This window comes from Scyliorhinus torazame, chromosome 12 (genome assembly GCF_047496885.1).
Source record: "Scyliorhinus torazame isolate Kashiwa2021f chromosome 12, sScyTor2.1, whole genome shotgun sequence".
In the NCBI taxonomy this organism is placed as follows: Eukaryota; Metazoa; Chordata; class Chondrichthyes; order Carcharhiniformes; family Scyliorhinidae; genus Scyliorhinus; species Scyliorhinus torazame.
This window is the reverse complement of record NC_092718.1, coordinates 168,522,769-168,640,917: the sequence shown is the minus strand read 5'-3', so window position 1 is coordinate 168,640,917 and position 118,149 is coordinate 168,522,769. Positions and strand designations below refer to the sequence as shown.

Genomic DNA, 118,149 nt, shown 5'->3' with positions numbered 1-118,149 from the left:
CAAAGCCCCCATTTGCAGTTGGTAGTTTACAGGAGGGATTGGGAGATGGAGGATCAGCCTGAGTGGCTGGATGTTTGTTGCCCAGGTCTGTGTGGCAGGGTCCGCAGCATTTCCATGGAGCTCGGAGGCAAGAGAGCAGCCACATGTGGACGGTGAAGACTGCCAGCTGCTGTGCCGATTGTGGGCACTGCCAGCTGCTGTGTGGACGGTGGGCACTGCCAGCTGCGGTGTGGACGGTGGGCATTGCCAGCTGCTGTGTGGACAGTGGGCACTGCCAGCTGCTGTGTTCTTGGTTGGCACTGCCAGCTGCTGTGTGGACAGTGAACCCTACCAGCTGCTGTGTGGACAGTGAACCCTGCCAGCTGCTGTGTGGACGGTGGGCACTGCCAGTTGTGTGGGCGGTGGGCATTGCTAGCTGCTATGTGGAAAGTGGGCACTGCCAGCTGCTGTGTGGATGGTTGGCACTGCCAGCTACTGTGAGGATGGTGGACACTGCTAGTTGCTATGTGGATGGTGGGCACTGCTCGCTGCTGTGTGGACGAAGGGCACTGCTAGCTGCTGTGTGGACAGTGGGCACTGCCAGCTGCTGTGTGGACGGTGGGCACTGCAGGCTGCTGTGTGGACGGTGAACCCTGCCAGCTGCTGTGTGGACAGTGAACCCTGCCAGCTGCTGTGTGGACAGTGGGCACTGCCAGCTGCTATGTGGACGGTGAACCCTGCCAGCTGCTGTGTGGACAGTGAACCCTGCCAGCTGCTGTGTGGACGGTGAACCCTACCGGCTGCTGTGTGGACAGTGAACCCTGCCAGCTGCTGTGTGGACGGTGAACCCTACCGGCTGCTGTGTGGACGGTGGGCACTGCTGGCTGCAGTGTGGACAGTGAACCCTGCCAGCTGCTGTGGACAGTGGGCACTGCCAGCTGCTGTGGACAGTGAGCACTGCCGGCTGCTGTGTGGACAGTGGGCACTGCCGGCTGCTGTGTGGACAGTGGGCACTGCCGGCTGCTGTGTGGACAGTGGGCACTGCCGGCTGCAGTGTGGACAGTGAACCCTGCCAGCTGCTGTGTGGACAGTGAACCCTGCCGGCTGCTGTGTGGACAGTGGGCACTGCCGGCTGCTGTGTGGACAGTGAACCCTGCCAGCTGCTGTGTGGACAGTGAACCCTGCCAGCTGCTGTGTGGACAGTGAACCCTGCCAGCTGCTGTGTGGACAGTGAACCCTGCCAACTGCTGTGTGGACAGTGGGCACTGCCGGCTGCTGTGTGGACAGTGAACCCTGCCAGCTGCTGTGTGGACGGTGGGCACTGCTGGCTGCAGTGTGGACAGTGAACCCTGCCAGCTGCTGTGTAGACAGTGAACCCTGCCAGCTGCTGTGTGGACAGTGGGCACTGCCGGCTGCTGTGTGGACAGTGGGCACTGCCGGCTGCTGTGTGGACAGTGGGCACTGCCGGCTGCTGTGTGGACAGTGGGCACTGCCGGCTGCAGTGTGGACAGTGAACCCTGCCAGCTGCTGTGTGGAAAGTGGGCACTGCCAGCTGCTGTGTGGACAGTGGGCACTGCCGGCTGCTGTGTGGACAGTGGGCACTGCCGGCTGCTCTGTGGACGGTGAACCCTGCCAGCTGCTGTGTGGACAGTGGGCACTGTGGCTGCTGGGTGGACGATGAACCCTGCCAGCTGCTGTGTGGACGGTGAACCCTGCCAGCTGCTGTGTGGACGGTGAACCCTGCCAGCTGCTGTGTGGACGGTGAACCCTGCCAGCTGCTGTGTGGACAGTGGGCACTGCCAGCTGCTGTGTGGACAGTGGGCACTGCCAGCTGCTGTGTGGACGGTGGGCACTGCTGGCTGCTGTGTGGACAGTGAACCCTGCCAGCTGCTGTGTGGACGGTTAACCCTTCCAGCTGCTGTGTGGACAGTGGGCACTGCCAGCTGCTGTGTGAACGGTGGGCACTGCCAGGTGCTGTGTGGACGGTGGGCACTGCCGGCTGCTGTGTGGACGGTGGGCACTGCCAGCTGCTGTGTGGACGGTGAACCCTGCCGGCTGCGGTGTGGACAGTGGGCACTGCCGGCTGCTGTGTGGACGGTGGGCACTGCCGGCTGCTGTGTGGACGGTGGGCACTGCCGGCTGCTGTGTGGACGGTGGGCACTGCCGGCTGCTGTGTGGACGGTGGGCACTGCCGGCTGCTGTGTGGACGGTGGGCACTGCCGGCTGCTGTGTGGACGGTGGGCACTGCCGGCTGCTGTGTGGACGGTGGGCACTGCCGGCTGCTGTGTGGACGGTGGGCACTGCCGGCTGCTGTGTGGACGGTGGGCACTGCCGGCTGCTGTGTGGACGGTGGGCACTGCCGGCTGCTGTGTGGACGGTGGGCACTGCCGGCTGCTGTGTGGACGGTGGGCACTGCCGGCTGCTGTGTGGACGGTGGGCACTGCCGGCTGCTGTGTGGACGGTGGGCACTGCCGGCTGCTGTGTGGACGGTGGGCACTGCCGGCTGCTGTGTGGACGGTGGGCACTGCCGGCTGCTGTGTGGACGGTGGGCACTGCCGGCTGCTGTGTGGACGGTGGGCACTGCCGGCTGCTGTGTGGACGGTGGGCACTGCCGGCTGCTGTGTGGAAAGTGGGCACTGCCGGCTGCTGTGTGGACGGTGGGCACTGCCGGCTGCTGTGTGGACGGTGGGCACTGCCGGCTGCTGTGTGGACGGTGGGCACTGCCGGCTGCTGTGTGGACGGTGGGCACTGCCGGCTGCTGTGTGGACGGTGGGCACTGCCGGCTGCTGTGTGGACGGTGGGCACTGCCGGCTGCTGTGTGGACATTCCCTCCTCCCGGGCTGAGAGAGAGAGACTGCTCACAGCGTCAGGCGCTGCAGGCCCCGTCGCCAAGGGAACGGCGGCCCCGCCCGGCCCCCGGTAACCGGGGAAATGGCGGAGTGCAGCAGCAGGAGGGTGGAAACGATTTACCGAACGCGGGACCCCGTGAAAAACCTCCGCATCCGGTAACAGAGATTGTTGCGGGCGGGGGGATGGGAGGGGGATCAATGCTGGATGGGGGAGGGGAGGGGAGGGGAGGGGGATCGATGGAAGGTCGAGGGGGAGGAATAGGATCGATGGACGGTGGGGGGGGAGTGGGATCAATGCAGGGTCGGGGTGAGGGGGAGTGGGATCAATGCAGGGTCGGGGGGGAGGGGATCAATGCAGGGCCAGGGTGGGGGGAATGGGATCAGTGCAGGGTCGGGGGGGATGGGGAGTGGGGTCAATGCAGGGTTGGGGTGGGGGGAGTGGGATCAATGCAGGGTTGGGGTGGGGGGAATGGGATCAGTGCAGGGTCGGGGGGGGGGAGGTGGGATCCATGCAGGGTCGGGGGGGGGGAGTTGGATCAATGCAGGGTTGGTTTAGCACACTGGGCTAAATCGCTGGCTTTGAAAGCAGACCAAGGCAGGCCAGCAGCACAGTTCGATTCCCGTACCAGCCTCCCCGAACAGGCACCTGAATGTGGCGACTAGGGGCTTTTCACAGTAACTTCATTGAAGCCTACTTGTGACAATAAGCGATTTTCATTTCATTTTTCATCAATGCAGGGTCAGTGGGAGTGGGATCAATGCAGGGTTGGGGTGGGGGGGAATGGGATCAATGCAGGGTCGGGGGGGAGTGGGATCCATGCAGGGTTGGGGTGGGGGGAATGGGGTCAATGCAGGGTCGGGGGGGAGTGGGATCAATGCAGGGTTGGGGTGGGGGGAATGGGATCAGTGCAGGGTCGGGGTGGGGGGAGTGGGATCAATGCAGGGTCTGGGGGGGGGAGTGGGATCAATGCAGGGTCGGGGGGGAGTGGGATCAATGCAGGGTTGGGATCAATGCAGTCTCGGGGGGGGGGAGTGGGATCAATGCAGGGTCGGGGGGGAGTGGGATCAATGCAGGGTCGGGGGGGAGTGGGATCAATGCAGGGTCGGGGGGGAGTGGGGTCAATGCAGGATTGGGGTGGGGGGGAGTGGGAACAATGCAGGGTCGGGGGGGAGGGGATCAATGCACGGTTGGGGTGGGGGGAATGGGATCAATGTAGGGTCGGGGTGGGGGGAGTGGGATCAATGCAGGGTCGTGGGGGAGTGGGATCAATGCAGGGTCGGGGGGAGTGGGATCAATGCAGGGTCGGGGGGGAGTTGGATCAATGCAGGGTCGGGGGGGAGTGGGATCAATGCAGGGTCGGGGGGGAATGTGGTCAATGCAGGGTTGGAGTGGGGGGGAATGGGATCAATGCAGGGTCGGGGGGAGGGGATCAATGCAGGGTCGGGGGGGAGGGGATCAATGCAGGTTTGGGATGGGGGGAATGGGATCAATGCAGGGTCGGGGGGGGAGTGGAATCAATGCAGGGTCGGGGGGGAGTGGGATCAATGCAGGGTCGGGGGGAGTGGGATCAATGCAGGGTCGGGGGGAGTGGGATCAATGCAGGGTCGGGGTGGGGGGAGTGGGATCAATGCAGGGTCGGGAGGGAGTGGGATCAATGCAGGGTCCGGGGGGGGAGTGGGGTCAATGCAGGGTTGGGGTGGGGGGGAGTGGGATCAATGCAGGGCCGGGGGGGGAGTGGGATCAATGCAGGGTCGTGGGGGAGTGGGATCAATGCAGGGTCGGGGGGAGGGGATCAAAGCAGAGTTTGGGTGGGGGGAATGGGATCAATGCAGGGTCGGGGGGGAGTGGGATCCATGCAGGGTCGGGGGGGAGTGGGATCAATGCAGGGTTGGTTTAGCACACTGGGCTAAATCGCTGGCTTTGAAAGCAGACCAAGGCAGGCCAGCAGCCCGGTTCAATTCCCATACCAGACTTCCTGAACAGGTGCCTGAATGTGGCGACTAGGGGCTTTTCACAGTAACTTCATTGAAGCCTACTTGTGACAATAAGCGATTTTCATTTCATTTTTCATCAATGCAGGGTCAGTGGGAGTGGGATCAATGCAGGGTTGTGGTGGGGGGAATGGGATCAATGCAGGGTTGTGGTGGGGGGAATGGGAGCAATGCAGGGTCGGGGGGGAGTGGGATCCATGCAGGGTTGGGGTGGGGGTAATGGGATCAATGCACGGTCGGGGGGGAGTGGGATCAATGCAGGGTTGGGGTGGGGGGAATGGGATCAATGCAGGGTCGGGGGGGGGGACTGGGATCAATGCAGGGTTGGGGTGGGGGGAATGGGATCAATGCAGGATTGGGGGGGGAGTGGGATCAATGCAGGGTCTGGGGGAGTAGGATCAATGCAGGGTCGGGGGGGAGTGGGATCAATGCAGGGTCGGGGGGGAGTGGGATCAATGCAGGGTTGGGGTGGGGGGAATGGGATCAATGCAGGGTCTGGGGAGGGAGTGGGATCATTGCAGGGTCGGGGGGGGGTGTGGGATCAATGCAGGGTCGGCGGGGAGTGAGATCAATGCAGGGTCGGGGGAGTGGGATCAATGCAGTGTCGGGGTGGGGGGGAAGTGGGATCAATGCAAGGTCGGGAGGGAGGGGATCAATGCAGAGTTTGGGTGGGGGGAATGGGATCAATGCAGGGTGGGGGAGGGGGAGTGGGATCCATGCAGGGTTGGGGGGGAGTGGGATCAATGCAGGGTTGGTTTAGCATAGTGGGCTAAATCGCAGGCTTTGAAAGCAGACCAAGGCAGGCCAGCAGCACGGTTCGATTCCCGTACCAGTCTTCCCGAACAGGTGCCTGAATGTGGTGACTAGGGGCTTTTCACAGTAACTTCATTGAAGCCTACTTGTGACAAGCGATTTTCATTTCATTTTTCATCAATGCAGGGTCAGTGGGAGTGGGATCAATGCAGGGTTGGGGTGGGGGGAATGGGAGCAATGCAGGGTCGGGGGGGGAGTGGGATCCATGCAGGGTTGGGATGGGGGGAATGGGATCCATGCAGGGTTGGGGTGGGGGGAATGGGATCAACGCAGGGTCGGGGGGGAGTGGGATCAATGCAGGGTTGGGGTGGGGGGAATGGGATCAATGCAGGGTCGGGGGGGGAGTGGGATCAATGTAGTGTTGGGGTGGGGGGAATGGGATCAATGCAGGGTCGGGGGAAGTGGGATCAATGCAGGATCGGGGGGGAGTGGGATCAATGCAGGGTCTGGGGGAGAAGGATCAATGAAGGGTCGGGGGGAGTGGGATCAATGCAGGGTCGGGGGGGAGTGGGATCAATGCAGGGTCGGGGGGTAGTGGGATTAATGTATGGTCTGGGGGAGAATGGGATCAATGCAGGGTCGGGGGGGGAAGTGGGATTAATGCAGGGTCAGTGGGAGTGGGAGCAATGCAGGGTCGGGGGGGGGGAGTGGGATTAATGCAGGGTCAGTGGGATTGGGAGCAATGCAGGGTTGGGGGGGGGGGGGAGTGGGGTCAATGCAGGGTTGGGGTGGGGAGGAGTGGGATCAATGCAGGGTCGGGGGGGAGTGGGATCAATGCAGGGTCGGGGGGGAGTGGGATCAATGCAGGGTCGGGGGGAGTGGGATCAATGCAGGGTCGGGGGGAGTGGGATCAATGCAGGGTCGGGGTGGGGGGAGTGGGATCAATGCAGGGTCGGGAGGGAGTGGGATCAATGCAGGGTCCGGGGGGGGAGTGGGGTCAATGCAGGGTTGGGGTGGGGGGGAGTGGGATCAATGCAGGGCCGGGGGGGGAGTGGGATCAATGCAGGGTCGTGGGGGAGTGGGATCAATGCAGGGTCGGGGGGAGGGGATCAAAGCAGAGTTTGGGTGGGGGGAATGGGATCAATGCAGGGTCGGGGGGGAGTGGGATCCATGCAGGGTCGGGGGGGAGTGGGATCAATGCAGGGTTGGTTTAGCACACTGGGCTAAATCGCTGGCTTTGAAAGCAGACCAAGGCAGGCCAGCAGCCCGGTTCAATTCCCATACCAGACTTCCTGAACAGGTGCCTGAATGTGGCGACTAGGGGCTTTTCACAGTAACTTCATTGAAGCCTACTTGTGACAATAAGCGATTTTCATTTCATTTTTCATCAATGCAGGGTCAGTGGGAGTGGGATCAATGCAGGGTTGTGGTGGGGGGAATGGGATCAATGCAGGGTTGTGGTGGGGGGAATGGGAGCAATGCAGGGTCGGGGGGGAGTGGGATCCATGCAGGGTTGGGGTGGGGGTAATGGGATCAATGCACGGTCGGGGGGGAGTGGGATCAATGCAGGGTTGGGGTGGGGGGAATGGGATCAATGCAGGGTCGGGGGGGGGGACTGGGATCAATGCAGGGTTGGGGTGGGGGGAATGGGATCAATGCAGGATTGGGGGGGGAGTGGGATCAATGCAGGGTCTGGGGGAGTAGGATCAATGCAGGGTCGGGGGGGAGTGGGATCAATGCAGGGTCGGGGGGGAGTGGGATCAATGCAGGGTTGGGGTGGGGGGAATGGGATCAATGCAGGGTCTGGGGAGGGAGTGGGATCATTGCAGGGTCGGGGGGGGGGTGTGGGATCAATGCAGGGTCGGCGGGGAGTGAGATCAATGCAGGGTCGGGGGAGTGGGATCAATGCAGTGTCGGGGTGGGGGGGAAGTGGGATCAATGCAAGGTCGGGAGGGAGGGGATCAATGCAGAGTTTGGGTGGGGGGAATGGGATCAATGCAGGGTGGGGGAGGGGGAGTGGGATCCATGCAGGGTTGGGGGGGAGTGGGATCAATGCAGGGTTGGTTTAGCATAGTGGGCTAAATCGCAGGCTTTGAAAGCAGACCAAGGCAGGCCAGCAGCACGGTTCGATTCCCGTACCAGTCTTCCCGAACAGGTGCCTGAATGTGGTGACTAGGGGCTTTTCACAGTAACTTCATTGAAGCCTACTTGTGACAAGCGATTTTCATTTCATTTTTCATCAATGCAGGGTCAGTGGGAGTGGGATCAATGCAGGGTTGGGGTGGGGGGAATGGGAGCAATGCAGGGTCGGGGGGGGAGTGGGATCCATGCAGGGTTGGGATGGGGGGAATGGGATCCATGCAGGGTTGGGGTGGGGGGAATGGGATCAACGCAGGGTCGGGGGGGAGTGGGATCAATGCAGGGTTGGGGTGGGGGGAATGGGATCAATGCAGGGTCGGGGGGGGAGTGGGATCAATGTAGTGTTGGGGTGGGGGGAATGGGATCAATGCAGGGTCGGGGGAAGTGGGATCAATGCAGGATCGGGGGGGAGTGGGATCAATGCAGGGTCTGGGGGAGAAGGATCAATGAAGGGTCGGGGGGAGTGGGATCAATGCAGGGTCGGGGGGGAGTGGGATCAATGCAGGGTCGGGGGGTAGTGGGATTAATGTATGGTCTGGGGGAGAATGGGATCAATGCAGGGTCGGGGGGGGGAAGTGGGATTAATGCAGGGTCAGTGGGAGTGGGAGCAATGCAGGGTCGGGGGGGGGGAGTGGGATTAATGCAGGGTCAGTGGGATTGGGAGCAATGCAGGGTTGGGGGGGGGGGGGGAGTGGGGTCAATGCAGGGTTGGGGTGGGGAGGAGTGGGATCAATGCAGGGTCGGGGGGGAGTGGGATCAATGCAGGGTCGGGGGGGAGTGGGATCAATGCAGGGTCGGGGGGGGAGTGGGATTAATGCAGGGTCAGTGGGAGTGGGATCAATGCAGGGTCGGGGGGGGAGTGGGATCAATGCAGGGTTGTGGTGGGGGGAATGGGATCAATGCAGGGTTGTGGTGGGGGGAATGGGAGCAATGCAGGGTCGGGGGGGAGTGGGATCCATGCAGGGTTGGGGTGGGGGTAATGGGATCAATGCACGGTCGGGGGGGAGTGGGATCAATGCAGGGTTGGGGTGGGGGGAATGGGATCAATGCAGGGTCGGGGGGGGACTGGGATCAATGCAGGGTTGGGGTGGGGGGAATGAGATCAATGCAGGGTCGGGGGGAGTGGGATCAATGCAGGATCGGGGGGGGAGTGGGATCAATGCAGGGTCTGGGGGAGTAGGATCAATGCAGGGTCGGGGGAGTGGGATCAATGCAGGGTTGGGGTGGGGGGAATGGGATCAATGCAGGGTCTGGGGAGGGAGTGGGATCATTGCAGGGTCGGGGGGGGGGGTGGGATCAATGCAGGGTCGGCGGGGAGTGAGATCAATGCAGGGTCGGGGGGAGTGGGATCAATGCAGGGTCGGGGTGGGGGGGGAGTGGGATCAATGCAGGGTCGGGAGGGAGGGGATCAATGCAGAGTTTGGGTGGGGGGAATGGGATCAATGCAGGGTGGGGGAGGGGGAGTGGGATCCATGCAGAGTTGGGGGGGAGTGGGATCAATGCAGGGTTGGTTTAGCATACTGGGCTAAATCGCTGGCTTTGAAAGCAGACCAAGGCAGGCCAGCAGCACAGTTCGATTCCCGTACCAGCCTTCCCGAACAGGTGCCTGAATGTGTCGACTAGGGGCTTTTCACAGTAACTTCATTGAAGCCTACTTGTGACAATAAGCGATTTTCATTTCATTTTTCATCAATGCAGGGTCAGTGGGAGTGGGATCAATGCAGGGTTGGGGTGGGGGGAATGGGAGCAATGCAGGGTCGGGGGGGGGAGTGGAATCCATGCAGGGTTGGGGTGGGGGGAGTAGGATCAATGCAGGGTCGGGGGGGAGTGGGATAAATGCAGGGTCGGGGGGGAGTCGGATTAATGTATGGTCTGGGGGGAATGGGGTCAATGCAGGGTCGGGGGGGGGAGTGGGATTAATGCAGGGTCAGTGGGAGTGGGAGCAATGCAGGGTTGGGGCGGGGGGGGAGTGGGATTAATGCAGGGTCAGTGGGAGTGGGAGCAATGCAGAGTTGGGGGGAGTGGAATCAATGCAGGGTCAGGGGGGGAGTGGGATCAATGCAGGGTCAGGGGGGATGGGATCAATGTAATGTCGGGGGGAAATGGGATTAATGTAGGGTTTTGTGGGGAATGAGATCAATGCAGGGTCGGGGGGGAGTGGGATCAATGCAGGGTCGGGGGGGGAGTGGGATCAATGCAGGGTCGGGGGGGAGTGGGAACAATGCAGGGTCGGGGGGGTGTGGGATCAATGCAGGGTCGGGGTGGGAGGGAGTGGGATCAATGCAGGGTCGGGGGGGAGGGGATCAATGCAGGGTTGGGGTGGGGGGAATGGGATCAATGCAGGGTCGGGGGGGGAGTGGGATCCATGCAGGGTCGGTGGGGGGGGGGGAGTGGGATCAATGCAGGGTTGGTTTAGCACACTGGGCTAAATCGCTGGCTTTGAAAGCAGACCAAGGCAGGCCAGCAGCACAGTTCGATTCCCGTACCAGCCTTCCCAAACAGGTGCCTGAATGTGTCGACTAGGGGCTTTTCACAGTAACTTCATTGAAGCCTACTTGTGACAATAAGCGATTTTCATTTCATTTTTCATCAATGCAGGGTCAGTGGGAGTGGGATCAATGCAGGGTTGGGGTGGGGGGGAATGGGAGCAATGCAGGGTCGGGGGGCAGTGGGATCCATGCAGGGTTGGGGTGGGGGGAGTAGGATCAATGCAGGGTCGGGGGGGAGTGGGATCAATGCAGGGTCGGGGGGGACTGGGATTAATGTATGGTCTGGGGGGGAATGGGGTCAATGCAGGGTCGGGGGGGGAGTGGGATTAATGCAGGGTCAGTGGGAGTGGGAGCAATGCAGGGTTGGGGGGGGGGGAGTGGGATCAATGCAGGGTCGGGGGGGGGGAGTGGGATTAATGCAGGGTCAGTGGGAGTGGGAGCAATTCAGAGTTGGGGGGGGAGTGGAATCAATGCAGGGTCGGGGGGGAGTGGGATCAATGCAGGGTCGGGGGGGAGTGGGATCAATGCAGGGTCGGGGGGGACTGGGATTAATGTATGGTCTGGGGGGAATGGGGTCAATGCAGGGTCGGGGGGGGGAGTGGGATTAATGCAGGGTCAGTGGGAGTGGGAGCAATGCAGAGTTGGGGGGGGGAGTGGAATCAATGCAGGGTCGGGGGGGGAGTGGGATCAATGCAGGGTCAGGGGGGATGGGATCAATGTAGGGTCGGGGGGAAATGGGATCAATGTAGGGTTTTGTGGGGAATGGGATCAATGCAGGGTCGGGGGGAATGAGATCAATGCAGGGTCGGGGGGGAGTGGGATCAATGCAGTGTCAGGGGGGATGGGATCAATGTAGGGTCGGGGGGGAAATGGGATCAATGTAGGGTTTTGTGGGGAATGGGATCAATGCAGGGTCGGGGGGAATGAGATCAATGCAGGGTTGGGGGGGAGATGGGATCAATGCAGGGTCGCGGGTGAAATGGGATCAATGTAGGGTCTTGGAGGGGGAGTGGGATCAATGTAGGGTCGGGGGGGAGTGGGATCAATGTAGGGTCGGGGGGGAGTGGGATCAATGCAGGGGAGGGGGGGGGAGTGGGATTAATGCAGGGTCAGTGGGAGTGGGAGCAATGCAGAGTTGGGGGGGGGAGTGGAATCAATGCAGGGTCGGGGGGGGAGTGGGATCAATGCAGGGTCAGGGGGGATGGGATCAATGTAGGGTCGGGGGGAAATGGGATCAATGTAGGGTTTTGTGGGGAATGGGATCAATGCAGGGTCGGGGGGAATGAGATCAATGCAGGGTCGGGGGGGGAGTGGGATCAATGCAGTGTCAGGGGGGATGGGATCAATGTAGGGTCGGGGGGGAAATGGGATCAATGTAGGGTTTTGTGGGGAATGGGATCAATGCAGGGTCGGGGGGAATGAGATCAATGCAGGGTTGGGGGGGAAATGGGATCAATGCAGGGTCGCGGGTGAAATGGGATCAATGTAGGGTCTTGGAGGGGGAGTGGGATCAATGTAGGGTCAGGGGGGAGTGGGATCAATGTAGGGTCGGGGGGGAGTGGGATCAATGTAGGGTCGGGGGGGAGTGGGATCAATGCAGGGGAGGGGGAGGGGGATCAATGCAGGGTCGGGGGAGGGGGAATCAATGCAGGGTCGGGGGGAGTGGGATCAATGCAGGGTCGGGGGGGGAGTGGGATCAATGCAGGGTCGGGGGATAGGATGTGTAGGGTCGGGGGGAGGGGGATCAATGCATTGTCTGGGGGAGTGGGATCAATGCAGGGTCAAGGGGAGTGGGATCAATGCAGGGTCGGGGGTAGTGGGATCAATGCAGGGTCGGGGGGTGGAGGCGGACCGACGCAGGGTCGGGGAGAGGGGAGTGGGATCGATGCAGGGTCGGGGGGAGTGGGATCAATGCAGGGTCGGGGGGTATTGGGATCAATGCAGGGTCGGGGGTGGAGGAGGACCGATGCAGGGTCGGGGGAGGGGGGGGGAGTGGGATCGATGCAGGGTCGGGGGGAGTGGGATCAATGCCGGGTTTGGGGGGGGGGAAGTGGGATCAATGCAGGGTCTGGGGGGGGTAGTGGGATCAATGCAGGGTCCGGGTTTGAGTGGGATCTATGCAGGGTCGGGGGGAGGGAGTGGGATCAATGCCGGGTCCGGGGGGGGGGGAGGGGGGGAGTGGGATCAATGCAGGGTCTGGGTTGCGAGTGGGATCGATGCAGGGTCGGGGGGAGTGGGATCTATGCAGGGTTGGGGGGGGGAGTGGGATCTATGCAGGGTCAGGGGGGTGTGGGATCAATGCAAGGTCAGGTGGGGAGTGGGATTAATGCAGGTTCTGGGGGGTGGGACTGGGATTGATGTGGGCTCTGGTGTGGGGCTGTTAAATCTGTGCAGGGTCTGGAGAACCTGTCTGTAATTATGGCAGGACAGGCGGAGATCTGCGGTTAATGCAGAATCTGGGGGTGTGGTGGGAGTGTGCTTACTGTGCGGTAGCCCATTTCTCTGCAACACTTTATGGAAGGAAGAGCATAACCTAAAAAAATATTTTGTCACATATAATAATAATTTTTATTTTGCCATGTAGGCTTACATTAACACTGTAATGAAGTTACTGTGAAAAGTCCCTAGTCGCCACATTCCGGCACCTGTTTGGGTACGCAGGGAGATTTCAGAATGTCCAATTCACCTAACCACGTCTTTCGAGACTTGTGGGAGGAAACCAGAGTACCCGGAGGAAACCCAATAAGACATGGGGAGAACATGCAGACTCCGCACAGACAGTGACCCAAGCCGGGAATCGAACCTGGGACCCTGGTGCTGTGAAGCAACAGTGCTAACCACTGTGGTACCGTGCCGCCCAGAAATTATTAGCAGAGAATGGTTAATGCAAGTACTCAGATTCAGGAGAAATTAACATTTTAGAGATACTGGGAAGACCAGCAAATGTCACTGTTTCTTTGAAGGAATAGCTGCCCAGGCTTTTCAATTGATTAAGCAATTATTGGGGTACTGAGATGAAAGGTTGCTTTCCCAAAGGGCTGTCTTCCCTGAAGCTATCCTGTGAAATCTTATTTATTTCCTGAAGTTGTCTCTTGATATTTTAAAGGCATTTGTTTATTCCAAAGTCACTCTTTCTAGCCTCCAAGCAGGTTTAGCACTATTGATGTGTTTAATGAATTAGAGTAATTTAAATCCAGGGTTGAATCAAGAAAGAAATTGAGTGCGTTTATTTTTTTAAGGGTATCGCTTCAGCGGGTAACGCCGACGGCACTCTTCACTCAACATATTCTGCAACCAGCACTTCAACAAGGCCAGGACCTCATTGAAATGACTACATTTGACATCCCAGCTTCAGGGGAAATGACCAGTAAGCTCCACATTTATATCACATGCATTAATTTTGCGGTGCTTGCTATTTGATGTATAAGTTTTGTTTCAAAGTGTGTTTAACGTGAATTGCTCAAATATAAGCAACTGTAAATAACACAATGCATAAATCTGTCTGTACACAAATTGACCCAACCACTGTTTCAACCTCAACTGGAGTATTATGTCCCGTTCTGGGTGCCACATTTTAGGAAAGATTTGAAAGCATTAGAGAGAGTGCTGAACGATTCATAAGAGTGGTTCTAGTGATGAGAATCTTGGTTGGATTGGAGAAGTTTGGACCGTTTTCCTTGGAGAAGAGAAGATTGAGAGAAGGTTCGATAGAGGTGTTCAAAACCATGAGGAGTTTGAACTGAGTAGATCGGGAAATCCTCTTCCCACTGGTGGAAGAATTGAGAATCGGCACAGATTTAAGGTACAAGCCAAAAGAAGCAATGGAGATCAGAGGAGAAAGTTTTTCATGCAGAGAGTGGCTAAGATCTGTGCTGCACTGTCTGAGAGTGTGGTGGAGACAGGTTCAATTGAGGCATTCGAGAGGGAATTGGATTATGATTAACGGGCAGCACGGTAGCATTGTGGATAGCACAATTGCTTCACAGCTCCAGGGTCCCAGGTTCGATTCCGGCTTGGGTCACTGTCTGTGCGGAGTCTGCACATCCTCCCCGTGTGTGCGTGGGTTTCCTCCGGGTGCTCCGGTTTCCTCCCACAGTCCAAAGATGTGCAGGTTAGGTGGATTGGCCATGATAAATTGCCCTTAGTGTCCAAAATTGCCCTTAGTTTTGGGTGGGGTTACTGGGTTATGGGGATAGGGTGGAGGTGTTGACCTTGGGTAGGGTGCTCTTTCCAAGAGCCGGTGCAGACTCGATGGGCCGAATGGCCTCCTTCTGCACTGTAAATTCTATGATGATCTGAAAAGGACAAATATACAGGATTATGGGAAGAAGGGCACAAGGTGCATTGCTCGTTCAGAGAGCTGCCTCTAGTTATAATGTTAACTATATGAGGGGCTGAATGATTCCCTCAAGTGCTGTAACAATTCTGTGTTTTGCTGCACAGCATTTCAGAGAAGGATTTTGTCCCATCAGTAAGGGTCGTGATTTTTCAGGATTTCTACATTTTTCAGGATTTCTGTATTTCACTTCCTTATTGTATGTCTGACCAGTCTCCAGACTGGGGTGTCCATTGATCAGCTCTGCTTTGCAGTTGGGGTGTACATTGATCAGCTCTGCTTTGTAGTTGGGTGCTGGGTGGTGCATGCAAACCTTCTCTTTCTCTGAGGTTAAGTACCTTGGCACCTCCTGATAAAGTTGGTGATGCACCAAAAAATGACTGCCATACTGTACTTGGTTTACTGTACTGTACTACGTGATACAACTAAAAAAGGTCATTCCAAGTTATATTGGAAATAGTGAAAAATGCTTCCAAGCCATTATAACTAGATTCAGGATAACTCGGGTAGGAAGAGAAAGACGTCAGCTGTCTATTAACCTTTGAGGTACATGTATGCAGATGCCTCCTGAGGGCGGCACAGTGGTTAGCACTGCTGCTTCACTGCCTGGGACCAGGGTTCCATTCCAGCCTTGGGTCACTGTATGGAGTTTGTATGCTCTCTCCGTGTCTGTATGGGTTTCTTCCAGGTGCTCCGGTTTCCTTCCACAATCCAAAACTGTGCAGGTTAGGTGGATTGGCCATGCTAAATTACTCCGTAGTGTCCAAAAGGTCAGGTGGTGTTACTGGGTTATGGGGATAGGGTAAGGACGTGGGCCTAGGTAGGGTACTCTTTCAAAGGGTCAGTGCAGACTTGATGGGCCAAATGGCCTCCTTCTGCACTGTGATTTTATGACAGGACTGAGCTCAGCTGTGACAACGTTACAGTCAAAAAGCCTCTATCCAAGTCTCTACATGAAGGCGACCAGTTTCAGGAGGATCTGAAACCTATACTCCATGCAGACAGCACAATTCATGGTTGTATTGTTAAGAAGACAAATATAGTTTTAAGGATTTATACTTAATAATCATTATTATCACAAGTAGGCTTACATTAACAATACAATGAAGTTACTGTGAAAAGCCCCTAGTTGCCACATTCCGGCGCCTGTTCGGGTACACAGAGGAGAATTCAGAATGTCCAAGTCTTTCGGGACTTGTGGGAGGAAACCGGAGCACCCGGAGGAAACCCGCGCAGACACAGGGAGAACGTGCAGACTCCACGCAGACAGTGACCCAAGCCGGGAATTGAACCTGGGACCCTGGAGCTGTGAAGCAACAGTGCTACCTACTATGCTACCGTGCTGCCCACTGTATCTGCACTGGTAAACATTAGAAATAAGTATTGTTCGAAGTCTGTTTAATGTTTCTGTGCCTCGAAGGATTAAACCTTAGATTCAGGCTGGGCAAAGGTGTCTGTATGTGTAGGGGTTGTTTTTCCAACTGTGTTCCTATTGTGGTTAGAGGGGGCTACGGTGCGAAGAGTAAATTAATCCGCCAACAGAGGTATTCGATGTTGCTTAGCAACTGGGACCTTGTAAGGTAGAGAAGCTTTTAAGTTATAGTTTTAGCTTAATTTGTGGACAGTTGGAGACAGGACACTGGAGAGTGAACATCATTCAACTTTGTCAAGAGAAGCTGAACAGGACAGGGGAGTTGCAAAGATGCAGGCTTCCTAAAGAACAAGATACAATCCAGATAACCAGGGAATTGGGACCAAAAATTTCTCAGACACTTCAGAAGAATTCAGGGAAGAGCAAAAGAGTTCTAAGTAAAAAACAGACTTCAGAGGTAGATCAAATGTTTGATGCTGTTTTTTTATAAATTTAGAGTGCCCAATTATTTTTTTCCAATTAAGGGGCAATTTAGCATGGCCAATCCACCTAACCTGCACATCGTTGGGTTGTGGGTGTGCAAACTCCACTCAGACAGTGACTCAGGGCTGGGTTCGAACCAGGGTCCTCAGCGCCGTAGGCAGCTGTGCTAACCACTGCACCACCATGCCGCCCCCGATGCCGATGTAATGCATTCTGGGAGTTGAGTTAAAGCAATAGTTAAAGCTTGTACAGCCTTCATGACGGTAGCACGTCATGAGAGCAGCACGGTAGCACAAGTGGATAGGACTGTGGCTTCACAGCGCCAGGGTCCCAGGTTTGATTCCCCGCTGGGTCACTGTCTGTGCGGGGTCTGCACGTTTTCCCCGTGTCTGCGTGGGTTTCCTCCGGATGCTCCAGTTTCCTCCCACAGTCCAAAGACGTTCAGGTTAGGTGGATTGGCCATGGTAAATTGCCCTTAGTGACCAAAAAGGTAAGGAGTTATTGGGTTACAGGGATAGGGTGGAAGTGAGGGCTTAAGTGGGTCGGTGCAGACTTGATGGGCCGAATGGCCTCCTTCTGCACTGTGTTTTCTATGTTCTATGACAAGGAAATCCTAAAAGGGGTTGGTATAAAATCCTGGACTGGGTTTGCTGTTAAAAGTGGGTTGGAAGCTTTGTTTAAAAGTGTCATTTGGAAAAACTGTTCTGGATTTCAGAATGCAATTCGCTAAGGGAAAGCAAACTTTTTTTTTTTTTAAATGTATATTTATTAAAGTTTTTTTAACGCAATTTTTCTCCCTTACAAACAATAAACCCCCCCCCCCGCCCCGTAACAAAAAAAAACGAGAAATCGCACAGAGCAAGATATATACATGGCAAAATGATATATTTACACAGCTTTGTATACTGGCCCTCACCCGTTCGTGCCAGTATCCCCAACCCTTCATGTTATCTCTTGCTCATCCACCCTCCCAGGCAGTCCCCCCTCTTCCCCCCCCCCCCCTCCCAGGACGTCCCCGTTTCCCCCAAGGTTACTGCTGCTGCTGCTGACCGACCTTCCTCTAACGCTCCGCGAGATAGTCTAGGAACGGTTGCCACCGCCTGTAATACCCCTGCGCAGACCCTCTCAAGGCGAACTTAATCCTCTCCAACTTTATGAACCCAGCCATATCATTTATCCAGGCCTCCAGGCTGGGGGGCTTCGCCTCCTTCCACATTAGCAAGATCCTTCGCCGGGCTACTAGGGACGCAAAGGCCAGAATGCCGGCCTCTTTCGCCTCCTGCACTCCCGGTTCGTCCACTACTCCAAATATTGCTAGCCCCCGCTTGGCTTGACCCGGACTTTCATCACCTGAGATATTGCTCCCGCCACTCCTCTCCAGAACCCCTCCAGTGCCGGGCATAACCAAAACATATGGACATGGTTCGCCGGGCTCCCTGAGCACCTTCCACATCTGTCCTCTACCCCAAAGAACCTACTCAACCTCGCCCCCGTCAAGTGCGCTCTATGGACCACCTTAATTTGTATCAGGCTGAGCCTGGCACACGAGGAGGAGGAATTAACCCTACCTAGGGCATCAGCCCACAGACATTCCTCGATCTCCTCCCCCAGCTCCTCCTCCCATTTACCCTTCAACTCTTCTACCAGCGCTTCCCCCTCTTCTTTCAACTCCTGGTGTATTTCCGACACCTTGCCCTCCCCGACCCATACACCCGAGATCACCCTATCTTGAACTTCTTGTGCTGGGAGCAACGGGAATTCCCTCACCTGTCACCTCACAAAAGCCCTCACCTGCATATATCTAAAGGCATTTCCCGGGGGTAACTCAAACTTCTCCTCCAGTGCCCCTAGGCTCGCAAACATCCCGTCGATGAACAGGTCCCCCATTCTTCCAAACCCCGCCCGATGCCAGCTCTGGAACCCCCCGTCCATCTTCCCCGGGACAAACCGGTGGTTACCCCTGATCAGGGACCACACCGATGCTCCCATTGCACCCCGTGCCGTCTCCACTGGCCCCAGATCCTTAGCGTTGCGGCCACCACCGAGCTCGTGGTATACTTTGTCGGCGAGAGCGGCAGCGGTGCCATCACCAATGCCCCCAGGCTCGTTCCTTTACAGGACGCCATCGCCATCCTCTTCCATGCCGCCCCCTCGCCCTCCATAACCCACTTGCGGATCATCGCCACATTTGCTGCCCAGTAGTAGCTCCCCAGGTTTGGCAGCGCCAACCCTCCTCGGTCCCTACTGCGTTCCAGGAATTCTCTCCTTACTCTCGGGGTCTTATTCGCCCACACAAACCCCATAATACTCCTGCCTACTCTCTTAAAAAAGGCCTTAGTGATCACGATGGGAAGGCACTGAAACACAAACAGAAACCTCGGAAGGACCACCATTTTGACCGACTGCACTCTACCCGCCAGCGAGAGCGGTAACATGTCCCATCTTTTGAAATCCTCCTCCATTTGCTCCACCAACCTCGTCAGATTCAGTTTATGTAGGGTCCCCCAACTCCTGGCTATCTGGATCCCCAGATACCGAAAGCTCCCCTCCGCCCTCCTCAGCGGTAGATCCCCTATCCCTCTTTCTTGGTCCCCCGCCTGTAATACAAAGAGCTCACTCTTCCCTACATTGAGCTTATAGCCCGAAAACTCCCCTAACTCCCTTAGAGTCTGCATGACCTCCACCATCCCCTCAATTGGATTCGCCACGTACAGCAACAGGTCATCCGCATATTGCGACACCCGATGCTCTTCTCCCCCTCGGACCACCCCCTTCCATTTATTAGACACCCTCAATGACATGGCCAATGCTTCGATCGCCAATGCGAACAACAGGGGGGACAGGGGGCACCCCTGCCTCGTCCCTCGGTACAGTCGAAAGTACTCTGACCTCCGCCGGTTCGTCACTACACTTGCCATCGTGGCTCTGTAAAGGAGCTTAACCCAATTGATAAACCCTACCCCGAACCCAAACCTGCGCAGCACCTCCCAGAGGTACTCCCACTCTACTCGGTCAAAGGCCTTCTCCGCGTCCATTGCTGCCACTATCTCCGCCTCTCCCTCCTCCGATGGCATCATTATCACGTTTAAGAGCCGCCGCACATTGGTGTTTAGTTGCCTGCCCTTTACAAATCCCGTCTGGTCCTCGTGGATTACCCCCGGGACACAGTCCTCGATCCGCGTGGCCAGCACTTTTGCCAGGAACTTTGCATCCACATTGAGGAGCGAGATCGGCCTCTACGATCCACATTGCAGTGGGTCCTTGTCCTGCTTTAGGATCAAAGAAATTGTCGCTTCCGACATTGTCGGGGGCAGGGTCCCCTCCTCTCTTGCCTCATTAAAGGTCCTCACCAGTAGCGGGGCCAACAGGTCTGCGTACTTCCTGTCGAACTCCACCGGGAATCCGTCCGGTCCCGGGGCCTTCCCCGCCTCTTTCCAGTCCTTGATTTGGAGCGGTCTAGTGCTAGAAATGAGTCCCACTGCATGCAAACCCTATCCCAATCAAACAAGGGCCGAAATTGAGAGGAGATGTAAACTCCACACAACCTTACAAGTACTTCTCCTTGCAGTGTGATCAACTCCATGACTGCATCTCCCTATCTAATACAGCGTCTACACCATATGTCTGGCATATTCCTCACTCTACCATTACCAATCCTGGACAAATGGATCAAATCTGGTTCAATAAAGAGTGTAAAACAGCTTGTCAGTACAACAGCAGGTGTACCAGAAAACATAGCGGCAAACTGGTAAAGCTACAGCACAAAACTATTTGCATGCCATTGACAGCTAAGCAATCCCACAACCAGTGCATCAGATAAAGTTTGCAGCCCTGTCACGTCCAATTGTGAATGGTGAGACAATTAAGTTATTGAAGGAGAAGGAAGCTCCAACACTCTCATTGATGATGGCAGAGCCCAGCATGAGTGCAAAAAGACAAGGCTGAAGTATTTGCAACTGTATTTAGCCAGATAAACCAAATGGATAATCTGACTCAGCCTCCTCCTGTGTACTCCACCAGCATAAAAGGTAGTCTTTAGCCAATTTGATTCACTCGCATGATGTGAAGAAATGGCTAAACACTTTGGACAGAGAAAATGCTATGGGCCCTGACAACATCACAGCTGTAGTGCTGAAGATTAGCTGTGTCTCTTGCCAAGCTATTCCAGAACATCTGCATACAGGCATCTTCAAGTGGATTGAAAATGGAAATTCACACAGGTATGCCCTGTTCATAAAAGTAAGGACAAATCACGTCCAGGCAAGTATATTGCCCCATCAGTCTACTTTCAATCGACAACAAAATGAAGTAAGGGTTTATTGTCACTGGTGGAAGGAAGGTGGGAGGAGGGAAACAGAGTAAATATTTATCCTTGCAGGGAACTATTTGAGTGGGATGTGGGAAAAGGGAAATTGACAGAGGGATCTAGACAAGTTAAGTGAGTGGACAGGTGGAATTTTATGTAGGAAAATGGGAAGTTAAGCACTTTGGTCAGAAGAATAAAGGAGCTGAATATTCTTGAAAGGGAGAAAGACTACAGAAAGCTGCAACACCAAGGGATTTAAGGATCTTTGTGCATAAATCACAAAAAGATAGCATCCAAGTTCAGCAGGTTTAGGGAAGCCAAGGGAACGTTGGCCTTTATTTCAAAAGGAATGGAGTATAAAAATAGGGAAGTCTTGCTAAAACAATTCAAGGCACTAGTTAGACCACACCTGGAACACTGTGAACAGTTTTGGTCCCCTTATCTGATAAAAGATACAGTGGTATCGGAGGCAGTCCAGAGAAGGTTCACCTATGTTGTATCCCAGGCATGGAGGGATTTTCTTATGAGGAGACGTTGAACAGGTTGGGCCTGTACTCATTGGAGTTTAGTAGAATGAGAGGTGGCCTTGTTGAGACATATAGTTCTCAGGGGGCTTGACAGGGTAGATGCTGAGAGGTTGTTTTCCCTTGTGGGAGAATTTAGGACCAGAAGGCATAATCTCAGAGTGAGGGGTTGCCTATTTAAGAAAGATGAGGAGAATTTTCTTCTCTCAGAGGAGAGTGAATCTGTGGAATTCTTTACCGTAGAGTATATGGAAGATGGGTCATTGAATATGTTGATGGCTGAGATAGACAGATTTTTAATCAGTAAGAAAATCAAGGGTTATGCGGCTACGGCAAGAATGTGCAGTTGAGAATGGGCCGTGGGAAAGGCAGCATCGGCAGGGCTTTGTGTCTGAGGGCTTTGTTGTTGGAGCCTTTACCATTTTCGCCGGCCAGGTACTCCGCGAGCCCAGTGATGGTGTCAGCCCTAAGGGTGGGGGGCAGGGAGGCAGCATTTGAGGCTGGGGGGTGCCTCGGTATGGGCGCCAATCTGTAAGAACCACAGGTTTACGCCACCGGGGCTGGATGCAATATTTAGGGGATGGCAGCAGGCAGGGATTGTGTGCTTTGGCGACTTGTTTATAAGGGGCAAATTTGCGAGGTGGAAGGACTGCAGGAAGTGTATGAGTTGCTCAGGGGGAATGACTTTAGGTACCTGCAGGTTCGGGACTTTGTAAGGAGTAGGTACCTGCAGGTTCGGGACTTTGTAAGGAGGGAGGTGCCGTCCTTTCCTGGGCTTTCGCCCCTGGGGTTGCAGGACAAGGTGCTGTGGAAGGACGAAATAGGGGAGGGGAAGTTATCGGATATCTAATAATCCCATAAGGAGTTGAATGAGTAGGAGGGAGCCCTGGTGGGGGATATTAAGCGGAAGTGGGAGGAGGATTTGGGAGGGGAGGTGGGGGCCGAGACGTGGGCAGGGGCCTTGCGGAACATGAACGCATCCTCGTCATGTGCGAGGTTAAGCCTCATCCTGTTTAAAGTGGTGCATAGGTCTCATATGACGGTAGCGAGGATTAGTAGGTTCTTTGTTGGGGTAGAGGATAAATGTGGGCGGTGGCCCGTGAATCACGTCACATGTTTTGGGCATGTCCGAGACTGAGAGGGGTCTAGCAGGGGTTCTCAGACATGATGTCCAAAGTGCTGGATGTGGAGGTGGTTCCGAGTCCAGATGTGGCGCTGTTTGGGGTGTCGGAAGACCCGGGAGTCCAAGGGGTGAGAGAGGCGTCGGGGGGGGGGGGGCAGATTAGGTGTAGTATTTCATTGAGCTGCTCTGTTCTTCTGATTTATTTTGTGTATGTATGTGAAAATGCCTTGAACAAAATATTTTCTTAAAAAGAAAGGAATGTGAAGTTGAGGATCATATCAGATCAGTCATGATATCATTAAATGGCAGAGCAGACTTGATGGGCCAAATTGCCTACTTCTGCTCCTACTTCTTCTGCTTCTGATCGTCTGGAAAGTATTATGTGCAACGTCTGTCACATTAGTGTTAAAATAATGTAAATCTTTAGATTTTAAATTATCAGGGTGATATTTGTGTTCCATGTTAATGTGTTGATCAGTTTGAATGATGGAGACAATATAGCTCACATAAGGATGTAGGAGCAAGAAATGACCATCAGGCTCTACAAGCAGTCTCTTTAATCACATTCCCATTTGCAATCTCTGATCCCACCACAATTCAAACACACTGGCTCAATTGCTCCTTGAATTCTTTATTAACTTCTCTTTGCAGAACGGTATTTTCCCATTCTGCTCTTGCCTCCTGGAGTATTACCCCAGTCTATTCCTAATGTCACTCCAATATTCAAAAAGGGAGGTAGAGAGAAAACAGGCAATTATAGATCATTAAGCCTAACATCGGTAGTGGGGAGAATTCTTGAATCCATTATCAAGGACTTTACAGCGGAACATTTAGAAAGCAGTGGCAAGATCAGTCAGAGTCAGCATGGATTTATGAAGGGGAAACCATGCTTGACAAATCTGTTGGAATTCTTTGAAGATGTAACCAGTATAGTTGACAAGGGGGAGCCAGTCGATGTGCTATATTTCAGAAGGCGTTTTACAAAGTCCCGCATAAGAGATTATTGTGCAAGATTAAACGCATGGAATTGGGGGAAGTGTATTGAGGTGGTTAGAAAACTGGTTGGCAGAGAGAAAACATAGAGTAGGGATTAATGGGTCCTTTTCAAATTGGCAGGCAGTAATTAGTGGGGTGCCACGGGGATCGGTGCTGGGACCCCAGCTATTCACAATATATATCAATGATTTGGATGAGGGAACAAAATATAACATCACAAAGTTTGCAGATGATACCAAGTTGAGAGGGAGGGTGAACTGTGACGAGGATGCAGAGATCCTACAGCATGATCTGGACAGGTTGGGCGAGTGGGCAAATCAATGGCAAATGCAGCATAATTTGGATAAGTGTGAGGTTATTCACTTTGGAAGCAAAAACAGGACGGCAGATTACTACCTGAACCATAAGACCATAAGACACAGGAGCGGAAGTAAGGCCATTCGGCCCATCGAGTCCACTCCACCATTCAATCATGGCTGATTTCAACTCCATTTACCCGCTCTCTCTCCATAGCCCTTAATTCCTCGAGAAATCAAGAATTTATCAACTTCTGTCTTAAAGACACTCAACGTCCCGGCCTCCACTGCCCTCTGTGGCAATGAATTCCACAGACCCACCACTCTCTGGCTGAAGAAATTTCTCCTCATCTCTGTTCTAAAGTGACTCCCTTTTATTCTAAGGCTGTGCCCCCGGGTCCTAGTCTCCCCTGCTAATGGAAACAACTTCCCTACATCCACCCTATCTAAGCCATTCATTATCTTGTAAGTTTCTATTAGATCTCCCCTCAACCTCCTAAACTCCAATGAATATAACCCCAGGATCCTCAGACGTTCATCGTATGTTAGGCCTACCATTCCTGGGATCATCCGTGTGAATCTCCGCTGGACCCGCTCCAGTGCCAGTATGTCCTTCCTGAGGTGTGGGGCCCAAAATTGCTCACAGTATTCTAAATGGGGCCTAACTAATGCTTTATAAAGCTTCAGAAGTACATCCCTGCTTTTATATTCCAAGCCTCTTGAGATGAATGAACGGTTGTAAATTGGGAGAGGTGAGTGTGCAGCGGGACCTGGGTGTCCTTGTGCACCAGTCGCTGAAGGTAAGCATCCAGGCGCAGCAGGCTAATGGTATATTGGCCTTCATTGCGAGAGGTTTTGAGTACAGAAGCAGGGATGTGTTATTGCAATTATACAGGGCCTTGGTGAGGCCACACCTAGAATATTGTGTGCAGTTTTGGTCTCCTTTTCTGAGGAAGGATGTTCTTGCTCTCGAGGGAGTGCAGCGAAGGTTTACCAGACTGATTCCAGGGATGGCGGGACTATCATATGAGGAGAGATTGACTATGTTAGGATTGTTCTCGCTGGAGTTCAGAAGAATGAGGGGGATCTCATAGTGACCTATAAAATTCTAACAGGATTAGACAGGGTAAATGCAGGGAAGGTGTTCCCGATGGTGGGTGTATCCAGAACCAGGGGTCACGGTCTGAGGAATCAGGGTAAACCATTTCGGACAGAGATGAGGAGATATTTCTTCATCCGAAGAGTGGTGAGCCTGAAATTCATTACCGCAGGAAGTAGTTGATGCTGAAACATTGATATATACAAGAGGCGGTTAGATATAGCATTTGGAGCGAGTGGGATCAAAGTTATGGGGAGAAAGCAGGATTAGGCTATTGAGTTGGATGATCAGCCATGATCATGATAAATGGCGGAGCAGGCTCGAAGGGCCATAAGGCCTCCTCCTGCTCCTATCTTCTATGTATCAGTGCTATAGCCTTTTTGCATTTATCAATGTCTCTGAAGTACTTTGGCATGCCCTTTGAATGTGAAAGATGCTGTATTAATGCAAGTCTTTCTCAGTGTTTCCTTTGTGGTGGTGTTCCTATCATTCACGCTGAAATATTATTTCATTTTATCCTGACCTGTGCGGATGCATTTCATCATTTTCTCCTTGACCATGGTGAGGTTTTCCATATTTCTTCATATCTGTGCTGAGTTAATTTCCCATTGTTTCCTTATCTATACTCAGGTACTCCCTTACTCTCTCCCTAACTGTACTAAAATGTTTCCTAATTTCCTCTTCACCTTGTGAGACTGCAGAAGTATTTGTAATTTATTCCCTTAAATCTTTCAGGTAGTTATCGGACGCACGACCAAGAGGAGGTTGTATTGGGTTGGCAGGAGAAATTATTCAGCCAGGTAACTATCTGTCATTCTGCAGTAATGCCAGAATTTTGAAGCATGTCTATTAAGGAGGAGGGATATTCTTTGAGGGAGTAAATGCAAAATACTTCACTTTACATCCTGGCTGTACAATTTATTTATACGCCTATAGAAGATTTATGGAAGAATGGTGATTGGAAAAGAATATGATAGAATTTCTTCTTTTATTCTAGTTCGAAATTGACCTGTTCAAGAATCAACAATCCTGCCAGAGTCCGCTCGACTTTCAATACCACAACGAGATTCTGTCTCTGCAGGAAACCGAAGAGAGGAAGAACTTCAGAATCTTCACCTATACCGACTTTGATCGATACACCAGCATGAAAGAGGTACTCAAGCCCGATGATCCCTTTTTTATATTAAAAACAATGCAACAAAACAGTGATCAAATTGACTAAAATCAATTAAAGCAGGCAAATGGTCTTTCAGTGACTTGAAGCTTTGTACTTCAGAAGCCTCATGAGGCCAGATAATATTGTGCTTACAGTACTGATCATTAACATCTGATAGTGTCCATTCTTCACTATTGTATATTGATAAAAAGAGTTTATAGGGTTTGAGGAAGGCTGAAGCAGAAGTACGAGCTAAAATCCTATTTGTGATCTGGCGTGCTATCCTATTGTTTAACTGAAGTATAAAGGCTGTGCTCCCAGAGGAGTGGGAGGCATCTACAGAATAAACAAAAAGTTCCATTGTGGTTGGCCAATTTACTGGTAGTTAATGGTCTTTGAGTTATGGCGAGTCGTATAACAAGGGCAGCAAGATAGAGCTTTAAATTGAATGGTAGTGGGAGAAATCACATGGTAAATTAAAGGGAAATGACAAGTCAATAGAGCAAAGCAGCAGTAAAGGTAAAAATAATCAGAGTGTGTCAGGAAGGTACAGAGCATACAAATTTAAGAGTGCACCAGCAGATAAAGCCAGAGTTTGCAAAAATGTTAAAAAGTCAAAACTTAAGGCTCTGTATCTGAATGCACATAACATTTGTGTCAAACCGGATGAATTGTCAAGCACAAATAGAAATAAACATGTATGACCTGATAAACATTACAGAGACGTGATTGCAAGGTGACCAATATTGGGACCTGAATATCTAAGGGTGTTTGACATTTCTATTGGATAGAAAGCTAAGAAAGCGTGATAGGTTTCCTACTCAACATGAGTGGAGATGTCTCTAAAAAATACTATCAAATACTCACCATAATATTTTTAAAGTTCTGGAAAGGTTTTGAAATTCCTTTCATTGTTAATTTTTTAATTACGGAAAATTTGTGACTAACTGTTGAACAGGACCATGCAGCAGGCCCCTAGCTGATATAAGACCGCAGCCAACTTTGCAAGAGTAAAATAAATGCAACTTCTATTGCAGTCAGTTGCAGAAATATTTCAGTATTTATTCAGTTCATTCCAATTCTTTCGAATTGTCATTAAATTGGAATCTAGTTGTAATACAGAAGTTTCCACATAAAATGTAGCCAAGGTTAGTCTGATAGTTGCTTATCACTCCAACATCAATATTATTAATTTCCAGCAACTGGGTTAGATTCCTACTTATGCCGATTAATCATCCTTTCTTTATGATCCGTAACAATTCCTGCAGTTCCACTTTCAGCTGCTGTCAGGGTCAGGGGCAACACTTTGCTGAACACGACTATGCTGTGTTATCATAATAGATTCAGAGGAGCTGTGCCAGCCTCTCATCCACCTTGGTCCTCACCACCCGAGGGGTCTATGAACATGTTGCAGTTGCATTGAGGACAACCCAGGCATAGGTTGTGCGAGCTGGCACATGAACCACTTTGTAGCAGATTGAGAAACTTTGGACTTCTGGTAGGACTTTGAGACAAGAAGCACCGAATCCTTAGTGTTTGCACTGAGCTGCTTTCCTGCAGCTGCACTCTCCCATTCTAAATAAGGGCACAAAGGGCTTTGCTGGGAGTCGGTGATAAAAGATGGTTCTGGACAGAGAATCCTTTCTTTGGTGGACCCCTCTGGGGCTTCTATATCATTTTTATAATTTGGAGACTAGAATTGCTCTCAGTGCTCCAACCGTGGTTTGCTTTTCAATTCTGTCAATGTAGAAATTATCCCCAGTGCTTGGTTTACATTTTTATGGCCTTATAAAACTCTGTTGTCATGCTTATTGATATGTGTATCTGTAACATCCAGATTCTGTTCCTTTTTCCTATTTAGAAAGGGAAAGAGAGGCTTGATAGCTAAAAATATGTCCACCCAGTAGCATCCCCTATCTCTCTAACCCCAAACTACCCTGAGGCCCTCAAGTACGTGAGATCCATTCCCAAATTCGAAGAGAGTAATGTGGACTCATTTTTGCTGCTTTTGATTAAATACCAGGACAGTTAAAATGGCTGTTAGAGATCTGGAGATTTTCAATTCAAGGGCACTTGTCAGGGAGAGCCCAAGAGATCTACCCCATGCTGCCTCATGATGTGTCCATGAAATATGAGCAAACTAAGGCTGCCATCTTAAGTGCCTACGAGTTAGTCCCAAAGGTATATCGTTAACAATTCTGGAATGCTCGCAAGAAACCCACCCAGACCCACATCGAGTTCGAACGGCTGGAGCCAATGAGGCATTCAACCAATGGGTGAAATTCCTGTGAATCCCAGGCAACTGTGAGGGGTATTGCTGGATTAGTTCAAAAATTGCTCACCCTTCAACCCGAGGAGCAGTGAATCTTTGAAGCTAGGGAAGCAGCAGATAGCAGTGATTTCACCCATAGACATGAAAACCCGGGAAATCCCATTGGGAAGATAAGCAGGGAGACCTAGATAGGAATGCCCAACCCACCCAGTAAAGAAAGCACCAAGAAGGATATAAGAAGCCCTTCCTGCAGCCGGAAAGGAGTGTCCCCAAGACCGGTGTGTTCCCATTGCAATACAATAGGGCACTCCAGACCTGAGTGCTGGAGATTGCGAAGGAAGCCTGTTGGTATTATAGGGCTCCATATGGGCAGAGCATGGGAAATCTCTTCTGACAGAAACTTATCCCTTGAAGGGCATGGATCTGTGTGTCTGAACCGGAAAATCCCCCGAGAGCTTCCAGAGTTTTGTCATTTCAGGAACAGTGTCCCTCTACCCATCCCAAAATGTGAGGCAAGTCCGTTGTACTGCGTCCAGGACACTCTGGGACATTCAATCCTGAATGTTGGAGGGAAACTTAAATCTACCCACACCACCAACTGCTCCCTGAAGGCAATGGGAGGAGGATCTGTGCTTGCACCCCTCCATAAGGTCCACCTTGTTTCTGTAAATATCGAGTCAAAATAATATTTTGGAAATCCAGTGATACTAATATATATAGCATAAATAAATTCTTCCAAAATTTGTGACATTTTGATGTCATTACCAGTAAGTTTATCTTGTGCATCCCTCAGTGGCCTTACTTCTATCTTGATTGTTCTAATTTGTTATGTATCTGCAGGATATTACTTTTTAATATTCCCTATTATTTTAATTTTTCAGCTTTTTAACCTTCCGGATGGTTTTTTTTCGACATTTTTCTTATTTCATTTTGTCACCCTCTGCTTTGTTGTCTATGTACTGATAATATGCCCTTTTCTGTGGTTTAAATTTTGCTTTTATTTCTACATTCATGGTGTATAATTACTGGCTCGTTTATTTGTGCTTTTTAGTGGGCTATATTTATAGTGGAATGCATATTGATCGCTTTTTAAAATGTTTCCCTCCACTGCTGTTCTATTTCTTTGTCAGCAATTTTTTCTGTTTATCTGTCTTAGCTCTATTTTACCCGCTTTAAATCATTTTGTTTTTCTGATTTATCATTTTCGTCTTTGTCTTATCTGCTCAATTTTGATTAGAACACAATAAGGTATAAGGTAGCTTAGGTGTTTCCTTATATTTCAATTATCTCTTCCTGTTATTTCTCTTTATTGGATCAAGCACAGCATCCCTCTTGTCGGGTATTTTACTGGGTCGGAGAAGAGTTCTGACACATTGTTAAAAACTCCTTTATCTGTCCCCCTTTCGCTGTCTCCTCTTCCCAGTTTTGAGTGTAGATGGAATTCTGCATGATTATTAATATGCCCTTTATTCATTTCTTTTGTCCACCACTTTCCTTTAATCTACCTCCGGCTCGAGGGGTTGAATACCCTACCCCTGCTCCTATTTCTTGGGCTGGATTCTCCACCCCGCCGAGCCACATTTCTGTTTCACCCCACCAGCGGGATGCTCCGTTACGCCAGCTAGTCAATGGGGTTTCCCATTGTGGGGCAGCCCCACACTGTCGGGAAACCCCCGGGCTGCTGGCAAAATGAAGCATCCCGCCGGCGAAGAATCCAGCCCCTTATGTTTCCTGCTATTAGGTTGCCTATAATGCTCTCCTTTTAACATCCTTGGTCTCTTCTTAATTTTGTATTTCTAACGTTCTGTTAATTATGTTCCCATTATGTTATCTCATTCGTCTATCCAATTAGCGAGCCCTCTCAACTTCTTACTTCCCTAGCTTTTCTAATTATGTTATAATTTGCGATATTTAGTTGCTAGTTCTGTTCTTCATGTAGCCATTTTTGTGATTCCTAATGCACCTTGTTACAAATCATTGCCTCCAGTTGGCCCATTTTATTTTGGACTCTACATCGATATACTGGCAGTTTAACTAATCTGTAGTTCCTTTAACTTTTGTTTTAACAGTTCTTTGATGCTTCTTAATTGTGTTTGTTCTGGGACCATTTATTTCACCCTTGTTTCTGATCTATATCTGACCATTACTCTCATCTCCTATTTCTTCTGTCATTCGACTTGTGTTTTCAACAGATCCCTCCTCTCTTTCCCTCCCACCCCACAAGTTTCCTAATGATGGAAAGGTCCGCTTTAAAAAATATGACAAAGTTGACACTAAAAATCCAGCTCGATTGGTTAATTTAGGTCTTTTGTTTGGAAAGATGATACAACATTCTGATTTTAATATACAGGAAGATAAGCACATTGCTTCATCTCTTTGTGCATAGAGAAGATGGGTTACTGTTTTTTTTCATTTTTTTCAATTTCCTTATCCAGGTGTCTATTTTTGATGCGTGAGCCTACAACGTGTGGGCTATTTATCAAGGGCCATAATAGAACAGAGAACATAGAAAAATACAGCACAGAACAGGCCCTTCGGCCCACGATGTTGTGCCGAACCTTTGTCCTAGATTAATCATAGATTATCATAGAATTTACAGTGCAGAAGGAGGCCGGCCCATCGAGTCTGCACCAGCTCTTGGAAAGAGCACCCTACCCAAGGTCAACACCTCCACCCTATCCCCACAACCCAGCAATCCCACCCAACACTAAGGGCAATTTTGGACACTAAGGGCAATTTATCACGGCCAATCCACCTAACCTGCACATCTTTGGACTGTGGGAGGAAACCGGAGCACCCGGAGGAAACCCACGCACACACGGGGAGGATGTGCAGACTCCGCTCAGACAGTGACCCAAGCCGGAATCAAACCTGGGACCCTGGAGCTGTGAAGCAATTGTGCTATCCACAATGCTACTGAGCTGCTGTTAAGAACAAATTAATCTACACTATAGCATTCTACCGTAATCCATGTACCTATCCAATAGCTGCTTGAAGGTCCCTAATGTTTCCGACTCAACTACTTCCACAGGCAGTGCATTCCATGCCCCCATTACTCTCTGGGTAAAGAACCTACCTCTGACATCCCCCCTATATCTTCCACATTTCACCTTAAATTTATGTCCCCTTGTAATGGTTTGTTCCACCCGGGTAAAAAGTCTCTGACTGTCTACTCTATCTATTCCCCTGATCATCTTATAAACCTCTATCAAGTTGCCCCTCATCCTTCTCCGTTCTAATGAGAAAAGGCCTAGCACCCTCAACCTTTCCTCGTAAGACCTACTCTCCATTCCAGGCAACATCCTGGTAAATCTCCTTTGCACCTTTTCCAAAGCTTCCACACCCCTCCTAAAATAAGGCGACCAGAACTGTACACAGTACTCCAAATGTGGCCTTACCAAAGTTTTGTACAGCTGCATCATCACCTCACTGCTCTTAAATTCAATCCCTCTGTTAATGAACGCTAGCACACCATAGGCCTTCTTCACAGCTCTATCCACTTGAGTGGCAACTTTCAAAGATGTATGAACATAGACCCCAAGATCTCTCTGCTTCTCCACATTGCCAAGAACTCTACCGTTAACCCTGTATTCCGCATTCATATTTGTCCTTCCAAAATGGACAACCTCACACTTTTCAGGGTTAAACTCCATCTGCCACTTCTCAGCCCAGCTCTGCATCCTTTCTATGTCTCTTTGCAGCCGACAACAGCCCTCCTCACTATCCACAACTCCACCAATCCTCGTATCGTCTGCAAATTTACTGACCCACCCTTCAACTCCCTCATCCAAGTCATTAATGAAAATCACAAACAGAAGAGGACCCAGAACTGATCCCTGCAGTATGCCACTGGTAACTGGGCTCCAGGCTGAATATTTGCCATCCACCACCACTCTCTGACTTCTATCGTTTGTTATCCAACTGGCCAAATTTCTCACTATCCCATGCCTCCTTACTTTCTTATCAACCTTATCAAATGCCTTACTAAAATCCATGTACACTACATCCACTGCTTTACCTTCATCCACATGCTTGGTCACCTCAAAGAATTCAATAAGACTTGTAAGGCAAGACCTACCCCTCACAAATCCGTGCTGAGTATCCCTAATCAAGCAGTGTCTTTCCAGATGCTCAGAAATCCTATCCTTCAGTACCCTTTCCATTACTTTGCCTACCACCGAAGTAAGACTAACTGGCCTGTAATTCCCAGGGTTATCCCTAGTCCCTTTTTTAAACAGGGGCATGACATTCGCCACTCTCCAATCCCCTGGTACCACCCCTGTTGACAGTGAGGACGAAAAGATCATTGCCAACGTCTCTGCAATTTCATCTCTTGCTTCCCATAGAATCCTTGGATATATCCCGTCAGGCCCGGGCGACTTGTCTATCCTCAAGTTTTTCAAAATGCCCAACACATCTTCCTTCTTAACAAATATTTCCTCGAGCTTACCAGTCTGTTTCACACTGTCCTCTCCAACAATATGGCCCCTCTCATTTGTAAATACAGAAGAAAAGTACTCGTTCAAGACCTCTCCTATCTCTTCAGACTCAATACACAATCTCCCGCTACTGTCCTTGATCGGACCTACCCTCGCTCTAGTCATTCTCATATTTCTCACATATGTGTAAAAGGCCTTGGGGGTTTCCTTGATCCTACCCACCAAAGATTGTTCATGCCTTCTCTTAGCTCTCCTAATCCCTTTCTTCAGTTCCCTCTTGGCTATCTTGTATCCCTCCAGCGACCTGTCTGAACCTTGTTTCCTCAGCCTTACATAAGTCTCCTTCTTCCTCTTAACAAGACATTCAACCTCTCTTGTCAACCATGGTTCCCTCACTCGACCATCTCTTCCCTGCCTGACAGGGACATACATATCAAGGACACGTAGTACCTGTTCCTTGAACAAGTTCCACATTTCACTTGTGTCCTTCCCTGACAGCCTATGTTCCCAACTTATGCACTTCAATTCTTGTCTGACAACATCATATTTACCCTTCCCCCAATTGTAAACCTTGCCCTGTTGCACGCACCTAACCCTCTCCATCACGCAAGTGAAAGTCACAGAATTGTGGTCACTATCTCCAAAATGCTCCCCCACTAACAAATCTATCACTTGCCCTGGTTCATTACCAAGTACCAAATCCAATATGGCCTCCCCTCTGGTCGGACAATCTACATACTGTGTTAGAAAAGCTTCCTGGACACACTGCACAAACACCACCCCATCCAAACTATTTGTTCTAAAGAGTTTCCACTCAATGTTTGGGAAGTTGAAGTCACCCATGACTACTATCCTGTGACTTCTGCACCTTTCCAAAATCTGTTTCCCAATCTGTTCCTCCACATCTCTGCTACTATTGGGGGGCCTATAGAAAACTCCTAACAAGGTGACTGCTCCTTTCCTATTTCTGACTTCAACCCATACTACCTCAGTCTGCAGATACTCCTCGAACTGCCTTTCTGCAGCTGTTATACTATCTCTAATTAACAATGCCCCCCCCCCTCACCTCTTTTACCACCCTCCCTAATCTTATTGAAACATCTATAACCAGGGACCTCCAACAACCATTTCTGCCCCTCTTCTATCCAAGTTTCCGTGATGGCCACCACATCGTAGTTCCAAGTACCGATCCATGCCTTAGGTTCACCCACCTTATTCCTGATGCTTCTTGCGTTGAAGTATACACACTTCAACCCATCTCCGTGCCTGCAAGTACTCTCCTTTGTCAGTGTTCCCTTCCCCACTGCCTCACTACACATTTTGGCGTCCTGAATATCGGCTGCCTTAGTTGCTGGACTACAAATCCGGTTCCCATTCCACTGCCAAATTAGTTTAAACCCTCCCGAAGAGTACTAGAAAACCTCCCTCCCAGGATATTGGTGCCCCTCTGGTTCAGATGCAACCCATCCTGCTTGTACAGGTCCCACCTTCCCCAGAATGCGCTCCAATTATCCAAATACCTGATGCCCTCCCTCCTACACCATTCCTGCAGCCACGTGTTCAACTGCACTCTCTCCCTATTCCTAGCCTCGCTATCACGTGGCACCGGCAACAAACCAGAGATGACTACTCTGTCTGACCTGGCTTTTAACTTCCAACCTAACTCCCTAAACTCGTTTATTACCTCCACACCCTTTTTCCTACCTACATCGTTGGTACCAATGTGCACCACGACTTCTGGCTGCTCCCCCTGCCCCTTTAGGATCCTGAAGACACAATCCGAGACATCCCTGGCCCTGGCACCCGGGAGGCAACATACCTTCCGGGAGTCTCGCTCGTGACCACAGAATCTCCTATCTATTCCCCTAACCATTGAATCTCCTACTACTATTGCTTTTCTATTCTCCCCCTTCCCTTCTGAGCCCCAGAGCCAGACTCTGTCAGAGACCTGGCCGCTAGGGCCTTCACCCGGTAGGTCATCCCTCCCAACAGCATCCAAAAGGGTATACTTATTTTGAAGGGGAACGGCCATGAGGGATCCCTGCACTGTCTGCCTGGTTGTTTTCTTTCCCCTGACTGTAACCCAGCTACTCTTGTCCTGTACCTTGGGTGTGGTTACCTCCCTGTAACTCCTCTCTATCACCCCCTCTGCCTCCCGGATGATCCGAAGTTCATCCAGCTCCAGCTCCAGTTCCCTAACACGGTCTCGGAGGAGCTGGTGTTGGGTGCACCTCCCGCAGGTATAGTCAGCGGGGACACCGGTTGTATCCCTCACCACCCACATCCTACAGGAGGAGCATGCAACTGGCCTAGCCTCCATCCCCTCTTACCTTACAGAATAAACTGCCCTGTGGACCAACTGGACCTCCGCCCTCCGACTCTGCTCCCAGTCAGCTGCACTCTCTGTAAACCCCTGGCTCCCTTCTCGCTCTTTGCGGAAATGTAGGAAACGAAATGAAAGGAGCACCTTACTCCCTCCTCACCTAACTCACTCAGTCACCAAACTCTCACTATTGCACTCAAATGCACCAAATTCAGCACTCCCTCAGTCACCAAACTCTCACTATAGCACTCAAATGCACCAAATTCAGCACTCCCTCAGTCACCAAACTCTCACTATAGCACTCAAATGCACCAAATTCAGCACTCCCTCAGTCACCAAACTCTCACTATAGCACTCAAATGCACCAAATTCAGCACTCCCTCAGTCACCAAACTCTCACTATAGCACTCAAATGCACCAAATTCAGCACTCAGTGCAAAGAAAGTCTGCACTGTAGCGGATCACTTTTATACTGTGAATCTAGCCTCTGAAAACTGGCCTAATCCAATTAATTAATTAACAAGCTCCAGCTGCAAGTACCTACAAGTAGAACGTCTGTTTAAAGCTGATTGAAAATTCACCTTCTTCTAAACCAAACAGCAACTTTTAAGTTAATTAACTAAATAAAAGAAAGGCTAGACTTTAGATAAAAATGAACCCTAATACTCCCTCAGTCACCAAACTCTCACTATAGCACTCAAATGCAGCACTCAGTGCAAACAAAGTCTGCACTGTAGGGGATCACTTCTATACTGTGGATCTAGCCTCTGAAAACTGGCCTAATCCAATTAACTAATTGACAAGCTCCAGCTGCAAGTACCTACAAGTAGAACCTTTGTTTAAAGCTGATTGAAAATTCGCCTTCTTCTAAACCAAACAGCAACTTTTAAGTTAATTAACTAAATAAAAGAAAGACTAGACTTTCGATAAAAATGAACCCTTATACTCCCTCAGTCGCCAAACTCTCACTATAGCACTCAAATGCACCAAATTCAGCACTCAGTGCAAATAGTCACAATCAATAATTTTCTAGCCCAACATTCATGCTCACCTTCCAGCAGGAGATACTAGCTGATTTTTCTCTAGCCCTCCCACCTAATTCCAGGGCACTTGAGGTAACTGGCCAAAATCAGCTACTCCGGGAAAGATTGTGAATCAAATCTAGGATCGAGAAGACTGGAATGTTAAATGAATTCCCAATTGCTATACAATTAAGCCCTGAGTATGTAACTTGTTGCCTTCCAAAGTTACTATTGAATCTACTTCCATCAACCTTTCAGTCCTGGAGCAAGAAGTTTCTTGACCCAGAGAGATTGGTATGGGCCTTTCTCGCAATCTCCCCGCACCAAGGACAGTGAAGCTGGTGATCCATTAAAGGCTTCTCTGAATGATAGTGTGATACCCGCTACAGGGGCGTGTGATTGCCGAACCATTGGAGCTGTGTCGGTTGTTGGTAGCCAACAAACTTCCTTTTTTCCAGTACTCTCAGACTATGACCACATCGACAAAAGAGGATCGATCGTACCTGACAGAAAGGATGTCACACATTCGGTGCAGGAGGCAGGAGCGCAGAATTACGTAAGGGATAGCTGTGGTGGGGAGGTGGCAAGTATACATTTGATAAATCGGTGGAAATATGTTGAGTTTTTTGTTATAAACAAAGATACGATTTAAATATCTCTTAAAAATATGGAGCAGCCTGTGCCAGCTCTGTATACTGTTCAGCATTTTGTTTAAATTGTTTTGAATTTTTATTCAGGTCTTTATGTTGGTGCTGGGAGTGGAGTAGTTTCCAATTATGAGCATCCTGTGCTTGATCCTGAGGACACCTCTTACCAAGCTATAACAATGACCCCCAGTAACTTCAAACTAGGAAAATATTTCTTGCTGCACTATTGCTTCCATCTATTTTCGTGACAACTAATCTGTTTTGATTTTTCCGATCTCTTTCTCTTGTCTCTTGCTTGTTGTATGGTTGCTGGGTGTCCTCGCCCAAGTGGATACCCTTAATGTATAAGTTTACATGTAGAGCATTGGCAGGCTATTTAACTGTGGGCGATTTTACAACTGAGCCTGTGTAGATCACCTGCAGATGATGAACGAAGGTTGTGGAATAGAAGCTCATTGAAGTGGACAACATCAGTAGAGGTTTGAAGAAATAAGATGTAAAAAGGATTGGTCTATCAAAAAAGGATGGAATCCATGCACCTCTTCTTCCTTGCATCTGTATTGGGGGAAAATATGATCATTCTTATTTTGCTTCCATTAATTACTTTAGTGGCGCACCAAGGGTTGTAGAGGAATTGGATATTTTTTCAACTCAGCTAGTAATTAGATTAACTTGATTCCACTTTAATTCAACTGCGTGAATTCTGTCCCTTTGAATGAATTTCCTGTACCCCATTCCCTGTATTTTTTGGAGAATTCAATGTTTATTGTAATATAGGATGAATGCTGGGGAGCACAAATTTTAACCCGATGTCCAAATTTCTGTGTTTACCCCAGGTTAATTCAGAATAAAGCTCCCTAATGCAGAAGCGGAAAAGTAACCTCGATTGCATGAGGTTTTTTTTCCATTTCCATTGGCTTCTCTGGGAAGAAGCAGGCTGAATCTCAAATCATCTGGGCCAAATTTAAGGCTTCTTCTATTTGCAAAGAAAAAGAGCAGATCTTTTTCTGCGTACTTAGCAAGGGCGGGGATGTTGGTGCTGGAGTTAAGTCCCCCTGAGCCAACTTAAAGCATTGAAAGTTAAATGCAGACAAAGCTCCTTTACTGTGTCCAATCAATGCACCTCAGTCGTGAACAAAGATGATCACCCCTATGACACCAGTGTGATATTACTTGTCCATAGTCTCTTGGGTGAATTGCAAATCAGTGGCAGTGCGATACTATAAACCCATGACCACTAAGAATAAAAATGAAAGGGCCCAAACCAATTTTCTACTTTACTCCAATACCCAGAAGGGTGTTGAGACCTAAAACCCCTCTTTTAAAGCCAATTCCAGAGGAGAAAAGCCAGAACCAAACTCATTCCCTCAATCTGCTGTCTGGGTGGGACTCAAATCCAGAAATGCCAGTAGTGGTCTGATTGGTGCTATCCAAATTCCCAAACCAAAATGTTATTTTGTTTCTGTCCACTGGTCTATAAGCTCAGAGTTTCATTATCTTGGGAGTGAGGGTGGAGGAACAAGTAACTGCCCGATTTCTTGGCTGCAGGCAACGTGTTGGCAAAATAACCAGCAAATGATAGGGTGGGGTAATGAGGGGATAAATAGGATATAAAGTCAGACTTCCTTATAATAATAATAATCTTTAGTCCCAAGTAGACTTACATTAACACTGCAGTGAAGTTACTGTGAAAATCCCCTAGTCGCCACATTCCAGCACCTGTTCGGATACACTGAGGGAGAATTCAGAATGTCCAAATTACCTACTAGCAAGTCTTTCAGGACTTTTAAAAAATAAATTTAGAGTACTCAATTCATTTTTTCCAATTAAGGGGCAATTTAGCAAAGCCAATCCACCTACCTCGCACATCTTTGAGTTGTGGGGGCGAAACCCACACAAACACGGGAGAATGTGCAAACTTCACACGGACAGTGACCCAGAGCCAGGATCGAACTTGGGCTCTCGGTGCCGTGAGGCAGAAGTGCTAACCACTGCGCCACCTTGCTGCCCCTGTCTTTCGGGACTTATGGGAGGAAACCGGAGCACCCGGAGGAAACCCACGCAGACATGGGGAGAATGTGCAGACTCAAGCCAGGAATTGAACCTGGGACCCTGGCGATGTGAAGCCATAGTGCTAACCACTGTGCCACCGTGCTGCCCATATCATGGGGCACCAACATCCTTTAGGATATTATCCTAAATGTGATCTAATCCTCACCTAATGCCCTGACATTTCCAGGGGGAATCACTGGTGGGGAAGGTTGACTGACCCTTCACTTTCATCAAAAGGTGACAGTTCTGAACCATATTGTAACCCCTCCTGCTGAGATCAGATTACTTAATGTAAAACAGAATATGAACTTGGGGTGAACTGGTTGGTGTGGGAACCAAACTGTAATATTTATTTTGTATCCTTCCATTGGCATTTAGGGAAGGGAAGATTCCACATTCGCGGATCATTACCTGGGCGCCAAATGAGGAGTTTGTGAGGAACAATCACGTTGTGAACAATCCCATGCAAACTATGTACATTATGGGAGATCTTGGGCCCTACGGAAAGTAGGTTTTCCAACGCTGAATGAAAGCTATTCCAGACTGATGTGTGTGAGATTGGCTGCTGTTTTAATGGTTAATTCTGTGCTGTGTGTTCAGGCTGGGGAAGCGTGAGGACGAGTACGTACTGTGCACAATTAAAGTGGACAGCAATGGAGTTCTCTCCATAAAACCAGACTTCAGTGGCTCCAAATCAGCTTACAGGCAAGTACTGTATCCTGACACCTCTGTGTGTTTTGGCACCAGTCTGTGTTTCTCACTATTTGTATTAATAATAATAATAATAATAATAATATTTATTGTCACAAGTAGGCTTACATTAACACTGCAATGAAGTTTCTGTGAAAAGCCCCTCGTCGCCACATTCCAGTGCCTGTTCGAATACACAGACGGAGAATTCAGAATGTCTAAATTACCGAACAGCACGCCTTTCGGGACTTGTGGGAGGAAACCGGAGTTACCGGTGGAAACCCACACAGACACGGGGAGAACGACATTAGGCCACTGATGGCCCTCCTGTATCTATGGCACTCAAGATGAGGTCCCGATTCCCGCAACCCTCTCGTCCTGATGGGTCTGGTCCAGGTCAAAATTTATTTAGTCCGATGCCCTGGCATAGAATGCATCCGTGATCTCACAGAGGCATTTGTGGACGGATGACTGTGAGATGCCACACAGGTCACTCATTGAGCCTTGGGACGATCCCGTGGCATAGATGTTGACAGTTGCCATCACCACCATGGCCACGGAGTGGGTGCCCTCCTCTTCCACGTGGCGCCAGGTTAGCTAGCATGTTGCACAGGTGCTGCACTGTCTCCCTGTTGAGATGGAGTCTCCTGCGGCACATGTTGTTCGACAGCACCATGAAGACATCCAGGTCCTGTATACTCTCGGTCTCCTCCTTCGCCTGCGAGAGCCCTGGTCGGTTGATTAAATTGCCCCTTAATTGGAAAGATTTTCAAAAAAGAAAGCAATCAACTTATGGATAAAAACATTTATGCCTCTGCATTAGAGTTTGAGACATTTTGAAGCCATCTTAATGTTGAATTTCCTGTGCATGAATTCTCAGACCAGGCCACCCCCGATTCCCTCATCATAAATAATTTTTCTGCATCTATCCTATTGCAATTCTATAACATCCTTTAGATCATTCCTCAGTCTTCTAAACTCAAGGGACTATAAGCCAAGTTTCTGGAACCCTTTGACATAATCTAACTCTGGTATATTCTGGTAAATCTCTGCTGAACCCCTTCCAAAGCTAGTATCTCCATTCTTTGGTGCCCAGAACTGAACATGCGAATGAGTTCAGACTCTGGTGCTGTACAGCTGAAGCATCGCTTCTTCACTGTTGTTTTCCAGCCTCCCAAGATAAAAGCTAATATTCCATTAGCTTTTTTGTTGTATATCGCTCTTTGTACTTGTTTACTGGATTTCAGTGAACTGTTTACATGGACACCTAAATCTCTAATCCTTTACAGCTTTCAGTCTCTAACCCTTAAGAAAACAGCTCTATTTGCCTTTGTCAGAACCAAAGTGAATGGATTTAAATCTGAACTTAAAACTAAACATTGGAAATAGACAGGTCATTCAGCATCTAACAGAGGCAGTTTACCTTTGGGTAGGGACAGTTCATCAGTGAATCTGAGGAAGCTACGAACCCAAGACTGACTCGGAAGGGACGGCAGGATAGATGGAGGTGAAGAGTCTAGATATGAATTACTTTTGCAAGTATCTGAAATGTTTCAATAACAGCTTTGAAAAATTGGAATGGGGTTAAAGTACTTTTGTAAGGGCCACGAAGAATCCAGCATGAGTTTTAAGGATACAAAGTAATAACATTTATTTACTATAACATATATACATAACAGTAGCAGTAACTTCCCTTGCTACATACTCCTTCCTGCTGGTTCCTGAACTGGCCAGCTTTATTCATACTAGGAGTTTTCTAGTGGTTTCTCCGCCCCCCTCATTGGGGAAGCTCATACTCCCACAGGATTGTGGGATAGTCATTAGTCCCCAGCCAATCGTCAGTAGGCAGGTTATAACAAGTACTATATTCTGTGCAAGGATGAATTAATTCACCTGCTCCCCTTCTGCTTTAGAGCCACATCTGACTATCCCTCTGGCTCTCTAGTGCTTTTGCCTGCATATTATACTCTGTGTGATGCAGTGCACAACTCTTTCTATTGTAGTAAAATTAATTGCTCGGGTCTTCAACAAAATAAAGCACTGGCTGCAATTACAGTTATATAGTGCCTTGTAAAGCAGAAAGCTCCCATGATACTTTTAATGGATAGGGAATGAGGAATTAAAATAGAATACAGAAATAGATATAGTGCCAGGTATTTCACAGTTTTAGCCCTTTATAACAAGGGTATCTTACCTGTGGCCCTGAGCTTCATTAATCCAGCTCTTGAAGTCTAGGACACTCAGTTGTATTTGGCTCTTTCACTTTTCTGGGTTTACCCTGTTCTTCTCGCTCCTTGGGACATTTGCCTTACTGTTGGATAGATCCTGAAATAGCCCGCCATGAACTGTTGATATCAACAATGTGAGATACATGCAATGGAAACAGAGCTCTAAACTATATGCATGTGGACATTTATGCTATTAAACCATCCTGTGCTATCTACATTTTGTCCCAGCTATGGCTCCTATGCCCTTGCTTCTCAGTCAGTACTGGGGAATAACAGTCTCTGACATCCCAATGCAATACGCTGCATTTCAAAGATGCCGCCTTTTGATGAGACATTAAACTGAGGTCCCGACTTCCCCCTCAGGTGTACATAAATGATTCCCTGACAGTATTTCGAAGAAGAAAAGGGGAGTTATCCAGGTGCCCTGATCAATGTTTATGTGTCAATCAATATCACAATACACAGTATCTACTCGTCATCACGTTGCTATTTGTGGGAATTTGCTGCATGCAAGTTGATTTCTGCATTTCCATACATTGTCAATGACTACACATTTAACCAAAAACTTAATTGGGAGTAAAACATGTGGTTGTGAAAGATGCTATATAAATGTAAGCCTTCAGGTTTTTTCCCTTTAAAGGAGGCCTAACCACTGTATTTCTTTTTTTATAAATAAATTTATTGAATTTCCTAAAACAAACAACCATATATTCAACAAACGAACAACCAAGAAATATAAATACAGAGTCAAAAAGTTATATATACATCTTTCCTTATAATTGTAACAAACAAATTAACCCCACGATAAACTAACCCCCCCACCCAAAAACAGTTGACGGCGTCTGGGTCTTTAAAAAATGAGCTAAATGGTTTCTACCTCTGGTAGAATCTCCCCACTGAAAGTCTGATGTACTTAATTTTCTTCAAGTGTAGAAATAACATCAAATCGCCCAACCAGGCGGATGCACTAGGCGGTGTGGGCGACCTCCAGCTAAGCAGCATTCGCCTCCTGGCCTCTAAATAGGCAAAAGTGAGAACATCCACCCCTAACCCAGAATGAAATGTCGGTGAGTCTGAGACCCCAACTGGTGGTTACTAATGGACTTGGTTCTAGGGCTACCTGTAGAATCTTCGATATTGTATTAAAAAGGGAAACCCAGTAGCTAGCAAGTTTGGGATAAGACCAAAACGTGTGAGTGTGGTTAGCTGCCGCAAGCAAGCAACAGTCACACTTGTCTTTCACATCCTGGAAAAACCCACTCATCCTTGCCTTGTTCCAATGTGTTCTGTGCAAGACCTTAAACCAAATCAAACTAAGTCAGGAGGAGGATGAAGTGGAGGGCCTCCCTCCAATTCTCATCAGTAAGCACAGGACCCAGTCCTTCCTCACATCTTTCCCCCATTTCCTCCAATAGGATCCGATGAAATGATAAGGCCATACAAGTCTGACATAGATCCCCCGTCCGGTTGCGTCAAGGACAAGACCCTCCCAGCAAGGTATCAGGGGCTTTGCCAAATTGCAGCCATCCAATGCACTTCGATATTTCTCCTGGGCATAAGAGGGAATCTAATTCCTGTCTCCTGCCTCCTTGATGGTCAGGATATGTAGACCATCTAGAAAACTCATCATACCTGATGTGTTTGGAGGAGACTCTGACTCACATAGTTCATGGTAATACGAACTTAAAGCCGCATTAACCTGGAGAAGAGCAGAAACAAGATTACCCTCCTTGTTCCAAATCATAGGGATCTATCGAGAGACGGATTGCCGCTTGAGTTGATGAGCCAGAAGGCGAACAGCCTTCTCACTATGTTCGTAGAAGATGCTCCTAGAATGCTGTAACTGACACACAGCCTTACCAGTAGATATCAGTTCAAATTAGAGCTATAATTTTTTTCCTGTGCATCAGTAGCTCCGGCGTTGGGGCTAAGTGAATATTGGTGGTCCACTTCCAAAATGGAATTCGCAAGCCTCTGTCTCTCCAATCTCCATTTTCATGGCGGGAGGCTTATATGAGAGCTCCTCCCTTATGATGACCTTTAGGGCCTCCCATAGTGTCAAAGGAGAGATTGACCCCGACTTGTTGAGCTTAATAAAGTCTGCTATGGCAGCAGAAAAACGGTCACAGAATTTGTCATCAACGTGGTGTCTAGTCTCCAAGGTGGGGGCTGGGAAAGGCCAAAGTCCAAGTGTAAATCAACAAAATGAGGGGCATGATCTGAGATGACGATCGTCAAATATTTAGCTGCCACCACTGAAGGGAGAAGAACCTTATCGACAATTAAAAAAAGTCGATTTGGGAATAAGCACAGTGGACATGGGAAAAAAATGAACTTTTCTTATTGTATGGATGCAGAAAACACCATGAATGTACCCCACCCATCTGTTCTGCAAATGAGGACAGTGCCCTGGCCATCCCAGATGGGTCAGAAATGTTGGTATGATCCAATCGCGATTTGGGATCTCGATGTCAGATATGAAAAACGATCCAATTTAGGGTCCAAGACACATTTCCGGTCGCCTCCAAGAATCACCGGGTGTGAATCCTGGTCAGGGAGGGCGTCCACCGGCGCGTTTGTAATGCCTTTCAAAGTGGCATGTTTTTCTAATTCCATCGCCACTATGTGGTCAGCAGGGGAGAAGGAGAGCCCACCCCCACCATCTTGCTTTGTACCGATCCCTGCGACGCCCGGGAGTCCGATTACAGACCAAATCTTTCTTTTCTCCCTTTTTGTCATTGTTACAAGAAATGCGTCTTCCTTTGCAGAGTTGCTAAGTTTTGAAGTTGTTTCTGTCCATTGTGCTTTAAAAAAGGTATGTTTACGGAGAACCTCCATGTGCGCACTACCCCCCTACATGGTCACCGGATGTCTAACCACTGCATTTCTGATTCATTCTTTAATCTTTCTTATTCCGATACTTATTGTCCAGCTGTGCATAGCCATCATTTTTATTACTGAAGTCGTAAGATTTTTGTCAGATTTTCTCCTCAACCTCCAGTCCAGAACTGGATCAGCATGTTTATCTGATAGGCTTGTGTCAGAATTTCCTTTTGAAACCTTAATTTCCTATTTGTGACATTCTCTATTTTTGGGCAATAGGATTGAGACTGAAGGAGAGAAGAAGGAGCTGTGGCTGTACACAATTAATGATGTATCCATCACAGTCCAGAAGGAAGATCAGGATAGGGAGAAAAATCTCTTCAAAGACGTAAGAAAATGTTGCTTTTCTTAGAGATTTGATGCTGATTTTCGGATATCGAACATCCACCGGGGTCATGTGTAGCTATCGGATTCAAGTTCTGGGGAGAGTTGAAACTTCTCCCTCGCCGCACAAAGGTTTAAAATGTGCTGGGGCAGCAGCAAGAAAACATTGCTACACACTCCTCTTTTCTTTGAATGTGCCATGGCACGATGGGATGGGGCATGATACCGTGACGATGAGGCGTGTTACCCTGGTGATGGAGCATGATACTATGACATGGCCATCCTTGTGTACTTTACATGAGTGACCCTCCTACTTTGAGCCGAAGCAACAAATATCTGTAACTGCTCCACAGTGATTGACCAAACCCAGTAGCGCCCAGGAGAGGAACACCAGGATGCAACCTTTTGTACCGAAGGACTGTCAATGTGTTGCACCAGCTAACTCTGCGCATACCAGGATTAAACCTGGGACCTTGTTGCTTTGTGCTGTGTGAGATGGAGGAAGTCATGAACAACGTTGACCTACTTGTTCGATTAGACTTGAAAAAAACACCAAGAAAGCATTTGACATTGGGCCGGACAATATGGACAACAATAGCTAATATTCCTGCAGCTTGGATCAACCCACGATCCAGATAGTTGAATTATAGAATGCATTTTCACAGTAACTTCATTGCAGTGTTAATGTAAGCCTACTTGTGGCAATAAAGAACCAACACCTCATCACTGACCCAACAGCAGAAGTCCCTGGATTCGACTTCTCTTGAAGAGAGTGGACAGCACTCATCCAAATCAGCACAGGGTACGGACGACATGACCATCTGCCCCATAAATTAAAGATGAGAGGCGATACGAACTGATCATGGAACACATCACATTAACCTTCCCACTAAGATCTGTTGCAACAGGCACCTCCTTTCTCCAATTTGCACCTCAGAAGGCCATCAAATGGACAACCAAATTAGATATCTCGTATAAGGTTCACCCAAAGAACAGTCACCACACAGTGTGTTAGATTAATGTCGGTGTTACAGTAGCAGGTTCACAATGGGTTTAACTAATACATGTACAAAATGGACAGAAAGTCACAATAATTATTATTATTGTCACAAGTAGGCTTACATTAACACTGCAATGAAGTTACTGTGAAAATCTCCTAGTTGCCACATTCCGGCACCTGTTCGGGTACACAGAGGAATTCTTGGACAGTGAAGAAAAAAACAAGTATTAATCTATTCGGCTGCTGTGTAATGTGTGCTCGGGAGGAGATGCTGTGTATTCTACTCCTGTGTGGTGACCCCAAGCCAACAATGTTTTATTTTTGAACCTGCAGACTCCTCACAGGAGCAGAATAAATAGCACCACCTCGTGCCTTCCCTCATTTGCAGTGACTATTCAATAATCTCACTCTACAATGGTTGCCTCAGTTCCTATTGATTCCTTTCACCTTGACAAGTCATTCTGTTTCTGTCACTTCCAACAAATCACTTTGTATTTTTCTACAAGTTCAGACCTAACCTCTCACCTCTATGATAAAAGCAAATGCTGCAGATGCTGGAAACCTGAGCTAAAAACAGAAAATGCTGGCTAAACTCAGCAGATCTGGTAGAATCTGTGAAAAGAGAAACCGAATTAATGGGCACGATTCTCCCCAAAATTTGTGGCAGGTTTTTCAGCGAGTTCCCCACCGCTATCCAATGACACTTAGTCAATTTTTTGAGCCCGGGTGAGTTTCTCACCCGTTTAATTTTTTTTAGCACTGAGGAGCTGAACTCAGAAATCGGGCCGCCATTTTGAAAGGGTGCCCCGATCTCTAGGTGAGCTTATGGGCCCCCCACACCGCCCACCTCTGGGCACTGTCACCTCCCACACATATGGACACTACTTCACACACCCTAAGTGAGGAAATCCCGCTATGGGGTCCCCCCTCTTCAGGCCCCCCCCCAAGCCCCCTTCAGCACCCCTTCCTTTCCAGGACCCCCACCTGGAGCCCCCCAAACTTCCTGGAGGCCCCTACTTACCTGCCCTGCACTCCCCCATCCTTCAAACCATCCCCCACCCCAACCCTCATTTCATGAACATGCCCCCCTCGTCCCCTGACCCATGCAGTGCCACCCTGGCACTCGGGCACCCTTGCACTGCCACCCTGGCACCCAGGCAGTGCTCCTGCCAGCTTGCAGTGTTTTCTGAGCACCTTGGCAGTGTCAGCGTGACAGTGCCAAGGTGCCAGCTGCGCAATACCAAGGTGCCCATGTTCCAGAGGGAGGGCCAGGGAGCCCCTGCACTCACCCTGACAACCCAGGGGTCTCCAATTCCCCAGGAGACCATCCCAGCCCACCCCCGGTGTAATTCTTCTCGGTGGACGTTTGTGTGGACCAGCACTGATCGGCTCCCGGCAGCAGCCTCCCTGGGGAGGCTGGAGAATTGACGGAGGCCGGTGGATCCCAGGCAGGTAGGTCTAAGTAGGCCTACTTCCGCGAGTATCATTTGGCCCTGCCCATTTTGGGCGGAGTTCCGATTCCGATGTCTCGCAGGACTTCGGTGAAATCCACGAGGCGCAAAGGCTGTCAGGAGGTCTGCTGGAGGCCTTTTCCGAGGTTCTCCGGCCATGTTGGGCTCTCACTTGAGCGCAATGCGGCAAGAGAATCATGCCCAATGTTTCAAGTCCGTATGACTCTTCAAAATGCTGTCAGATGGACTAAGTTTTTCCAGAATTTTCTGCTTTTGTTTCTCTCATTCCTGTGCATATTATTGACCTCATTCTTTTTTTTAATTTAAAGTACCCAATTCATTTTTTTTCCAATTAAGTTGCAATTTAGCCCGGCCAATCCACCTACCCTGAACACCTTTGGGTTGTGGGGGTGAGACCCACGCAGACACGGGGAGAATGTGCAAACTCCACACGGGACAGTGAACCGGGGCCAGGATTGAACCCGGGTTATCAGCGCTGTGAGGCAGCAGTGCTAACCACTGCACCACCGTGCCGCCCATTTTTTGACCTCATTCTTGCCATGGTTTCCAAAGGAGCACTTACACTTTTTCTAATGTTACTTCTGTGAGGTTTTTGCTTTTGGGCCCTGTCAAACTACTGCTCTGTATGAAGTCCAAGTTCTTGAAAACTTTACATATCAAGGGAGGATATCACACTCCTAAATAGATCAGGAAAAATGCCTAACTTGCTCTCCTACTTTCTGCTGCATCCTTCCTACCCCTCTCTATGTTTGATTTTATTTTGTTTGCTGTTCCTCTGAACTTTCCCTGGTATTTTGTTTCTCCAAACAGGTCAGTTTGTGCAGTTGTCATCTTCCCTGAAAATTTGAAACCAAGAATCAGTTAAGAGTGCCCTCCAACTCATTCAATCAAGGCCTGAGTATTTCTTACTTGCTTCATCCTCTCTCCCATCTGTAATCTTTAAAACACAGCTGAGCACCATCCAGTCTACCCCTGTCCATCTACCCGTTTTCTCTTTCCACCTTAGTGATGTCTGACAAGTTTTTTTTTTTTTTTTTATATTTTATTGAAAATTTTTTGGTCAACCATCACAGTACATTGTGTATCCTTTACACAATAATATAACAGTATAAATAACAATGACCTGTTTTATAAACAAAGAATAAATAATATTTAACAAAAACTAAAACTAAATGGCAACTGCCTTGTTTCAGATAAACACTCTCCAAAAATATGATTTAACAGTCCAATATACAATTATTTATAGCAACGACCTATACATATTATACATATATATTAACAACCCTGAGAGTCCTTCTGGTTCCCCCCCCCCCCCCCCCCCCCCCCCCGCCCCGGGCTGCTGCTGCTACCTTCTTCTTTTCCATTCCCTCTATCTTTCTGTAAGGTATTCGACGAACGGTTGCCACCGCCTGGTGAACCCTTGAGCCGATCCCCTTAGGACGAACTTAATCCGTTCCAGCTTTATGAACCCTGCCATGTCATTTATCCAGGTCTCCACCCCCGGGGGCTTGGCTTCCTTCCACATCAACAGTATCCTGCGCCGGGCTACTAGGGACGCAAAGGCCAAAACATCGGCCTCTCTCGCCTCCTGTACTCCCGGCTCTTGTGCAACCCCAAATATAGCCAACCCCCAGCTTGGTTCGACCTGGACCCCCACTACTTTCGAAAGCACCTTTGTCACCCCCATCCAGAACCCCTGTAGTGCCGGACATGACCAGAACATGTGGGTGTGATTCGCTGGGCTTCTCGAGCATCTCGCACACCTATCCTCTACCCCCAAAAATTTACTGAGCCGTGCTCCAGTCATATGCGCCCTGTGTAACACCTTAAATTGAATCAGGCTTAGCCTGGCACACGAGGACGATGAGTTTACCCTACTTAGGGCATCCGCCCACAGCCCCTCCTCAATCTCCTCCCCCAGCTCTTCTTCCCATTTTCCTTTCAGCTCATCTACCATAATCTCCCCCTCGTCCCTCATTTCCCTATATATATCTGACACCTTACCGTCCCCCACCCATGTCTTTGAGATCACTCTGTCCTGCACCTCATGCGTCGGGAGCTGCGGGAATTCCCTCACCTGTTGCCTCGCAAAAGCCCTCAGTTGCACATACCGGGATGCATTCCCTTGGGGCAACCCATATTTCTCGGTCAGCGCTCCCAGACTTGCGAACTTCCCATCCACAAACAGATCTTTCAGTTGCGTTACTCCTGCTCTTTGCCATATTCAAAATCCCCCTTCCATTCTCCCCGGGGCAAACCTATGGTTATTTCTTATCGGGTACCCCACCAAGGCTCCCGTCTTTCCCCTATGCCGTCTCCACTGTCCCCAAATTTTCAAAGTCGCCACCACCACCGGGCTTGTGGTGTATTTCTTCGGTGAGAACGGCAATGGGGCCGTCACCATAGCTTGTAGGCTAGTCCCCCTGCAGGACGCCCTCTCCAATCTCTTCCATGCCGCTCCCTCCTCTTCTCCCATCCACTTACTCACCATTGAGATATTGGCGGCCCAGTAGTACTCACTTAGGCTCGGTAGTGCCAGCCCCCCCTATCCCTACTACGCTGTAAGAATCCCTTCCTCACTCTCGGGGTCTTCCCGGCCCACACAAAACTCATGATACTCTTTTCGATCCTTTTGAAAAAAGCCTTCGTGATCACCACCGGGAGGCACTGAAACACAAAGAGGAATCTCGGGAGGACTACCATTTTAACCGCCTGCACCCTCCCTGCCAGTGACAGGGATACTATGTCCCATCTCTTGAAGTCCTCCTCCATTTGTTCCACCAATCGCGTTAAATTTAACCTATGCAATGAACCCCAATTCTTGGCTATCTGGATCCCCAAGTAACGAAAGTTCCTTGTTACCTTCCTCAGCGGAAAGTCCTCTATTTCTCTGCTCTGCTCCCCTGGATGCACCACAAACAACTCACTTTTCCCCATGTTCAGTTTATATCCTGAGAATTCTCTAAACTCCCGAAGTGTCCGCATTATCTCTGGCATCCCCTCCGCCGGGTCCGCTACATATAACAACAAATCATCCGCATGTAGAGATACCCGGTGTTCTTCTCCTCCTCTAAGTACTCCCCTCCACTTCTTGGAACCCCTCAATGCTATTGCCAGGGGCTCAATCGCCAGTGCAAACAATAATGGGGACAGAGGGCATCCCTGCCTTGTCCCTCTATGGAGCCGAAAGTATGCCGATCCCCGTCCATTCGTGACCACACTCGCCACTGGGGCCCTATACAGCTGCACCCATCCAACATACTCATCTCCAAAACCAAATCTCCTCAACACCTCCCACAAATAATCCCACTCCACTCTATCAAATGCTTTCTCGGCATCCATCGCCACCACTATCTCCGCTTCCCCCTCTGGTGGGGGCATCATCATTACCCCTAGCAGCCTCCGTATATTCGTATTCAGCTGTCTCCCCTTCACAAACCCAGTTTGGTCCTCATGGACCACCCTCGGGACACAATCCTCTATCCTCATTGCCATTACCTTAGCCAGAATCTTAGCGTCTACATTTAGGAGGGAAATAGGTCTATAGGACCCGCATTGCAGCGGGTCCTTTTCCTTCTTTAGGAGAAGCGATATCGTTGCCTCTGACATAGTCGGGGGCAGCTGTCCCCTTTCCTTTGCCTCGTCAATAGCGGGGCGAGCAAGTCCACATATTTCCTGTAAAATTCAACTGGGAATCCATCCGGTCCCGGAGCCTTCCCCGCCTGCATGCTCCTAATTCCTTTCACTACTTCCTCTATTTCAATCTGTGCTCCCAGTCCCACCCTTTCCTGCTCCTTCTCCTCCACCCTGGGAAATTCCAGCCGGTCCAGAAAGCCCATCATTCTCTCCCTCCCATCCGGGGGTTGAGCTTCGTATAATTTTTTATAAAATGCCTTGAACACTCCATTCACTCTCTCCGCTCCCCGCTTCATCTCTCCTTCCTCATCCCTCACTCCCCCTATTTCCCTCGCTGCTCCCCTTTTCCTCAATTGATGGGCCAGCAACCTGCTCGCCTTCTCCCCATATTCGTACTGTTCACCCTGTGCCTTCCTCCACTGTGCCTCTGCAGTACCCGTTGTCAGCAAGTTAAATTCTACGTGTAGCCTTTGCCTTTCCCTGTACAGTCCCTCCTCCGGTGCCTCCGCATATTGCCTGTCCACCCTCAGAAGTTCTTGCAGCAACCGCTCCCGTTCCCTACTCTCCTGCTTTCCTTTATGTGCCCTTATTGATATCAGCTCCCCGCTAACCACTGCCTTCAGCGCCTCCCAGACCACTCCCACCTGGACCTCCCCATTATCATTGAGTTCCAAGTACTTTTCAATGCACCCCCTCACCCTTAGACACACCCCCTCATCTGCCATTAGCCCCATGTCCATTCTCCAGGGTGGACGCCCTTCTGTTTCCTCCCCTATCTCCAAGTCCACCCAATGTGGAGCGTGATCCGAAATGGCTATAGCCGTATACTCCGTTCCCCTCACCTTCGGGATCAACGCCCTTCCCAAAACAAAAAAGTCTATTCGCGAATAGACTTTGTGGACATAGGAGAAAAACGAAAACTCCTTACTCCTAGGTCTGCTAAATCTCCACGGGTCTACTCCTCCCATCTGCTCCATAAAATCTTTAAGCACCTTGGCTGCTGCCGGCCTCCTTCCAGTCCTGGACCTCGACCTGTCCAGCCCTGGTTCCAACACCGTATTGAAATCTCCCCCCATTACCAACTTTCCCACCTCTAGGTCCGGGATGCATCCTAGCATACGCCTCATAAAATTGGCATCATCCCAGTTCGGGGCATATACGTTTACCAAAACCACCATCTCCCCCTGTAGTTTGCCACTCACCATCACGTATCTGCCCCCGCTATCCGCCACTATAGTCTTTGCCTCAAACCTTACCCGCTTCTCCACTAATATAGCCACCCCCCTGTTTTTTGCATCTAGCCCCGAATGGAACACCTGCCCCACCCAACCTTTGCGTAGTCTCACCTGGTCTATCAGTTTCAAGTGCGTTTCGTGTAACATAACCACGTCTGCCTTAAGTTTCTTAAGGCGTGCGAGTACCCGTGCCCTCTTTATCGGCCCGTTCAGCCCTCTCACATTCCACGTGATCAGCCGGGTTGGGGGGCTTTTTACCTTGTCGATTAGCCATCCCCTTTTTCCAGCTCCTCACCCGGTTCCCACGCAGCTGTGTCCCCCCCAGGCGGTGCCCCCCCGCCCATCCCACCCCATGCCAGCTCCACCCTCTCCCCAGCAGCAGCAGCCCAATAATTCCCCCCTCCCACCACCCCCCCCCCCCCCGCTAGATCCCCCACTAATGTAGTTACACCCCCCATGTTGCTCCCAGAAGTCAGCAAACTCTGGCCGACCTCGGCTTCCCCCCGTGACCTCGGCTCGCACCGTGCGACGCTCCCTCCTTCCTGCTTCCCTATTCCCGCTATGATTATCATAGCGCGGGAACCGAGCCCGCGCTTCCCCCTTGGCCCCGCCCCCAATGGCCAACGCCCCATCTCCTCCACCTCCTTTCCTCCCCCCACCACTTCCTGTGGAAGAAAGAAAAGTTACCACATCGCAGGATTAATAACATAAAACTCCTCTTTCCCCCCTTTTTACCCCCCTCTTCGCCCCCCATACTCGCCCCACCACCTTGTTTCAAACGTTCTTTTTTTTTAAATAACCCGCTCATTCCAATTTTTCTTCCACGATAAAAGTCCACGCCTCATCCGCCGTCTCCAAGTCGTGGTGCCTCCCTTGATATGTGACCCACAGTCTTGCCGGTTGCAGCATTCCGAATTTTATCTTCTTTTTGTGAAGCACCGCCTTGGCCCGATTAAAGCTCGCTCTCCTTCTCGCCACCTCCGCACTCCAGTCTTGGTATACGCGGATCACCGCGTTCTCCCACTTACTGCTCCGGGTTTTCTTTGCCCATCTAAGGACCATCTCTCTATCCTTAAAATGGAGGAATCTCACCACTATAGCTCTAGGAATTTCTCCTGCTCTCGGTCTTCACGCCATCACTCGGTATGCTCCCTCCACCTTCAGCGGACCCGCCGGGGCCTCCGCTCCCATTAACGAGTGCAGCATCGTGCTCACATATGCCCCGACGTCCGCTCCCTCCGCACCTTCAGGAAGACCAAGAATCCTTAGGTTGTTCCTCCTTGCGTTGTTCTCCAGCGCCTCCAGCCTTTCCACACATCGTTTATGGTGTGCCTCATGCATCTCCGTCTTCACCACCAGGCCCTGTATGTCGTCCTCATTCTCGGCAGCCTTTGCCTTCAAGACCCGAAGCTCCCGCTCCTGGGTCTTTTGCTCCTCCTTTAGCCCTTCGATCGCCTGTAATATCGGGGCCAACAGCTCCTTCTTCATTTCCTTTTTGAGTTCTTCCACGCAGCGTTTCAAAAACTCGTGTTGTTCAGGGCCCCATATTAAACTGCCACCTTCCGACGCCATCTTGGTTTTTGCTTGCCTTCCTTGCCGCTGCTCTAAAGGATCCACCGCAATCCGGCCACCTTCCTCTCCTTTTTCCATCCGTATCCAGGGGGGATTCCCTTCTGGTTCACCGCACAGTACTTTTAGCCGTTAAAATTGCCGTTGGGGCTCTTATTAAGAGCCCAAAAGTCCGTTCCACCGGGAGCTGCCGAAACGTGCGACTCAGCTGGTCATCGCCGCACCCGGAAGACGTCTGACAAGTATTTTTACCCTCCACCATATTTCCCAGTGACAAATAATTGCTCCATCCCTCGCCAGTCTACAATAAATAGAAGGAGCTTGACTGAGTGTAAGGATTTGTTTAATATACACAATACGAATTGCCATTATGATGATCAAGCAATAGAAAGTATGTAGACTTGCATTGGTAACTGTGTCCAAACTATATTGCTTTTTATTCAATTTTAAGTAAAATCTGGTAATTCAGTTCTTGCCCTTTTTGCTAACAGCTGTATAACAGGCACAAGGAGTACCTTAACACTCTGGTTGGAGAAGAATTTGAAATTGTAAGTACATTTTTTCCTTCCAGCCTTTTCTGTCAAGGAGCAACAATTGTATATATATTTTAATAGAAACTGAACTAGCCATATAAATACTGTAGCTACGAGAGCAGGTGAGGGGCTCGGAATCCTGGGACGAGTAACTCACCACCTGATTCCCCAAGCCTGTCCACAATCTACAAGGAATAAGTCAGGAGTGTGATGGAATGCGCCTCACTTGCCTGGATGAGTGCAGCTCCAACAACACTCAAAAAGCTGACACCATTCAGGACCCCACTTGATTGACCACCCTATTCACTCCCTCAACCACCACGCACAATGGCAGCAGTGTGTACCATCTACAAGATGCACTGCAGGAATTCACCAAGGCTTCCCTCGACAACACCTTCCAACCCCATAACCGCTACCATCTAGCAGGACAAGAGCAGCAGACACATGGAAACACCACCCCCTTGAGGTTTCCCTCCAAGCAGCTCACCATCCTGACTTGGTAATATTTCGATGTTCCTTCACTGTCGCTGGGTCAAAATCCCGGAGCTCCTTCTGACAGCATTATGGGTATACCTACATTACATGGACTGTAGAGATTCATGAAGGCAGCTCACCACCACAATCTGAAGGGCAATTACGGTTGGGCAATAAATGCTGGACTAGCCAGAGGCACCCACATCCCATAAATTAATTTTTTTTAAATGATGTGTTGACTGCAAGCATCCTTTGAAAATTGGTGTGTGCCAGCTACCTAGTGAGGACAGGTCTGCAGCATAAAATTACATATGGTTTGACCAGAATTGACAGCACACTGACCATTAGACTTAGAACAGTGTGTGTCATTTTTTGAAGTCACTGTTCAGGCATGTTGTTTGTGCGGACTAGAATTCTCACTTTTTGCTATCAAATTTGCTTCACTGCTGCTGACTCCAGCAGATGATACCACTGCTCTTTTAAGTTACTTTACCAGTAGTTCAGTCGTAGTTAGAAACAAGAGTAAGCCATTTAGCTTGTTCTAGCATTCAGTGGGATCGTGGCTGATCTGTGACCTAATTCCATATACTTGCGTCTGCCCCAAATTCCAAATTATCTTAAATTTTTAAAAATCTATCAATCCCAGTTTTAAAATTGATAGTTGATCCAGCATCATTTGTTGTTTGCAGAAGAGAGTTCAAAACTTCTACCATCCTTTTGTGTGAAAATGTTTCTTAAGAAGGATCTAGCTCTAATTGATTTGTTATCCCTTGCAGGCTTTTTTTTATACTGCCTTTTTTATAGCCCTTGCTGTTTTATTACACTTTGTATATTTCCCAGGATCAATGCTCATTTTTGCATCTGGATGCTTTTTTTGTTCTGTTACATTTCTTGCTGCCCCTGGCTGTCTCTTTTGCCTCTTAGATGTATAATCTGGTTCTGCAAGACTGGTCCGGCATCACATTAACACATTGGGCCATAACTTGCTCAGAGTGGCAGTCCGTGTCAGATTGTCACTCCATACCCACTACCTGCGCTAAATTTCTTCAGTGTCTGTCTTAGCTGACCTCCTTGATTCAGGCAGTGCAGCAGGGCCCCGACTTCAGTGCTGAAGTCTGAAAGAGTTGAAGTGAAAGAGGACATGTCTTTACGACACTAGCTGCCATAAAGCGGGTAAGTTTAAAGATCCGATTGAAAACAGCAGGACATCGAGGGGAGTGGGAAATTGGATGTGGGGGTCGGGGAGGCAGGGTTGGTGTGGAACTCTGTGTGGTGGGGGTTTGGTGGTGAGGAGTTCTGTGGAAGTGAGGGGAAGGATGCATAGTTGGGTGGGGGACGGTCCCCATTGGGTGGGGAATGTGGGGGGGGAGTCCGTGCTGGGTATTTATAATAGTTACGCTGAAGGTGTAAGTGGTTTATTTATTCTAACTTTTTCAGAGTAACTGTTAGGAGATCACTGGCAAAACTATTCGGCCTCAGCGATTTAAACCACTTTGTCTGATGGTTCCAGCACCATCTTTGTGATTTCTGCTGGCAGCATCGACACCTGGCACCATCTCGGTGGTTACGGAATTCTGGAGCTTCTAGAGGCAGCTAGCTCAGCAGTTGTAACAGTAACAGCTTTCACACATTCATTGCTGAACAGGACGGCATGGTGGCACAGTGGTTAGCACTGCTGTCTCACAATGCCAGAGACCCTGGTTAGATTCTTGCCTAGTTTGCATGTTCTCCCCCTATTTGTGCGGTTTTCCTCCCACTGTCCAAAGATGTGCAGGTTAGGTGGATTGGCCATGATCAGGTTATGGGAATAGAGCCTGATTTCAGAGCGTTGGTGCAGAATCAGTGGGCTGAATGACCTCCTTCTGCATAAGAAAATAGAATGAAAGAAGAGAACTTGAAATGGAGGCCAGTTAAAATGGTTGAGTCACCATGGCAGTTATGAAGCTCCGAGACGTGAAGCTGAGAAAACAGGGAGTTAAGAACTATAAATAATGTGCTACAAACCCTGGGCGAGATTCTCCGACCCCCCGCCGGGTCGGAGAATCGCCGGGGGCTGGCGTGAATCCCGCCCCCGCCGGTTGCTGAATTCTCCGGCACCGGATATTCGGCGGGGGCGGGAATCGCGCCGCGCCGGTTGGCGGGCTTTCCCGCGCGATTCTCCGGCCCGGATGGGCCGAAGTCCCGCTGCTAAAATGCCTGTCCTGCCGGCGTAGATTAAACCACCTACCTTACCGGCGGGACAAGGCGGCGCGGGCGGACTCCGGGGTCCTGGGGGGGGGGGGGGGGGGGCGATCTGGCCCCGGGGGGTGCCCCCACGGTGGCCTGGCCCGCGATCGGGGCCCACCGATCCGCGGGCGGGCCTGTGCCGTGGGGGCACTCTTTTCCTTCCGCCTTCGCCACGGTCTCCACCATGGCGGAGGCGGAAGAGACTCCCTCCACTGCGCATGCGTGGGAATGCCGTCAGCGGCCGCTAACGCTCCCGCGCATGCGCCGCCCGGAGATGTCATTTCCGCGCCAGCTGGCGGGGCACCAAAGTCCTTTTCCGCCAGCTGGCGGGGCGGAAATTCGTCCGGCGCGGGTCTAGCCCCTTAAGGTTGGGGCTCGGCCCCCAAAGATGTTGAGCATTCCGCACCTTTGGGGCGGCGCGATGCCCGACTGATTTGTGCCGTTTTGGGCGCCAGTCGGCGGACATCGTGCCGATACCGCAGAATTTCGCCCCCTGTATCAATGAGAGACTCATTAACTGGCTGAGGCTCTCTCTCTTGCAAGTGTTTGAAATAAATTCAGGGGCTCTTCTGGACAGTTGCCACGTAAACCCTTACCTGGGAACTTCGGAGAGGGATTTTCCAGCCCATCTTTGGGCACTCTCCAAATCCAAAGCAGAGCCAGGAAGTTACAGGCCTTTTAATGTTTCAAAGTTTTTTTTAATAAATGTTTTTTATTGGGTTTTTGAACAAAGTATATTTACCATTATGTACACAGGATAAGAAACATATATATATATATATATACGCACATATATAGAAAAGAAGGGCACACCCAAACATACCAAAGAGAAGAAAATAGTAAATAGTTTAAAAAAATTAAAAAGTACAATAAAAAAAAAATAGGATAACTGGTAGGGTATTGTGCACCAGCTCAACAGCAGCAACTCTGTACAACTGGCAAAATTATTTACAACACATAAGTAATGTTTCAAAGTTAAGCACTAACCTGTCATGACAATCCCACATTCCCTGCTTTGTCCCATTGCTAAAAACGGCTGGATATTCAGAAAACTCATGAAGCAAGAGATTTCAACTTGATAAAAAGAAAAATGGATTTTAAGTATATTTTTCTAACTAATGCTTCCCCTCCCCACCATTTCCGACCTTGAAACGCCTGCTGGCGCAGAGCTCCCCAAAGACCAACATCTTTTCAGTGCCTTGCAGAATCCCATCCTCTTCATTGCTTGTAAGCCAGTCTATTGTGGATTGTATGACAGCTGAGCCTTTGCCCATTCCTATTTTTATCCAGCAATCCTACCCACATGTTTTCTAGCAGATATCGCGAGATGGCAACTAGGACTGAGAACAATGGTCTCCCTCGGGTGAGGCTGACTGCAGCACCTGCCCCCAGTTGAGATCAACTAACTCAGCACAGAGACTGTGGCATGGGTTCTTTTAAGTCACGGTAGCACAGTGGTTAGCACCGTTGCTTCACAGCGCCAGGGCCCCAGGCTTGATTTCCCGGCTTGGGTCACTGTCTGTGCGGAGTCTGCAAGTTCTCCTCGTGTCTGCATGGGTTTCCACCGGGTGTTCCGGTTTCCTCCCACAAGTTCCGGAAGACATGCTGTTAGGTAATTTGGACATTCTGAATTCTCCCTCTGTGTACCCGAACAGGTGCCGGAATGTGGCGACGAGGGGCTTTTCACAGCAACTTCTTTGCAGTGTTAATGTAAGCCTACTTGTGACAATAAAGATTATTTTAAAAGTCTGCATCGGTCAGTCCCACATCGCAATTACCCATTGAATCATCAAGGAGGACTGCATAGCCGTTTCATGATAATTGAATCAGACTACAATCTTCAGTACTGAATCAATCAAAATGAAAACTTTTCTCCCATAAACAGACAAATGGAGACTACTTGGTACCCCTTGACACTTGTCGCTCTGTACTTCATTTTAAGTCCAAACTTAGGGCAGCATGAAAATTGAAAATCGCTTATTGTCACAAGTAGGCTTCAAATGAAGTTACTGTGAAAAGCCCCTAGTCGCCACATTCCGGCGCCTATTCGGGGAGGCTGTTACGGGAATTGAACCGTGCTGCTGGCCTGCCTTGGTCTGCTTTCAAAGCCAGCAATTTAACCCTGTGCTAAACAGCCCCCAGTGGTTAGCATTGCTGCCTCACAGCGCCGAGGTCCCAGATTCGATCCTGGCTCTGGGTCACTGTCCGTGTGGAGTTTGCACATTCTCCCTGTGTTTGCGTGGGTTTCGCCCCCACAACCCAAAGATGCGGTAGCATTGTGGATAGCACAATTGCTTCACAGCTCCAGGGTCCTAGGTTCGATTCCGGCTTGGGTCACTGTCTGTGCGGGGTCTGCACATCCTCCCCGTGTGTGCGTGGGTTTCCTCCGGGTGCTCCAGTTTCCTCCCACAGTCCAATGATGTGCAGGTTAGGTGGATTGGCCATGATAAATTGCCCTTAGTGTGCAAAATTGCCCTTAGTGTTGGGTGGAGGTGTTGACCTTGGGTGGGGTGCTCTTTCCAAGAGCCGGTGCAGACTCAATGGGCCGAATGGCCTCCTTCTGCACTGTAAATTCTATGATAATTTATGATGTGCAGGGTAGGTGGATTGGCCACGCTAATTGCCCCTTAATTGGAAAAAATGAATTGGCTACACTAAATTTATAAAAACAAAATAAAATAAAAGAATTAAGTCCAAACTTGCTGTGTGCCACTTAGATTTGTACATGGAGCCTTGAAAACTTGATGGAGTTTATTGCTCCATTTAGCATAAAGGAATGGGAGCATATTGGTAATGTTACTAGATTAGTAATCCAGCAGCCTGGACTAATGCTTTCGGAACATGAGTTCAAATCCCAACAGGGCAGCTGGAGGGGAATTGCATTCAATTAGTTAGTAAATCTGGAATTTAAAAATTACCAGATTGTTTTCAGAACCTTTCTGGTAATAAGGGTCTGGTTGGGGGGAGTGAAAGGCAGAGCTTGTTGCTTTGGATATTGATGCTAATATAAAACTTGGAATGGCCCCATTGTGATCGCAGCACAAAACAGCAGAATACATTCATCTGCACGGCCTCTTGCACTAGATATGGATCTTTTCACCTACCCCCATAATCTTTTATGTTGAATTGATTGGAAGTAACATTCTGATTTAAATCTTGTGCTGGCGATGGAGGAATTTGAGCAGTTATCTCTGGTGACACCTAGTGGTGGGTGTGATTTCACATGCAGAGTCCCTTACCCCAAGGAGATTCCACTCCTGTGGTCTCCAGGAGAGAGCTGAGGCTGGACATTTCTCTCTGATACCAAGATCCTGCCAGTGGATGCAGCCCACAGCCTGGATTCTGTGTTGTTGATGGAAACTCGAGTGGGGGACGCTTCCTCTGCTCACCTAAGTGGATGACACAGAACATTCTTGCTAAATTAGAAGAGAGTCCTATCTTGGTGAGGAATGCAAAAAAATTTTGTGAAAAAGGAAGTGGAGGAGAATATCGAAACTCTAATTGTGCATCAGTTGTGGAACACAATTTGAAGCATGTTTTCCCTCTCTTGAAGTTGTATGTTGTCCTTTTAAATTTGTCGTTACCACACACAGTTAGCTGAGCGTGAAAAATCTTTGCTATTGCTGCTCTTCCTAAGAATAATAGTAGGCCATTCAGCCTGTTAGGCTTCCTCAGCATTTATTAGACCTTAGCTGATCTGTTTTGTAACTATGGCCTACTGTTATTCTTGGTCGACTTACCCTTTGATGCTTTTAGCTAACAAAAATGTATTTCTCTGTTTTGAAAGCTGCAAATCTCCCAGCATCTACTGCCTTTTAGGGAGTCAGTTCCAGGTTTCTCCCTCTTGTGAGGAAGAGCGTTTTCTGATTTCACTCCTGAATGCCGTATGCTCTAATTTTAAGAATATGTCCTCGATTTCCCCTTCAGAGAGAAACATTGTCTACTTTTATCAAATACTTTTCACATTTTAAACACCTGATCCAGATCATTCCTCAATGTTCTACAGTCTAGAGTCAGCAGTGGTGACTTCTCGTGCCTTTGTCTCCTCCTCCACTCCAGTGATGAAATATCTATACTTGTTTATCACATTCTCTTCTTCAGTTGTGTTGTGGTAGGCAACCAGGAGATTACAGCCACAGATTAACATCCTAATGCACCACCGAGTACCAACTTGGAGCACGGCAGTTTTTCAATACATTGCATGTTTTTTTTTCTGTTAGTCACATTGGCAACTGTTTAAAAATTATAAAAGATGGTTGGTGTGTGCAATGGATATATTTGTGTCATGATTGACTTCAGTTTTTAAATGCATTCCATCCTTATTTTTGCAGCCTCCTCTCGGTGCTCTTAAGCTGTTTGTGAATGGTGAAATTGGTAAGTTTATTATGATACGCCTATTTATAGCCTGTATGTGCTCATTAGCAGAATACCTTCAGCCCCATAAGGAACACTGAGCATTGGTGACACCATATAAATACACCACCTGGTGCCAGTCCTCAGCTCTGCGAATCAGCAAGTTCTTGGGCTGACCCACAGTACGTGAACATATGAAAAATAATGGACAGGAGCGAATCAGTCGGCCCATCAAACCTGCCCTACACAGCCATATTGCCGTGAACATCACGATTGACAAACCTGCCAGCAGCCATATAATCAAACCTAGGAGAACCAAATTTGAAAGGTTCCTCTCTGAATCCCGGATGTAATCACTACAAGTTTCATTTAACTCATTGGTCACTATCTCGACCAATTATTTCTTCTTCCCTTTATATTCTGTGATGTCCACTCTGACCAGGACCTGGTCTCTTTGCATGTGAGTGAATCTGTGCTCACCTGTGAGCAGCAACTCATTCCATAGGTCAGCTGTCCTTGGGGGTGGGGGGGAAGGAAAAAGCTCTGGTCCTCAAAACTTTTTCTACACTTTCACATTTTATACATAAAATAAACCAACCCCAAAGAAACGAAGGTCAAATTGTGTCTGCAATTCCTTTCTACTAGCAAAACGTTCCAGAGTGCGATCTTCCGCATACTTTCCATGCACTTCCAAAATTTTGAATACCAGCTGCTGCTGCTTCTCTCTTGCCTCCCTAGCCACCTGTGCCTTAAATGAGATGATCTTGCCCCTTACCACCGCGTTCAACGCCTCCCAGACCACCGATGGTGAGACCTCCCCATTTTTATTGAATCCACATAATCATCAATCACCTTTGCCACCCTCACATTAAAAACTCAGATCCGCGAGCAGCCCCACATCCAACCTCCACTCCAGCCTCTGTGCAGGCCCCTTCTCCAAGACCACATCCACCAAGATCCACCAAGTGCGGAGCATGACCTGAAATAACAATCGGCAAGTATTCCACCTTCCTCACCCCCGACAACAATGACCTCCCCATAATAAAGAAATCAATCCTCGAATATACGTTATATACCGGCAAGTAAAAGGAATTCTCTGCCCCGGATGCAAGAACCACCAGGGATCCGTTCCTCCCATCTCCTTCATAAATGCTGAAGGGTCAGTGAGCGCGGTTTAGATCGATCCATCTCCAGATACAACACGGTAGCATAGTGGTTAGCACAATTGCTTCACAGCGCCAGGGTCCCAAGTTCGATTCCCAGCTTGGGTCACTGTCTGTGCGGAGTCTGCACGTTCTCCCCGTGTGTGCGTGGGTTTCCTCCGGGTGCTCCGGTTTCCTCCCACAGTCCAAAGATGTGCAGGTTAGGTGGATTGGCCAAGCTAAATGGCCCTTAGTGCCCAAAATTGCCCTTAGTGCTGGATGGGGTTACTGGGTTATGGGGTTAGGGTGGAGGTGTGGACTTGGGTTGGGTGCTCTTTCCAAGAGCCGGTGCAGACTCGATGGGCCGAATGGCCTCCTTCTGCACTGTAAATTCTATGATTCTAACATGATGTTTAAATCCACCCCCTAAAATTAACTGATGCGTGTCTAAGCTAGGCTCGGAATGGCCGCCAGCATCCTCTTCATAAACACAACATCGTCCCAATTGGGAGCGTACACGCTAACCAACACCACCAACCTCCCCTCCAAAACATCCATTACAAAAACATATCTACCTCCTTGAACTGCCACTCTATCTGAAACCTAACCCACAAGTACCGCTACCCATCCCCCAGTCCTGCTATCAAAGCCCGAGTGAAACACCTGACTCATCCAACCCTTCCGAAGCCGGACCCTGGTCCTTCACCCTCAGATGGGTCTCCTGCAGCACCACCACATTGGTTAGCACTGTTGCTTCACAGCGTTGATGACCCGGCTTGGGTCACTGTCTGTGCGGAGTCTGCACGTTCTCCCCGTGTCTGCATAAATTTCCTCCGGGTGCTCTGGTTTCCTCCTACAGGTTTGAAGGATGTGCTTGATAGGTGAATTGGACATTCTGAATTCTCCCTCAGTGTACCCGAACAATGGCACCTAGGAGATTTTCACAGTAACTTCATTGCAGCCTACTTGTGACAATAATAAAGATTATTATTATAAAAGACTCTTACTCTTGCCCGCTTCACTGGTCGACCCAGCCCCCAACGTTCCACGTAACCATTGGGACTGGGAGTCTCTCATCCCCCCTCCCCCTCCCTTCCTTCAGTCATGACAGCCCCATGGGGCATACCTGCCCCCCCCCCATGAATGATACCAAGCCCTAGTCATAGTCAAACCCCCCCCCCCCCCCCCCTGCCATTCCAAAAGCCACTTCCTCTCGAAACCCCTCCATTCACGCCTCCTAGGCCATTCGAAACCTATCCATACAGGCTCCCCCAACCTAGCCAATTTAAATTTGCTAGTGAGGTGGACCCCAACAGAGCATCCTCCTCCCACATACCTATCACCAAGACCAACAAAGAAACCATCCACCCACCCCCACACCCAGCCCTCCTAAACAACCAAACATGCTAAACACCAAACCAAGGGGAAAAGCTCCCGACCCATTATCCTACCGTCCTCACCATCCTCTCCCAACCACAACAAAATAAATCAAAGTCCAAACTCAGTTCACCTCAGTCTTTCAGCCCTCACGAATACCTCCGCCTCCTCCGCTGTCTCAAATAAATGATCCTTGGTGTTATATGTAACTCTCAGCTTTGCTAGGTACCACCCCTAACCCCATTTCACTCTTGTACAGCGTTGCCTTCGCCCTACTAAAGTCAGCCCATCTTGCCAGCTCCTGGTATACATGAATACCACTGCCTTCCCACCTCGCCTCCAGATTCTGCTTGGCCCATCGCAAGACCCTGTCTTTCATCTGATAGCTGGGAAAACAGACTATCACAGCTTCAGGTGGATCATTCGCCTTTGGCTTCGGACGGAGTGACCCATGATCCCTATCCAATCCAAAGAGGGAGGAGTTCTCCTCCTCCCCCAAGAACTTGGCGAACATCCCTGAAAAGTACTCCGCCGGCTTCCGGCCCTCAAGCCCCTCAGGCAGTCCCGATATCAAGATTCTACCGTTGTGACGGTCCTCCACTTTGGCTCTCAGCCCTTTATTACTCTTTTCCACCTTCCGCAGCTCCTCTCCCATCAAGAAGAACTGGCTGCTGTTCCTTGATAATGCCTCCTGACTTCCGGGTGTGGCTATGCAGAGCTAGGTCGCATATTCGGCAGCTCCCGCTTGGAACGGACTTTTGGGCTCTTTTACAGGGCCCCCACGGCATTTGTTTGACATTTCCCGGTCTGGGAAGAAGGCTGCAGCATTCCCCTGACAGTGTCCCCCAGGAGTGTTATGTCTTTTGGCTACCAGACCCGGCAGAAACAGTGAAAGATTTGGCTTGAGCTGCAGCAGTAGACGAGGGCCTCTTCCAGCATGAGGCGGGGGAAGGGCAAGCTTAAAGCTGCAATCTGGCTTTACTCTATCAAAGGTGAATTCTAGCAGCAGAGGGAACAACTGTGAAAAGATCTACCAAGGCCATTGAAGAAGCAGGGACAAGGCTTCTGGTGGCGGCCATGGAGGAGTAGGTCGCGCATTCGGCAGCTCCCGTCTGGAGCCGACTCTCAGACCTTTTTCAGGAGTTTCCATAGACTTTTTGGGGCAGACTGGTGAAGCAAACACTGCCAACTTCTATGAAACGGACCAGAAGTGTAACGGCCAAAGGAGCGGCACTGGAGCAACGGGAGAAGCGAGGGAAAGAAAACAAAATGGCGGCGGCCAGGGACAAAGGGGGTTCATCAAGCGCTGCTTCGAGGAGCAGCGCGAGGAGATGCGCAAAGAGATGTTGGTGCCTATGCTTTCGGCAATTGAAGGACTCGGGATCACGCAGAAGGCCCACGAAGCTAAGATCCAGGAGGTACAGAAAAGAGTCTGTCAGAACGAGGACGAGCTCGTGGGCCTGGCCGTGAGAGTGGAGCAGAACGAGGCGCTACACAAGAGGTGGGCGGGAAGACTCGAAGACCTGGAGAACAGGTCGAGGAGAAACAATCTGCGAATCCTGGGTCTCCCTGAGGGAGTGGAGGGGGCTGATGCCGGGGCATACGCGAGCACGATGCTCGAGGCAATGATGGGCACGAAGGCCCCTTCGAGGCCGCTGGAGTTGGACGGGGCACATCGGGTGCTGGCGAGGAGGCCCCGGGCAAATGAGCCGGCAAGGGCGATGGTGGTGAGGTTCCACCGGTTCACGGACAGAGAGTGGGTCCTGAGATGGGCCAAGAAGGAGCGGAGCAGTAAGTGGGACAATGCAGAGATCCGAATATACCCGGACTGGAGCACGGAGGTTGCAAAGCGGAGAGCGGGTTTCAACCGGGCCAAAGCGGCGTTGTACTGGAAAGAAGTGAAATTCGGAATGCTGCAGCCAGCACGACTGTGGGTCACATACAAGGGCCAACACTATTACTTCGAAACACCTGAAGAGGCGTGGTCCTTTGTACAAGCCGAAAAGTTGGACTCTAACTGAGGGTTTGTGAGGGTGGGGGGGATGTTTTGGGGTTTGATGTGTGATGGTTGTTGTATATAGGGGGTCAATCACGCGCAGGAAATGTTACATGGGCTGGGGGAGAGAGACAAGGCCGCGACAGGAGCTGCGCCAGAGGGGGCGGAGCGGGCTTTGGAAAGCGCGGGGTTTTTTCTCACGTGCGGGAAGAAAGGCGGGAAGGGGAACGAAGGGATGCATATGGATTGGGAGACTCCCACGCGGGAAGGTCAATGGGACGGCGGGGAAAGCCGGGGTCAGCAGGCGTCAGCTGACTTACGGGAGTGACATGGAGGGAGCAAAAAAGCTAGACGGGGGTCTAGCGGGGGGGAGGGGAGGGGTGGAAGGGGGGGGAAAAGGGTTGCTGCTGCACTGGCCGAAAGGGAATGGGACACAGAAGAGGTGGTCGGGACGGGGTTCCCCCCTCTGGGGGACTGGAGGGTAAGGGAGGCGTGGACACGGGACTGGCCCAGAAAAGGAGATGGCATTCCGGACCTGGAGATAGGAGGCCTGATAATGGGAGGGGACTTCAGTACAGTGTTGGATCCAGCACTGGACCGCTCCAAATCAAGGACTGGAAAGAGGCCGGCGGCAGCCAAGGTACTTAGGGGGTTTATGGATCAGATGGGGGGAGTGGACCCATGGCGGTTTGCAAGGCCGCAGGCCAGGGAATTTTCTTTCTTCTCCCATGTACACAAAGCCTACTCCCGGATAGATTTCTTTGTTCTGGGTAGGGCGCTCATCCCGACAGTGGAGGGGACGGAGTATTCGGCCATAGCCGTTTCGGACCATGCCCCGCACTGGATGGAACTGGAGCTGGGAGAGGAGAGGGACCAACGCCCGTTGTGGCGGCTGGATGTGGGACTGCTGGCGGACGAGGTGGTGTGTGGGAAGGTGAGGGGGTGTATCGAAAGGTACTTGGAGGCCAACGACAACGGGGAGGTGGGGGTGGTATGGGAGGCGTTGAAGGCGGCGATCAGGGGAGAGCTAATTTCCATTAGGGCTCATAGGGAGAAGACAGAGGGTATGGAAAGGGAGAGGTTAGTGGGGGAGATTTTGAGAGTGGACAGGAGATACGCAGAGGCCCCGGAGGAAAGATTACTTGGGGAAAGACGACGGCTCCAGACGGAGTTTGACCTGTTGACCACAGGGAAGGCGGAGGCACAGTGGAGGAAAGCGCAGGGGGCGACCTACGAGTATGGGGAAAAGGCTAGTCGGATGCTGGCACACCAGCTCCGTAAGAGGATGGCAGCGAGGGAAATAGGGGGAGTCAAAGATGGAAGGGGAGCCACGGTTCGGAGTGCAACGAAAATAAACAAGGTATTCCAGGCCTTTTATGAAGAGCTGTACAGATCCCAGCCCCCAGCGGGGGAAGAGGGGATGAGACGATTCCTAGATCAGCTGAGATTCCCGAGGGTGGAGGAGCAAGAGGTGGCTGGTTTGGGGGCACCAATTGGGTTGGGGGAGCTGAGCAAGGGTTTGGGGAGCATGCAGGCGGGGAAGGCCCCGGGACCGGACGGATTCCCGGTGGAGTTCGACAGGAAGTACGCAGACCTGTTGGCCCCGCTACTGGTGAGGACCTTTAATGAGGCAAGAGAGGAGGGGACCCTGCCCCCGACAATGTCGGAAGCGACAATTTCTTTGATCCTAAAGCGGGACAAGGACCCACTGCAATGTGGATCGTACAGGCCGATCTCGCTCCTCAATGTGGATGCAAAGTTGCTGGCAAACGTGCTGGCCACGAGGATCGAGGACTGTGTCCCGGGGGTAATCCACGAGGACCAGACGGGATTTGTAAAGGGCAGGCAACTAAACACCAATGTGCGGCGGCTCTTAAACGTGATAATGATGCCATCGGAGGAGGGAGAGGCTGAGATAGTGGCAGCTATGGACGCGGAGAAGGCCTTTGACCGAGTAGAGTGGGAGTACCTCTGGGAGGTGCTGCGTAGGTTTGGGTTCGGGGTAGGGTTTATTAATTGGGTTAAGCTCCTTTACAGAGCCCCGATGGCGAGTGTAGTGACGAACCGGCGGAGGTCGGAGTACTTTCGACTGTACAGAGGGACGAGGCAGGGGTGCCCCCTGTCCCCCCTGTTGTTCGCATTGGCGATCGAACCATTGGCCATGTCATTGAGGGAGTCTAATAAATGGAGGGGGTGGTCCGAGGGGGAGAAGAGCACCGGGTGTCGCTATATGCGGATGACCTGGTGCTGTCCGTGGCGGATCCAATGGAGGGGATGGTGGAGGTCATGCAGACTCTAAGGGAGTTTGGGGAGTTTTCGGGCTATAAGCTCAATGTAGGGAAGAGTGAGCTCTTTGTATTACAGGCGGGGGACCAAGAAAGAGGGATAGGGGACCTACCGCTGAGGAGGGCGGAGGGGAGCTTTTGGTATCTGGGGATCCAGATAGCCAGGAGTTGGGGGACCCTACATAAACTGAATCTGACGAGGTTGGTGGAGCAAATGGAGGAGGATTTCAAAAGATGGGACATGTTACCACTCTCGCTGGCGGGTAGAGTGCAGTCGGTCAAAATGGTGGTCCTTCCGAGGTTTCTGTTTGTGTTTCAGTGCCGTCCCATCGTGATCACGAAGGCCTTTTTTAAGAGAGTAGGCAGGAGTATTATGGGGTTTGTGTGGGCGAATAAGACCCCGAGAGTAAGGAGAGGGTTCCTGGAACGCAGTAGGGACCGAGGAGGGTTGGCGCTGCCAAACCTGGGGAGCTACTACTGTGCAGCAAATGTGGCGATGATCCGCAAGTGGGTTATGGAGGGAGAGGGGGTGGCATGGAAGAGGATGGAGATGGCGTCCTGTAAAGGAACGAGCCTGGGGGCGTTGGTGACGGCACCGCTGCCGCTCTCGCCGACAAAGTACACCACGAGTCCGGTGGTGGCGGCAACGCTAAGGATCTGGGGCCAGTGGAGACGGCACCGGGGTGCAATGGGAGCATCGGTGTGGTCCCCGATCAAGGGTAACCACTGGTTTGCCCCGGGGAAAATGGACGGGGGTTTCCAGAGCTGGCATCGGGCGGGGATTGGAAGAATGGGGGACCTGTTCATCGACGGGACGTTTGCGAGCTACCCCCGGGAAATGCCTTTAGATATATGCAGGTGAGGGCTTTTGTGAGGCGACAGGTGAGGGAATTCCCGTTGCTCCCGGCACAAGAAGTTCAAGATAGGGTGATCTCGGGTGTATGGGTCGGGGAGGGCAAGGTGTCGGAAATACACCAGGAGTTGAAAGAAGAGGGGGAAGCGCTGGTAGAAGAGTTGAAGGGTAAATGGGAGGAGGAGCTGGGGGAGGAGATTGAGGAGGGACTATGGGCTGATGCCCTAGGGAGGGTTAATTCCTCCTCCTCGTGTGCCAGGCTCAGCCTGATACAATTTAAGGTGGTCCACAGAGCGCACTTGACGGGGGCGAGGTTAAGTAGGTTCTTTGGGGTAGAGGACAGATGTGGAAGGTGCTCAGGGAGCCCGGCGAACCATGTCCATATGTTTTGGTCATGCCCGGCACTGGAGGGGTTCTGGAGAGGAGTGGCGAGAGCAATATCTCAGGTGGTGAAAGTCCGGGTCAAGCCAAGCAGGGGGCTAGCAATATTTGGAGTAGTGGACGAACCGGGAGTGCAGGAGGCGAAAGAGGCCGGAATTCTGGCCTTTGCGTCCCTTGTAGCCTGGCGAAGGATCTTGCTAATGTGGAAGGAGGCGAAGCCCCCCAGCCTGGAGGCCTGGACAAATGATATGGCTGGGTTCATAAAGTTGGAGAGGATTTAGTTTGCCTTGAGAGGGTCTGCGCAGGGGTTCTACAGGCGGTGGCAACCGTTCCTCGACTATCTCGCGGAGCGTTAGAGGAAGGTCGGTCAGCAGCAGCAGCAACCTTGGGGGTGGGGGGGGTGGAGGGACGTCCTGGGAGGTGGGGGGTAGTGGGGGGGGGGGGGGGGGAGGGGGGACTGCCTGGGAGGGTGGATGAGCAAGAGATAACATGAAGGGTTGGGGAAACTGGCACGTACGGGTGAGGGCCAGTGTACAAAGCTGTGTAAATATATCATTTTGCCATGTATATATCTAGCTCTGCACGATTTCTCGTTTTTTTTTGTTACGGGGGGGGGGGGTTATTGTTTGTAAGGGAGAAAAATTGTGTTAAAAAACTTAAATAAATATATATTTTAAAAAAAAAGATAATGCCTCCTCCACCCCCTTCAACACCTCGCCAAGCTCCCACACCGTCTCCGACGTCTTTCCAAGAGCCTCCTTTACCAGAGCCAGCATATCCTCCACCAGCTCTTTGAGCGTTCCCAAAATCTCCTTCCCATGGCTTTCAAAATGCGTGGCAAACTGCCGTTCAAACTCCACCGCCGTCACCTCAGGTAGCGTGTCCACCATAATGGGATCAGATCCACCCAGCGAGCTTGCTCCCACCATCTTTCCTCCCACAGAACTCCATCCCGAACTCAGACCTGCAGGCGGACTAGCGCTCATTCCTCTTTGTGCCGTAATCTTTCATTGGGATTTTGACACTCTCCAATTCCCACAACTTTACTGAAGACAGGTCATCTAATAGTTCGACCCAAAACTGGGTGAAAAGGGGGTGAAAAGGGCCAAAAAAGGAGATCTCTAGTGGGAGCCACCCAACGTGCAACCTCCACCTACACATCACCACCGGAAGTCTTGGATACTGTATTCTAGCAAAAGAGTTATATAAGGACGGTATATACTGTATTGTATTTACGCTGAATCACCCTAACAATGCAACCTAATACTCCTTTGCTTTGGGTATACTTTTATGGTACAGATCATGAACCTTGAGGAAATTATGTACAATTATATCAAGATCTCTTTGTATTCTCAACAGACTTTAGTTCTTTACCCTGTAGGTATAAATATATTTTGTGCTTGTCCTGTCAACCTGCATAACGCTACATTTATTTAACGTAAATGCCATTTGGCAAGTAGGGTTCAGTTCTCTATTACTTCCAGATTCAATTCGAGCAGTTTATTTCCATCTACAGTCCTCATTCTGCCTCAGCATCTACATCCTGGTTACGACTGGGGCATTAGTAAGAACACCACAAAACATTATTGTGTCTGGCAATGGAGGAGCAAAGCCAGCCAGGATTCATGCTCCTGATCAATAATACCAGGGTGGGTATGTATTCAAATTGTGGTGGCCACCTGCTAAATAGGCTGGAAAATTCATTGAGCCCATGTATAAAATAAAGGCACTTGCACTGGCACAGTAAAATGGAGTACTTTGGGTTGTTACTCAGAGCTTAGGGGGCTGCACATGGTTCTTCGAGTGTGCAACAGGCCTAGTTAAAATACTTTTTTATATAAGATTGACAAAAATGGGCCATCACTGCAGCTTGTAAATTCCTTGAGAATGAGAGCAGGATAACTCTCCCTCTGAGAAGCCCTGACCATTACTGTCCAGATATGCTGAAGGACTCATTGGTATCATTCTTGCTGTCCCTAAGGGTTTAGCATAGTGTCCAACAGCATGTTGCCACAACCAGTTCATAAATTGTGGTTCATTAAGGAATGAAAGACCAAAATCTATATCTTTATTTTATTCGGTAGGAATGTCATTAGATTTATGAAGGTACTCATCCAATATATCCACGTTTTTGATGTATTAGTCGATTCCTGATTATAAACAGTTTAGGCAGACTACAATTCCTCCCCAAAGGGAAGGAGAGAGAATTACAAACCAGGGGCGAAATTCTCCTACCCGCCCCGCCACATTTCTGCCCCGACCGGCCGGCGGGAGTCTCCGTAACACCGGCCGGTCAATGGGGTTTCCCATTGTGGGGCAGCCCCACGCCGTCGGGAAACCCCCGGGTGCCGGCAAAACGGAGATTCCCGCCAGCGGAGAATGACGCCCCAGGTCTTTACAGCCCACCCTCTTATATGGTCCCTATTACAAGACATAACTTTGCTGGTTTAACTTAGTTGGCTGGGCGACTGATTTGTGATGCAGAGTGAGGCTAATATGGAAACATAAAGAATAGACGCAGGAGGAGACCTTTGGCCCTTTGAGCCTGCTCCGCCATTCATTATGATCATGGCTGATCATCAAACTCAATAGTCTATATCCCACTTTCTCCCCAAATCCTTTGATCCCCTTCGCCCTCAGCAGTGCTATATCTAACTGCTTCTTGAAAACGTCCAATGTTTTGGCCTCAACTACTTTCTGTGGTAATAAATTCCACAGGCTCACCACTCTCTGGGTGAAGAAATTTCTCCTCATCTCTGTTCTAAATGGTCTACCCCATATCTTCAGACTGGGGTTCTGGACACACCCACCATTGGGAACATCCTTCCTGCATCTATCCTATCCAGTCCTGTTAGAATTTTATAGGTTTCTGAGATTCCCCCCTCATTCTTCTGAACTCCAACGAATACAATCCTAACCAATTAAATCTCTCCTCATACGACAGTCCCGCCATCCCAGGAATCCGTCTGGTAAACCATGAGGGGGGATCTTATAGAAACATATAAGATTATGAAGGGAATAGATAGGATAAATGCGGGCAGGTTGTTTCCACTGGCGGGTGAAAGCAGAACTAGGGGGCATAGCCTCAAAATAAGGGGAAGTAGATTTAGGACTGAGTTTAGGAGGAACTTCTTCACCCAAAGGGTTGTGAATCTATGGAATTCCTTGCCCAGTGAAGCAATAGAGGCTCCTTCATTAAATGTTTTTAAGATAAAGATAGATAGTTTTTTGAAGAATAAAGGGATTAAGGGTTATGGTGTTCGGGCCGGAAAGTGGAGCCGAGTCCACAAAAGATCAGCCATGATCTTATTGAATGGTGGAGCAGGCTCGAGGGGCCAGATGGCCTACTCCTGCTCCTAGTTCTTATGTTATTCCCCTCTCCATTCAGATAATTGTCTGCGTTCTCGTTTTTGCTACCAAAGTGGATAACCTCGCATTTATCCAAATTATACTGCATCTGCCATTCATTTGCCTACTCGCTCAACTTGTCCAAATTACACTGAAGGATCTCTGCATCCTCCTCACAGCTCACCCTCCCACCCAACTTGGTGTCATCTGCAAATTTGGAGATACTTCATTTTGTTCCCTTATCTAAATCATTAATATATATATTGTGAATAGCTGGGGACATAGCACTGATCCCTGCGATACCCCTCTAGCCACTGCCTGCCAATTTGAAAAAGACCCATTAATTCCTACTGTTTACTTCCTGTCTGCCAATCAGTTTTCTATCCATCTCAATGCACTACCCCTAATCCCATGCGCTTCAGTTTTACACGCTAATCTCTTATGCGGGACTTTGTCAAAAAAAAGCCTTCTGAAAGTTCAAATATACCACATCCACTGGCTGCCACATCTACTAGTTACATCCTTTAAGAATTCCAGTAGATTTGTCAAGCATGATTTCCCCTTTATAAATCTATTCTGCCTCTGCCCTATTTTCTAAGTGCTCAGCTATAAAATCTTTAATAATGTAACCTGCAATAGTGCGTGTTCAATTCCCATGCCGACTGAGGTTTTCCATGGTCTTCTCAATCATGCCCCTTGACTGGGGTATGGTGATCCTCAGGTTAAATCACCACGTGTCAGCTCTCCCCCTCAAAGGAGAAAGCAGCTTGTGGTCATCTGGGACTATGGTGACTCTGCATATCTTACAAAAGAAAAGTTCTTAAAGATCTACAAACTTTCTAACTACTAAACAACTGGTCCGTCTGCATCACCACCATGCAATAAATGCAGGTTCAATGTTTTTTTAAAGGGATTTAGGGATTTTCATTAGCTTTGGATCCAGGTGAGAATGGTGAAAAGTCTGGCTGCGGCCTTGGGGACTGGAGATTAGGCAGTCAAAAATGACAGAGGGAGAGCCTTGTTTGTGGACGTCCAGAACCAAGTGATAACTAACTCATTTATTAAGGGCTTTGCCTTGTATGTAACCCATTTACTAAGGACTTTGTTGTGTGTGTGATAAATCTGGGTATGCTCCATGAAGGAAATGGATGGTTTCTAGAGATTGTCCTTCATGTTGATGTTGCTGAATTTAATTTTGATCTTTCAGTGTCAGCTGAGGGTTACGAATATGACAATCTGTATGTACAATTCTTCCTTGAACTCCCAGACAGTAAGTATGCTACCATTTATTAAAGTGTTCGTGTGTACACGTGATAGTATGTGTAGCTTTAACATCTGCTCTCTTCCATGTACATCTCACAGTCTCTCGATGGTTGTGATTTCTACATTTCCCTTACTACCTTGCTCTCTATTGGGACAATTGTTGATACTTCTCAGCATCACAAGTGAAGGGAAATGCCTACTGGATATTGCTGCCCTGCAGGCCTATCTCCATGAGTAAAGAAAGATTTCTACTGGCTATCACTGTCTTGCTAGTCTGGCAGCATTAGTGAAGGATGCTTTGTACAGGCTTTCTCCTCCCCTGCTTGGACCAGTATCAAGGGTAGTGGAGCAGTTCAGATACAGGCAATCTCACTGCTGCTTAATCAGCTTCTTAAATTCCTGAATTTAAAACTCTTGATTTTCCCAAAGAAATAAAGCTTGCCATTCATAACTTTTCCTCGTGACTTGCATTTCTGACATCTTGAATTATAGTTTAGTAGTACAGAACTTGAATCCGGCTGATAAACTTTGAATTATTCTTGCAACAATTTTAGTCTGTTTTACAGAATCTGTTTTTGTCAAAGCTTTATCTTGATTTATTTCAGTCTGATATATCGCATGGTCTGTTTATATTGGCAAAACGTCTGGGGCATTTCTCACAGTATATTTGAAGAAGCACTTTGTTTGATAAGGACAGAAGCATTCAGAAGATCAATTCAATGTGATTTTGCCATTGAGGTGGGGTTGTTGTGTAGACTGACCTGTCCCTTTAAGATTGTGAAGTCTGATTGGTGTAAATAAGCACATCCTAAAAAAAGAAAATAATTTGCTTGCATTTCTATCAATTCAGTTAATCTCAAAGTGCCTCACAGCCAATGAAGTATTTTTCAATATTTCTGACATACGACCAAGTGCCTTGTAAGATGTACCACTGGTATCCACCATTACTCTGTGGGCGGCATGGTAGCACAGTGGTTAGCACTATTGCTTCACAGCTCCAGGGTCCCTGATTCGATTCCCGGCTTGGGTCACTATCTCTGCGGACTCTGTATGTTCTCCCCATGTCTGTGTGGGTTTCCTCCGCATGCTCCGGTTTCCTCCCACGGTCCAAACATGTGCAGGTTAGGTGGATTGGCCATGCTAAATTGCCCTTAGTGTCCAAATAAAGTTGGGTGGGGTTACTGGGCTATGGGGATAGGGTGGAGGTGGGCTTAAGTGGGGCGTTCTTTCCGAGGTTGGTGCAGACTCGAATGGCACGGCAGGTTCATAATGTGGCCAAACAGGTTGACTATCAGCCTGTAAATCCCACCAGTACGGTAAGAGGAGAGTTTGTTGGTCAGCTGTACTGCAGAAAGTAATGGCAAACCACTGCAGTTCTTTGCTAAACATAATCAATGGAAGTCAATGGTCGCCAATGCCCTCTTTGGGCACGGTACTTGGAGGAGGAGAAAACGGCAATTGGCACAGCCAATTTATGCACAGGAAACTTCCACCAATAGCAATGAAAATAATGACAAACAATCTAATTTTGGTGATGCTGGATGAAGGATAAATATTGGCCAGTACACCAGGAGTGCTCCACATCTCCTCTTTGAATAGTGCACCACAGATCTGGGTTTCAATTTAACATGTCAGCTGAAAATTGGTATCTGCAAAAGTAAAGTACTGCTCCAAACTATCAAGTTTAATTATGTGCTAAAGTCCAGGGGTGGGACTTGAACCCATTACTTCCTTACTGCGTGCTGTGACCAAGCCAAGGATGATCCTGTAGTTTAGAAGTTGGTTGTTATGGAGGGTCTGAGATTATCAATTACGTGTAAATATCTGGCATCCCTCCAAGATCAGAACATATCAACCGGAAATTACTTTTTTTAGCGGGTCATTTCTGTGTACTATGTAGTTGGAATGCTATAATATACCTAATCTTACACATCTCTATTAAGATAATGGGAGACAAGTATAAGTATTAATGAGACCGGTTAAATGTGGTTTTGGCAGTGTGGAAGAACATAGGGGCAGTCAAGGATTGTGGTGTGGAAGTATTGAGAGGAAAGGTATCTGGGAATATTGTGAGGAAGAATCTGAAAGCAGTGTAAGCCGTCATCATATTCTTGAACTTTCTTTCATGTTTTTATAGGACTGATACCCTAACTCTGGGAAGCTTATTTTAGTTATTGAAAGCTTTTAGTGTAATTAGACTGTAAAGCTTGTACTTCCTCCTATACTTCCTCATATTCCAAGGCATCTTTCGGCCTTCTGTAAACTTGAGGTCATCTAAAACACTGTTGCACATGTCCTAGCCTGCACCAGGTTCCAGTCACCCATCATACCTATGACCTACATTGGCTCCAGGTCAAGCAACACCTGCATTTTAAAATTCTCTCACTTCTTTTCAAATCCCTACAAGGCCTTTAACCTCCAGCCCCATAACCCCCTGAGATATTTGCACTCCCCTGATTCCAGTCCCTTGAGCGTCACCAATTTTAATTATTCCATTACAGATGACGACACCTCCAGCCAACTATGCACTAGGTTCTGGAATTCCCTCCCTCAATCTCTCCATCTTCCTTAAATGCTTCTTAAAGCCTACATTGATCAAATTTTTGGCCACCTTCCCCTGTAACTTACTTTTAAAAAAATAATCGCTTATTGTCACAAGTAGGCTTCAATGAAGTTACTGTGAAAAGCCCCGAGTCGCCACATTCCAGCGCCTGTTCTTGGAGGCCAGTACGGGAATTGAACCCATGCTGCTGGCATTGTTCTGCATTACAAACCAGCTGTTTAGCCCACTGTGACAATAAAAGTTTGTTTGATAAGAGTCCTGTGAAATTACTTGTGATGTTTTGTTACATGACAGGCACGATATAAATGCAAGTTCATGTTGTTTCTCACAAATGTGTGTTAGTTATTTAAAGCATAATTACATAAAGTAATATATTATGTGCAACTATAGATATTTAAGTGATTTCAATATAGTTTATGCAATGTAGTGTGCAACCATACAGTTTTAAGAACAATCTGGAATATCAGAAAATGTTGAAATAGTGAGTGGGAAAGCCTTACTTGAGCAGAGTCTTTATATTATTATTTGCTTCCTTCCTTTTGTGATTGCAGATTTGGTTCAGTGATCAAGTACTGCTTACCCACACTGATGTGTGAGATGCCTACAAAGCCTAAATAATGATTTCATTTCTTAATGTCTAGATTGGTTCTGTCCTTCACAGCAGCAGTTGTCTGGAGTGACACAGACTTGCTCAACCAAGGTCGAGGGCCGGGTAAGGAAATTTCGAAACAATGTTTGAATTGTGATCATCGGCAAACTGGAAATAGCGATTAGAAGTTAATTTTTGTTTGTTTTCATTCATGGGATGTGGGCATCGCTGACGAGGCAGCATGTATTGCCCTTGAGAAGATGATGGTGATCCTCCTTGAACAGCCTCAACCTGTCGGGTTTTGGTACCCCACAGTGCTGTTAGGAATGGAGTTCAGGATTTTACCCAACAAAATTTGAAGTAACAGTGATTGTGTGACCTGAGGGCAAACTTGCACATGGTGGTGTTCCCATGTGCCTGTTGCCTTGCAGAAATTGCAGGCTTGGAAGTTGTGTTGTAGGAGGTTTAGCAAGTTTCTGCAGTGCATCTTGAATATGGTACACCACTGCTGCTGTAGTGCATTGGCAGTGGAGGAAGTGGTCTTTAGGGTGCTGATCAAGAATGTTGTGTTGTCCTCCCTGGTGTCATGCTTAAGTGTTGATGGAACTGCACTCGTTCAAACAACTGAGGAGTATTAATTCCATTACACTGCTGATGTTTAGATGGTCAAAAGGCTTTGGTGAGTCAAGAGGTGAGTCAATCACTGCAATCTCTGAACTACTTTTATTTCCACAGTTTTGGGCATGATCGAATGGCCATGCTGCGCCTGAAAAGCAGCTCGCTGCGGCACAGTGTGGCCGATTGAAGCCAGGAGACCCTGCTCCCGGGATCTACCCGGCTTGCACAGCCTCTCGAGATCTAACACCAACTTGCGAGTTGTTGCGATGTAAATGGGTGGGATCACTGGCAAAACTGCATATTAAAGTGAGATTGCTCGGCTCACTTTAATATGCAATTTCTCGAGGTACACAAGGCATTGGGATTTATCCCCTTCGCCTTGGCGACCTTGGGCAAGTGCCCTTCAGTACTGGTCTCCACAAACGGGGACCAGACGGAAAGGCACTCGTTGGGTCTCCCAGGGGATTGGAGGACCCTAGGTGCATGCCCTTTTGGGTGGTACCTTGGCACTGCTGGTGCAACCCGGGCACCCTGGCACTGCCAGCCTGGCACCCTGGCAGTGCCAACCTGGCAATGCCACCCAGGTGCCAGCCTAGCACTGCCCAGGTGCCAGGTGACACTGTCAGGGTGCCAGGTTGGCACTGCCAAGGTGCCAAGCTAGCATTCTTTGTTTGGTGGCGATTGAGCCGGGGATGCATGCGCGGGTGGTGGGGCGGATGCGGGGGCCCTCCCATTGGTGTTTGGGGGGTTGTCAGGGATCGCTTCGGCAGCTCCAGAGATCGGGACGCCATTTAAAAATGGCGGCCCGATCTATCGCTACACTGAGGAGTTCCGGCAGGCGGAACTTCTCTGCGCTGCGAGCGCCAGGAAACATGTGGCTAAACGCGCTGACTATGGGACTTTGTGCCCATTTAATTAAATCCCGCCCATTATGTTGGCTGGTCCAGTTAAGTCTCTGATCAATGGTAATTCCCAGGATGTTAATGGTGGGGGATTCAGTGATGATATGGCCATTGAATGTCCAGGAGGTGGTTAGAATACCAATCTTGTTCGAGATGTCTATTGCCTGGAACTGTATGGTGTGCCTGTGCCTTGCCACTTAAAAGTTGAAACCTGAATATTACCCAGGCCTTGCTTCATGCAGACATGGTCTGTTTAATTATCTGAGAAGTTCTGAATGGAATTGAACACTCCATATACTACCACAGTCAGTATGAACTTGCACCGTTAGCATACTTCTACATCATATTCTAGTCATCCAACCAACTTCTTGATGCCAAACTCAGTCAAATACTGTCTTGATGTCAAGGACAGTCTGTCTCACCTCATTTCTGGAATTCAGTTATTTTGTTCCTGTTTGGATTCAGGCTGTAATGAGACCTGAAGCTGAGTGATCCTTGTGCAATGCATCGGTGAGCAGGTTATTGGGAGTAAGTGATGCCTGATGGCATGTTGACGACACCTTCCGTTATTTGGATGATTGAGAGTAGGCTAATGCAGCATTAATTGGCCCCATGGATGTGTCCTGTTTTTTGTGCATAAGGCATACCTGGATAATTTTCCACATTGTCAGGTGGATGGCAGTGTTGTTACTGTACTGAAAAATATTATAATTCTGCCTATTAAAAATCCAAACATCTTTAATATACTGCAGCTCTGTCAGCATTTGAAATACCAATTCATATTTTGGATAAATATTTCTCTGAAGTCAAATAGCTTGTTATTCTCTTCAGATCTGCAGTGTGTTTACAACATTTGCTATTCTTTTGTGTAGTTAAAATATTATAGAATGTGATGAATGTAAGATATTGTCATTTTGTATGTTTTTTGCCGTAATGTTATTAAAACCTGGGTTAAGATGCTGGAGTTGTGATTAAGGTGTCGTAAAAGTTAGATAATCATTGATTTGCAGGTGAAGTGTTCTATTAGATCTTGAGAATCATTTACTTGTTTCCAGATAGATAGCTAATGGAATATTGTTTATGTTTGAAGGACCTCTGGCATGTAGATAATTTATGAGGAGTATTGTGTTTGGTCCTGGCTAAACAAGTCAAGGGACATCCTTTAAAAAGAGACAAAGGAGTGTCTTACGCACTGGTTACAGATGATGTCGATACTGGGAGGAGCCAGGTCTGTCTGAAAAGGCAGTTGGTCTTAGAACTCTCATCTGAACCGAGGTTGTTTCAGTTTGGTCCTGAAAAGTGTTTTCTCCAAAGATACTGCACAAAGAAAAGCAAGCAGAAACCTGGTTATTAACTTTATTCATGAGAAGGGGCGGCACGGTAGCACAGTGGTTAGCACTGCTGCCTCCCGGAGCCGAGGGCCCGGGTTCGATCCCGGCTCTGGGTCACTGTCCATGGAGAGTTTGCATATTCTCCCTGTGTTTGCGTGGCTTTTGCCCCCACAACCCAAAGATGTGCAGGGTAGGTGGATTGGCCACGTTAAATTACCCCTTAATTGAAAAAAATGAATTGGGTACTCTTAAAGTTATTTTTTAAATGTTTGTTTTAACATAAAAGACACCCATGGGCCAGCATTATCACTCCTGTGGTGCAGTAAGATTTCCTCTCAGTTTTACAAATTGCAAATAGTTGGGTTCTCACTCTGATCCTAAATAACATGAAACCCACACGTGCATGTTTTTTTATTATTTAAGTTTTTAAAAAATGTAGAGTGCCCAATTTTTGTAAGACAGTGCTTAAGGTTAAACATCAATGCAGAGTGCTGTGTCTCGTTGTAATTACTGTTATTATTTTAAATAGGAGAATGTGGCCTATTTTTCATATCCATTCAACTTTGAAATGACCTTAAGAAGTGATAATCAACCCGAGGGTGAGTTTCCCATTTTTCCTTTGAAGCAATAGGCTCCTCTGACATCTATTTTGATCTCAGAAATTCCACCTATACCAACGTGCTGAGGTGCCCATCTCAATTTTGCTTTAGTAATTTTAAGTGTTTTTCTCTATCTGTACAATTGTAGAATGTTGCCAAATCTGTTTCGTACACAGACAGACACAGCAATTCTCGGCTTGCTTCCTTTTCTGTGACGGTTCCAGTGCATCTAGTTCTTTCCCAATCCCCAATTCAGTCTCCCCTCAATCTGCATGCCTGATATGGTGACCTCTGAGCTTCTATTACTGCTACCAATTTCTCCTCTGAAAGGATGTTTGGTCGCTGGATCAAAATCTTTGAACTCCCTTTCTAACAGCATTGTGGGAGTACCCCATTGGATGAACTACAGAAGAGGCAGCTCACCACCACCTTCTCTCAAAGGGCAGTTAGGGATGGGCAGTAAATGCTGGCCTTGCCAGCGATGTCCACATCCTACAATTTTTTTTATTACATTGTGTTCCAGTTCTATGCATTTCACATCAGCAGGGCTAACATCATCAAGCAGGCGGGGCAGTGGTGGCGGGAGAAAGAGAGCAGCAGTTGTCCTGGGCTGCTGTCAGGACAGTAACTCATATTGGGACTTTCTGTGCTTTAATACTGTACCTTATCCAAATAGATGTCACTTGGATGATATGGAAGGTAAAGTCGCCATAGTTCCAGATGTCCATAGGCTGCTTTCCCCTTTGAGGGGTGAAAGCTGACTAGTGGTGATTTAACCCCAGGAGCACAACACCTCAGACAAGGTTGAGAAGGCGGGCCTTCATGAATAATCTCAACCAATATGGAAATTGAACCCATGCTTCTGGCCTTGCTCAGCATCACGAACCAGCTGTCCAGCCAAGTGAGCTAAACCGATGAGTTGTAATTATATAATAACTGGAAGTAGCAATTCTGACTGACTTTTCAATTTATTATTTTCCAATATACCCATATAATGGGAAATGTACTGCCACCCCGGATGGATCAGAGATTCTTTTTGAGCTTGGTGTATTGAAATTAAAGAGGGGAAGGGTAGAAGATTTTCCAGTGAAACTTGACCCCATAGCCTAGGGTATAATGATCAGCTTTCTGCTGTGGATCAGATGTTCTACAGCTCTACATAACTGTTCGTAGGTCCTATCTATCAAACTGGAAGGAACAGCTAAGTCACCATGATCATTTCACAATCTTTGCACTCATGAGATTCCTGCAGAGATGACCATATGAATATTTACTGTTCATAACTGGTAAATCATCTTTCACATCATGTCACTTGTTTCTAAATGGGTCAACTGCAATGGGGCCCAGTCAAATACATACAAGATGCTTAGATAGTTGTTCCCTGGAGCTTGTCAATGTTTAAAACCAAAGGGTTTAATATTATGAGTTGAATGTGCCATTGAACTCAAAAGTGCAAAGTATTTCAGACTGCTTACTTTATCTCTAGTGTTATGTCTCTTGGTACCCTTGAGGCCCAATTGCTTGAATTTTCAGATAAACTATCAATATCTTTAAATGTCTTTTGGAAGACTGAATGTTAAAGGAAAGATAAAATGCTGAACTCTGGATTCTTTGTGAATTAGCCACATGTCAGACATGTGCAAACCCAACCTAAATGTTCAAACCAAGCCACTGATGATCCACAGGGGTTGATTGTTTTATTAGATATCAGATTTGGAGTGCACACTCTCTTTGTAAAAGGGATAACTCACTTACATCATCTCAAATAATTCAGCCTGAGTACCTCGGAGGATAACTGCTGATGTTTAGTTGGCTAAAACTGAACCGCATACCATAATCAGGAAATGTTCTGCTACTTGTCTACCCTACCTATTGGGACATTGGTTTGCAGGAAGCTAAATGGCAAGAACCCGTGTCTTCAGTTCCTAATAGTGAGCCAGAATTGGTGGCCAATCATTAATGGTGCCTTAGAGTATTGCTTTCCTGCCTACAGCCAGGCATTGTTTACCAAGTCTGCCACAGAAGGTTTTCTTAGATCCATTGATTGCAGAAGTGCCTTGACTCCAATGAGAGCTTTCCACACGCACTCCAATTTCCCCCAACCCATGAATGGGAATCATTGTGTATGAATAGAATAGCAGTGTAACATTTTACACCCAGTGTCAGCATCTGATGCAGACCTCTGCTGTTGATGTGACTGTGATTATAAGGTTAAACTGTGGGTAAATATTTTCCTGCAATTAGAGCCAAGGGCAAATTTGAAACTAAAAGTTGCCTTTTTTCAATTTACTCCCAGTTCCACTAAAGGCGTTGGTTGTTACAATTTCCTCTTCTCCCAAGTGTGCTGAGTCCTGTAATTTCCTCCCTCCGAAATGCACTGACAAGTGTAATTTACTTCCCTGCTAAATGCATTGACCAACGTAATTTTCTCCCTCCTAAATGCACTGACTCTTGTAACTTCCTTCCCTCCTAAATGCGCTGACCAGTGTAATTTCCTCCCTCCTAAATGTGCTGACTCATGTCATTTCCTCCCTCCTAAATACACTGACTCTTGTAACTTCCTTCCCTCCTAAATGCACTGACCAATGTAATTTCCTCCCTCCTAAATGCACTGACTCATGTAATTTCCTCCCCGTAAATGCGCTAACTCGTGTAATTTCTTTCCCTCCTAAATGTGCTGACTCGTATAATTTCCTCCCTCCTAAATGCGCTGACTCATGTAATTTCCTCCCTCCTAAATGCGCTGACCAGTGTAATTTCCTCCCTCCTAAATGCGCTGACTCGTGTAATTTCCTCCCCCCTAAATGCGCTGATTAGTGTAATTTGCTTCACCATCTTTCGGAAGGTGCTGACCGCTGGTCGGCTCACTGATGCCTGCCGCCTTCTAGTGCAGTGCCCATTCTTTGTGTGTGCGCTAGACAGGATGTGCTGGTAAGCTGTTTAACCACAGGAAATATCAAAGCCAGATCGTGCCCATTTGGGATCCACTCATTGTGCCTTCCTGCAGGGGTTGCTAACTAGTAAGTAGACGAGGGAACAACAGCTGCACCCCTCCCCTCCTGATCCTGAATGACAAAGCCAGTTGTGCTGTCCCTGCCACAGTCATAACTCCCCTTAGTGATTTTCTTTTCAATGAAAAAACTGTTACCTGGTTCCCAAATATTTCTGAGATAAGTATTGCTGGGGGAATCAATCAGTTCTTCTGGCTGATCCTTCATTGAAAACTCTATGATTTCCTTTCACCACAGTTATGGCCTCTTGAATAACTTTCAAGCTTTACCCTAACTGTTCCCAATCGAGGTACACTTTTTGTGTATCACCTCCTAATGCCCGTCCTAACTTGCCTTTTCTTTATTTGCCACCCACCATAGAATCCCTACAATGCAGAAGGAGGTCATTCAGCACATCGAGTCTGCACCAACCCTTTGAACGAGCACCATATCTCGACTCACTCCCCCATCCTATGCCCGTAACCCCATCTAACCTACACATCTTTGGACACAAAGGGGCAATTTAGCATGGCCAATCCACTTAAGCTGCAGATCTTTGGACTGTGGGAGGAAACCGGAGCACGCAGAGGAAACCCACGCATACACGGGGAGAAAGTGCAAACTCTACACAGGCAGTGACCCAAGGCTGGAATTGAACCTTGGTCCCTGGCGATGTGAGGCAGCAGACCTTCTCCTGGGGTTCTATTTGAAACGGTGCTCAGGATTAACCTTGTCTTTGTAGAATGGTGAATACATTATTGTTTACCGCACCAATAATAAACACAATCAAGAGCGTGGTATTAATAGATTCTTGATAAGCAATGGAGTGAAAGGTTATCAGGAATAAACAGGAATCTGGAGTTGAGGTTAAAATTATGAGGTACATAAAGAGGATAGGAAGAAACCTTTCCCCTTAGCAACATGAACATCCAAATTGGAATCTGGTTCTAGAGTCTTCGGGCTGGATTCTCCATTATTGGGACTATGTCCCCACCCCAGCGTCCAAACCGTGGAGTTTTACTCCTGAAAATCCTGGAACAAAGGCACACAAATTCATAGCCCTGCAGGGGACTAGCAGGGACCCGGAGTAAATTTTGCAGTTTTTGCTGCAGATACGGGCCCATCATTTCCGGGTCGGAGGCCGCGCATGCGCACGGTAGCGGCCTCCAGCGGCCGCGCTGTGCTCCATGGTGGACACGGACCATGGAGCCAGACCCAAGAAAGAGACCCCCCGATCGGCCGCACGCCCGACTCTCAGACCCCGCACAAGCACTCCCCGGCTGCCTATAAGGCCCCCCCTGGCCTCTGATCGGCCCGCCCCCGACTGAGTCCGCAGCCGCCACTCGAGTATCCCGACCAGCTGGAGCAGGTTAGTTCCACGCCATTGGGAACTTGGCCAGTCAGGGGCGGAGATTGTTGGAGCGGGCCTCTGGCAATGGCCTCCAGCGGCTCGGCATACTCCCCGGTGACGCCACTTTTCGGCGTCAAACTGGATTCTCTGCCCCGGCGCGGCCACGATTTCGGTGTCGGGGTGTGAAGAATCCAGCCCATAGAGTTTTAGAGCATGGAAAGAGGCCCTTCGGCCCATTGTATTTGTACCGGCCATCAAGCACCTATCTATTCTAATCCTATTTTCCAGCACTTGGTGTGTAGCTTTGTATGCTATGGCATTTCAAGTGCTCACCTAATCATTCTTAAATGTTGTGAGGGTTTGTGTCTTTACCACCCTTTTAGGCAGTGAGTTCCAGATTCCCAGCACCCTCTCGGTGAAAAATCCCTTCTAAATCTCCCGCCCATTACCTTAAATCTTTGCCACCTGGTTATTGACCCTCTGCCTTGGGGAAAGGTTTCTTCCTATCTACCCTATCTTATGTACCTCATATTTTTTACCTCAACTCCAGATTCCTGTTTATTCCTGATAACCTTTCACCCCATTGCTTATCAAGAATCTATTAATACCATGCTATTGATTGTGTCAAAATAACTCTTGACATAGTGATGCCTCATTTTCATCAGATCTTCTACAAATCCAATAAGCACATACTCGCCCATTCATTTTTTTTGTTTTAAATTCAGGGTACCCAATTCTTTTTATTTCCAATTAAGGGGCAATTTAGCGTGCCCAATTCACCTACCCTGTACATCTTTTTGGTTTGTGGAGAATGTGCAACCACCACATGGGCAGTGACCCAGGGCCGGGATTGAACACCTCAGCATCGTGAGGTACAGTGCTAGACTGCTCCACCATGCTGCCCCTTACTCACCCATTCATGATACAATTAAAAGAAACTGTTGTATTTTTAATTTTGTTCCCCCACTTCCTTATGTGAAACTCGTCTGTATCTCCGTGCTTCCCAGTCTCTTGTGGAAGGATCTCGCGTATTGTGTTGCATCCAGTTCCTTGTGTATCTCAGCACCTCAGCAACACCATATTGCTCTGAGTCCAATATTCTTTGGATTTTGCAGGTTTCCTGCCGCAATGGCCTGTGCTTTACTTTGGGGTGCAGTCTTGTGATTTCTGGCAGAGATACCGCATTGAGGGTTACGGCTACATCAGAATCCCTGACAGTCCTGGTAAGGAAATATTTCTAACCTGAACCAAAATCAGAGAATGCTGCATGCAGCACTTGGCAAATTAATCACTGACTGTTCTAAACTGGAAGCAGTGATTGGTCTGTCTCTCTGCAGATGCTGAATGTTTCCAACATTTTCTCCTCTTGTCTGATTATTAGTATTTGCTCTTTCCTGTATGTTTTCTTTATTTACTTGTGAGTTTGCCCCTCACTTTTTCTCCTTGCTGTTGAACCCCAGCGGGGAACAGTTCCACAATTGCTCCTCGGCCATGCTGCTGTGGTCATTCTTAATCCGCCCTGGACACGGAGTTGAGGGGATATTTAAGAGCATCAGAGCCAAGTTGATCTGGTTGTCTTGTGGCCTGAATGAGCTGTATGTGAAGAAGTAAAACTAGACTTATTCTTGCCCCACTTGAGATCAACACAGACTACAAATTGAATTGGTATGCATGGCTGAGTCTGTGCTGGACTTGCACTTGATAGGCTGAAATCTCCGTGCGGTGACGGCGAAACGCGATGGGCCAGAGAATCGGCTCCGACTCCGGAATCGGGCCTGACGCCGGTTTCGTGCTGAATCGGCGTTCTCCGGTCCCCCCAATGCGACAAAATCGCGGCGCCTGCCGTGCGGCCCAAATGTACAGTACGCATCTCATTATCTGCCATGACGACCGATTCCCCGGGGCCTCAGCGACTCTGCGCCTCGGATGGCCCAATTTCCCGACGCCGTGTTTCTAATGTCCTATAAAAATCATGAAGCTGTAGTGCTGGCTGAGGCGGCTGTGAGAGGAGGTAGGAGGTGGCGTGGGGGGACTGCGGGTCCCCGATCGGACACCGGCCGTGCTGTCTGCGGGGTGGGGGACCACTGGGGTCACCATGTAGCCCATGGTACCTAGTTGTGCACAGGTGTATGTGCCATGATAACATGTTTTCCCCTCTCCCCCTGCAGATAATTATGTCATTCGGTCATCAACCAGCGATGTTGGCTGCCGTGCTGGCGGCCGCTGCCCTGCATGCAGCCCTGTGGCAGCAGCTGCGGGGCTGATTGCTCGGCGACAGGGGTTACCCATTACGGCCGTGGCTGATGACACCTATACGGAGGCCACAGACCAACACGGAGCACTGCTACAATGATGCCCATTGTGCGACCAGGGGTGTTGTCGAGAGGTGCTTCGGGGTCCTGAAGATGCGCTTCAGGTGCCTGGATCGCTCTGGAGGGGCCCGGGGGGGGGGGGGGTCATCTTTGTGGTCTGCTGCATCCTCCACAATTCTGCTCAGCAGAGGGGCAATGTGCTGGAGGAGGATGAAGAGCAAGGGCAGGCCTCGTCAGACGAGGAGAGGGAGGGGGACAATGACAGCGGGTCTGATCCATGGGATGGAGGATGATGACAGCCCGCTCTGCGATGAGCTCCGTGCTCAACATCGTTAGACAATGTCTGACTCATGCCCACAGTCGGACCTTCCACCTGGGTGATCACTGCATGCGACCTGGCCAGTCCATCACATAGCCCTGCCGAATAGCTGGGAACGGAGTGATAGGGACGGTCGGGGGGGGGGCTGCACGGTCCACCCACTGCGCCTCACTCGCCCACCACCCCTCACTCCCACTGGCCAGCACTGACTGCCCCACCCCACAACCATCAGACAGAGCACCAAGGTTGGCCTCAACAGTGTGCACAGTGTTTATTCCGAACAATTAATTATATACAGTCTGTGCCCTAGCCCCTATAACTCAACTGTGCCCTGCACCCGTGCCAATTTAACTGGTGTCTAACTTTCTGGCCTTACGGGTCCTACCGCTATATCTTTGTGGTTCCCCAGACGCTACAGCAGGAGTGGAGGCTGTCTGCTGTGACTCCTGCCCTGCGACGAGGGTCCCTGTTGGCGCATGTATCCTGAAGCGGCCCGACCTGGATGGGCCCGGCTGATCCCTGGACGTCCTGGGTGGCGTGGTGCTGCCCTGTTCTACCTGCTGCCCACCAGATGCACCAGGGACAGGAGGGGCTGAGTCCGAGGTGCTACGGTGTCCCGGGACCTCCCCTGCAGTAGCCACCGGCATGGGCCCCAGCACCACCTCCTCCCTCCGGGTGCCCGATGGCCCCCAGGCTTCTCCATGGGACGGGGGTGCGAGCGGGGCCTTCCCCCGAGGCCCTCCACCACCTGGTGCTGCCAGTCCTGGATGCCCGCTCTGGTATCGACAAGGGTCTGAACGTTAGCGGCTGTGGAGCACAGGGAGTGGGCCATCTCCATCTGGGACTTTGTCACCACCCTCTGTGTCTGTGTGACACCGTCTGGCACCTGGTCAGTGCCACAGATGCTCTCAGCAATGGCCTGCTGTGACTGGGCCATCACCTGGGCAATGCCGCCGATGGTCCCAGCAACGGCTTGCTGTGACCCGGCCACCCTGAGGTGCGCCGCTGCAATCTCCAGCTGACTCCTGTCCTGGGTAGTGGCAGTGACGGAAAGTCAGTGTTCTCCTCTGACCCGAACTCCTGGGTATCCTGGGTCTCGGACAGAGGCTGGTGTTACCACTGCTCTCCCCGTCGGTGCTCGGCTGTCTGGGGGGCCCTGGCACTGGCTACGGGCACCGGATGGGCCGGGCCCATCCCCTGCTGGTCCTGTAAGATACAAGACGGCATGTCTGGTTAGACAGCGGGGCGGGGGTGAGGCGTGAGGTGGTAAGGGCTATCGTGAGGGGGGCTGCGGTGAGGGTGGTAAGTGCTGGGGTGAGGGGGGTCGGGGTGTGGGGGGTTGGGCACACATTTGTCGTGGGGACCCGCAACCAGGCAGGGAGTCTCACTTCGTGGTATCGACGCCGACCTCCTCTTTGGCGACCTCCCTCTCCTCCAGGCCGCCGATAACGTCTAGTGCCCTCTGCTCGGGCACGGTGAGGGGCCGCAGGTATGTTGGTCCCCGTCCAGTATTCTTCCGCTCACGGAGGTTGTCTGGGTGGGTGGCAAACACAAACAGCAATAGTGTTTGATGGTTCGATGCATGCAGCCCAGGGGTTGGGTAGATGGTGGCATCAGTGGCCGCGGCATACGGCCATTGGGGCTGGCATGTGGGTCAAGGTGGGGGTCCGGCCGTCCCCCGTTGTGGGGGGGGGCAGGTCACGTGTATGAGAGTAGTGTGCTTGGTGCCAGAGCACAGCGCTGGATACTCACCCTGAGGACGTTGTGCAGTTTCTTCCTGCACTGGCCTCCGGGCCACCACCCCGACGGCGCTGACAGCGGCTCCCACCTACACCCAGGCACATCGAACAATGGCGCCTGATGACCTCCGTCCCGGCCAGGGGTATAGCACCAGCCTCCTCTCCTCCATGGAGTTCAGGAGGGTCTCGAGTTCGGCGTCCCGGAATTGCGGCGCTGCTCTCTTGCCGGCCATGTTGGCTGCGATGCCTGTGTGTGGGGGGTGGAGAATGCATTATGTGCAGCCGCGGCGTCGCGTCAATCACGGAACCGGCGAATCGGCTGCCGGCCCGTTAACAGAGTGTGGAGTTCCACGATACGCCCGTGCTAGCCCCTTGGGAGCGGTTGAATCGCTGCAGCTGGGGACCCGATCATGCCATCGTGCAATTCCACCGTTTTCACGATGGCGCCAACACTTGGACTCCAGAATGGAGAATTCAGCTCAATGTCTTTGATCTCCTTCACCTCTGGTCTCTGAACTTTCTAATAATTATTATTTATTATTGTCACAAGTAGGCTTATATTAACACTACAATGAAGTTACTGTGAAAATCCCCTGGTCGCCACGCTCCAGCGCCTGTTTAGGTACACTGAGGGTGAATTCAGAATGTCCAATTGACCTAGCAGCATGCTTTTCGGGACTTGTGGGAGGAAACCCATGCAGACACGGGGAGAAAGTGCAGACTCCGCACAGACAGTGACCCAAGTGGGAATTGGATCTGGGACCCTGGAGCTGTGAAGCACCGTGCCGCCCGTAAGCACCATCCCCACCTGAAATATTGTATTAGTGTCTGTCCAGTGCCAGTCTACAGCCAGCGCAACTTCCTTTGCACTTCTGTTGTTTACATCTCCACAAGATGTACCTCTGCTCTGTGACTTCCCACAACTTGAGAGCTACCCGCTGGTAAAGAGTCTTCGAGACTCGAAACGTTAGCTCTGTTCTCTCACCACAGATGCTGTCAGACCTGCTGAAATTGTCCAGCGTTTTCTGTTTTTGTTGTTCACATCCCTACCAGTCAAACTGCAGGGGCCAAGACCTATCCAGTTGCTCCGTCCTGTAAATATGCATGAGCCCCATCACAGTCATGACAACAAACCTAGTGCATTGATTGCAGCATCAGGTGAAGAGGGCACTCAATAGAATGCACACCTCTGGCATGTGTTAACCCACCGTTATTGCAATTACTTGCAAGTCAAACAGTGGAAGCAGCATGCAATAGACAGAGCCACTGGATCCCACAACCAATGCATCAGATCCATGCTCTGCAGTCCTGCCACATTCAATTATGAATGGTGGTGGGCAGTTAAACAACGAACAGGAGGAGGAGCTCCACAAATTTCCCCACCCTCAATGCTGGGAGAGTCCAGAATATTAACCAAGACCTCTGCAGTCCCAGTATTGTTCCAGAATTTTTACTCTAGATTTTCAGTCTGTTGTCCAATTTTATGAGGGACTCTATCATCCCATCTATCGGTGCTGGAATTGAAGCCAGATATTAGAAGTGAAAGATTTGTGACTAAAATTACTTGGTACCCCACACGCTTTTGCTTTTTGTTTAATATAGGCCCGAATAGTGTAACCTCTTGTTATTTTCAGGTAGCTACACACTGACGTGCCAGACCTGGAGACCAATCCTCCCTGGAACATCAGAAATGTACAGATTTTTTGTTGGTGGCTTGCTTGAGCTTGAAGATATGACTTACATCCGGACCCCAAGCACATTCAAGGTAGGTGTGAGAATTACTGGAACGGTGTATAGTTCTCTATCAGCAAAAAAAAGGTGCCCCCCCCACCATCCTGCACACACATACACACACTCTCATACCCACACACACCCAGATGCTGGGATCTGCATTCTGAAAATATTTGGGACGTAAATTCTACTCCTCATTCACTGACAGATGGTGTTATTTGTTCCCTTCCATCTGGCTCTTAATAATAAAAGCACTTCAAACAAACAAAGATATATCCTGATGAATTGATATGGTGGGATGGTAAGGACGAGGAGAAATAGGAAATGGTATACCATGCAAAGTATTAATGTAATTGTATAAGGACCTTATTGTGGTTGTTTCCTTTGACATTGACTCATTTTGACTGAAAGTTGATTTGCAGGTGGCAAAACCATGCCCCTTCTGGAACTTTCCCTGCTTGGCTATATGTTCCACTTGTGCAAAGCACCGTGATGGCAGTGTCACCCTATCTTTACCTTAACCCCATCTTGAGTACTTCCTTTTTTTCAATCACCTCACCTTGTGCCACCCCCTCGACTCTTGTAGAATCTCCAATGTCTACCCTCCCCAGCACCACCCTGTGTTTCTCCCGAGATATCCTCCCTACCTTCCCTACCTCAACCTTTGGACTGTGCAACTGCTCATCCTTGGTGTCATATTTCCTTGCCCTGTCTCCTTTCATTCACTGCCTTCCCTAAACTACTTCCTGCGCCTTCACTTTTCTTCCCCCTGCACCTCTGTATTGTCCGACTGCTAGCCTGGAAAGGAAATTTGAGCTGTAGGAGGCACCATTTTCCCCCAGCCAACCATTCGGAAGACCAAAGCAAATCTCTTCTTGCAATAACTTCATCTCCCTCCTCAACCACTGTCTCAAGCTAAACCAGTCTGTGTGCAGCCTATTATATACTATTCCAAACTGAGTTCCATATCGCAAAGGCAGCCTAATTACATCTAGGGTGTCTAGGGTGGAGGGTAGCGACTCTGCATCATTCAAAACACCCATAACACCCACTTTACAGTACCTGTGACATGACAGGCAGGGGGATTTGTTCAATATGCCCCACCACAACAAAACTCTTCAACGGTGAATCAGTTGATGGCTGTGAAGACAGCCGGATGATTGCAGAAGGTCTTGCCCTTAATTATACAGGCTTGGCTGATCATTGCAATCAGGTAATGCCCTGCCAAAATAATGTGGGGCCTGCTGTGTTACAGGTTACCCACTCTAAAAGGCACAATTCACAGGCCCTTCTGCAGGTGGCAAAATATTTCCCCCCCGCCTCCACTTTTGGTAAACTTTGGCTCATTTCAAATTCTGGCCATATCCTGTCCTGCACCAAATCCTCCTCACCCATCACCCCGAACCTGACTGAGAATTAGCTCTCAAGTTTAAAATTCTCATCCTTGTGTTTAAATCCCTTTGTGCCCTCAGTTCTCCCCATCTCTGTAACCTCCTCCTGTTCTACAGCCATGCACCCCACCAAACTGTTCATTTCTCTGATTGAGACCTAACACACGGGGCAACCTTTTGATTGACATGTTTTATTTGTCCCTTCTAATATCACATTTTCTGGCTCAAATATTCATTTCACACATCAATGAAGTGCCTTTCGGATGTTTTTCTACATTAATGATGCTCTATAAATGCAAGTTGTTAAAAAGGAAGCAGCAGGATGAACAATTAATATCACCATAAGGGGAGGATATGAAATATGAAGGATGATATAATTGTGTGGTGGAAGGATATGGAACGTGACCAAAGGATGAGAGATGAAATTCATTTCTCATACTTGCATTTCAGGGAGAGAGACTGAGTCGATTTGGTTTCAGAACGGAAACTACAGGGACTGTTACCATCAAGTTTCATTGCATGCAACAGTGCAGGTGGGTGAATCTGACACCAGACAAAGTGGGTGACTTGAGTCGCTGGACCAGGTGAGTGATGTTTACCAACTGGGCGTTGGTACCCCTGGTAACCTCCCCAGCCATGACCTGGTGAGTTATTGACACAAGTGCGGAGCGTGTGCACTTGGGGTATCCAGTCATCAGTCAAACTGAGCAACCGGAACAGTCAGCATTTCAAAGAGTGTGTTCGATCATTGGGCGGGGATGGGTGGAGATGTTCGAAATGAGTGAAGTCTGCAAAATTAAGAGCAAGTAATGCACCTCCATACCTGTCTGGGCATCAGAATCACACCTGTAGACTTCTGGTTGCGGCTATGCGGAGCTAAGTCGTACGTTCGGCAGCTCCCGCTAAAAATTGACTTTTGGGCTCTTTTTAGGGCCCGCAAGAGCGCTTCTTCGACGTTTCCCGGTGTGGGAAGGGGACAGCAACATTCCCCCGATAGTGTCTGGAGTGGACCAGGAGTGGGGCGATTTTAAAAAATGTGGCATTGAAGCAAAGAAAGGTGCGAGGGAGGGGGACCAAGATGGCGGCGGGCGGAGACCAGGCAGCGTGGAGGCAGTGGGCGCAAGAGCAGCAGGAGCTTCTCCAGCGCTGTTTTAAGGAACTGAAAGCAGAGCTGCTGGAGCCAATGAAGGCTCCAATCGATAAGCTGCTGGAGACCCAGACGGCCCAAGGGACGGCGATCCGTCAGAAGGTCTCGGAGAATGAGGGCGAGATCCTGGGCCTGGCGGTGAAAGTGGAGGCGCACGAGGCGCTCCACAAGAAATGGCAGGCAAGGTTCGAGGAGATGGAGAACCGGTCGAGGCGGAAAAACCTGCGGATCCTGGGTCTCCCGGAGGGGCTGGGGTGATCGGCCGTGGGGGCCTACGTAGTCACCATGCTGAATTCGCTGATGGGAGCGGGGGCCTTTCAGGGTCCCTTGGAGCTGGAGGGGGCCCACCGAGTGCTGGCGAGGAGGCCCAAGCCCAGCGAGCCGCAGGGGGCGGTGCTGATGCGGTTCCACCGGTATGCTGATAGAGAGTGTGTGTTAAGGTGGGCCAAGAAGGAGCGGAGCAGCTGGTGGGAGAACACGGAGGTTCGGATCTACCAGGATTGGAGTGCGGAGGTGGCGAAGAAGAGGGCCGGTTGCAACCGGGCGAAGGCAGTGCAGCACAGGAAGGGGGTGAAGTTCGGTATGCTGCAGTCGGCGCGTCTGTGGGTCACATATAAGGATCGACACCACTATTTCGAGTCCCCGGAGGAGGCGTGGGCCTTTGTTCAGGCCGAGAAACTGGACTCAGACTAAGGGGCGGGGATGAGGGGCCGCGGTGGAGGGATGGTTGGGGATTGTTGGGTTGTGTTTTGAGGGAGGGGGGTTCTTTATTTCTTTGTTTTTTGGGGGTTGGTTGGGCATTTTTTAAATTAGGTCCACCAGCCGGGCTCGTGGGGTGGGGGGGTGGGTGGACTGCTTGGGGGGTCGATGGTCGGTGGGGGAGATGGGGCCCCGCGGGGTGGAAGAGGCCTGAGTTGGGGGTAGTGGGGCCGGGCCTGGAAAGGGTTCTGCGCCAGGGGAGGCGGGGACGGGCGAGTGGAAAGCGCGGGCTTTTTTTCCCCGCGTTTAGGGCTGAAGGGGCGGGGCTGGAGCTGGGAAGCTCTGGCTTTTTCTCCCGCGCTGGGAGTGGAATGGACGAGATCCTGCTGGTGGACAGGGGGGGGAGTGGAAGTTCCACACTGGGGGGGTTGATGGAACGGCGGGAGTGGCCGGGGTCAGCAGGAGTCAGCTGACTTACGGGAGTGCAATGGGGGGAGCAATGCAGCTAGGGGGGGACCTAGCTGGGGCAGTGGGGAGGGTGGACCGGGTTGCTGCTGGAATGTCCAAGGGGGAGCTGGAGTTGGTAGAGGAGGTCGGGGCGGGGGTCTGCCGCTGTGGGGAACAGGCCGTGTGGGGGGCGCGGGCACGTGGCTGGCCTAGTCGGCGGGGGAGGGGGGCGGGTAGCCCCCGATCCGGCTGATAACCTGGAATGTAAGGAGACTGAATGGGTCGGTCAAGCGGGCCTGCGTGTTCGCGCACCTGAAGGGGCTGAAGGCGGATGTGGCCATGCTTCAGGAGACGCACCTGAGGGTGGCGGATCAGGTAAGGTTGAGGAAGGGGTGTGTAGGCAGGTGTTTCATTCGGGTTTGGATGCAAAAAATCGGGGGAGTGGCGATCTTGGTGGGTAAGAGAGTGTAGTTCAAGGCGCCGAGCATTGTGGCAGACAATGGCGGTAGGTATGTGATGGTAAGTGGCAAGCTGCAGGGGGAGCGGGTGGCGTTGGTAAATGTATATGCCCCGAATTGGGATGATGCGGGGTTCATGCGGCGTAGCTGGGCCAGATTCCGGACCTGGAGACAGGGGGCCTGATAATGAGGGGGGATTTCAACATGGTGCTGGATCCGACATTGGATCGCTCTAGGTCTAGGACGGGCAGGAGGCCGGCGGCGGCCAAGGTGCTGAGGGGGTTCATGGACCAAATGGGAGGGGTGGTCCATGGAGGTTTGCGAGGCCGGCGGCCAGGGAATTTTCATTCTTCTCCCATGTTCACAAGGCCTACTCCCGGATTGACTTTTTTGTCATGAGCAGGGCGCTGATTCCGAGGGTGGAGCATACGGAGTACTCGGCAATAGCCATTTCTGATCATGCACAGCACTGGGTGGACCTCGAGTTGGGGGAGGAGAGGGACCAGCGCCCCCTGTGGCGCCTAGAGGTGTGAATGCTGGCGGAGGAGGAGGTGAGCGGGCGGGTCCGGAAGTGTTTAGAGAGGTACCTGGAGGCTAATGACAATGGGGAGGTGCAAGTCGGGGTGGTCTGGGAGGCGCTGAAGGCGGTGGTCAGAGGAGAGCTGATCTCCATTAGAGCACACAAGGAGAGGGGGGAGAGGTTGGTGGGGGGTATGGTGAGGGTGGATAGGAGGTATGCGGAGGCCCCGGAGGAGGGATTGCTTGGGGAGCAGCGTAGCCTCCAGGCTGAGTTTGATTTGTTGACCACTAGGAAGGCGGAGGCGCAGTGGAGGAAGGTGCAGGGGACGGTATATGAATACGGAGAAAAGGCGAGCCGTATGCTGGCGCACCAGCTTCGGAAGCGAGAGGCAGCTAGGGAGATCGGGGGAGTTAGGGATGGAGGAGGGAACACAGTGCGAAGTGCGGTGGGTATCAATGGGGTCTTCAGGGACTTCTACGAGGAACTGTGCCGGTCTGAGCCCCCACTGGAAGAGGGAGGGATGGGTCGCTTCCTGGACCGGCTGGGGTTTCCGGGGGTGGAGGAGGGGCAGGTGGCGGGGTTGGGGACGCCAGTTAGGTTGGAGGAGTTGGTCAAAGGGATAGGGAACATGCAGGTGGGGAAGGCACCGGGGCCGGATAGGTTCCCGGTTGAATTTTATGAGAAGTATGCGGACCTGCCTGGCCCGCTGTTGGTAAGGACCTTTAACGAGGTAAGGAAAGGGGGGGGCAATGCCCCCGCAATGTCTAGAGCGCTGATTTCCCTGATCCTGAAGCGGGCCAAGGATCCCCTACAGTGTGAGTCATACAGGCCGATCTCACTCTTAAATGTAGATGCAAAGTTGCTGGCAAAGATTTTGGCCATGAGGATAGAGGACTGTGTGCCGCAGGTCATACACGAGGATCAGACGGGGTTTGTGAAAGGGAGGCAGTTGAATACCAATGTACGGAGGCTCTTGAATGTTATAATGATGCCGGCGATGAAAGGGGAGGCGGAGACAGTGACGGCGATGGATGCGGAAAAGGCCTTTGATAGGGTGGAATGGGGGTACCTGTGGGAGGTGTTGTAAAGATTCGGGTTCGGGGAGGGGTTCGTCAGGTGGGTGAGGCTGCTGTATGAGGCCCCGGTGGCGAGTGTGGCCACGAACAGAAGGAGGTCAGAGTATTTCCGGCTACACCGGGGGACGAAGCAGGGGTGTCCCCTGTCCCCCCTGCTCTTTGCACTGGCGATTGAACCCCTGGCCATGGCGTTGAGGGAGTCGAGGAACTGGAGGGTGCTGGTGCGGGGTGGGGAGGAGCATCGGGTGTCGCGGATGATTTGCTGCTATATGTGGTGGACCCGGTGGGGGGAATGCAGGAGGTGATGAGGATCCTTACGGAGTTTGGAGATTTCTCCGGGTACAAGCTTAATATGGGGATGAGCGAGTTATTCGTAATGCACCCGGGGGACCAGGAGAGGGGGATTGGTGAGCTCCCGCTAAAAAGGTCGGAGAGGAGTTTCAGGTACCTGGGTTCCGGTGGCTAGGAGCTGGGGGGCCCTGCATAAGCTTAACTTGACGAGGCTGGTGGAACACATGGAGGAGGAGTTTAAGAGGTGGGACGTGCTGCCACTCTCCCTGGCGGATAGAGTGCAGTCAGTTAAAATGACGGTGCTCCCGAGGTTTTTGTTCCTGTTCCAATGCCTCCCTATCCTGATCCCTAGGGCCTTCTTCAGGCGGGTTAACAGGAGCGTTATGGGGTTTGTATGGGCGCAGAAGACCCCGAGGGTGAGAAGGGTGTTCCTGGAGCGGTGCAGGAATGGGGGGGGGTTGAGGCTGCCTAACCTCTGTGGGTATTATTGGGCCGCCAACGTGGCAATGATGCGTAAGTGGGTGATGGAGGGGGATGAGGCGGCATGGAAGAGGCTGGAGATGGCACGAGCCTGGAGGCGCTGGTGACGGCGCCGCTGCCGCTTCTTCCAACGAGGTATACCATGAGCCCGGTGGTGGCGGCTACCCTCAAAATTTGGGGGCAATGGAGACGTCACAGGGGGGAGGTGGGGGCCTTGGTGTGGTCCCCGATTCGGGGGAACCACCGGTTTGTCCCGGGGAGGATGGATGGAGGGTTTCTGAGTTGTTTGTGGACGGGAAGTTCGCGAGCCTGGGTGAGCTGGAGGAGAAATCTGGGCTCCCCCCAGGAAACAGCTTCAGATATATGCAGGTCAGGGCGTTTGTTCGGCGGCAGGTGGTGGAGTTCACACTGCTGCCGCCACGCAGGGCCCAGGACAGGGTGCTGTCGGGGGTGTGGGTTGGAGAGAGAAGGATTTCGGCAACATATCAGGTGACGCAGAAGGAGGAGGAGGCCTCAGTGGAGGAGCTAAAGGGTAAGTGGGAGGAGGAGTTGGGTGAGGAGATTGATGAGGAAATGTGGGCGGGTGCCCTGGGGAGGGTGAACTCTTGCGCGAGACTCAGCCTCATACAATTTAAGGTGCTGCATAGGGCTCACATGACCGGGGTAAGGATAAGCCGGTTCTTTGGGGGCGAGGACAGGTGTGTTAGGTGCTCAGGGAGCCCAGCAATCACACCCACATGTTCTGGGCCTGCCCAGCGCTGGAGGACTTTTGGAAGGGTGTAGCGAGGACGGTGTCGAGGGTGGTAGGTTCCAGGGTCAAGCCGGGCTGGGGGCTCGCAATATTTGGGGTGGCAGAGGAACCGGGAGTGCAGGAGGCGAAAGAGGCCTGTATTCTGGCCTTTGCGTCCCTGGTATCCCGGCGAAGGATTCTTCTTCAGTGGAAGGATGCGAGGCCCCCAAGCGTGGAATCCTGGATCAGCGATATGGCAGGGTTCATTAAATTGGAGAGGGTGAAATTCGCCTTAAGGGGATCGGTACAAGGGTTTTTCAGGCGGTGGCAACCGTTCCTAGACTTCCTGGCAGAACGTTAGAAGATGGTTAGCAGCGGCAGCAACCCGGGGGAGGGGGGTTCGTTAGTTTTTTGTTTTTCTTGAGTGGGCGTGTATTTTTGCCTTTGTGTTGATGAAGGTTGTTAATTTATTATTTATGTATATGGGGGGGGGGGGGGGGGTCTGTATTTTGTTGTTGATATTTTGTGAAAATTTGAATAAAAATTTATTTTTTTTAAAAAAGAATCACACCTGTATTAGCACAGCGCCAAGGACCCCGGTTCGATCCTGGCCCCGGGTCACTGTACGTGTGGAGTTTGCACATTCTCCCCGTGTCTGCGTGGGTCTTACCCCCACAACTCAAAAAGAAGTACAGGTTAGGCGGATTGGCCACGCTAAATTGCCCCTTAATTAGAAAGAAAAAGAATTGGGTATTCCAAATTAATTTTTACAAAAGAATCTCACCTGTTGGAGAATAATGGTCTGCTCCAGCTATGGCCCTAGCACTGGCGTGGCTCTCATTGTACCTCATCTCTGCGTCAGGTCTGGATACCTTCACAGGCATCTTTAGCTATCTTTTCAGTGGATAACCCTGATCACCTATAACCCTCGAGGAATCTGGGCTAGAGGCCAGGTCTGCCATCAGTGAGTTCATAAGGATGTATGGGTTGTGACTGAGTGGAAGCTCTTTGTCTTTGTGAAGGTGTATGGCTATCCAGCAGAAGCCTTAATAGTTACGTGCATGCAGTCGATGGCTCCCTGCACCCTGGGGCAACCTACAACCAGTGAAAATCCTCAGGCTCTATCCATTTGACTTTGGACACCTTGTGTGAAGGAGATGTAATTTGCACCCCATTGGAACATTGTAGCTGTGAGGATCTTGATGCAATGGTGTGCAGCAAGCTGTGTTATCCCAGTGAGAACTCCACAGGCTGTCTGGAATGAGCCTGTTGCGAAGAGGTAAAAGGCCATCATGACCTTCAAAGCAATGGGCATCAGGTGGCACCCAACGCAGTTGGATATGATCTCCCTTGCGAGCATCTCACATGATGATTCCACAGTCATCTTCAAAAGCCTGAGTCATCTGCACAGAGTCTCACTCGGTTTCAGGTCACTGCCTGCATACCCTTGGGGTAACATTAGCTATTCTCCGCCTTCACTGAGGGTTTCTGGTTTTCTGACGATTGGAATCTAGCGCGGCTCTGACCCCTTCTTGTGGAACCACACCATCCCGAGTCTCCCTCTGTTCCCTTCTTCCTCTCAGCCTTCTCCATCTCATCGTTCTCTCCACCTCGTCATTCTCTCCACCTCATCGTTCTCTCCTCCTCATCGTTCTCTCCACCTCATCGTTCTCTCCACCTCATCGTTCTCTCCTCCTCATTGTTCTCTCCTCCTCATTGTTCTCTCCTCCTCATTGTTCTCTCCTCCTCATCGTTCTCTCCTCCTGATCGTTCTCTCCTCCTCATTGTTCTCTCCACCTCATCCTTCTCTCCACCTCATCTTTCTCTCCACCTCATCTTTCTCTCCACCTCATCGTTCTCTCCACCTCATCGTTCTCTCCTCCTCATCGTTCTCTCCTCCTCATCGTTCTCACCTCCTCATCGTTCTCACCTCCTCATCGTTCTCTCCACCTCATCGTTCTCTCCACCTCATCGTTCTCTCCTCCTCATTGTTCTCTCCTCCTCATCGTTCTCTCCTCCTCATCATTCTCTCCACCTCATCGTTCTCTCCTCCTCATCGTTCTCTCCTCCTCATCGTTCTCTCTTCCTCATCGTTCTCTCCTCCTCATTGTTCTCTCCACCTCATCCTTCTCTCCACCTCTTCGTTCTCTCCACCTCATCCTTCGCTCCACCTCATCCTTCTCTCCACCTCGTCGTTCTCTCCACCTCGTCGTTCTCTCCACCTCGTCGTTCTCTCCACCTCATCGTTCTCTCCTCCTCATCGTTCTCTCCACCTCATCGTTCTCTCCTCCTCATCGTTCTCTCCTCCTCATCGTTCTCTCCACCTCATCGTTCTCTCCTCCTCATCGTTCTCTCCTCCTCATTGTTCTCTCCTCCTCATTGTTCTCTCCTCCTCATTGTTCTCACCTCATCCTTCTCTCCACCTCATTGTTCTCTCCTCCTCATTGTTCTCTCCTCCTCATTGTTCTCTCCTCATCGTTCTCTCCACCTCATCCTTCTCTCCACCTCATCGTTCTCTCCACCTCATCGTTCTCTCCTCCTCATTGTTCTCTCCTCCTCATTGTTCTCTCCCCCTCATTGTTCTCTCCTCATCGTTCTCTCCACCTCATCCTTCTCCCCACCTCATCGTTCTCTCCACCTCATCCTTCTCTCCACCTCATCCTTCTCTCCAACTCATCGTTCTCTCCACCTCATTGTTCTCTCCTCCTAATCGTTCTCTCCACCTCATTGTTCTCTCCACCTCATCCTTCTCTCCACCTCATCGTTCTCTCCACCTCATCGTTCTCTCCTCCTCATTGTTCTCTCCTCCTCATTGTTCTCTGCTCCTCATCGTTCTCTCTTCCTCATTGTTCTCACCTCATCGTTCTCTCCACCTCATTGTTCTCTCCTCCTCATTGTTCTCGCCTCCTCATCGTTCTCTCCTCCTCATTGTTCTCACCTCATCGTTCTCTCCTCCTCATTGTTCTCTCCTCCTCATCGTTCTCTCCTCCTCATCGTTCTCTCCTCCTCATCGTTCTCTCCTCCTCATTGTTCTCACCTCGTCGTTCTCTCCACCTCGTCGTTCTCTCCACCTCGTCGTTCTCTCCACCTCATCGTTCTCTCCACCTCGTCCTTCTCTCCACCTCATCCTTCTCTCCACCTCATCGTTCTCTCCTCCTCATCGTTCTCTCCTCCTCATTGTTCTCTCCTCCTCATCGTTCTCTCCTCATTGTTCTCACCTCATCCTTCTCTCCACCTCATCCTTCTCTCCACCTCATCGTTCTCTCCTCCTCATTGTTCTCTCCACCTCATCGTTCTCTCCACCTCATCCTTCTCTCCACCTCATTGTTCTCTCCTCCTCATTGTTCTCTCCTCCTCATTGTTCTCTCCTCCTCATTGTTCTCTCCTCATCGTTCTCTCCACCTCATCGTTCTCTCCACCTCATTGTTCTCTCCTCCTCATCGTTCTCTCCTCCTCATTGTTCTCACCTCATCCTTCTCTCCACCTCATCCTTCTCTCCACCTCATCGTTCTCTCCACCTCATTGTTCTCTCCTCCTCATTGTTCTCTCCACCTCATCGTTCTCTCCACCTCATCGTTCTCTCCACCTCATCCTTCTCTCCACCTCATCGTTCTCTCCTCCTCATTGTTCTCTCCTCCTCATTGTTCTCTCCTCCTCATTGTTCTCTGCTCATCGTTCTCTCCACCTCATCGTTCTCTCCACCTCATTGTTCTCTCCTCCTCATTGTTCTCTCCTCCTCATCGTTCTCTCCACCTCATCGTTCTCTCCACCTCATTGCTCCACCTCATCCTTCTCTCCACCTCATCCTTCTCTCCACCTCATCGTTCTCTCCTCCTCATTGTTCTCTCCTCCTCATTGTTCTCTCCTCCTCATCGTTCTCTCCTCCTCATTGTTCTCATCTCATCCTTCTCTCCACCTCATCGTTCTCTCCTCCTCATTGTTCTCTCCTCCTCATTGTTCTCTCCACCTCATTGTTCTCTCCTCCTCATCGTTCTCTCCTCCTGATCGTTCTCTCCTCCTCATTGTTCTCTCCTCCTCATCGTTCTCTCCTCCTCATCGTTCTCTCCTCATTGTTCTCACCTCATCCTTCTCTCCACCTCGTCCTTCTCTCCACCTCATCGTTCTCTCCACCTCATCGTTCTCTCCACCTCATCGTTCTCTCCTCCTCATTGTTCTCTCCTCCTCATCGTTCTCTCCTCCTCATCGTTCTCTCCTCCTCATCGTTCTCTCCTCCTGATCGTTCTCTCCTCCTCATTGTTCTCTCCACCTCATCCTTCTCTCCACCTCATCCTTCTCTCCACCTCATCGTTCTCTCCTCCTCATTGTTCTCTCCTCATTGTTCTCTCCTCATCGTTCTCTCCACCTCATCGTTCTCTCCACCTCATCGTTCTCTCCACCTCATCGTTCTCTCCACCTCATCGTTCTCTCCTCCTCATTGTTCTCTCCTCATTGTTCTCTCCTCATTGTTCTCTCCTCATCGTTCTCTCCACCTCATCGTTCTCTCCACCTCATCGTTCTCGCCACCTCATCCTTCTCTCCACCTCATCGTTCTCTCCTCCTCATTGTTCTCTCCTCATTGTTCTCTCCTCCTCATTGTTCTCTCCTCCTCATTGTTCTCACCCCATCCTTCTCTCCACCTCATCGTTCTCTCCTCCTCATCGTTCTCTCCTCCTCATTGTTCTCTCCACCTCATCTTCTCTCCAGCTCATCGTTCTCTGCTCCTCATCGTTCTCTCCTCCTCATCGTTCTCTCCACCTCGTCGTTCTCTCCACCTCGTCGTTCTCTCCTCCTCATCGTTCTCTCCTCCTCATCATTCGCTCCTCCTCATTGTTCTCTCCATCTCATCCTTCTCTCCACCTCATCCTTCTCTCCACCTCATCGTTCTCTCCACCTCATCGTTCTCTCCACCTCATCGTTCTCTCCACCTCATCGTTCTCTCCTCCTCATCGTTCTCTCCTCCTCGTCGTTCTCTCCATCTCATCGTTCTCTCCACCTCATCGTTCCCTCCTCCTCTTCGTTCTCTCCTCCTCATTGTTCTCTCCACCTCATCCTTCTCTCCATCTCATCCTTCTCTCCTCCTCATCGTTCTCTCCTCCTCATCGTTCTCTCCACCTCATCGTTCTCTCCTCCTCATCGTTCTCTGCTCCTCATTGTTCTCTCCTCATCGTTCTCTCCACCTCATCGTTCTCTCCACCTCTATTGTTCTCTCCTCCTCATTGTTCTCTCCTCCTCATCGTTCTCTCCACCTCATTGCTCGACCTCATCCTTCTCTCCACCTCATCCTTCTCTCCTCCTCATTGTTCTCTCCTCCTCATTGTTCTCTCCTCCTCATTGTTCTCTCCTCCTCATTGTTCTCTCCTCCTCATTGTTCTCATCTCATCCTTCTCTCCACCTCATCGTTCTCTCCTCCTCATTGTTCTCTCCTCCTCATTGTTCTCTCCTCCTCATCGTTCTCTCCTCCTCATTGTTCTCATCTCATCCTTCTCTCCACCTCATCGTTCTCTCCTCCTCATTGTTCTCTCCTCCTCATTGTTCTCTCCTCCTCATTGTTCTCTCCTCCTCATTGTTCTCTCCTCCTCATTGTTCTCTCCTCCTCATTGTTCTCTCCTCCTCATTGTTCTCTCCTCCTCATCGTTCTCTCCTCCTGATCGTTCTCTCCTCCTCATTGTTCTCTCCTCCTCATCGTTCTCTCCTCCTCATCGTTCTCTCCTCCTCGTCGTTCTCTCCATCTCATCGTTCTCTCCACCTCATCGTTCCCTCCTCCTCTTCGTTCTCTCCTCCTCATCGTTCTCTCCACCTCATCGTTCTCTCCACCTCATCCTTCTCTCCATCTCATCGTTCTCTCCTCCTCATCGTTCTCTCCTCCTCATCGTTCTATCCACCTCATCGTTCTCTCCTCCTCATCGTTCTCTCCACCTCATTGTTCTCTCCACCTCATTGTTCTCTCCACCTCATCCTCCTCTCCACCTCATCCTCCTCTCCACCTCATCCTTCTCTCCACCTCATCCTTCTCTCCACCTCATCATTCTCTCCACCTCATTGTTCTCTCCACCTCATTGTTCTCTCCACCTCGTCGTTCTCTCCACCTCGTCGTTCTCTCCACCTCATTGTTCTCTCCACCTCATTGTTCTCTCCACCTCATTGTTCTCTCCACCTCATTGTTCTCTCCTCCTCATCGTTCTCACCTCATCCTTCTCTCCACCTCATCGTTCTCTCCTCCTCATTGTTCTCTCCTCCTCATTGTTCTCTCCTCCTCATTGTTCTCTCCTCCTCATTGTTCTCTCCTCCTCATTGTTCTCTCCTCCTCATCGTTCTCTCCTCCTCATTGTTCTCACCTCATCCTTCTCTCCACCTCATCCTTCTCTCCACCTCATTGTTCTCTCCTCCTCATTGTTCTCTCCTCCTCATTGTTCTCTCCTCATCGTTCTCTCCACCTCATCCTTCTCTCCACCTCATCCTTCTCTCCACCTCATCCTTCTCTCCACCTCATTGTTCTCTCCTCCTCATTGTTCTCTCCTCCTCATTGTTCTCTCCTCATCGTTCTCTCCACCTCATCCTTCTCTCCACCTCATCCTTCTCTCCACCTCATCCTTCTCTCCACCTCATCGTTCTCTCCAACTCATCGTTCTCTCCACCTCATTGTTCTCTCCTCCTAATCGTTCTCTCCACCTCATTGTTCTCTCCACCTCATCCTTCTCTCCACCTCATCGTTCTCTCCACCTCATCGTTCTCTCCTCCTCATCGTTCTCTCCTCCTCATTGTTCTCTGCTCCTCATCGTTCTCTCCTCCTCATTGTTCTCACCTCATCGTTCTCTCCACCTCATTGTTCTCTCCTCCTCATTGTTCTCTCCTCCTCATTGTTCTCTCCTCCTCATCGTTCTCTCCTCCTCATTGTTCTCACCTCATCGTTCTCTCCACCTCATTGTTCTCTCCACCTCATCCTTCTCTCCACCTCATCGTTCTCTCCACCTCATCGTTCTCTGCTCCTCATCGTTCTCTGCTCCTCATTGTTCTCTCCTCCTCATTGTTCTCTCCTCCTCATTGTTCTCTCCTCCTCATCGTTCTCTCCACCTCATCGTTCTCTCCACCTCATTGTTCTCTCCTCCTCATTGTTCTCTCCTCCTCATTGTTCTCACCTCGTCGTTCTCTCCACCTCATCATTCTCTGTTCCTCATCGTTCTCTCCATCTCATCGTTCTCTCCACCTCATCGTTCTCTGCTCCTCATCGTTCTCTCCACCTCATCGTTCTCTCCACCTCATCATTCTCTGTTCCTCATCGTTCTCTCCACCTCATCGTTCTCTCCACCTCATCGTTCTCTGCTCCTCATCGTTCTCTCCACCTCATCGTTCTCTGCTCCTCATCGTTCTCTCCACCTCATTGTTCTCTCCACCTCATCATTCTCTGTTCCTCATCGTTCTCTCCACCTCGTCGTTCTCTCCACCTCATCGTTCTCTCCACCTCATCGTTCTCTCCACCTCGTCGTTCTCTCCACCTCATCGTTCTCTCCATTTCACTGGAGGTTGTGCCTCCAGTTGAGACCACAGTCCCATCTCTCCCTGGGTTATAGACAGGAGAATATTGAATAAACAAGCAAAAGACCCCTCTGAATGAGTTTAAACTGCAAAGTCAAGACTCTGGTCTCAGCTGCAGTTTCAACCCCCCCCCATCAAACTTGCCATTTTTTTTTAAAGGATTCTCATATTGAAGGCGTATTATTGCCTTCTGACCATATTACTGCATTGAGATGGGTACTTAATTAACTGAAATGCCTTTTAAATTGATATTGAAATAACACAGGCGGATTCCCAACTTTTTGACCTATCCATACTGTATTTTCGGAATCCGGTGTGATGAAGTTGGAAATGGCGCGCCCAACGTCACCACGCCCCATAATACACTCCATGAAGCGGGAAGCGCTCCCAATCGTGGTATGTATTATTCGGCTCAAAATGTCAACCAGAGAAGTAATTTGATGATTATAATAACATCTTGGCCTAAGGCTAATCACAGAGTTCTGAAAAGTGGGTTTATTTTATTTTTATTCGTGGGATATGTGTCGGAGGTAATGCCAGCATTCATTTATTCCAATTCCCACACCTGGTGCTGCCGTAAGGCAAACTTCCATCTGTTTCCATAGCTGGTAATTCCCGGAGCGGGTCACTAGTCTCTCGCCAGGGGCTTGTAGCTTGCGGGGCGCCACCCCACATCAAGTGTGGCTGACCAGGAATCTATCCCACTCGTACAGCCAGCCATTATCATGTTTGGAAGAATTTACAGGTTGACACACTCAACTTGTTTGGCTGCATTACGACCACATCTTCCTTGGCCATCATGTCCTGGGATGGGACTCGAACCCAGAGTTTCTGGCTCAGAGTCAGGGGCGCTACCCACTGCGCCACCAGACCTCCCTCGCGTTTATTGCTCACAGCTAATTACCTCAATGATGGTGGTAGTGAGCTGCCTTCTTGAATGCATAGTGACCTACTAGCCCAGTTTAGAAGCAGTTAAAAGTCAACCAAATTGCTTTGGGTCTGGAGTCACATATAGATGAGACCATGGAAGGGCAGCAGATTTCCTTCCATGAAGGACATTAGTGAATCGGTTGGAATTTTACAACAAGCCAGTGGTTGCTTGGTCATTATTATAAATATTAATACTTCATTCCAAATTTATTGAATGGACTCAATATAAATGTCCCAACTTCCATGGTGGGATCATGTTTCTGTCACTGGATCAGTGGTCCAGGCCTCTGGATGACTAGTCCAGTAACAACCACTGTGCTATTGTATGCTTGAATGTACGGAGCCGCGGCTCTTAAACGTGATAATGATGCCATCGGTGGAGGGAGAGGCGGAGATAGTGGCAGCTATGGACGCGGAGAAGGCCTTGGACCGAGTAGAGTGGAAGTACCTCTGGGAAGTGCTGCGTAGGTTTGGGTTCGGGGGAGGGTTTATTAGCTGGGTTAAGCTCCTTTACAGAGCCCCGATGGCGAGTGTGGTTACGAATCGGCGGAGGTCGGAGTGTTTTCGTCTAAACCGTGGGACGAGACAGGGGGGCCCCCTGTCCCCCCTGTTGTTTGCATTAGCAATTGAACCCTTGGCCATATCATTAAGGGAGTCTAGGAAATGGAGGGGGGTGGTCCGAGGGGGAGAGGAACATCGAGTGTCGCTTTATGCAGATGACCTGTTGCTTTATGTGGCGGATCCAGTGGAGGGGATGGTGGAGGTCATGCAGACTCTAAGGGAGTTTGGGAATTTTTCGGGCTATAAGCTTAATGTAGGGAAGAGTGAGCTTTTTGTAGTACAGGCAGGGGACCAAGAAAGGGGGATAGGCGATCTACCGCTGAGGAGGGTGGAGGGGAGCGTTCGGTACCTGGGGATCCAGATAGCCAGGAGTTGGGGGGCCCTACATAAATTGAATCTGACGAGACTGGTGGAGCAGATGGAGGAGGACTTTAAAAGATGGGGCATGTTACCGCTCTCGCTAGTGGGTAGCGTGCAGTCGGTCAAAATGGTGGTCCTTCCGAGGTTTCTCTTTGTGTTTCAGTGCCTTCCCATCGTGATCACCAAGGCCTTTTTTAAGAGGGTAGGCAGGAGCATTATGGGGTTTGTGTGGGCAAATAAGACCCCGAGGGTAAGGAGAGGGTTTTTGGAGCGCAGTAGGGACCGAGGAGGGTTGGCGCTACCGAATTTGGGGAGCTACTACTGGGCAGCAAATGTGGCGATGATCCGTAAGTGGGTGATGGAGGGAGAGGGGGCATCCTGCAAAGGAACGAGTCTGGGGGTGCTGGTGATGGCACCGCTGCCGCTCTCGCCGTCAAAGTACACCACGAGTCCGGTGGTGGCGGCAACGCTAAAGATCTGGGGCCAGTGGAGACGGCACAGGGGTGCAATGGGAGCCTCGGTGTGGTCCCCGATCAGGGGTAACCACCGGTTTGTCCCGGGGAGGATGGACGGGGGGTTTCAGAGCTGGCATCGGGCGGGGATTAGAAGAATGGGGGACCTGTTCATTGATGGGACGTTTGCGAGCCTAGGGGCACTAGAGGAGAAGTTTGGGATACCCCTGGGAAATGCTTTCAGATACATGCAGATAAGTGCGTTTGTGAGGCGGCAGGTGAGGGAATTCCCGTTGCTCCTGGCACAGGAAATTCAAGACAGGGTGATCTCGGGCGTATGGGTGGGAGAGGGCAAGGTGTCGGCAATATACCAGGAGATGAAAGAAGAGGGGGAGGCGTTGGTAGAGGAGCTGAAAGGTCAATGGGAGGAGGAGCTGGGGGAGGAGATTGAGGAGGGACTATGGGCTGATGCCCTAGGGAGGGTTAATTCCTCCTCCTCGTGTGCCTGATACAATTTAAGGTAGTTCACAGAGCGCAAATGACGGGGGCGAGGCTGAGTAGGTTCTTTGGGGTAGAGGACAGATGTGGGAGGTGCTCAGGAAGTCCGGCGAATCATGTCCATATGTTTTGGTCATGCCCGGCACTGGAGGGGTTCTGGAGGGGAGTGGCGGGAACAATATCTAAGGTGATGAAAGCCCGGGTCAAGCCAAGCTGGGGGTTAGTACTATTTGGAGTAGTGGACGAGCCGGGCGTGCAGGAGGCGAAAGAGGCCGGCATTCTGGCCTGTGTGTCCCTGGTAGCCCGGTGAAGGATCTTGCTAATGTGGAAGGAGGCGAAGCCCCCCAGCGTGGAGGCCTGGATAAATGACATGGCTGGGTTCATTAAGCTGGAGAGGATAAAGTTTGCCTTGAGAGGGTCTGCGCAAGGGTTCTACAGGCCGTGGCAACCGTTCCTAGACTATCTCGCGGAGCGTTAGATGAAGGTCGGTCAGCAGCAGCAGCAATCCAGGGGGGGGATGTCTTGGGAAGGGGGGGGGGGGTGGGTGGAGGGAGGGAGTGGGGAAGGGGGGTCTGCCTGGGGGTTATTTGAGCAAGAGAACACATGAAAGATCTGGAAAACTGGCATGGACGGGAGGAATTCAGTGTACAAAGCTCTGTAACATATCGTTTTACCATGTTTATATCTTGCTATGTGCGTTTTCTTTCTATTTTGTTACGAGGCGGGGTGGGGTTTTTGTTTGTAAGGGTGAAAAATTGTGTTAAAAAACTTAAATAAATATATTTTATTTAAAAAAAAGAATGTACGGAGCCATCAGGTTGGAGCAGCACAAGATTCTGCTGGGATGGTCACTCATGATCAAAAATCCTGCTGGCACTTATGCATTGAATCGCACATGGAGATCAGACATTTCAACAAACCATTGCTGTAGAATTGCCACCCAGAAAGTGACTCCTCTGGGAAAGAAGCTCTCCCACTGGGCTGTTTCCTTCTTGCATTCATGCACCATACACACTGTGATGGTGTAGAAGCGTGTAATTTGTAGTCCTTTTCTCACATGGCCAAATCCTAATTTCTGCTGCGCTGTGAATCAAAATGCAGTGCCGATACCCGGCACTTACCCCACAGAGTCTGTGGGCTGCCCTCCGTCTGATTCTCACCTCAACAGTGTCTGGGAGTAGAATGATGAAGTGGGAGAGAAAATTCAGTGGAAAATGCAGCAAAGGAATAATAACCAGTGCCGCAAATTAATTTGATGGTGTCACTTGGATAACTATCACTGATGGTAATCTAGTAAATGCCATGTTTGTTTAAATTGAAGTTTGTGCTCTGTGTGAATCTATTTGTTTGTGTTGTGGTGTCTTGATAGGACTTTTCTTGATTCAAGCATGGCAAGGAAGAGATCGCAGAATGTTCTGGAGCGCATGGGAGGACTTACTCATCAGGCCTCCCTCCACTCTGTGCTAGGTATGTGATCATTGAAATACGGCCATATAACAAAACTGCGTGTGGGCTCGACTGGACGTTTGTGTCATAAATTCGTGACATGGGAAATTGCTGCTTAAATATCTGGTTTCTTTTTGATCTTTGCATTGTGTGAGTAGTCTGTCATGTTAGCACACCGCAAGGTGTGTGGTCAGCACTGCTGCCTCACGATGCTGAGGACCCGGATTTGATCCCAGTCCCGGGTCACTGTCTGTGTGGAGTTTCCGCATTCTCCCCGTGTCTGCGTGGGTCTCACCCCCACAACCCAAAGATGAGCAGGGTAGGTGGATTGGCCACACTAAATTGCCCCTTAATTGGAAAAAAAAAAGAATTGGGCACTTTACATTTTTTTTTTTATATGTTAGCACACCACTGTGCGTTATACTGTGGCAATGCCCTGTTGGTGGAAGACACTTGAGTATTCTGTGGCCTGGATAGAGCATTGTATTGGGCAATATCCCATTTGTCTGGAAACCTAGGGTTAAATTCTAGCTAGATTGGCTGGGGATTAAAGTCTTTTCTGCTTGCTGGCGGTGAGGTTCCAAGGCATTGGTGCTGCTAAGTTGTGGGCAAGGTACCACACAGGCCTTATTCTGTGAGAAATAACATGTGTTCATTGTTGCATAATAAAATTCAAAGAGACCACACACTGATAAATTGCCATGCGCAACAACATTTAAAAGGAAGCACTGGTCCTAGGTGAGATGAGTTTGGGCAATCACAGTTCAGTTTATTGTGGCCAATGGCTCAGCACAAGCAGGTCCTAGATTTACACTAAATTGATAATCTTGCTCTGAAACCTCAGGGCTGGTGTGGGAGATGCTAAAGGCCTGACTCATGTAGTGGGAAGTGTTCTCCTCGGGTTGGGATGAGGCACTTTTTCCTTCCACTGTGTAAATAGGATCATCCCCTGATAAGGCAGCAGTTTGAAAAGGTTCTTTGAAGGTTTCCGCATTGAATGTTTGTCTTTTCTCCACTCAGCGGCATTTGAGCACGCTCAGCAACGTATGCATGAAGCACGAGAAAATCTTTCAAAAGACCTGCTGCACACGTCTACGTCTCTGGATCCAGAGTGAGCAGCGTCATGAGTCAACCTCAGTTATACTGGCCTGTGATGTGGGCTGAGAAATTAAACGGACTCAAATCCAATACGCAGCATCATTGGAGGAACCACCTCAGGAGCTTGCATTCAATCTTAATTTGAGCCAGAACATTATACCGCTTCTTGGCTTTTCCACGATCAAGTCTGCATATATTTTAAACAATACCGCGAATGAAGTAATGCTTCACTGAGACAGCTACAGAATCATTAAGTCAAGAGTTTCTCAGCTGGACCGGTATTCATGGTCACATGTAAATCGTGATAAGGAAAAACAAAACAAGTCCAAGCTCAAATAAGTTATCCTGCAGGGTATTCGTTAACCCTTGACAACTCTGCTTCAGAAAATCCTTTACCCGTGACCCTGGGTTATAGACCCCACCCTGTATAGTATATATCTGCACACACCAAAGGTATTAGTTTTGATTCCCAGTTGGTGCTGAACCAGGTGATCTCATTAGTAGCATGAGGGGCACTAACTACAAAGGAAATCGACTTGGGGGAAGAGGGCGATTCAGATGGTTCCCCCTTCTGATTGTGGTCCAAGAACCCTTTCTGAAAATGGATGCACTTTTGAAGGTTGGGTAAACACATTATTTGTCTCAATCCTCTGTGGTTTAAAGGCCTGCCAACATTTGCATTCTGCGCTCACAGCTGAAGAATGCCGAGTTGGGGAAGGTGATAGAGGGCCGACAGGAGGTTTGGGGGGGTATAATTTACAATGGGCTGTAGCGTGAGGAATCTGATCAGAACACACATCTACCATGCTGGTTCATTTCTTGTTGTACACTCACTCAGACTGCTGACCGTCTTAATAATTGGAATTGTCGAACACTTGTCCCGCAATGTAGTCATCTGCACAATTAACAATTGGGCAGTGTAGAAAACCACAATAGACTTGCAGCATCAGACATGTTAGAAATTCAGAATACTCCCTTCAGTGTATGGACGGCACATTAGCACAGTGGTTAGCACTTGCTTCACAGCGCCAGGATCCCAGGTTCGATTCCCGGCTTGGGTCACTGTCTGTGCGAAGTCTGCACGTTCTCCCTGTGTCTGCGTGGGTTTCCTCCGGCTGCTCCGGTTTCCGCCCACAAGTCCCGGAAGATGTGCTTGTTAGGTGAATTGGACATTCTGAATTCTCCCTCAATGTACCCGAACAGGTGCCGGAATGTGGCGACTAGGGGATTTTCACTCTAACTTCATTGCAGTGTTAATGTAAGTCTACTTATGACACTAATATTATTATTATTATGACTTTTGTGTATTGCTCAACCTATTAATTTGTCAAATACCTCTTGAATTTTCTGACATGATCTATATATAGTCAAAGCCAAGGCAAAATGAGATCCACAGAATACCAGTAAAAATCTCAGTCTCGTTGAATAAATCAAATTCTTTTTTTTAAATGTTATTGATAAATCAGTGATTGTGCTGCTGAACTTATTTGCTTTACACATTTTATGCTTCAGTATTTAGGTTCGGTCAAGAGGGAGGATTATTGGCTGTGTAACATCGGGATGGAATAGTAGCCGGTAAAGGGCTGCTACTGATGGCGAGGTAAATTTGAGTAGCCTGTGCCTAATCCATCCAGCCTCCCGGATGAAGAATGACACTTGGGCAAAGTATTTGAAGGCTGTCTATGCACACTTTTCCCCAGGGTTGGATGGGAAGGAAATTGCAAACACAAACAAATTGGTTTCTAGATCTACCTAAGGTTCAAAAAGGTTTGTCTTGACTTGCAAAAGGCACTCCACCAGGCGAAGCTGCTGCAGCCTTCACTTATATGTGTATATTTTGCCATTCATGTGAATACAGTCCTGGGTTGGGTGAGAAGGATTTCCTCCAACCTGTTCATGACAAGAAGCTTTGGAAATGCAACAAAGGGGATGTGTTAATGTAAAGTCATTTTAGAGCAAAGCAACTGTGTCACGAACATATTTAGAGTTTTACTCTTAACATAAATTTCCACACAAGCTATATTTTGCTCCTTTGAGCATAGAAACTAATTGCATCTCCTGTATTTAAACTTAATATAAATGTGGAACTGAAAGAAAATCCTTAACTACTACAAGAGTGAAGTGCTGAGATGCTGGAAATCTGAAATTGCAACAGAAAATGTAAAATGTATTTTCAGCATTTTCTGTTTTTAACTCCTCCTATTACCTTACGTAGGGGTTGCTGTTAGCCTTCAGGTGAACCACTGCCTCTAATACAATGACTACTGAATTAAAGCAGCCCTTTAATGACCTTTCAATCTTCTACATATTAAATAGGAGCAAAAGTAGGCTATTCGGCCCCTCAATCCTCCATCACCATTCAACAGAATCATGGCTGATCTGTTTATGTTGAATGAGATGAGAGCGAGTGTGCGTGCGCGGAAGAGATGAGAGCGATGTTACCCCAACACAGATTTTGTTTTCCAATGCTTATCAAATGCTCTCCAGAAATCCGTGTTGTTACGTCACCTTGGGTTAGTGCACGGGCAATTCCAGCCCCACGTGCCCCATAGTCACAACACAAGTGAATCAATAATTCTGATAAAAATTCTCGAGATCTTTGGTCCTTGGCTGCCCAATAATTACAGTCGCCGTGTTTGTATGTTGAAACACAATTATTTTATTTATAACAAGATTAATGGTAAAATATTCAGTAGATACAACTGAATAACAGCAAACTAACGTACTACCCCCTTTAACTGTCCCACACATACAAGACAGACAAACACAGAGGGGGGCGGGGGGAAGGTAAAAACAATAAGGATGACAGTCAAAAGATGAGTCTTGCTTCCAATGGTGGTTGTGTCGCAGGCTTTCCTCACAGCACGCTAGTTGGTCAAAACCTCTGGTGATGGTCTTCTTGTCAGTCATTCATTCAGTACGATACTGAGAGGCAGCAGGGCTTCTGGATGCTCACTTTAGTTCTTATCAAACTGGGCCTTCAACTCAAAAGATTCAGACTCAGGCCTATATCTTTCCTGAGACACCTTGGGCACGATTCTCCGAGCCTCGCACTGGGCCGGAGAATCGCCGCAACCGCGCCACGCCGCCCCGCGATTCTCCGAGGTGCGAAGAATCGGCGGCATTTGCGCCGGCACGGGCCGCTGTAGGCGGCGGGGCCGCCGATTCTACGGCCCGAATGGGCTGAGCGGAAAAAGTAGAGTCCCGCCAGCGCCGTTCACCCCTGGTCGCTGCCGGCCGGTGCTCTGCGCGAAGGGTCAGGGGGCGGCCTGTGTGGGGGGGGGGGGGGGGAAGAGGGGCTCCAATGGAGTCTGGCCCGTGATCGGGGCCCACCGATTGGCGGGCTGACCTCTTTCCCCCCCCCCCCCCCCCCCCCCGGGCCTCCTTTGTTGCGCGGCTGGCCCTGAACCCCCACGCCATGTTGCGTTGGGTCCGGCGCGCTGAAGAAGTTCCCCGCGCATGCGCAGGTTGCCGCGGCGCCCATTTGGTGCCGGGAAGGGAGGGTGGAGCGGCATGAACCGCTTCAGCGCCGTGCTGGCCCCCTGTGGGAGCCAGAATCGGTAATCCCCACGCCTGTTTTGGCGCGAACACTCTGTCTCCGTTACGGAGAATCACGCCCTTTGTTCCACTTCAAATCCTGCTTCAAGCCTTTGCAGTTCCAAGAGAATAGCACCCAGACTTACTGGAGAGAAAATCAACCCTCACAGTGGCCTTATGAAGAGAGTTTAGCTGGATCTTAAGAGAATATTAGGTGGAAACCTCCACCAGACTTCAGAATCAAACTGAAACTAAAATGGAACTTTGTGGTTCTGAGGAACATTCCAGTGAGGTAATATCTAATCACTACTTGTTGCTGAGCAGAGCACTGCCCTTTTGGCCCATTCATTGGCCACCAGCCACATCAATCAATCTTAGTCATCACTGATGTTTGTCTAAACCGCCTGGATCTTCCTGTTTGGATCAAAGGTAAGGCTACGGCTTCCTTCTGCTTGAATTAAAATGGCAGGCTGCCTTAAAGATATGTCCATAACTCATCCACGGATCACAAATGTAACAGCAAAATAAATGGGGAAAACAAGGGAATGGATAGGGAATAAACAAAAAAGAACAGGGAGCACCCTTACAAAGTATAGTATGTCTACAAGCTCCCCTCTATAACCTATCCACAAGAGAATATGTTTCTTATTTATATCTCAGGTAGACACTTGTAGGATGTTAAATAATGACAACTTTCCAGAAAGTGGTGATAACTTGGGAAGTTGTACAAATTAAGTAATATGCGTAAAAGCAATTATATAAATATGCCTAAAAAGCCTGGGAAATATGAGCTTAAAAATTGCTCAAATAATGCAATTGTTAATGTAACTACACCGGCCACCTTCTGAATATGGTCAAGTATAAAATCCACTGCTGCAAAAGAAATAATACCAAGAGCATCTTTTTTATTGCATTGCTGCAAACCTTTGTCACTGTTCCTCAACTGCTGTAGATTTGGCAAATTGTCATTTATATAAATGAAGCATGTACCATAATAAGAAATATCCAACATCTAAATGCTTCAATCTAGACATATCCTGCCCAAATCTCTCCCTCCATTCCCTCCCTCAATTTTTCTGAATAAGGTTAATCTTCACATGAATCAAATGTCACTTGCTATCTCTTCTTTAAAAGGGTTCTCTGCTCTATATTTTGCTGTTTTTAGCAGAATGTGATCTCTTCTGGGGCTTGCTTTGGGGTTAGCTACGATAATTGTGGAACCGTTGGATTGGAGGAGACTGCAACCTCTGGCGCATCCACATTTGGCAGAGATAATCTATGAAACATAACCTGTAGTGGGTTAATTATTCTTTCTAAATTTTTGCAGGAAATATATATCCTTTTAAGTTTAAATGACAGGGTTTAATTTTCATGGTCCCGACCAGGACCAAATAGAAGCGACACGAGAAAGATACTGGCTGCTGAAAGGGTGGCCTCCACTCCCCTCAGCCATGGCCATTTTCACAAGTGGTAGGGGAGAGAGTGGGCCTATCAACCTCCCTACTCCAATGAAGCAGGTAACTGACAGTGTTGTGGGCACATCGTGGGACCGCCCCAGGTAATTGTTTTCATTTTCATTGCGGTGGTCAGAGTTTAATAGCTGTGTGGAGGTGTGAACCATGGATTGGAGGTGGGAGAAGTTTAAAAGGTAAGTGAAATCTCCTACCTCAACGTCAGTTCATAAATCTCCAGTCGTCATGAAATGCTGTGGCATGAGTTGCATCTGTTCATTTAGGTGAGCTATGATTGCTGCGATTAGAAGCTGTAACTACTCATTAAACCGGCGTTTTTCAAACTTTTTTCCCAGGACTTACACCAGCTGACCTTTGCGACCCATGCCAACTAACCTTTGCAACACCTTTAATGCGAGAGGGGAGTCTGCTTGGCCCTCACGATCTCACTCCAATCAGCTTTACACGAGGAGAGGGCAGGTGCAGACTTCAGCCAGTTCCTTTGTGCCGTCTTCATCTTTGTGAAAAAGGAAAATCCAACGTCGCACATGTAGGTTGTCATGAAGGGCAATAGCAACAGAATTCCTGTTTAATCAGCACTGAACACTCCTGGTAGATGCTACTCCAGAATGCTGACGGCCTCATTAGATTTAGGTGTGTTTCTAATGTGGTATCACAGTTTGGATACAGCATTTGGAGTCCGCTGTAACTTAATAAGTGACTGGGGTTCAACTGAAAAGGAATTTTTCACTCACCACTTCTCTTTCAAAACCTGAAACGTCTCATTTGCCAGTACAACCCTACATATAACACATGGGCTTTGCATCCTTATTTGCATTGGCACAATTGACAAAATCATAACTTCAGAAATCGTCTTTGTACCGCTTTGTTCCCAAGTTTAGTTTCTTTGTAGGCTGTTAACCAGAGGCCCTGGAACTCTGTACAGAGCTAACACTAGTACTGCTCAGTCTGCCCTGGACTCTTCTGAGCAGCTTTCTCCCGTAGATTCAGTTGTGAGATCCAGTCCAGTAGGTACACTTCCTATTTCTGTCTCTGGCAGTATCTTACTTGTAAGAAAACAATTCATCTTCACAACCCTCTTACCTTACTTGCTAGCAGTTAGAAAATGGAAGAAGTTCTCCCCCACAATTTGGCACCAAAAGCATGTACATAGAGGACACTTGAAGTCAAGTGTACGTACAGGATGCATGACCTGCTCACTGCTGCTGCTTCTGGTTGGACGACTGCACACAGCCTCATTTCTTTTCATTTAAAAGGCGACAGCAGCCGCTTTTCGCAATAAAAATGACGGTAGCGGCCATTGCTCACTTCTCCCGTGATCAGGACCACTGGGAATGTCGCGACCGATCGCTCTATACCCGCCTGCGACTCATCCCTCATGACCCGCATTTTGAAAAACACTGCATTAAGCAACAGGTTTGCTTGTTACCTATGCCAAATGGCACTTCCGCTTGTGACCAAGGAGTGATTGGTCACATAAAGGGCTGTTCCTGTAAAAAAAGGGCACTTTTACATAGATCCAGATGGAATTTTGATGAAAAGGCATAGGTGAATGTTAAAGGAGTAGTTTACCCCTGGAATGGTATGTCTTCTGATCACCGGAACCGGCAGAAAACAGTGAGAGGTTTGGCTGGAAAGTTGAAACAGTCTTGTGCTTCACAGAGAGTTTCTTCCAGCATGAAGGTGGGGGAGGGGCAAGCTGTAAGGCCCCAGATACAGGAACTGATGACTTTTATCAAGGAGGAATTCAATAAACAGAGGAAAGAAATGCATGAGGATCATGCAAAGGCCATTGCAGAAGCTGTGGCACCCCTGAATATTTTGGAGCAGATGGAGAGGTGTTTGAGGTGCAGGGGTCACAGATTCGGGAGATTGAACGAGTGATCACGGACCACAGCGATCGTCTGGAGGCGATGGTGGGGCTCCTAGGAGACCTTTGTAAAACGCTGAGGGCAAAGTTTGAGGAGCAGGAGAATACCTCGAGAAGATAGAACCTACGAATAGTGGGCCTGCCTGAAGGAGTGGAAGGTGTGAATGCCATGAGGTACGTCTCGAGGATGCTAG

The 118,149-nt window shown here is 49.5% G+C and overlaps 1 protein-coding gene across 3 annotated transcripts; it reads left to right on the top strand.

Annotated features, from left to right (window-relative positions):
* Positions 1-2,806: 2,806 nt before the first annotated feature.
* Positions 2,807-112,530, top strand: mks1 (MKS transition zone complex subunit 1). Of its 3 annotated transcripts, XM_072469333.1 has the most exons (18): positions 2,808-2,984; positions 13,441-13,568; positions 25,472-25,536; positions 25,734-25,889; positions 36,407-36,504; positions 39,026-39,154; positions 39,248-39,352; positions 44,668-44,776; positions 54,176-54,232; positions 61,249-61,291; positions 73,860-73,922; positions 77,120-77,190; positions 80,448-80,517; positions 85,974-86,081; positions 90,863-90,993; positions 92,801-92,883; positions 109,902-109,999; positions 110,999-112,530. In XM_072469333.1, exons 1-18 carry the CDS (start codon positions 2,911-2,913, stop codon positions 111,091-111,093), a joined length of 1,683 nt encoding a protein of 560 aa, XP_072325434.1. In that variant the 5' UTR covers positions 2,808-2,910; the 3' UTR covers positions 111,094-112,530. The 3 variants fall into 3 exon arrangements, with proteins under 3 accessions (XP_072325435.1, XP_072325436.1, XP_072325434.1); XM_072469334.1 differs by lacking the exon at positions 39,248-39,352 and having other exon boundaries at positions 2,807-2,984; XM_072469335.1 differs by lacking the exon at positions 85,974-86,081 and having other exon boundaries at positions 2,807-2,984.
* The last annotated feature ends 5,619 nt before the right edge of the window (positions 112,531-118,149 follow it).

Excerpts from the sequence above, each read along its gene's own strand:
- mks1 (XM_072469333.1), top strand. The coding sequence starts at position 2,911 with ATGGCGGAGTGCAGCAGCAGGAGGGTGGAAACGATTTACCGAACGCGG. Across the intron at positions 13,569-25,471 it reads AGCTTCAGGGGAAATGACCA|GTAGTTATCGGACGCACGAC; the intron begins GTAAGCTCCACA and ends TAAATCTTTCAG. Across the intron at positions 25,890-36,406 it reads GATACACCAGCATGAAAGAG|TACTCTCAGACTATGACCAC; the intron begins GTACTCAAGCCC and ends CCTTTTTTCCAG.